Raw genomic sequence first — 144179 nt, forward strand, 5'->3', positions numbered from 1 at the left:
AAATAAGTCAATAACAAGAAAAAAAAAAAAGAAACCCAGAAGAGGTAAGGAGAGACACAGAGTAAAATGGTGGATTTAAAGTAAAGTACAGTATCTAAATGTTTACATTGAATATAAAGTGGACTCAAAGTTCCAATGAAAAGGAAATTGTTAGACTAAATAAAAAAGCAAAGCAAAACAAACTATGTTCTTTTAATGAAATATGCCTAAATCATAAGGAAGCAGAGAGCTTGAAAGTCAAAAAACAATAAAAGATATACATCACTTAAACTCCAATCACAAAAAGTACCTATATTCATTTCAAAACAAAACAAAAATGAAAATGAAAACAAATTGAGCTGAAAACATACCAGAGATTAAGAATGAAAGTGTTTCATTTATCAAAATGGATTCAGCAAAAACATGTTGCAATTTTAAATTAGTATGAGCCTGAAAACATGGCCTCAAACTACATAAAATATAAAGTTGACCAAATACCAGCAGATAAAGACAAATCTACAATAATATTAGTGATGTTATTTTCCTCTTTTAGTACCTGATAAGATACACAATTGAAAATAGTGCTGAAATATAAAAATGTAAGCAATATAATCAACTTCACCTAATAAAAATATATAGATGTTTATGAATAAATGACCCACAAATGAATCTACAAATATAAAATATACATCCCATTCAAGCACATGTAAAATATTTGAATATTTTATTAGAGTATAAAACTAGTTTCAAAGTCTTGAAAAGACTGAAACCATAAACAGTACCTTCCTTAGTCATAATTTAATTAAATTAGAAATGAATAACATAAAGAAATATAGGTGTTTTAAAATTAAAGTGTAGAGCTCTAAATAACCCTTAGGTCAAAAAAAATTAAACCAAATACTAATAGAAATGTCACCATCCAAAAATGTGGCATAAATGCTAAGTAGTATTTAGAGAGAAATTTATAACCTTCTATGCATGTATTAGAACAGAAAACAAGCGGCAAAAATCTCAAGAAATTATAGGGAAATTAACAAAAATCCAATGAAAATAGAATCAGGTACAAATAGCCAACGTCTGGGGCGCCTGGGTGGCTCAGTCGGTTAAGTGTCCGACTTCAGCTCAGGTCACGATCTCGAGGTCCGTGAGTTCGAGCCCCGCGTTGGGCTCTGGGCTGATGGCTCAGAGCCTGGAGCCTGCTTCCGATTCTGTGTCTCCCTCTCTCTCTGCTCCTCCCCCGTTCATGCTCTGTCTCTCTGTCTCAAAAATAAATAAAAATTTTAAAAAATTTTAAAAAATACAAAAAAAAACCCCAAATAACCAATGTCTGAAATGAATAAGAGGACATCACTTCAGATCACACAGCCATAATAAAATAATAAGGTGACAATATAGACAAAGTTATGCCTCTATCCCAATGAATTAAAATATATGGGAAATATGCAAATTTATTTTTAAAATGTAATTTGTCAAGACCAAGACTGACTTGTGAAAACTGAGCAAATTTTCTTATAACTGTTCATTTGAATTAGTCATCAAAGACCTTTGCGTGCACACGCACCTGGATGTACATACACACACACACACACACACACACACACACAAATACATACACACACACTTTCTAGTATCCAGTAACTTCCCTAGGGAGTTCTACCAAACACTCAACAACAAAGTATTTTCAAATTGCACAATCACCTCTAATAATAGGGAATACTCCTCAGTTTATATTATCTTCACTTTGTTTCAGAAACATTTTTAGTGGAAAGTATATATTTAAAAAAAAAAGTGGCAAATTGGTGGTTCAGTTGGTTATGCATCCAAGTTGGTCTCAGGCCATGATCTCATAGTTCATGAGTTCGAGCCCCACATTGGGATCTCTGCTGACAGCTCAGAGCCTGGAGCCTGCTTTGGATTCTGGGTCTCCTTCTCTCTCAGCCCCTTCCCCACTTGTACTCTGTCTCTCAAAAATAAATAAACATTTACAAAATATTTAAAAAAAGAAAAAAGAAAATCCACTCTTACTTATAAGCTTAAGTGCAAAAATTCTACATAAATATTAACAAAAAAAATTTAATTATATATAGAAGGACAATGTAGTGTGAGCAGGTTCGGCTTATACCTGGCATAAGAAGTTTGATTAAAAGTGGTAAATACAAAGGGGAAAAAAAAGAATCCATCAGAAACAAGGAATACTGCCAACAGGCCCACGGGACCCATGTACGGGTTATGTACTTCATGAGGTGGAGGTGAGCTGATAAGCAGTTGCTGCCTTACTTGTGTGCAGACACTATCCATTGTGATTATCTGGGGTCTCTTCTGCTCTGCTGTGCCACTTGTCCACGATTTTTTTTCTTTTTCTTTTTTTTTTATTTATTTTTTTTCAATATGATACTTATTGTCAAAGTGGTTTCCATACAACACCCAGTGCTCATCCCAAAAGGTGCCCTCCTCAATGTCCATCACCCACCTCCCCTCCCTCCCACCCCCATCAACCCTCAGTTTGTTCTCAGTTTTTAAGAGTCTCAATTTTGATTATAACCTCTGGGGGAGGAGAAGTCCAGTAAAGAGGATATCCACCTGAAAAGAGCAGTGATCAAACAGTATAATTCTTCACATAAACACAATAAAGAGAACAATCTGATGCTCACCTAAGAGGTACCTCAAATGTATTTGGTAAAAAATAAACACATGTTTATAATAAAACATCTTATCATTTGGGGAATAGAAAAGAACATTCGTAATGTGATAAACATACATAAAAATACCTAAAACAGTTATCTTCCTTAATGGTGAAATGTTGAAAACTCTTCATTTGAGACACAGAACAAGACAAGGATGTTTTTGGTTTTAATTTTCTTTAACGTTTATTTATTTTTGAGAGAAAGAGAGAGAGAGAGAGAGAGAGAGAGAGAGAGAGAGAGAGCAGGAGTGGGGGAGGGGGGGAGGGGCAGAGAGAGAGGGAGACAGAATCTGAAGCAGGCTCCAGGCGCCGAGCTGTCAGCACAGAGCCCAGTGCAGGGCTCAAACCCACAAACCGCGAGATCATGACCTGAGCCAAAGTCCCATGCTTAACCAACTGAGCCACCCTGGCACCCCAAGACAAGGATGTTTGACTACAATACTTCACCTCCAGGTTGGGTATGAGGATTTTGCCAGAGCAATAAAAAAATAATGAATGAATGGGTAAATGTATGAATATTGAATGGGAAAAAAATTAAGCAATCATCTCTCTGATTGCTTCTACAAAAAAAAAAAGAAGAAGAAAAAAAAAAGAAATTCGTAAGGAGGCACATTTAGTGCACTGACAAAATCATCTACAGGTGAGGGAATGGAATTAGTGAGTTTAGCAAAACTGTTGGATACAGGGACAGTTTACAAATGACATGCTAGCAGCAAAATGTAAAAATGAAAGTCAAGAAACATACCATTTCGATAGCTTCAAAATATCAAAAACATACTAATATTTTTTGTTGGTTATAAAATATAAAAGAAACTACCAAATAACATTTAATTCTTTTCAAATTAAAGAAGACTCCAGAAAAAGGAAAAAGGGACCACATTCATGCATCTGAGTCTGAGTATTATAACGAAGAAAATGTTCTCCATATTGACCTATAGATTCAATGTATCTCCACCCATTGGAGATGTTGTAGTAGAATCTTATGAGCTGATTATAAACTGTGGGGACTATACTGCAGGCCAAGAAGAGCTGAGGTACTTTTGATGGGAAATTAGGTGACTCGGTGTTTCCAATATCAAACCATATTATACAGTTGCAGTGTTTAAAGTGGCCAACTGACAAACCAAGGAGAAACAAATGAACAGGACAGAACTGAGGATCTCCAAACAGATCCACACATACAGAAATATAAATTTGTGAAAGATTGCCAGTGTAGAACATTGGAAACATGATTTTTTTTCTTTTTAAGTTTCATAGAAATATAACTGACATATAATATTGTATATATAGATATAGATACAGTTACCACAGTAATTTTAGCTAACATCCATCCGTCACCTCACATTGTTACAAAGGTTTTTTCTTTTGTGATGAGGACTTTTAAGATGTACTTTCTTAGCAACTTTCAGATGTGCAGTACAGTATTGTTAACTATAGTCACCATGCTGTGTATTAAATTCCCAGAACTTATTTATCTTATGACTGGAAATATGTGTTTTGACCACCTTTACCCATTCCTTCCTTCCCCAATTCCCCCGACTCTGGCAACCACCAATTTGCTGTCTGGATGAGTTCTTTCTGTTTTTGTTTTTGTTTTTTTGGACTTAACACAGAAATGAGATGTACACTATTTGCTCTCTGTCTGTCTGACCCACAATGCCTTCAAGTTCCATCCATGTTGTCACAATTGGCAAGATGTCCCTCTTCCTTATGGCTGAATAATATTCCATTGTACGCATGCATACCACATTTTCCTTATCAGTCCATCCATCAATGGACACTTAGGCTGCTTCCATGTCTTGACTATTCTAAATAATGCTGCCATGAACTTGATCAGACATTATTTCAAAGAAGATATTCAAATGACCAGCAGATACATGGGAATGTGTTCAACATCACTAATCATCAGGGCAATGCAAACCAAAACCACTATGAGATACCACCTCACACCTATTAGAATAGCTATTATCACAAAGACAAAAGAACTAATGTCAAGGATGTGGAGAAAAGGAAACCTTGTGCACTCTTAGTAGGAGTATAAGTTGGTATAGACACTATGGAAAGCATGAACTTTTCTCAAAAAATTAAAAAAAAAAGAATTATCACATGATCCAACAATTCCACTTTTGGGTATATTTCCAAAAGAAGCAAAATCACTGGCTTAAAGAGAACTTGCATGTTCGTTGTAGCATGATCGACAATAATGAAAAGAAAAAGTATTTTTTTCCATAAAAAATGGTGCCGTGACATTGGAGATCTATATGTAAAAATAAATATAAAATGATCTCTATCACATACCATACACAAATAGCAATTCTAAATTTGTTGTAACTATATACGTCAAAGAAAAAAAAATAAAAATAACGTAGAGGGGTCGTTTTTGATCTATCATAGGTAAATAGTTATGTAGAACACAAAAATCAGTAAGTATAAATTAAAAGATTGATAGATTTGGCTCCATTATTAAGAATTCTTTGTCAAAGGAAGCATTAAGAAAGTGAAAATGAAATCATAGACGGGAAGAAGATATTTGCAATACACACAAAAAAAGTAGCTCATATCAGAATGTATGAAACCTCTAAATACAAAAGAAATCAATCTAATTGAGAAAAAAATGTTTTTGCAAGGGACTCCAAAGGCCATTTAACAAAAAGAACATGCAAAAGACCACTAGGTCTTATTTCTAACCAGCAATATGTAAAGACAAGCTGCAATGAGATATCACTGGTGGGGATCCACCAGACTGGCTGAAATTCACCTGGCAATGGCATGATTTAGCAAGCGTGAGGAAGAAGAGAGACTCTTCTTCTTTGGAAAAACATTTGGCGGTATCTAATATGTTAAACAGATATATTGCCCATGACCCAACAAATCTAGAGGCATATTCTGAAAAGAAATGAAGTCAAGTGTGTTCCAAGAGACATATTTGAGGGTGTTCATGGCAGTTAACACAACCGTTCATTAACAGTAAAATGTAAAAACAAAATGTGATGGTTTCTTTCGGTGGAATGCAAACACACACACAGCAACATGAAGGAATTTTACAGACTTTTAGAGCCAACCCCCTGACAGTGTACAATTCAATTTCTGCAAGGTCCTACAAATGGGAAAAACTAAATCGCAGTGTTTAGGGATTCACGGTAAGGTGGTAAGCAGCAGGAATAGAAGTAAAGCAAGGAAATGATTACCATAACGTGTAATAATGGTAACCTTCCGGGAGGTCAGAAGGGATTGTAATCATGAGAGTGCACATGGATATCTTCTTTAGGTCTGACAATGTGCTTTCATTTGACCTAGGTTAAGATTATACCAATGTTCCACTTACAATGATTAATGATGTCACACGTTTATATTTGATGGACTTTTCAGTGTCTAAATTATATTTCACAATTAAAAGCTTAAAACATAAGAACAATAACACAAAAATTCCAGAAGGTACCCAGGGTGCATCCTTAGTAAAGGATCACTGTCACATTGTGAATTTCCTGAGTCATAGGTCTGCTGGCATTTTATGTCTAAACAGCGACCCTATTGCTCTCTGCTGTTAGGTATCAGTCTTTGGTTTTATTTGTTTGGTGGGTGGGGATGGGAATAGCATTGACCCAGTTCCCTGGTTGAACACTGATTGCTTCAATCAAATCACAGTAACACCTTTAGTTAGAATCCGAGCTAATCTAATCAGAGCTAAGCCTTTCAACGCATGGAATTTGTATGGCTATAAGAATCGAAACAGGAATTAGAATCTGCCCCAATTAAACTGAACGATGAAAGAAGACTTATTGAGATTTTAGTGAAATAACATTCCTTGATCATCTGAAAGAGCTACTCAAAATCCTGAATTTGAAGTCTGGAATTGTTACCACATGTTTTCCTACGACGTGTGAGAATCCAGCATTAGGAGAAACACAAACAAAAATAAAAACGAAACTACTATATTGGAGAGAGAAAGAAACTAGGCCTTTGCCAACCTGTAACCCTTTACATCAAGGGAAATCCAGACCTTGTACCTGTGGGCTTTCCAGGTTTCTGAGTAATTCGAGTCAATTTTTTTGTTTATTTAAACCTACTTGCATTGTTTTTATTCCTTTTGATTACTTGTAACATTAAAAAGCCCTAGTTGACAAATAGGAAACACAAAATTGCATGTAATTAAGATACTATCATCGGATGTGATTGAAAGAATAAACAGAAGACTATTCTGAGTTAAATATGTATTTATGGGAAAGAATACTGCTCTGACATTTAAATCTATTTTAGACCCAGCTGGGAACAGAACTGGAGCAGAGTAGAAAATGTGACCTGGGGTAAGGGCATAAGCTCTTTTGATTTTAGGGTTTTTTTTTTTTTCATCTAGAAAATGAAGTTAAGATTAGAAATCCATCTCAATGGGTTTTCAGATGGTAGCATTATAGTTCGGCAGCAAAGAGCGTGAACAAAAAAATCTGAATAGAGTTGGATCTTAGTTCAGCTATAAAATGTAGATAATGATAACACTGAGGTCACAGGGTTTTTATGAAAATTAAAGGAGATATTTTATGCAGAGAATTTTATAAAGTATATCTTTTCCAAGGCTCTTTGTACCTCAAATTTTGTAACCAGTGATTTATAAGCCTAGTCATTTGGAAAGATAAGGAAATTCAAGGAAAACCCAGTATCCTATGTGAATTTGTCCCATGAATATATTTATGTCTATCAAAATGACAAAATTTAAGAAAAAAAAATTCCTCTGTTGTCTGTATTCTCATTACGAGATTGAACCATACAAAATTGCTATCTTTAACAATCAAAAATTGTCAAATAGATTGTTGACGGACCCATTTAGTTTTACAAAGGAGATGGCTAATTTAAGGCTGACTGGGAAGAGATCATTGGTGCTAGCGTTAAGCTGGCCATTGCATAATCTGATTTGATCCAACCAAAACATCATCATCCTTAAATCCTCTGCTAAGATTCTCATGATGCATTGAACTGTGAGTTGAATTCAGTACAACCAAGTGTCTATGTAACACCATGTCTTAAATGAGGCAATAATACAAGCCATTTCCCCACCTATTTTCTGTGAGTTTGGGGGTAGTAATTAGAATGTGATTTTTGTTGCAGTTTTGCTGTTACATTGAGTCATACGAAATTTCTGGTAAGGAGGGAGTTCTTAGCCATAAGGCTTTTATTTAAATAGAAGGAAGACAAAAGATGAGAGGAACCCATTCCCCTAACTACTTAATAAACATCTTTCCTAATATGCTTCATAATTTTGTGTTAGGTCTAATTTATCTATTTGCCTCCTCTGGACTATTTATTCAATTCCCTAGTTTTCAAATTACAGTGACATTATAAAATTGATGAAATGATGATAGGTTTCAAATTCTATAACATGTTTCCTAAACCTAACCTGGTCAACCAAGCAGAGACTCAATTCAAGAGGGCCCAAGTTTTTTTTCAAATAATCACAGGTAAGAAAAAGCTGTCACACAGATCTCCAAAGTCCTAATATCATCTTAAATTTTGGCAATAGCACCAGTCCAAGAAATTTATTTCAATGCTCATGTCTTCTCCCTATGGTATTTGGTACTAGGTAGTTTTGTTTTGATTCAAAAATTTTTGTAAGTAAAATGCTAAAAATGAGTATAATAATAATAAAATTTAAATGCTGATCACTAAAAAATTAATACAGACCCTGTGATTCCTTAAAAAATGTTACTATTGGACAAGGAAAGGTAATTCTCAAAATCTATCTTAACCCTAAATCTGCTTACATTTACAGAAGAATAACATATTTAACCATCCTCATAATATAGTTATTTTATGTTCAAATCAATATGTTTGCTTATAAACCTACAAAATACTGAAGTGTCAATCCATGTTTAAATTGCATGAAAAATGTTTAAGGAAATGACGGAGACTTCACTTTTCAACCAGTCAATATAGAGTCATTTACACACGGGGAGGGGGGGAAAAGAAATTCTTAAGTGATTTTAAGATACAGAACACAGAAAATTTAATCATCCACAGCTCAAAAGATGGGGCCATTTCTTGGTAAGAGAAGAATAGTCTCAGGAAATAAAACATGCAGCCCTCATAGGATGTGTTTCTTGAAGCATTCCATTCATGTAAGGAGTCTTAGTAGAATATTGCTCCCTGAGTGGAGTAAATTTTTCTATTTCTGTCTGCAGTCAGTGCTTTCCCTCAGAAATAATAATGCATTCTAGTGGGAACTGAGAAAGCAGCCTTAAATTCCTCTCCACATTGATGACTCCTACTACTATTAGTCATTATTGATTCTTAAGAATTCATTGATCATTTTTTTTTTTATTAATGAGGTTGAAATGAATGTTGGATAGGCATGAAGCTACACGGGTAAACACTGCCATCTATATTTACCGAGATTTTACCTGAAATACATGTGACAAACAATGGTAATGGAGTGAGTTTCACATGATTGCAGACTAGAAATGATCTGTCTTACAGACTGGTTTTCTAAGTTTTTATTTTAAACATTGGTGATAATCTCTTCCATGAAGAAGTTTTGAATGTGGATATATGTTGACTTTTTTTATTCTTCAATGCAGTCAGATGTCTACACTTTTTTATTTCAACCTTTGGGACTATGCTTAAAAAGTCATCCATAAATGCGTTGCTTCATAGTACTTCCCATGAAATAATTCATCTTCCTGGATTTATCTTGATTAATAATGTGAGTTAATACCTAATTTTTTATAATAATAATTATCCCACTATGCATAATTATTTATTGAATTAATATACCATTGATTCTGTATAATAAATTTTTATCAGAGACTCAATCCATTCATTGGAGTCCTATTTATTTCTAGTGCTATAGTTACCAGGCACAGTGTTAAGTTTGAGAAACACAATGGCAAGCAACAGACAGGTGTCTTGTCATGATCTTTATCATATGGAGAGGGTAGAATTGTTATCCAGGTATTATATAAAAGAATATTGTGTTGTATTGAAGTCTTCTCCAAAGAAGTGTTGTTGAGGTGCAGTCTAGCAGATAAGTAGGATGAAATTAAATAAACAAAGAAAGGTTCCAGGCACAGGGAACCACTTGTAAAAAATGCCCTGGGTTTAGAGGGAGATGGCCTTTGGGAGCTTAGAAAGAAATCTAGTGTGGCTGGAGTAGGAAAGGGAGGGACAGAGCGGTGTGGAGTAAGACTAGTGAACAGGATGGGAATAGGAACATGCAGAGACCTACAGGAAAATGTAATGAGTCTTTATAATCCTAAAACCACCCAGAAGTCACTGAAGAGTAATAATTTTAGGTTAAATGTTTAGCAATTTACTAAGGAAAGATGATTCTAGTAGCAATGTGAGGGGCAGATGGAGAGGTGGGCTAGACAGAGGGTACGGGCAAGATGATGATATATTGGACCAGGATGGCAATATTGAACTAAATGCTGCTAGATGGATTTCAGAATGCTTTAGAATATGAAACATAATGATAGATTGGATATAGGAAGTAAAAGTGTGCAGGCATAAGCACCAGGTTTTATCCACATGTGTGAATAATGATGTCATTCACTGAGGAAACATTGTTTAAGAGTGTGGCATATCCAGAGTATGAATTCTTAGTCTATTGATTTTTAGGGGACTTTGAGTTGATCTAAACTAAGAGTTAACAAATTTTGTCTCTAAATGGTAGAATGGTAAATATTTGGGGCTCTGCAGGCCACATACAGTCTCTATTATATATTCTTCTGTCTATTTACTTACTTGGTTTTTATGTATTTCTAATCCCTTAAAAGGATTTGAAAAAAAAAAGGGGGCCAGGACTTGGGCAATGGTCTTAAGAAACGAATATAGGTATCTGGTGAAAAGAAGGCCATTGGAGCTAGCAACATGAATGTTCAGCCTGAGGTGCCATCACTCAGTGTTTATGCACTAATTGATTAACTTATCAATAATTAATATTGATTAATTTGCCTTGGGAGAAATTACAGGTTGAAAAAGAAGAGAGCCTAATGGTATAGGAAAGGAAGAGAAGCTTGCTTACAAAGAGCACTCAGAGGACCTTAGGGAAGTGGCAAGAAAACAGTAAGAATGTGGTATCATGAAAGTTGAGAATGGAGAATGTTTTTAAGATGTCAAAAACTTGGGGCGCCTGGGTGACTCAGTCAGTTGAGGATCATACTGTTGATTTTGGCTCAGGTCATAATCTCATGGTCAACAAGATCAAGCCCCATGTTAGGCTCTGTGCTGACAGCTCAGAGCCTGCTTGGGATTCTCTCACTCCCTCTCTCTCTGCCCACCCCTCCACACACACACATACACACACACACACACACACACACTCTCTCTCTCTCTCTCTCTCTCTCTCTCTCTAAAAATAAATAAACTTAAAAAAATACATTAATAATATTCAAGAAACTTAAATGCTAATGAGACTGACTCCACTGAAAAATGTTTACTAGACACTGGAGAGATAATCACTAATGAGTGGTTTCTGATGAAGTAGAACGGGTATAAACACTGGCACTTATTTGGAGGAGGCATACTTCTCCTATTACATTAAAAAAGAAGAAGTGGGGAATGCAGATAGAGGTGGGTCATGGGTACAATAGCAGGAAGCACCCATCTGGAGAATGTGCTGTGTGACCAGTGAGGAGACAGGAAGGAGCGGTCAGTGTAGGTCTTGAAGGGAGACAGAGAAGGTAGTAGTGCCGAGTGGTGCTGAGAGCCTAGTGGAGTTCAATGATCATACATGCATGGAAGTACCTGTCTTTATTTCTGTGACATTTTCTAGAACATTCTCTGATAGAGTACAAATACCGAAGAAAACAAATGAGTGAAATGATGCATGCATTTATCCTTTGATCCAACAAACTCCCAAATAAACACTAGCAAAAACATGATGTAACATATGTATAAAACTGTTAGTTTGGGTATTATTTTTTATAGCAAAATGCTGGAAATGGTTCAATTACCTACCATTTGACATGGTGGCATAAATTTTCATACATGAAATATACTTAAATTAACATGAAGATTAGGATGGAATTGGGAAGAACTCCATATATGGATGAATTTGTAAACAAAACAAAACATGCAGATCACTGCTTAATGAAGAGAGATATGCAACCTTGCTGGGTGGTCTCACATAAACTTCCTGACCACAAACCTCATATCATTCACTGTCCCAGACTCTAGGCTCCCCAAACTCAAATACTTCCCACCGCCCCTTACTTTCAACAGGTGACTGCTTTTTATTTCACTTGGATTAAGAAATTATGAAGAAAACATCCTCAGATTCCTACCACCAACTTTAATAACATAACTAATACTCTACCAAATAAGAAGACTCTTTGAACAACCATTTGAGGATAGTCCCCAACACTGAGCTAAGTCACCTGTATCAAGTTTCTCAACAATTTTCATCTTTTAAACAAGTCCCCACCTCTCCATCCATTCTCTAGAATCCTTCATTCATTAAACAAACATTTATATCACACTTACTATGAGCTACACAATTCTTCAAATGATTTACCATTATTAACTCATTTAATTATCAGATTTTTCTCTCTACTAAATTATTTCTATTAGAAAGCATGGCTTCTAGCAAAACTAAAAGGCAGCCGACGGAATGGGAGAAGATATTTGCAAATGACATATCAGATAAAGGGTTAGTATCCAAAATCTATAAAGAACTTATCAAACTCAACACACACAAAAAAAAATTATCCAGTGAAGAAATGGGCAAAAGACATGAACAGAATGTTCTCCAAAGAAGACATCCAGGTGGCTAACAGATACATGAAACAATGCTCCACATCACTCATCATCAGGGAAATACAAATCAAAACCACAATGAGATACCACCTGACACCTGTCAGAATGGCTAACATTAACAACTCAGGCAAAAACAGATGTTGGCGAGGATGCGGAGAAAGTGGATCTGTTTTGCATTGTTGGTGGCAATGCAAGCTGGTGCAGCCACTCTGGAAAACAGTATGGAGATTCCTCAAAAAACTAAAAATAGAACCACCCTATGACCCAGAAATTGCACTACTAGGTATTTATTCAAGGGATACAGATGTGCTGTTTCAATGGGGTACTTGCACCCCAATGTTTAATAGCAGCACTATCGACAATAGCCAATGTATGGAAAGAGCCCAAATGTCCATTGACCAATGAATCAATAAAGAAGATGTGAGTGTACACACACACACACACACACACACACACACACACGCAATGGAGTATTACTCAGAAATCAAAAAGAATGTAATCTTGCCATTTGCAACTACATGAATGGAACTGGAGGGTATTATGCTAAGCGAAGCAAAATTAGTCAGAGAAAGACAAATAGCATATGATTTCACTCATATGAGGAATTTAAGATACGAAACAGATGAATATAAGGGAAAGGAAGCATAAATAATATAAAAACGGAGGGGAGAACGCCTGGGTGGCTCATTCGGTTAAGCGTCCAGCTTCGGCTCAGGTCATGATCTCGCAGTCCGTGAGTTCGAGCCCCGCGTCGGGCTCTGTGCTGACAGCTCAGAGCCTGGAGCCTGCTTCAGATTCTGTGTCTCCCTCTCTCTCTGACCCTCCCCCATTCATGCTCTGTCTCTCCCTGTCTCAAAAATAAATCAACGTTAAAAAAAATAAGAATAAAAACGGAGGGGAACAAAACATAGGAGACTCTTAAATACGAAGAACAGAGGGTTGCTGGAAGGAGGGGGGAGAGGGGATGGGCTAAATGGGTAAGGGACATTAAGAAATCTACTCCAGAAATGATTATTGCACTATATGCTAACTAACTTGGATGTAAATTTTTAAATTAATTAATTAATTAATTAATAAGAAAGAAGCATGGCCTAATCTTCTACAATATTCCTCAAGTATACATTCTGTTTCAGAAATGGTACGTTCTTCTCAGCTCCATAGGAAATGTCTTTCAAAGAGTTGTATATACTTAACATGTCTACTTTCTCTGTCCTCATTTTGTCCCTTGAACCCATGCCAATGAAGATTGCATTCTTACAACTCAAACAACTCTTAGAATCTCTAATGAGACCTACATTGCCAATTCCAATATTTGAATCAGCTTTCATCCTGTGGACCCCACAAAACTAATCCCTCTCCTTTTTCAAGTCACTTTCTTATCTTGAACTTCAGAACATCAGTCTCCCTTGATTTATCTTTTCCTTCACCTTGCTTCACTTTATTGGGTCCCTTTAATATTCACTATCTCTATTCCAGTTGTCCTTTCATTGGCTGCAAATTATAATCATCCGGAGGTTTTGTTTTTTTTTTTCTTTTTTTTATTCTCAATGCCCAAGCTACACCTAAGATCTGTTTCTGAAAGTGAGACCAAGCCATCTATAGCTTTACAAACTCTTCAGGTGATTCCAAGGTGTTGCTGAAGTTAGGAATCACGGCTACGTAAAAGAATGTATGAAAGATACCACCAGTGGTTTCCAGTGGCCACAACCTCTCTGATCCATTTCCCAATCCTCTCCTCACTGGCTACTCCTCTTTACCCACACCAGTCTCTCAACAGTGTCACAAACACAACAAGCATTCTTTCCTCTCAGGCTGTTTGCATTTACTTCGAACTCTGTCAGCATGACCCTCACTTCCTTCAGACCCCTACCCAGACATCAGGTTAGTAGAAGACATCTCTGACCATCCTGTGTAAACTAGCTACTCTCTTCACACTCTGCCTCATAGTTCTCCTTTCCCTTTCCCCTTGCTTTGTTTTCTCCATGGCCCTTATCATCACTAGATATGTCGTGGGATATGTGTCACTTGTGTGCTTTCTTCACCAAATTGTAAATTCTGTGGGGAAGAATTTGCGTCTGTTGTCTGTTTTGCTTACTGTTGAACGCTTGATCAGTAGTAAGATCCACCAGAGTGCTGCAGGTAATCTAGAACAGTCTACATAATAAATGGTTGAAGGTCTTTTTCTTTACATAAGTTTACTTTTTCTTGTATTTATATTATTGTAAGTTCAGCATTAAGTTGTTATATTTTCCTTGCTGTTTAATGATGGCATCACAGAATTAATTTTTCTTTGACATCTCTGTGTTCATCCATAAATTTTGTTCCTTACGGTCTTGTTATTTTATTTTCCATTATGTCTTTACATTTACCACTAAGATTTAAGACTGGTTTTAACAAATATCTGATGAAAAAGTTCTTCCTATTCTCTCTTCTCCCCCAACTCCAATCATCTGACTTTTTTGTTTTAGTTTTAGTTATATATTAGTAATATTATAATTTATATATATATATATACACACACATATATATGTGTGTATACACAAATATATATATATACACACATATATGTGTGTATACACAAATATATATATATACACAAATGTATACATATATTGTATACAAATATATATGTATACATATATATATACATATATATATATATATATTTCTGTTCTAGAACTTACTGAATTCTTCAGTACTTTTTCCAGTAAGTTCAAACCAAATTAGCTGAATTTAAAATCTATTATCATGCAAATATCTTTCATTGTACAAAAGATAGAGGGATTATAGCCATAATTTTAAAAGGTAACCCATGTCTTTTAGACGTAAATAGGTCAAGATGAATCTTCCAGGCATTAGACTAATTCATTATATTTTATTGTTGCTAATATACTCATTTGTTCCAGGTCAGATTTAACTATTACTCTCTTTTGTGTCCCGCATGAATGCATGAGTCTTTTTCCCTTCAGTTTATGTGGGTAGTAAATCTCAGCCTCTGCTCCCCCATCCTTCACACCCTGGTCACTGTGGGGTAAGCAATTAAGCCATTACTCTTTGTGTTCTTTGGGGGATTTCCTTTTCATTTTGTGTGTGTGTGTGTGTGTGTGTGTGTGTGTGTGTGTACGCATGGGCACACGCATGTGCATGCTTATCTGGAGGACAGAGAAAATAAAAAGGAAATATAAACGCATTTTTTAATTTGTTAATTTATTTATGAGAGAGAGAGAGGAACAGGTTGTGAGTGGAGGAGGGTCAGAGAGAGGGAGACACAGAACCCCAAACAGGCTCCAGGCTCCGAGCTGTCAGCACAGAGCCCCACGCGGGGCTCCAACTCTCAAACCGCGAGATCATAACCTGCATCCAAGTAGGACTCTGAACGACTGAACCACCCAGGCGCCCCAGAAAACATTTTCTAGAAACCAAAGCCAAAGTTTAAAACCAAAAAGATATTTAAATGTGGGAATGAAAAAATAAACAGGATGTAGTCACACAAATGAAAACTATTTAGTAATTAAATGATGATGTAAGTCCATATTTTATTTGTATGGATATAGATCTACAGTATAGAGAGACATTCAAAAGCAGTGCAGAAAAAACTTGAACATTAAAATCCCATTTTTAGGAAGTTTTCTGTGTATGCACATTTCACAGAAAATAATTAAAATCTGTATGTTATCATGTCAATTTGTCTTTAAATGGTCTTATAAGTAGCATTGCTTTCTCTTAACTTTTTTTGGTAGTATTTTAGCTATTTCCCAATGAACATGAAGTAATTTTAAAATCAGACATAAATGCATTTTTAAAGGAGCTCCTGGCTGGCTCAGTCGGTAGAGAATGGGACTCTTGATCTTGGGGTTGTGAGTTCAAGCCCCGTGTTGGATATAGAGGTTATTTAAATAAATAAGCTTAAATAAAAGCATTTTGTTAAGAATAGAATACAATCAGGTATTTAAATTATAAAAAAAGGTAAGTAAAATTCCAATCAATCTATGACCAAAGCATGCTTAGTATCCAATAATTGAAATTATGTCTCCTTTAACTGTAAAACAAATTTAAAACTATGATGGGCCTTACATTTAACCTCAAAATTTCCCAAAGATTTTTCCTAAAATAAAGGCAAAGCATGTCTGGATTTGTTTATATTTTTAAGTATTTTTCTGGGTGTGCTAGCAAAGCAATATGACAAAAAAGAAATAGATGTATCTATTGAAAACATAGGAACTTTTTTTCATTGTTGTTACTGATACAACTGCAAAACCAAATACCAAAAAATAAAACAAAAAGTAATAGAACAGATAAGAGCCCATTAAGATGATAAATTATAGAATAAATAGGCAAAAATCAATGACGGACTTTAAATCAGCAATACTTTTTTAAAGTTAATAAAATTTATTCGTACCTTTGATATTGAACTAGAGTATTTTTCCCCACTCGATTAACCAGTTATCTCAGTAAAATTGGTTTTTAATTCCACATTTTCCACTCAAGAAGATTCATCTACTGAATTTAAGAAAATGTCTTTGAAATAACGTGGGTGACATGTTGCTGTCTCAAGCAAGTACCAATTTCATAAGGGATGAATATCAGAACAACACTTTATCACTGCAGCGAAGTTGGTGGTTCCAGAGCCTCCCTCTCAATTATCATCTCACTTGGTCTACATAATAAGCCTGCTTGCTTGCCCACAGGAAATCATACTTTTTATTTATTTTTTTTTAATTTTACAGTTTATTTATTTATTTTGAGAGAAAAAGAGAGCAAGTGTAGGCAGGAGAGGGACAGAGAGAGAGGGAAAGAGAGAATCCCAAACAGGCTCAGTGCTGTCAGCACAGAGCCCAACGTGGAGCTCAATCCCATGAACCGCAAGATCCTGACTTCAGCCTAAATCAAGAGTCAATGGCTTGACTGAATGAGCCACCCAGGGATCCTCTGGAAATCATACTTTTTAAATCAGCAATGGTAACGGTTCTTTTTACCCTGAGCTCCACCAAAGCATTTTAATATATATAGACCAAAGCGAAGAGAGTCAGAATAATATTTGCCAAGTTTAAATGATGAAGATTTTTGTTATGAGGAAGACTTACAGATTTACTAATAGCTTACTTTAAATAAAAGCATGAATAATTGCTAAGAGCCTAAAAAATTTGCACGGAAGAATATTTGTTTCAAAATTCAAAAATATAATTTTTGCTTCTTTCCTTTCGGTGGTAATTATATAAAGTTTGCAAAAATTGTATTACCCACATCAAGTGTCTTTGAAAGAATATGTTATCAACAAATCTTCTAAACAAGGACTTACTAAATAAATAATTCATATCGTCTGAAATAAAACAAAGAAAGCAAGTAAGACTGCAATGTGATATGTCATAACCTGTTTTAAAGTGCTGTATGCTTCTCACAACAACCGGTATATATTAACTTAGAAAAATAATAGTGCAGAAGAAAAAAAAACTATTCTTTAAGAAAATATTACAAAGAAAAAGAGTTTAGTGTATTATTCCAGTTTCACATTATTGTTTCTTTGTTTCAGAATGTCAGAAAAAGGGGTGCCTGGGTGGCTCAGTCGGTTAAGTGTCCAACTTCAGCTCAGGTCATGATCTCGTGGTTCTTGGGTTTGAGCCCCGCATTGGGCTCAGTACTGACAGCTTGGAGCCTGGAGCCTGCTTCGAATTCTGTGTGTGTATCTCTCTCTGCCCCTTCCCCACTCGTGCTCTGTCTCTTTCTCTCAAAAATAAATAAACATTAAAAAAATTAAAAAAAAAGAATTTCAGAAAAAAAATCTCTGTCACCCTTCCAAATGAAGCTTTATGTAATCCCATCCAAAGTTATCAAGACTGGTTAATTCTAGGGTGTCTAATGAATATTATAAGTGTTTTAAAGAGGCCAATTGAATTTTCCCAATGACACAAGAGTGCTGTAATCCACCAAAGACTTTGAAATTACGTTGAGAACTGGTTTAGTCCATTAGCACTCTATGCATCACAGAACTAGAGTAAACTAAGGCAGACAAGTCTGTGTGTTGCCATGGCTAATGAGACATTTTTTTTGTTTGAAATTTATAGGCCTTATTTCCATTAAATAATGAGACAATACTGTCAAATATAATATGTTCTTTGGTTTCTGCTGCTTTATATTTTCAGCAAATCCCTGAAACACTGTAAAGATGTAATAGACAGTCCAATACAAATGTTGGTAATTCTAAATGTCAAGGATCTGAATAATGATCTTCTTGTCATAAAAAAATAAAAATCACATCAGCAAGATTTGTCACCATGTGACTCTGAAAAATCAATATCTGGTAATGCTTCCAAAGCATCACAAAATCCCTTATATACCTAATTTCAAATAAATATGATGACAGTGAAATATTTTATGGACTTCAGATAAAATGCAGACTATTTACACTGAGATGTTAACTCTACTTACCTAATTAAAAAAAAAGGTTTGTTATGAATTGCATTTAATAGCATTTTGTTTTTATATACATATTATTTTTTTAATTTTTTAGGTTTATTTTTGAGAGAGAGAGACACAGAGAGAGAGAGAGAGAGAGAGAGATGTGAGTGGGGGAGGGGCAGAGAGGGAGGGAGATACAGAATCCAAAGCAGGCTCCAGGCTCTGAGCTGTCAGCAAAGAGCCTGACCCGGGGCTTGAACTCAGGAACAGCGAGATTATGACCTGAGCCAAAGTCGGACGCTTAACAGACTGAACCACTCAGGCGCCCCTCATAGTATCTTCTTAATTTTAACTTGATAATTTGGAAATTTAAAGAATATAAAGAAATGAATCTTTTATAATTATGCTATATTTTAACTTTAATGTAAAGTTACATATAAATTTGATTATATTATACAGAAAAAATTACAGTCTGTTTTTCAAACCTAACCTAATAGTGTATGCATTAAATATAACATTAAGAAACTATCTATACATATTTTGAAGGGGGATAAAATTTTCATGCAGGAAAGTTTATTGTATGAATTTCAGAAAGTACTTAAAGTAGGAAGGAATGTTTAAAAACTAGCCCATCTCCTAGGCTTAAAAACATCCTCAGCCAAAATGGTGCTGTATATTTCATATTCTTTCTCTTTATTATATATATCTGAATGTGAGTATGTGTGCATGAATGTGTGAACATACTTTATACTAATGATGTATTGTAAAAAGTTGAAACTTGCATACATAAGGTTGTGTTCACAGTCCAGATTATTGAGATAAATTTTTAATAATGGATAAGGGAAAAGATACCATGAAAATTATTGTTAGTCCCAGAAGTAAACAACTACTCTTATTGTAAAACAAATACCATTGTAACAATATACTTGTTTCCAGTAATTCCAATTATTCAATTATCTGGATGTACCAAGATTTACTAAACCACAGATATCTACAGGAGTACATTAAGATGAATTCCTAGGGACGCCTGGGTGGCTCAGGCTGTTAAGCCTCCAACTTTGACTAAGGTTGTGAACTTGCAGTTCGTGAGTTTGAGTCCCACACTGGGCTCTGTGCTGACAGCTCAGAGACTAAAGGCTGCTTCCATTTCTGTCTCCCTCTCTCTTCCCCTCCCTTGCTCACACACTCTCTCTCTCTCTCAAAAATAAACACTGAACAACATTTTAAGCAAAAATAGATGAGTTCCTAGAAATGACTTATGAGAATTTTTTTGGCACATGTTGGAACATAACCTATGGAAAAATTGACAAATCTTCAAGGCCATTAGCAGTGTATAAAAATCCATTGTCTTCATACTCTGTCAATGATGGATATTTTCTTGTGTGTGTTTGTTAACTAACTTAATAGCCCTTAAACAGAATTCAGTTATTGTTTGAAGTTGCTTTTCTAAATTTAGTTACATGGGAATTTGAATACTTATTTTAATAAATTTTATCAGCCAACTTTTTTTAGTGCATGACTTGTTGATGACTCTTCTGGTGAGGTTGTTGGGGCTGTATGTCTTTCCTTAAGTGATTTGTGAGAACATTTTCATTATGAACACCATCTTGGTTACAGGTATTGCATTTTCCTGAGGTTGTCACATGACTTTATAGTGTGCTAATGGCAATTTATGACACACAATATATATGGTTTCACTTTTGACATTCTTAGGGAAGCCTTTTTTTAAAAAAAAATTTTAACGTTTATTTATTTTTGAGACAGAGAGAGACAGAGCATGAACAGGGGAGGGGCAGAGAGAGAGGGAGACACAGAATCTGAAACAGGCTCCAGGCTCTGAGCTGTCAGCACAGAACCCGACGCGGGGCTCGAACTCACGGACCGCGAGATCATGACCTGAGCCGAAGTCGGACGCTTAACCGACCAAGCCACCCAGGCGCCCCAGCGAAGTCTTTTTTAGGTTCAGCTCCATAAAAGTATTTACTGACATCTTATTTTATTATTAATGCTTTCTTGTTATTTTCTTTTAACTCATTTCCTGTGTTTTGAAACACGGAGTCCCTTAACTATTTTTGCTAAGCAGTCTTTATTTATTTATTTACTTACTTACTTACTTATTTATTTTTAAATTTGTAATCTCTTTTTTACATTTTATTTTATTTTATTTTCAATGTTTGCATATTTTTTATACGTAAGTTATTGTCAAATTGGTTTCCAGACAACACCCGGTGCTCATTCTAACAGGTGCCCTCCTCCATGCCCATCACCCACTTTCCCCTCCCTCCCACCCCCCATCAACCCTCAGTTTGTTCTCTGTATTTAAGAATCTCTTATGGTTTGCCTCCAACCCTCTCTGTAACTTTTTCCCCCCTTCCCCTCCCCCATGGTCTTTTGTTAAGTTTCTCAGGATCCACATAAGAGTGAAAACATATGGTATCCGTCTTTTTCTGCCTGACTTATTTCACTTAGCATAACACTCTCCCGCTCCATCCACATTGCTACAAATGGACAGATTTCATTCTTTCTTAATGCCAAGTAGTATTCCATTGTATATATAAACCACATCTTCTTTATCCATTCGTCAGTTGATGGACATTTAGGCTCTTTCCATAATTTGGCTATTGTTGAAAGTGCTGCTATAAACATTGGAGTACAATGGCCCCTCTGCATCAGCACTCCTGTATCCTTTGGGTAAATTCCTAGCAGTGCTACTGCTGACCATAGGGTAGATCTATTTTTAATTTTTTCAGAAACCTCCATACTGTTTTCCAGAACAGCTGCACCAGTTTGCATTCCCACCAACAGTGCAAGAGGGTTCCCGTTTCTCCACATCCTCGCCAGCATCTATAGTCTCCTGATTTGTTCATTTTAGCCACTGTGACCAGTGTGAGGTGGTATCTCAGTGTGGTTTTGATTTGTATTTCCCTGATGAGGAGTGACGTTGAGCATCTTTTCATGTGTCTGTTGACCTTCTGGATGTCTTCTTTAGAAACTGTCTATTCATGTTTTCTGCCCATTTCTTCACTGGATTATTTTATTTTTGGGCATGGAATTTGGTGAGTTCTTTATAGATTTTGGATACTAGCCCTTTATCTGATATGTCATTTGCAAATACCTTCTCCCATTCTGTCGGTTGCCTTTTAGTTTTGTTGATTGTTTCCTTCACTGTGCAGAAGCTTTTTTATCTTGATGAGGTCCCAATAGTTCATTTTTGCCTTTAATTCCCTTGCCTTTGGAGATGTGTCACGTAAGACACTGCTGCAGTTGAGGTCAGAGATGTTTTTCCTACTTTCTCCTCGAGGGTCTTGATGGTTTCCTGTCTCACATTCAGGTCCTTCATCCATTTTGAGTTAATTTTTGTGAATGGTGTACAAAAGTGGTCTAGTTTCATTCTTGTGCATGGTGCTGTCCAGTTCTCCCAGCATCATTTGTTAGAGACTGTCTTTTTTCATTGGATATTCTTTCCCGCTTTGTCAAAGATTAGTTGGCCATACATTTATGGGTCTAATTCTGGAGTCTTTATTCTATTCCATTGGTCTATGTGTCTGTTTTTGTGCCAATAGCATACTGTCTTCATGACTATAGCTTTGTAGTCAAGGCTAAAGTGTGGGATTGTGATGCCTCCTGCTATGGTTTTCTTCTTCAATATTATTTTGACTATTCGGGGTCTTTTGTGCTTCCGTAAAAATTTTAGGACTGCTTGTTTTAGCTTTGAGAAGAATGCTGGTGCTATTTTGACTGGGATTGCATTGAATGTGTAGATTGCTTTGAGTAGTATTGACATTGTAACAATATTTATTCTTCTAGTCCATGAGTACAGAAAGTTTTTCCATTTCTTTGTATCTTCTTCAATTTCCTTCATAAGCTTTCTACAGTTTTCAGCATACAGATCTTTTACATCTTTGGTTAGATTTATTCCTAGGTATTTGATGATTCTTGGTGCAACTGTGAATGGGATCAGTTTCTTTGTCTTTCTGTTGCTTCATTATTAGTGTATGAGAATACAACTTATTTCTTTACATTAATTTTGTGTCTTGCGACTTTGCTGAATTCATGTATCAGTTCTAGCAGACTTTTGGTGGAGTCTTTCGGGTTTTCCATGTATAATATCATGTCATCTGAAAAAAGTGAAAGCTTGACTTCAGCTTTACCAATTTGGATGCCTTTGATTTCCTTTTGTTGTCTGATTGCTGATGCTAGAACTTCCAACACTATGTTTCTTTTTAAATTTTTTAATGTTTATTTATTTCTGAGACAAACAGAGACAGAGCATGAGTCGGGGGAGGGGCAGAGACAGAGAGGGAGACACAGAATCTGAAGCAGGCTGCAGGCTCCAAGCTGTAAGCACAGAGCCCAATGCAGGGCTTGAACTCACAAACCATGAGATCATGACCTAAGCCGAAGTTGGTCGCTCAACCAACTGAGCACCAGGCACCCCCAACACTATGTTAAACAACAGCAGTGAGAGTGGACCTCCCTGTCCTGTTCCTGATCTCAGGGGGAAAGCTCTCAGTTTTTCCCCACTGCAGATGATATTAGCTGTGGGCTTTTCATAAGTGGCTTTTTTGATGTTTAATTATGTTCCTTCTATCCCGACTTTCTCGAGGGTTTTTATTAAGAAAGGATGCTGAATTTTGTCAAATGCTTTTTCTGCATCGATTGACAGGATCATATGGTTCTTATCTTTCCTTTTATTAATGTGATGTTTCACATTGATTGATTTGCAAACATTGAACCAGTCCTGTAGCCCAGGAATGAATCCCACTTGATCATGGTGAATAATTCTTTTTATATACTTTTGAATTCGATTGGCTAGTATCTTTTTTCAACATTTATTTATTTTTGAGACAGAGAGAGACAGAGTATGAACAAGGGAGGGGCAGAGAGAGAGAGAGGGAGACACAGAATCGGAAGCAGGCTCCAGGCTCTGAGCCATCAGCCCAGAGCCTGACGCGGGGCTCGAACTCACAGACCGCGAGATCGTGACCTGGCTGAAGTCGGACGCTTAACCGACTGAGCCACCCAGGCGCCCCACGATTTGCTAGTATCTTGTTGAGAATTTTTGCATACATATTCATCAGGGATATTTGCCTGTAGTTTCCTTTTTTTTTTTTTTTTTTTTTTTCTGGGTCTATGTCTGGTTTGGGAATCAAAGTAATGCTGGCTTCATAGAATGAGTCTGGAAGTTTCCCTTCCCTTTATATTTTTTTTGGAACAGCTTGAGAAGGATAGGTATTATCTCTGCTTTAAATATCTGGTAGAATTCCCCAGGGGAGCCATCTGGTCCTGGAATCTTATTTGTAGGGAGATTTTTGATAGTTGATTCAATTTCTTCACTGGTTATGGGTATGTTCAAATTTTCTATTTCTTCCTGTTTGAGTTTTGGAAATGTGTGGGTGCTTAGGAATTTGTCCCTTTCTTCCAGGTTGTCCAGTTTGTTGGCATATAATTTTTCATAGTATTCCCTGATAATTGCTTGTGTTTCTGAGAGATTGGTTGTAATAATCCCATTTTCATTCGTGTTTTTATCTATTTGGGTCCTCTCCCTTTTCTTTTTGAGAAGTGTGGCCACAGGTTTATCAATTTTGTTTATTTTTTTCAAAAAACAGACTCTTGGTTTCATTGATCTGCTCTACTGTTTTTTTTTTTTAGATTATATATTATTTATTTCTGTTCTGATCTTTATTATTTCTCTTCTTCTGCTGGGTTTGGGGTGTCTTTGCTGTTCTGCTTCTAGTTCCTTAGGTGTGCTATTAGATTTTGTATTTGGGATTTTTCTTGTTTCTGGAGATAGGCCTGGATTGCAATGTATTTTCCTCTCAGGACTGCCTTCACTACATCCCAAAGCATTTGGATTGTTGTATTTTCATTTTCATTTGTTTCCATATATTTTTTATTTTCTTCTCTAATTTCCTGGCTGACCCATTCATTCTTTAGTAGGATGTTCTTTAACCTCCATGCTTTTGGAGGTTTTCCAAACTTTTTCCTGCGGTTGATTTCAAGTTTCATAGCATTGTGATCTGAAAGTGTGCATGGTATGATCTCAGTTATTTTAGACTTATGAAGGGCTGTTTTGTGACCAAGTATGTGATCTATCTTGGAGAATGTTCCATGTGCACTCAAGAAGAAGATATATTCTGTTGCTGTGGGATGCAGAGTTCTAAATATATCAGTCAAGTCCATCTGATCCAATGTATCGTTCAGGGCCCTTGTTTCTTTGTTGATCCTCTGTCTAGATGATCTATTCATTGTTGTAAGTGGAGTATTAAAATCTCCTGCAATTACTACATTCTTATCAATAAGGTTGGTTATGTTTGTGATTGTTTTATATATTTGGGGGCCTCCAAATTCAGTGCATAGACATTTATAATTTTAGCTCTTTCTGATGGATAGACTCTGTAATTATTATATAATGCCCTTCTTCATCTCTTGTTACAGCCTTTAATTGAAAGTCTAGTTTGTCTGATATAAGTATGGCTACTCCAGCTTTCTTTTGATTTCCAGTAGCATGATAGATAGTTCTCCATCCCCTCACTTTCAATCTGAAGGTGTCCTAGGTCTAAAATGAGTCTCTTGTAGACAGAAAATAGATGGGTCTTGTTTGTTTGTTTGTTTGTTTGTTTTTTTATCCATTCTGATACCCTATGTCTTTTGGTTGGAGTATTTAGTCCATTTACATTCAGTGTTATTATTGAAAGATATGGGTTTAGAGTCACTGTGACATCTGTAGTTTTCATGCTTGTAGTGGTGTCTCTGGTACTTTGTGGTCACAGAATCCCCCTTAGGATCTCTTGTAGGACTGGTTTAGTGGTGATGAATTCCTTCAGGTTTTGTTTCTTTGGGAAGACCTTTATCTCTCCTTCTATTCTGAATGACAGGCTTAATGTATAAAGGATTCTCAGCTGCATATTTTTTCTATTCATCACATTGAAGACTTTCTGCCATTCCTTTCTGGCCTGCCAAGTTTCAGCAGATAGGTCTGCTACTACCCTTATGTATCTACCTTTGTATGTTAGGGCCCGTTTATCCCTAGCTGCTTTCAGAATTCTCTCTTAATCCTTGTATTTTGCCAGTTTCACAATATATCATGCAGAAGATCGATTCAAGTTATGTCTGAAGGGAGTTCTCTGTGCCTCTTGGATTTCAATGCCTGTTTCTTTCCGCAGGTCAGGGAAGTTCTCAGCTATCATTAGTCCAAGTGCACTTCAGCCCCTTTCTCTCTCTTCTTTTTCTGGAATTCCTGTGATATGGATGTTGTTCCATTTCATTGAATCACTTAGTTCTCTAATTCTCCCCCCAGACTCCTAGATTTTTTTTATCTCTCTTTTTCTCAGCTTCCTCTTTTTCCATAATTTTATCTTCTAATTCACCTATTCTCCCCTCTGCCTCTTCAATCCACACTGTGGCTGCCTCCATTTTATTTTGCACCTCATTTATAGCATTTTTTAATTCATCATGTCTATTTTTTAGTCCCTTGATCTCTGTACCAATAGATTCTCTGCTGTCCTCTATGCTTTTTTCAAGCCCAGCAATTAATTTTATGACTATTATTCTAAATTCTTGTTCCATTATATTGCTTAAATCGGTTTTGACCAATTCATTAGCTGTCGCCACTTCCTGGAATTTCTTTTGAGGAGAATTCTTCCATTTTGTCATTTTTGCTAGTTTTCTGTCCCTTATGCATTTTAAAAGCTTGTTATGTGTTTTGCACCTGCAAGCATTGCTACATTAAAGGAGGGTCATACACTGTCCAGGGCTTGGCTCTTCAGGAGGTGTTTTTTTGGGGATTGTCACTTGCTCTCTTTTGTTGTGACTTTGGTTTTTTTATTACCCTACTCATAGTAATATTTTGGACCCTCCACCATGTGTGCTTTGGTTTATTCCTTGGTGTAGCCCTGTAAAGGAAAACAGATAGACAATCAGGAGACAGAAACACACACACAAACAAACAAACAAACAAAAACAAAACCTTAAAGACTAAAAACAAAAAACCCCAAAACACCAACTACAAGTAAAGAAGAGGGTGGTGGTGGTGTTAATGGAAGAGCACATACAAAGAGAGAAATGCGTGGAGGGGGGAGAAAAAAATAAACATTGATTAGGCAGAGAGACTAAAAGGCTTAATCCAGAGAGAGAGAAAGGAAACTAAGGAAGGAGGTGGGGAAAACGAAACGAGGATACAGTTACCCAGACAGAGAAACTATATGGCTTGGTTAGTCCAGAGAGAGAGAAAGGAGTGTAAAGAAGGAGGTGTAGAACATGTATGAAGATAATGGGTTAAATGTCTGTTTAGACAGACCGACAACCAGAGTGACCAGCCAAGGGAAGGAAGAGATAAGGAGGAGAAATGGGGTGGTGGGGTGGGGGGATATATCTGTATATCCAGAATTGACCTAGAATTAACCCAGGCAATGCTGCATAGCTTGTCGGGACGAGCTGTCGGCAGGGTCTGTGCCGCTCCAGTCGATAGCAGTTACCCAGTGCAAAGGGGCGTGGTTTGGTGTGGTCTGAACCCACCTCCACTACCGCCCGGTAGTGATCCCTGAGGCCCTGCCTTGGTGGTGGTGGGGGGGGGGGGGGGGGGCGGGGGAGGGGGGGGGGCGGGGGAGGGAGGGGGGCGGGGGAGGGCGGGGGAGGGCGGGGGGCGGGGGAGGGCGGGGGTGGTGATCCCCCAGTCTCTTCTTCACAGAGCCAGACCCAGTGGACAGTTGAGCTGTCCTCACTGTGCCGCGGGTGCAGACGGGGCGGTCTTCTCTCTCCACCGACTCCCTGATCCTGCGCTTGGCTAGGATTCAAAGTCCTGCTCTGCGCGCTCTGGCCCTGGGGAAGCGCCTCTCAGTGTGGCCGATATGTGGTCCCGCTGGCTTTGTCTGTGTCACCGCACTTCAGGGAGGACCGACTTCTCCTCCTGCGGACTGAGCCGCCACCCTCGCCACCGCAAGCCCCTGGGGTGGCGGACACAGGCCGACTTTGTCTTTTCCCACAGCACTCCAGGGAGACAGTGGCCTTGTCCCCCTGCAGACTGCACCCTCGGCCCAGCCACTGTGCCCAGGGTGGCTGATGCAGGCAGGTTTTGTACTATTGTGCAGCCCTCCGGGGAGGGAACCACTTTCTCCAGCTGCAGACTGTGCCCCTGACCTACCACTGCACCCAGGGCTGGCTCCCTTCCTCCCCAGGTGGACTTCGGAACAGGGAGCCGGCCCCAGTCCAAAGAAAGCCCCGCAGTTACAGATCGGATCCCTCTCAGTCTCAGTCCGAGGTCTTTCTCTTGTCCAGATATGGTCCTGCACTTCCCCAGCCACTCTTTCTCCTCCCTTTGCCTCTCCGCAGAAGGGGGTGCCACCCCTCCGTGCCCACTTGGCCTTTTTTAATCTCCCCCAGTTCTCAGTTACCCACCTATCTTTTTTCCAGCTTTCCCATTTTCTTCCTAATAGATTCAGTTTCTTTTCCTCCCAGGCTCTGGTGTTCAAAGTCCCTTGGCTTCTACACTGCCTTGTTTGAGAGACGCGGGACGTGTGGATCCCCCTACTTCTCTGCCATGTTGGGCACCCCCCTCAACCTCTGGTTCTGAGCAGTCTTTTAAAATTGAACTACTGTTTCAATCATCCACTTTTCTCTCTTCATAAGTGTTATCTTTATGATAGAATAGAAGTAATATTCATTTTAATAAATTCTGTGTTTTTAAGGGTACTTTCAGACGTAAGAAAACATTATATAGTCGTCTCCTCTTATCTGTGGGGGACCCATTTTAAGACCCCTCATGGATGCCTGAAACTAGGGATAGTGCTGAACCCTATATACTGTTTTTTTGTATACATACATATCTATGATCAAGTTTAATTTATACATTAAGCACAGTAAGAGGCTAACAACAATGGCTAATAATAAAGTAGAACAGTTATAACAACATACTGTAATAAAAGTTATGTGACTGTGATCTCTGTCAAAATATATGATTATCCTGTAGTCATGCTTCTTCTTGCGAAAAAATGTCGACATGATGAGACGCAGCGAGGTGACTGAGGTGGGCGTTGTGACCTAGCGTTAGACTCCTATCGGCCTGACAAACCGTCAGAAGGATCATCTACTTCCAGACCACTGTTGACCAGGGGTAACTGAAACTGAGGAAAATAGATCCCTGGAGGGGGGTTCTGATTACTGTATTCCCTTCAGCTCATTGGTGGTTTGGTCAAAACAAGTAAGTGGATAAATAAACAGATTTGGCATCTTGGCATACATTAGGAGGTAAGTGTCCTCTGGTCTCAGGACCGCCATAAACGATTAATAATGAAAAGGTATTTCCTAAATGATTCTGCATGGTGTGAGAAATAGAATCTTGATTCTTCTTTATCAATTAGGATGTGTCTTCTCCAATATCTATCCACATATACTGACATAATGTATGAGGGTTCTTTAACTCAGAATTTTATAAAAACACGTTGAGACTGACTGAACACATCCTGTGATGAATAGTCCAGACAATGTGTTATAAAGACTCATAGGATGAACTGTAAAGGATCCAAAGTGGACTGAAATGTGTGCCTTTAGTTCCTTCTCATTAAAGAACTAATGATTTTTCCTCAGTACCGTGGCTAGAATCTTGCTCAGTCTGAATTTCCTTCTTTTCCAGCTCCTCATATGAAACTGGGATAGAAGTTACTTCTGTCAGGACTCTCATTTATAGCGTGAGGCAATTCTTAGGAATTGCCGCTTTTTACAGGGGGGTTAGCCCCCTTTTACAGGAGCAGCCACCTTTGTTTCTTGTCTTAGGCAAAACCGGGAGCTTTGCACTGACATGCTTTGTATGTATGCGTCATCATAAAATATCCATCAGTCAACAACTTGCCTAACATTTCATACGTATCAATGCTAGTTTTTTTTTTTTCTAGCAAATACACCAGTTCTATTATTTAAATCTGAGTAGCTGGCTTATAAAAGTATAGCTTCTGCCAGAACCCAGAACTGCCCTAAACCACCTCGAATGCACAATGAATCCTCAGGGGTCAGTATGGCTCTGTGTTCACTGACAGCTCACATTATTAAAGAAAATGTTTTTTGTTCCTTTCTGTCAAATCAAAATGTTGCCCTAATATGTCAAGCAATTGCTTGTTTCGAATATCTGTCGGATTTGCCATTGCTGCTAGATTAAGGTCAAAGTTGACAACTGAGCAGACATTGATAACACTTCCCAATAAACAGAGGGTATGATCCTGACAACGTATTTTACATTGGAATCTTAGTTCCTATTTGATTCTATTTAACCACCTGAATATTGTACTAAGTGGGAATATATCTGCTAAACGTATAAAAAAGCAAGTTTGACATTCAACAGAGATTAAGTTCTTTAAAAACATTCTATCTACCATGTCTGTAATCTTGAGTGTCATTGTGGATTCAAGCCAAGTGTCTAGATTGATTTAATCCATGCACATCTAACAGAGAGACAACAGTTCCCAAAGTATGTTTGTTGTAAGCACACATCTGTTGGTTACACATGACTGGCTAATCCTATTTTAGGACTGATTATGTAAAAATACTTGCACCATATGTCATTATCCTGGAATATTTGTATGAGCAAGTTCATTAAATTTTTCAGATGCCCTTTCTCAAAAATAAGATAAATTTGTAGAATTAAGAGCGATGTTGTTTTCAACACACGTAAATTTTGATGAGGATAACATTTGTGGATTATATGCTGATACACATAGCTATTCAAATGAACTTGTTCAAAGTCACCTCTAAGACACTACAATTGATTTTCTTGCAAATGTCATACGATAAGATTTAATAGCAAAAGGGAAATGTTTCACAAATTAAAGGACGAAATTCATTTCCAAGTGCTTCAATATGTCTGTTGATTAAATTACTTTCAATAGGGTGACTTTATTTTCAAGGTCAAAGGACTTCCAACACTGTAAAGAAAAGACTTTCCCAACCTCTCAAAAATGGTAATTATATAATGTATAGTTTTACTAGAAAAACTTTAAATCATCTGGGGCCATAATATACTTTATTTTTATTTTCATAGTATTATCTCATATGCACTTGTAAACAAGTTTCCAAAAATAACCTTGAAAAGAACTATTTTTCTTGACCTTATTTTTTAAGACGTAAAGATAAAACGTATCACTAAAACTCCACCTCTGTATTTGTTGAGTACATTTGTTTTATTTGTATCTGAGATAAAGATGTAGCCTAAGTATAATCACAGTTCAAAATACATCCACACAGGAGCTCATCTACAATAGCTTGCCTTCTAAAACTTCCCAAAGGCTACTACGTTCACAATGATCCATAGCAGATAGCAGTCCTACATTATGTTCTTTCTCTTTGATCAAATACCAGGAGAATCCCTGAATTGCACAGAACTCAGTAAGTAGAACTCTGTCAAAAAGAATATTCTGTCAGGCAGTATACATTTGAAGTAACTCTAGTCAGCTGAGACAGTTGAGTTTTCTTGTATTCTAAAAAATGCCAACAGATTTTTAAAAATTATTTTTGTTTTCCACTGTTCCAGGTTTTGCATGCCTTCTCACATTGTATGGGGATTCAAGAGAATAATGCAATTAAAATAGTTTCATACTGTTTGACCTATCAGTTGTGGTTATTAGTGGACAAGAATATCTTTAGATTTAATTAATGGGCATTTCCATACCAGGTTTCTCTTTAATTTAAGATCACTTTATGGGGCGCTGGGTGGCTCAGTCGGTTAGGTGTCCGACTTCGGCTCAGGTCACGATCTCGTGGTCCGTGGGTTCGAGCCCCGCGGCGGGCTCTGCGCTGACAGCTCAGAGCCTGGAGCCTGTTTCGGATTCTGTGTCTCCCTCTCTCTCTGCCCCTCCCGCATTCATGCTGTCTCTCCCTGTCTCAGAAATAAATGAACATTAAAAAAAATTAAAATCACTTTAAAAGCTGGGCTTCTCTCACTTCACTCTATGTCGTAAACATTTAGGAGAAAAATTTACTATTACTTTTGCATTATTGTGGCATCTCACATATTGAAACTATAGAGATTCATAGGTCATAACAACCAGAACTATTTGTATAGAGTAAAGCTCTTATTTGAGAGAAATATTATGCTAACCAAATTAATTGCCTTGAAAATAAAAAATTAAAATCATTGAAAAGTATATTGCTATTAATAGCAAAGTCTTTTATTGGAATGATAGTCATTCCCCTGAAAGAAATCAATTTCTCTTTGAAAACTAATGGTGCTCAATATGTCAATATATGTAAGTACTAAAGGAGATGAAAAGAAAACAGATTTTGAACTTTTCTTTGGTCTCTTAACACTCCTTTTCATTTGCCACAAAATTCACATAACAAAATTAATCATTTTTAAATGTATGATTCAATGGCACTTAGTGCACTTACAATGCTGTACAGTCATGACTTCTCTCGAGTTTCAAATGCTTATAACACTCAGGAAGAATGTTCTGTACCCTTTAAATGATCATAACCCAACTCACTCTCTCCCCATTGCCTGGCAACTTATAATATTATTCTTGTCTCTGTGGATTTGCCTACCCTGGATATTTCATATAAACAGAATCATATAATATGGGCTCTTTTGTATAGTTTCTTTCACTTAACATAATGTTTTTGAGATTTATCCAAGTTGTAGCATGTATCAGTGCTTCATTCCTTTTTGTGGCTGTTTAGTTTTTCATTGTACTTGTACACCACAATTTGTTTATCCATCCATCTGTTGATGGGCATCTAGAACATCTGAAACATCCACGTTTTGGTTGTTATGGATAATGCTGTTCTAAACATTGATATATATGTATATTTTTGTCTATATAGTCATATGCTTTCATTTCTCTTGGGGATATAACTAGGAGTGAAATTGCTGAGTTATATGGTGATTCTACATCTAACTTTTTGAGGAATTGACCATATGTCTTCCACAGTGGCTGAGCCCATTCTCAGCAGCAATGTATTAGGGTTCCTATTTCTCCACGTTCTTGTCAACCTCGTTATTTTACATTGTTTTGATTATAGCCATCCTAGTGGGTGTGAAATGGCATATTGTTGTGGTTTTGACTTGCAGTTCCTTAATTACCAACGATGTCAAACATCTTTTCATGTGCTTGTTGGCCATTTGGATATCTTCTTTAGATATGTCTGTTCATCTGTCCTTTTTCAAATTGGATTGTTTGTTGGTCTTTTTGTTGTTGAGTTGTAAAAGTTCTTAATTATCTTGGACACTAAACCCTTATCAGTTACATGATTTCCAAATATTATCTGCCATTCTGCAAGTTTTCTTTTCACATCCTTGATAACATCCAACAGTTCTTTAATTTTTATGACATCCAATTTATCAATATTTTTTTTATTTTATTGTTGATGTATTTGGTGTCAAATTTAAGAATCCACTGACAAAATTGAGATTAAGAAGATTTACTTCTATATTTTCTTTTAAGAGTTTGATAGTCCTAGCTCTTAAATTTAGATCATGGATCCATTTTGAGTTAATTTTTGTATAAGACATGGGGTTAACAGTGCAGTTTCATCCTTTTATGTTCTATCTCCCATTGCATAGTCCTGGCACCCTTATGGAAAATCAATTGGCCATATGTATTTGGGCTCATTTCTGAACTCTCAGTTTTATTCTATTGGTCAATATGTCTATGCCTATGCCGTTACACATTGTTTGGATTACTGTAGCTTTGTACTAAGTTTTAAAATCAGAAAATGTGTCTTCCAACTTTATATTTTTCATTTTTGCTTTGGCTATTTCATATGAATGAACTACTTATTTTTACAAAAGAGACTATTGGGAGACATCGCCTGACATTCAAATAGAATATTTGAGGACAGGACCCCATGCTGCTTCCCATCTGGATGACATTTGCATATTTTGAATTTCAAGGTTGTAATTCAGGCTGTAGCTATGCAAAAAGATGTTTTTAATCAAATTCAATTTAAGGACTCATTCTGAAAATCTTATTTCATATTTAACTTATGGCTTTTTTATTATATTATTAGTACTAAGGGAAGATTCATTATATTTATTTTAAATTTAAAGGCTTTCAAGTAAACAGTGGATTAAAATTATATCTGATGAAGAAAAGGTGCCATGACAATATTTTAGCCAGAGATGGGCAGTACCCTGGCAAATTATTTTTTTTTTAATTAAAAAATACTTTTGGCAAAGTAGTGCTAACCATCACCCGAGCTTTCAGCGAATCATAATCTTTTTGCTGGTAGAGGGCCTTTGCTCCATGTTGAGGGTTGCCGACCGATCAGGGTGGTGGTTGTTGAAGGTTGGAGTGACTATGGCAATTTTGTAAAAAATAACTCAATGATGAAGTTGTCACATCAATTCTGAGTGCCACGTCAACTGTACCAGAATAATCCTTGGCATATACTCTTCCGGGGAACTCCTTGATTGTGTATGGAATTTCTTCCACAAGCACATAGATTGTTGGATCTATGAGGCAGTAATGAAGAAGAGTAAGTAGAAAATAGTCTTCATATCTTCGTATCCCATTACTGTAGATTCACACCATTGATATGGTGTGGAAGACGATCTAAATATCAAATATGGGATGAAGATAAGTGATTTTGTGTGAAGGTAAGATGGAAGAGAAAATGGTCATACATAAAGAAGGAGATTACAGTTTAGAAACCTGTATCAATTTACAAAATCAGACCAGGTTCTTACATACAACAATTTATTCAAGAAAAATAAGAAATTTTCAAAACATGATGCCACAATGGAGAAAAATAAACTATCATGAAAAATAAACAATCTAAAAATAGGGAAATTACATGATGGTCATGTATAAAACACTGTAGGGTGATTAGACACGAGGCTGAATACTAAGGAAACATGTATCAGGGGGGCGCCTTCGTGGCTCAGTTGGTTAATACTCTGACTTTGGCTCAGGTCATGATCTCTCAGTTCGTGAGTTCGAGCCCCACTTCAGGCTCTGTGCTGACCACCCAGAGCCTGGAGTCTGCTTCAGATTCTGTGTCTCCCTCTCTCTCTGCCCCTTCCCTGCTCACCTTCTGTCATTCCCTCTCTTTCTCAAAAATAAATAAATATTAAAAAAATTAAAACAAGGAAACATGTATCAGAGAAAAAAATTAAAAATCAAAGATGGCAGAAGAAAAAAAAACAATGAGAACATAGACATTAATAAAGAAAGCTTAATCTGTAAAATATAAGTATAAATTTGAAGGATTGAGATAGTAATGAAAATAGTAAAACCTTTACAGAGTAGGAGGAAACTATAAATTCACAGACTGAAAAGGAACAGGAAATATTAATAAAAGTATAGTAATCATATACAAAAAATCAGTGGAAATTTTCAAGTTCAAGAGTAAAGAGAAAAATCTTAAAAAGCGCATAATCAGAAAATATAGTGTCTGTTTTGTTCACCACCATATTGCCAGAACAACATAGTGCTTGGCAATAGTAGATGCCAATAAATATAAATATTTGTCAAATGAATATATGAATGAATAAAACTAAATTCAGGAAGATAATATGCTTAACACAAATCACACTAAAATCCATGCACAGAGATTTAAGAATTGTTGTGATTCTATAATGATAAAACCAAATAAATATCACTTGAGGAAAAGAGGCATGGGAACTCAAAGATATGGTAAACTCAGAACATACATGGGGCTCCTGGGTGACCCAGTTGGTTAAGCCTCTGACTTTGGTTCAAGTCATGATCTAATGGTTCATTAGTTCAAGCCTGGCATCAGCCTTTGCAGTGACCGCTCAGAGCCTGGAGCCTGATTTAGATTCTGTGTTTCCCTCTCTCTCTCTCTCTGCCCCTGCCCCACTCTCTCTCTCTCTCTGTCTCTGTCTCTCTCTCTGTCTCTCAGATAAATAAACATTAAAAAGCGTTAAAAAAAAACATACGAGATAAAGAACCTTCTTAAGGGGGGAAAAACAGTAAAGCAAACAAGTAAAAACCCCAACAGCAACAACTTCTTGAAAAGTTACAAAAAGAGACACCACACCTCACCACACCACACCACTTGAGGAGAAAGATCACAGTTGAAAAGGTGAAAGTGATAAGCCTCAGATGTTATAATTAATAAAGCTGAGAATGGTATTAAGCACATTAATAGAAGCAAAGTGGTTGTACAATGGAAAACAGAAAGGACAAAAAATAGGTAATTGGGGACTTACTGTCCATATTAATATTAAAGTAAAATTAGGAAAACATGGCTACGTTGCAATGAGGTTCTTCTTTTTTTAAATTTTATGTATTTTTAAAGAGACTGAGAGAGAGAGAGAGAGAGAGAGAGAGAGGAAGGGGAAGGGAAAGGGAGAGAAAGAATCCGAAGCAGGCTCTGCAGTATTAGCACAGAGCCCGATTCGGGGCTCAAACTCACGAACTGTGGGATCACGACCTGAGCCAAAATCAAGAGTCAGACACTTAACCGACTGAGCTACCCAGATGCCCTGCAGTGCAGTTCTGATTATCTGGCCCCATTCATGGCTCTCTTGTGTTCTTTAATCTGCAATTCTTCCTGTGTCCTTCTTTGTCTTTATTAACCTGGATATGTTTGAACAATATAGGCCAGTTCTATGTAGAATATGCTTCAATTCAGGTTTATCTAATGGTGCCTCATTACTAGGTCCAGCCTGTGCAGTTCTAGAAGGAAGACCGCAGAAGTGATGTGTGTTATGCTCAGGGCATCCTATCAGGAGGTACATTTTCTCCCATTTGTGGTCACATTAGTCTTGACCACTTTGGTTAAGGTGATGTCTGCTAGATTTTCCACTGTAAAATTATTAATAAGTATGTTTTTATTAACACATATTTGGGGTGAATACTTTGAAGCTAAGTGACTATATTGTTCCTTATCCAACTTTTACCACCAGTTTTAACATGTGTTAAGGTCCTACCCTGAGTCAATCATTCCCCATGATGGATGAAGGAGAATGAAAAGCCATTTACAAAGGTCGGCTCTGAATACCCCGGGCCCTGCTCCAGGGAGACCAGTTTAAGGAAAGGTGATGGAGGAAAGACAAAGGAAAAGGGATGAAGCTTACTAGTACATGTTGTTCTTATAATAAAAATATAAATATTTCTCTTTTTTTATTTTTTTAGAATTTTTTTTCAACGTTTATTTATTTTTGGGACAGAGAGAGACAGAGCATGAACGGGGGAGGGGCAGAGAGAGAGGGAGACACAGAATCGGAAACAGGCTCCAGGCTCTGAGCCATCAGCCCAGAGCCTGACGCGGGGCTCGAACTCACGGACCGCGGGATCGTGACCTGGCTGAAGTCGGACGCTTAACCAACTGCGCCACCCAGGCGCCCCTAAAAATATAAATATTTCTTAAATCATTTGTGATTATCGTGGGTGCGTTCCTCCCAGAATCTATCATGCTGTACAGTAGAGACAGAAATCATGCATTGGCAAGGAGGACAAATTCTCCTCTCATAGTGGAAGTAAGGTAACTAATTTAAGTAAACATAACAGTGGTTAAATATGCCCAAGGAGAGGGAAGTTGCGAGAACTCTTATCTAACGATCCCTGCTTTCTCTGTAGTAGAAGTGACATTTATTTGCAGAACATGAGTTGGAGGAAGTTGGAATTTATGCTTGAAAGAATAGCCTCCGTGGGCTGGACCAGTGCTGTGGGCCCAGTGGCTTGGTAAGCTGGCTCTGTGAGGGACATTTGCCTGCATCAGTGCAGGAAGAAAGAAGATCCACAAAGGGGAACGTTGAGCTCTGACATCACAACAATGGACTCAGCCATCCCACAGGGAGCTCTGGAGCCTTACAGCGTCTTGGCTGGATGAGGGGCCCAGACCTTTATCCATGTACCACTGGTGCATTTTTGGAGACCAGCTGCCCCTGGGAAGGGAGTATGCCCCTGGAAAGGGTGCGCTATGGCAGTTATCTTCATCTTGGAAGCCCCAAGCTCCCAGATGGCCATATGCCAGGTCACTAGAGCAAAAGGTGTTTAGTCCTGGAGGGGAAGGCGGAGTGGGGGGGGGGGGGGGAGCAGCACAGCAATCATTACACGGGAACCCAATGCTCCTTAAATCCAGAGGGATACGTCGACACAAGGAGTTCTGGGTACACAGATTGCTGGACACACGGCCTATGTGTCATACATCTGCAACTTTAGCTGAGCACTGCACTGCTTTTCATGGTAATCTACCACAAAATTAATCTTTTTTTTTTCTTTAAACACCTGTTTACAAATGCCGGCACGTGCATTTCTTGGTTGTTGTAAATTATCTGTGTCAACAGGACTGGGGGGGTGAATGTCTGAATAGAAAAATCTCAGAGGAGCATATTTTTTAAGACTCCGAGGAAGGTACAAGGAGAAAAACTTGTGCCAGGAGAGTAGAATAATTACAACCTCCCTGTCAATTGGCTTCCAGAGCAAAATGCCATCTTCCTGCATAATAAATAAATAAAATTTCAATATTTAAGGCCCCATCAGAGAGATCTGTCACTGAGAAATGGTGTTTTCTATGCTCCCGACAGGGCACTCTGCAACAATTGAGGGCCACCGACTCTTAAATGCTTGGATGAAGTAAAGAAGTGCTCACAGAGTGTTCAATACCTAATCAGGAAATGACACAAAGCTTAAAATGACATTCTGAAAAAAGGCACTTTATGGTTTCTACTTAGAAACCTTTAGGTACCTGTGTTGAAATGAAATACTGCATCAATGGCTAAAACTTCTGATCATTCTTTCTCATTGCATTACATTTTGTTTTTGTTTTTTGTTTTTTGTTTTTTTTTCAATATATGAAGTTTATTGTCAAATTGGTTTCCATACAACACCCAGTGCTCATCCCAAAAGGTGCCTTCCTCAATACCCAACCCCCACCCTCCCCTCCCTCCCACCCCACATAAACCCTCAGTTTGTTCTCAGTTTTTAACAGTCTCTTATGCTTTGGCTCTCTCCCACTCTAACCTCTTTTTTTTTTTCCTTCCCCTCCCCCATGGGTTTCTGTTAAGTTTCTCAGGATCCACATAAGAGTGAAACCATAGGGTATCTGTCTTTCTCTGTATGGCTTATTTCACTTAGCATCACACTCTCCAGTTCCATCCATGTTGCTACAAAGGGCCATATTTCATTCTTTCTCATTGCCACGTAGTACTCCATTGTGTATATAAACCACAATTTCTTTATCCATTCATCAGTTGATGGACATTTAGGCTCTTTCCATAATCTGGCTATTGTTGAGAGTGCTGCTATAAACATTGGGGTACAAGTGCCCCTATGCATCAGTACTCCTGTATTCCTTTGGTAAATTCCTAGCAGTGCTATTGCTGGGTCATAGGGTAGGTCTATTTTTAATTTTTTGAGGAACCTCCACAGTGTTTTCCAGAGTGGCTGCACCAATTTGCATTCCCACCAACAGTGCAAGAGGGTTCCCGTTTCTCCACATCCTCTCCAGCATCTATAGTCTCCTGATTTGTTCATTTTGGCCACTCTGACTGGCGGGAGGTGATATCTGAGTGTGGTTTTGATTTGTATTTCCCTGATGAGGAGCGATGTTGAGCATCTTTTCATGTGCTTGTTGGCCATCTGGATGTCTTCTTTAGAGAAGTGTGTATTCATGTTTTCTGCCCATTTCTTCATTGGATTACTTGTTTTTCAGGTGTGGAGTTTGGTGAGCTCTTTATAGATTTTGGATACTAGCCCTTTTTCCGATATGTCATTTCATTGCATTTCATTTTGGAGAGAACATATTTTCATATATGTTAATATGGCTGTATAGACAAAATAAACTGTAGATTCAGTGTGTTGGGTGAACATTGCCCAATGTCTCTCTTAGAGGTGCTCAAATGTATGGCTTTCTGGGGCGCCTGGGTGGCGCAGTCGGTTAAGCGTCCGACTTCAGCCAGGTCACGATCTCGCGGTCCGGGAGTTCGAGCCCCGCGTCAGGCTCTGGGCTGATGGCTCAGAGCCTGGAGCCTGTTTCCGATTCTGTGTCTCCCTCTCTCTGCCCCTCCCCCGTTCATGCTCTGTCTCTCTCTGTCCCAAAAATAAATAAACGTTGAAAAAAAAAATTAAAAAAAAAAAAAAGAAAAAAAAGGAAAAAAAAAAAGAAAAAAAAATGTATGGCTTTCTGACCTCTTCTACCCATTAAAAAGCATTAAAGACTCTAAAGAGTGTATGTTCATGTGGGTTTCACCTATCATTATTCACTACCTTTTTTAAAAAGTTTATTTATTTATTTTTTGGGGGGGAAGGGGCAGAGAGAGGGAGAGAGAGAACCCCAAGCAGGCTCTGCACTGCCAGCTGGGAGCCCGATGCATGGCTCGAACCCACCAACCGTGAGATCATGATCTGAGCCTAAACCAGGAGTTGGACGCTTAACCGACTGAGCCACCCAGGCGCCCCTCATTATTTAGTACCTATCTATCACTATTAGAAATGGACAGAGATTTTCAAAATATTTATAACGTTGAAAAATATAACTATTGGGGCACCTGGGTGGCACAGTCGGTTAAGCGTCCGACTTCAGCCAGGTCACGATCTCGCGGTCCGTGAGTTCGAGCCCCGCTTCAGGCTCTGGGCTGATGGCTCAGAGCCTGGAGCCTGTTTCCGATTCTGTGTCTCCCTCTCTCTCTGCCCCTCCCTTGTTCATGCTCTGTCTCTCTCTGTCCCAAAAATAAATAAACGTTGAAAAAAAAATTAAAAAAAAAAAGAAAAGAAAAACATAACTATTATCCAGTTATGCGTCACCATAAAAAAGCATGTTTTTGAAGAAAAACAAGCATTTTTCAAAAACAAACAAAGTGTATATACTGAGTCCAGGGGCATTGCTTTACATTTTTGCAATTTCTTGAACTACCTGGCTGAAGAGAAGTCAGCTGTATTTTCATATGAGTTTCTGCATTCAATCATCTGCCATATGGTGTTTTGGTTGAAACATACGAGGAAAATTTAGCCTCGTACAGAAATGTATGGGAAAGGGAGAAGTTTTTTAAATTACTTTTGGGGGGACAATTATAGACTGACATGCACATATTGGGAACGATACGAGAGATCTTATGTGCCCTGTTTCCTAGTTTCCCTGAGTGGCAACATCTTCCAAAACTGGAGTACAATATCCCAGTTAGGATACTGACTTGAATACAGTAAGCATCCAGACATCCAGATATCGCCACAGATATCTCTTTCATGTTGCCCTTATAGCAACATCCTTCCTTCATACCTGGCAACCATTAGTTTCTTCTGTCTTTCAATAGCATGACATTTTAAGAATATTATATAATTGGAATGTAGCCTTTTGGACTATTTTTTAAACTGTCTTTAATGTTTATTTTTCAGACAGAGACAGAGAGACAGAGCGTGAGCAGGGGAGGGGCAGAGAGAGAAGGAGACACAGAATCCGAAGCAGGTTCCAAGCTCCGAGCTGTCAGCACAGAGCCTGACGCAGGGCTTAAACTCATGAACCACAAGATTATGACCTGAGCTGAAGTCAGAAATTTACCCAACTGAGTCATCCAGGCACCCCTGGGATTGACTGTTTTCATTCAGAATAATTTTCTGCAGATTCATTCAGGTTGTTGTGTGTACCAGCAGTTTGTTCCTTTTTGCTGGTGAGTATTATTTATAACATGGATCACCATGAGTTGCTTTGAAGGACATTTAGATCACTTCCAGTTTTGTTTTGTTTTGTTTTGTTTTTACTATGATAAACTAAACTGGTAGAAACGTTAGTGTACAAGTTTTTGTGTCAATAAATTTTTCATTTCTCTGAGGTTGGGTTATATGGTATATGCATGTTTAGTTTTTTAGAAACTGCCAAGCTGTTTTCCAGAATAGCTGTACCATTTCACATTCCCAATGGAATGCATGAAAAACCAGTTTCTGTTAATGCTCGTCTGCATTCACTGTTGTCACTATTTTTCATTTTAGCCATGCTGAGAAGTATATAGAAATATCTCACTGTGGTTTTAATTTATATTTCCCGAATGGCTAATGATGTTGAACATCCTTTCCTTTGCTTATTTGCCATCTGTACATCCTTACCATCGACATGCTTGTTCATGTATTTTGCCCATTTTCAAATTGGATGTTTGTTTGTTTGTTTTTACTGTTGAGTTTAGAGAGTTCTTTTTATGTTCTAAATACTAGCCCTCTCTTAGACATATAATTTGAAAACATCTTACCCATTTTGTTAATTTGTCTTTTCATACTCTAAACAAAGTCTCTGACAGAGCAAAAGTTTTTAATTTTAATGAAATCCAACTCTTCAATTTTTCTTTTATGGATCATGCTTGGTGTTAAATGTAAGAATTGTTGTCTAGTATAGACCTTGTTTTGTTTTTAATTTTTTTTTCATGTTTATTTATCTTTGAGACACACACACACACACACACACACACACACACACACAGAGCATGAGCAGAGGAGGAGCAGAGAGAGAGGGAGACACAGAATCTGAAGCAGGCTCCAGGCACTGAGCTGTCAGCACAGAGTCCAACATGAGGCTCGAACTCATGAATCATGAGATCATGACCTGAGCCAAAGTCAGATGCTTAACCAACTGAGCCACCAAAGTGCCCCTAGACCTTTTTGTTCTTAACACTTTGTTCTATAATTTTTCCCCTAAAAGTGTCGTAGTTTTCCATTTTGTACTTAAATCTGTGATCCATCTTGAGTTAATTTTTTATAAGTTTGTACAGTAATAGTTTTTGTATAATTTTGTATTGATTTAGATTGAGGTTCTTCTTCTTTTTTTTTTTTTTTTTGCCTATGAATGTCCAGATACCCCAGCACCACACTTGTTAATAAAACTATTTGTGTGTCCATGAATTGCTTTCGAACCTTTGTCAAACTAGATTCAGCTTATTTTCTTGAGTCTATTCCTGGGTCTCGACTCTATGTCATTGATCTAAGTATCTTTCCCTCCACCAGTACCACACCACCTTGATTACTGTAGCTATATAACACATATTCAACTTGAGTAGACTGATTCCGCCCACTTTACTTTTCTCAAAATTGTTCTAGCTACTTCAGTTCCTTTGTTTTTCCATATAAATTTCATAATACCTTTGCCTCCCATGAACAAAAATTGCCTCTGTTATTTAGATAGAAAGTGTGTTAAATCTATACACCAATTTTTGGTGAATTGACATCTTTACTATATAAGTCTTTCAATATATGATTATGGAATGTCTGTTCATTTACTTAGATTTGTAAAAGAAATTATTTTGCAGTATTGTGTAGTTTCCCACATACAACGCAGGTACAAGGATTTTTTAGATTTACACCTATTACATTTTTGACAGCATTGTAAACATTTTTATGTTTTTAATCTCAGAACTCATGTGTTCTCTGCTACTGTGTAGAAATGCTTTTGATCTTGTATCCTGTGACCTTACTGAACTCAATTATTAGTTCTGGGAGTAATTTTATAGATCCCTTGGTATTTTCTATGTAGACAATCGTGTCATTGGCAAAGAGGGTCGGTTTTATTTCTTCCTTTCCAAACCATATGGCCTTTTTCTTGCCTTACTAGAATTCCACTCTTGACTTCACTAGGTCTCCTCTGGCACCAGCATGGAGGGGTTACCACCTAGCACTCTATTCTCCCCACAGAACCATTGGTGTCTGGGTAAGGTGTTGGCGGGGGGGGGCTCAGTTTTGTCTGAGTGTTTGGTTAGAGTAGAGCTGTTATTGGCTGAAGGTTTTGCCTTTCCCTGTTCTTTGGCTAGAAAGAGCAGGTTTGGGGGACATTTTTTAGTCTGTACAATTTGCTACCTTATCCACCACCTATAGGCGAACAGAACAAGTAAGGACTTCCCTCATTTCATTTCTTGGATTCTGAGGTTTTCTGGTCATTCTCTACCTTTCAGAATATAGTATAACCTTGGTTTGTGAGCATAATACATTTTGTAAACATGATTGTAATCCAAAGCCCTCGTATATCGAAGCGAATTTCAAGAACCATTGGTTCAGTTGTGATCATGTGACATTCAGCATCATGTACTAGTCGTATTGCAAGATTACGCCCGTTTATTGAGTTAAAATTTATGAGAAGAGTTTGCTCGTCTTGTGGAACACTTACGGAACAAGTTACTCACAATCCAAGGTTTTACTGTATTCTTAAGTTTTATTTTATGTAGAGTCTGCAGTGTTTATGGATACCTAGCAGAAAGGAATAAGAAAAAATATGTCTACTCCATCTTCCTAGAAGTAGTAGTGTCAAAGTCAAGGACATTTTGAAGATGTTTTTTTCCTAAGAACATATGTCTGTAATTTTTCTCATTACATTTTCTTAAAGATGAGACCAAATTAAAATTATCTGTTTAGAGAATTCTTTAGTGATATTATTTTGTGTGAGGCAGTGGCAATGTTGAATGCTCTTTAGCATCAATATCTATTATATTTTTAGACCAAAGCATTTCAGTGAGTGCTTATCTAAAGACTAGACATTTATAACATGCAGTTCTCAGCTAAATATTCTTCTTTGAGCCATAAGAAAACGTTTGATAATTTGAATTTTTCCAACAGATCCACGTATGACATTTACAGGTAAAAGGCAGTTGGATTTTAAAACATGTAATAATAAAAACAGGATTTGGTCATTTGAGGGTTTGCATGGATCAATAATGGGCTTGGTGTTACTCTTTTAGTCAATATAACAAGGTATATCTTGATTTTAACTCAGCAATGCCATTGATGCCTTATGTTAAAAGCCTAGTGTTATCAGAAATCCATACCACTGTATTTTTTTTAAGTTTTTATTTAAATTCCAGTTAGTTAACAGACAGTGTAATATCAGCTTCAAGTGTATAATGCAGTGATTTAACAGTTCCATACAACACCTGGTGCTCATCACAAGTGCACTCCTTAATCCCCATCACCACTTTCACCCATCCCCCCTCCAAACCCATACCACTTTAAAAAAAAACATTACTAAAATTACAACTTGGTAAACACATATACTTGTTTTTCTTTAAATTTTTTTTAACGTTTATTTATTTTTGAGACAGAGAGAGACAGAGCATGAACGGGGGAGGATCAGAGAGAGAGGGAGACACAGAATCTGAAACAGGCTCCAGGCTCTAAGCTGTCAGCACAAAGCCCGACACAGGGCTCGAACTCACCGACTGTGAGATCATGACCTGAGCCGAAGTTGGACGCTCAACCGACTGAGCCACCCAGGCACCCCAACTTGTTTTTTAATAAAATTGTGACTTGAGGGGCGCCTGGGTGGCTCAGTCAGTTGAGTGTCCGACTTTGGCTCAGGTCATGATCTCACAGTCTGTGAGTTCGAGCCCCGAGTCAGGCTCTGTGCTTACAGCTCGGAGCCTGCAAAGCAGGCTTGCTTTGGGTTCTGTGTCTCTCCATCTCTCAGCCCCTCTCCTGCTCATGCTCTGTGTCTCTCTGTCTCTCAATAACGAATAAACGTTAAAAAATTTTTTTAAATAAAATTATGATTTGAAAGTGCATGAAAAGATGGGAGAATGCCTCTTACTGCAAAATGGCACGTTGATGTTTGTGAAAAGACAGCAACAGTGAACCAAATTCTCTGAAGAATACAGAGATGCAGTCGTTTATATTGTCTCCGATTGCAATTTGAAGTGGTTCTGACATATATCTTTCAAAAGCACGTCTAATTTTATCCTGAAGTAGCCAGGATATGTATACTTCAGGTTATGTATACTATTATTCCAAATCTTTGGACACCACATCTTGTTTTTCGGTTCTTTCCACATTACAAATGGCAAAATAAATTTCCTTCCAGGATTCTCGCCTTGGCCAGATTTACCCAAGAGGAAAGAGAAAGGCTGTAATGATCAATAGAAGACATTCCTACACTGAAATTATAAAAGTCTCTGTATCATGCTTACATAAAGAGGGGAACTTTTCAAACGTGTCTCAAGGGAACGTTAAAAATAAAGTGTCGGACAAGGCAAGAGCCACAAAGTAAAATAGAGAAAGGGAGAGAGAGAGAAAGCAACGAGGAGCAGAGAGCAGAGAAGAAGCAGAGGAGGGGGTTTCACACTCACACAACCTAGGGCCCATGATCATTTACACCCCAGAGCAACAAGTGTGTGGCAAACTTTTCTGTTTTTTTAACTCTCTCTCTGGAATCTCATCAGAGCCTACTGTTACCCAGGTTATAGTCCTCCCTCACACTTTTCCAGGAGAACCAACTTCACCCGGCCAGTCACCTCAGAGGACGCCCCCACGATCCTGCTCAGATTCCCAGCTCTGTTGGAGAAATGGGGTCTCTTACCCTGAGAGGCCAGGGGCAAAATTCAGCAGAATTCACGTGGTTCATGAACCTCATTGGGGAAAACATTATACCATTATTTTCACTAATATCAGAAAAGGCTCAGGAGCACCTGGGTAGCTCAGTTGGTTAAGCATCCCACTTCGGCTCTGGTCATGATCTCCTGGTTTGTGGGTTGAGGCCCCTCTGTGCTGACAGCTCAGAGCCTGGAGCCTGCTTTGGATTCTGTGTCTCCCTAGCTGTCTGTCCCTCCCCTGCTCACACTCTGTCTCAAAAAAAAAACAAAAAACAAAAAACAAAAAAAAAAAACCAAAAAACTTTAAAAGCTTAGAAAAGGAAAAAAGCTCAGTAAGAAAACTACATTTTCTCTAAGGAATCCCATGCCATCGCCTGCCCCCAGTGCCCCAATTCCACTGCCCGTGGAGACCACCCCACCCTGTAGGATGAGTGCACAATCAAAACTACTGTGGAAAATGAGGATATATTCTAGAATCTTCCAGTTTGAAAGAAGTTTTTTTTTTAATGTTTTTAATGTTTATTTATTTTTGAAAGAGAGAGACAGAATGTGACCGGGGGAGGGGCAGAGAGAAAGGGAGACACAGAATCCGAAGCAGGCTCCTGGCTCTGAGCTGTCAGCACAGAGCCTGAGGCAGGGCTTGAGCCCACCAACTGGGAGATCATGACCTGAGCTGAAGTTGGACCCTTCTTGTAAAAAAGTTGGACCCTTCTTGTAAAAATGTTTATTTATTTATTTTGAGAGAGAAAGAGCCAGAGAGCATGAGCAAGGGAGGGGCAGAGAGAGAGGGAGACAGAAGGGGAGAGAGAATCCCAAGCAGTCTCTGCAATGTCAGCCCAGAGCCCCATGAGGGGCTTGATCCTGTGAGATCATGACCTGAGCTGAAATCGAGTCAGTTGCTTAACTGACTGAGCCACCCAGGTGTCCAGAACGAAAGTAGATTTTAAAAGCAATAATAATCACTGGCCTATGCTTACATACAACAGCAGCCCTGTAGGAATGAAGCAGAAGAGAGGAGGAAAATAAAGTGCTACCTTGCCTTCTAGTCATAGCTTAACAGCCTAATTTCTAAGCTAAAGAACTGGTAGCCATGCAGCAATATAAGAGTAATTCCCCTTCCAACAATGGGTTCACCAGAAGGAGAAACTGGTGGTCATTTACTCCATCTTGACATGTGTAGTCTACACATTGAGGGGTGTAGAGTGTGTACGTGTTAGATGTAGATTTCCATGTCCCATATTAAAAAAAAAATAGAGTCCCTCCTATTTTTGGTATATGGGCTTTAATTCTTATCAGTGAACTAGGTGGTGAACAGATTTTATCTTGAAGTGGAGCAGTGCTACATTCTATGACAGTGACAGAATTGGGACGAACATGTGTGATAGCCTGAAACAAAAGACAGAGGGTTGAACATCTCTACGTACACGGCCCCTGTTCTTTCTGGGTTCCATGGAAAGATGCTGGCTCACAGCACATCTGGATATACTGTGGGTCTGTACTGCATCGGAGGGACATGTGGCCCCAGTTTCTTCTTCCTTTTGGAGGAGCAAGCCTGATAGTGGCCTGCAGAGAGATATGAGACCCTTTGGACTCAGAGAGAAAACTGTGGACTTTGGGTGGCTCCTAGAGGCATAAGAAGTTCTAGAAAGGGGTATATCCCACTCATTTCTGTCTTCTGGTAACTCACCAAATAGCACTTCTCAAAGTCACTCTCTTGACGCCAAAAGGTCTTCAAACATAATCCTATCATCATAGCCACACATGTATTGATGTTCTCTTATCCAAAGTAGGAACAGACTAGGTGATTGGACTCATCCCACATCTGTTTCCTGGATTAACCAAGCAGGCTGTAACTGGGTTTGCATCTGGGAATGCAATCACCCACGTGGGGTGGCCAGCAGGCTAGACCCAGGCAACTCCTGCTGGCAACAGTCACATGCCTGGCTCCATCTGGTGGGAAGGTGGCCCCAGTGATGGCTAAAGGCAGGGCTACAGTGAGTTCAGTCCAGCTGGAAAGGCACATTAGTCCTTCTTTTTTTCTCTTGCCCTCAAGATTCTGTGGTCCATGCTGAGGTGTCTGAGCCACGGTCCCTACATCTCTCTCCACAGTAACCCCAGTCAGTGCTCTATCATGTGGGGTTGGATAGGAGCAGAGGTAAAGGCATGTGTCTGGTGCACTTGCACCCATGCCAAAACTCCGGAGAATACATATAAGGCTGAAAAGAAGGCACTCGGTGCAAGATTAGAGGACATTATCAGCCCTGTCCCAGGGACACTTTCCCCCATGCTTAACCTCAATCCCAAGGGACATAAGAGCTCTACGAAGGCAAAGCATCCAGTCAGAGGGTCTGCTGAACACCAACTGAAATCAGACCGTTCGAAATCTCTAGGAATGAGGGGTAGGTCTGACCTGAGAGTTTCTTTTCAGTCACAGCACAGCAAAGGTGCACACACATTTGGGGTATGGGGAGGATTCCAGTTTGCTAGAAGAAAGGAGGAGCTGACTAATCTCTGATGGGTCTCTTCAGTGATCTTTTGGCTGGTCTTCCCTTCCCCTTTCTTATACCTCCCATGCTTATTATCCAGTTTCTGAGAACTTGACCCGTAGGGAGCGCAGCTGGTGATTCTTATCTGCAAAAGCTTGCCAGGCCCCAGTGTTCCCTCAGAGTATCTGGGTTATTGGCCTCCCCTTTCCATCCCAGACTGACCTCTGGGTTAGCAGCAGTCAGAGCTTGAGTATGCATTTCCCAACCCTGGTCACTGGGCTCTGGGCTCCCCTCTTTTCCCACCAGGCTTTGTGTCCAGTCTACAGCCCTGGGCAGGCAGGCAGGTGAGCTCTGGTCACCCTGGGCAAACTCTGAGGAGGAAAACAGAGGTCTACTACTCTATGAGAGATTTTATTTTAAGTTTATCTCTTTATTTTGAAAGAGAGAGAAAGAGGAGGGAGAGAGAGAGAGAGAGAGAGAGAGAGAGAGAGAGAATGCACGGGATAGTAGAGAGAGGGAGACAGAGAATCCCAAGAATTCCCAGAGAATCCCACTATCATTGCAAAGCCTAGTGAGAGGCTCTACCTCACAAACCATAAGATCATGACCTGAGCCAAAATCAAGAGTCGGGCACTTAACTGACTGAGCTACCCAGACGCTCCTCTATTGGAGAATTTGAGCTCTTGCTTTTTCTCTGCTTTTTCTGGCTCCTTTTTCCAGATGATTGGAATGCTTGAACCTCCATGCTCACATAGGTAATCTGCAATGTTATCACTCTGGATTGCCCTTTCACAACAAAACAGGATTTCTGAGGGCTATTTACTCAAGGATGTGGGGTCTCCACAGAGGGTCCTGAGTGTCAGGTGGTCGGTCATCATTCTTAGATATAGTGACCATTGACTATGACCTTCCATAGTCCCCAGGGGTGCTTCCCCATACTCCTGGGTAATCTCACCAGGGCAGTGTTATCAACAGTACATTCGGCACCATTCTGTCCAACAACTGGCTCAGGAAAACACTGATGGCATCATTTGGTACTGCCTAGAATCCCCAGATAGAAGAACCGATGCAGGGATCCAGCTTCCTGTAGAGAGGTACCCATGGAAGGACATATGCAGTCCAGGACAGGGCTAGAGGCATTTTGATGGTGTGCTGCAGCAGATAGACCTCAGGTATGTAGGTCAAGGACTGCACTCTACATAGGGCAAGCATGGGAGGAAACATACACGGATGAAATAAGCATTTAGGTTTCAGGTGTTGACCATTCCAAGCTTTGGTTCCACCAGAATCGGAGCATTACCTTAATAAGTTGGATGCTCCCAGAAATAGACCTTCTAGACAAGGATTTAGACCCAAGTAGTTTCCTTGGAAAGTATGGGACAATGATCAAGTAAAAGCAACATGGCTGTCCTCAATCCCTGGCACACCCCCGCAAACATGCCACACCTATCACCAAACGATGGAGCCTGTTTTTGTTCTCTTTGATTTGGGGTTGGCTCTGTTGTCTGCTTTGACCAATGGAAAGTGGTAGCAGTGGCATCCTGAAACTTCTAAGCCCACCCTCTGAGAGGCAGCTTCTGTTTTCATCCTGTGGGTGTCCAGCTGCCAAGTAATGAAGCTGAGGTTAGACTACTCTGTTATGACAGATCATGAGCCCCGGCAGTTCTGATCACCTCAGCTGAGGCAGACTTGGGACTGAAGACAGTTGGGTATTCCAGCTGAAGACAGTTGTATTAGTGAGCCCAACTGGTGCCACTATCCAGCTGAGCCCAGCAAATACAGAGCTATAATAAATTGTTTAAATCCATTACTTTGGAGGATTTTTTTGTTACATAACAGGAGTTAACTAATACGAGAAGTGATGTCAGAAAGTAAAAATGAGAGACTGGTGAATTGGAAGAGGGGAAGTGAAAGAAACCAAAGACAGTGGGCATAGATGAGCACATTCTTGTGTGTGCATCCAAGGCCCTGCCTTGCTGGGGACCTCAGGCCACAGCATCAAGCATGCCTTGGTGGTATCCCACTTGCGGCAATAGAGAGCTGGAGTTATTTTTCTATCGACTCCCAGTGGTCATTGGTTCGGTACGTTAACCTGGGGATGAACTCCCCAGTATGTTGGCTGGCACAGCAAGAAAGAATACTCAAGTCAAGAGTCCTGAGGGGGGTAGTGGACTGGACTGAACGGGAGCCACGACCGCTGTGGAAATACAGCTGGGAAGTGTCAACTGCCCATCACCTGGAGATCTGGAGGCCTGGCCCCATGGGAATACCTGAAGGAATGTTCTCAGCTTGTCCAGTTTGTTGCTGAGGAAGCCACGAAGTGTCTCAAGATCATGCTGCTTGCTCCAAGGTGTTACGGAAGCCTGAGACTGGGCTGAGAATAAGAGCTTCCCTAAAACGGAGACATTTTTCATGTGAAGGTAGCATTCTTTCTACATCTAGATGGGCAGGGAAAAACATCAGATGACTCCTCACAACTTGTCTTTGTACCCTGGGTCACTTCGTTCTCATTTCAACAGATGATCGATGAACTGTGAGATCCAAGCACAATACAACGAGCAGCACAGGAGACACTGAGACCTGCCTGGAAGAAGCAGAGACAGGCACCCAGCTGAAGGGGACATACCAGATGCCCAGATGGCGGGGGCTGCTTGGCGGCATTAGAAACAGAAGCTGGATATCATATGTGTGCCAAGCCAAGTGAGGGGCGTGCCAGAAAGCAAAGTAAGGTGTGGACTAAGGGAACACAATGGTAAACTAAACACAATTGAGAAAACAAAGCTAGCATTCAAATTGCAAGCAGTGGGTAACATAGAGGATCAAATCAGCCTGGTGACGAAAACAAAACAAAACAAAACAAAACAAAACAAAACAGGTGAATCAAGGTTCATTAATAAAAAAAAAAAAAAAGGCCCAGAGAAGATGACAGAGGGAACAGACAGAAACATCTGAAACCTGTGGAATAGAGAGAAACATCAATAAATAGATGAAAAACAATAGTTAAGTTTCAAAGAAAATCTTTCGTAGCGGAAACAGGCCGCCCCACCCCATCTTCTGGTCGCGTTGGATGCAAGGTAGCTCATTTTCTGAGAGAATGTGGAGAAAACGGAGCAGTGGGCAGAAAGGCAGTACAGCAGAGTGACTGAAAATACAGACAGTGGCTTCTAGGGTTTGAATTTAAGCTCTTTGAATTATCAGGTGCAAAGCCTTGGGTTCCTTTTCTTCTTTGTCCCTGTTACCTCATTTGTGAAAGGGACACAGTGTTACCGATCTCGTAGAATCAAATGTATTACCTCTGCTTAATACATATAACAGTGCCTGACACACAGTAAGTATTAAATGCATGTTAGCTCTTATGATTTGGGGAATCAGTGTTCTGTTTCAGAGGGAAAAAGATATCACTGGCAGCCTACTAATTTAGTATTCCATTGCCATCAGCGCTAAAATGTGTGAGTACTCCAGCTTCAAACATTTACACGTCAGATTCTGGTATTATTATTAAAGACTGTCTTTACTGTAAAGAAAATAATTATTCCTACCATTTTTATAAATATTTTGATGAACACTCATATAAAGTAAGTTAAAAAGTTATTGTCTTCTACTTGGCTAAGCCAGACTTTCCAAGTCAAGTTTTAAGTAAAACATCAAGGGGCACCTGAGTGGCTCAGTCAGTTGAGCATCTGACTGCTGATTTTGATTCAGGTCATGAGTTGGAGGCCCGCATCCAGCTCCTCCCTGACCGTGGAGCCTGCTTGGGATTCTCTCTCTCCCTTGCTCTATGCCCCTCCCCAGCTCAGTCTCTCTCTCTCAAAGTAAATAAATAAACAACAACGACAACAACAAAAACATTACGTAGAGGATACTGGTCTTTACCGCGTTGTTGTACTTGAGGGGTGTTACCACTCCCTCCTTTAAATATCTTCCTCAGAATAGCATTTATTCACACTTTTCTTTTCCTATCAATAAAGAGCCCTTTGTTCTGCCGTGCAACATTCATAGGTTAAGTCTTTTTCCATGTGGTTTTCTGGCGATGTACCAAAGAATGGCACAAAGGAAATCCACATTTTTAAGCTGTAACATTTGGGAGTGGGATGCAGATAAACGAACAATGAATAATCTTGTTGGTCAAGATAGCTGAATGGTCACCTTACTCTCAAATTCCACATTCAGAAATCTTTCAAGACCAGATCTCTTCTCCTGAATACCTTGGTTTCTGTCCAGATCTTAGCACAGCTTACTTATTACAATCTTCTCACCAACAATTTTATCAATGTACTAGTTAACATAACCCTTTATTATGACTCATAAAATTACCGAGATTTGATATTTATTTAGCCATCTTACCATGACCATGAATTCCACAAGGGGACTACCTGTTGCATAAAGAAATATTTGTTTTGCTATGCTCTCCATTTACTGACCTCCTAATTTCCCTTACTATCTCTACGACAAACTTTATACACAGGCATTTGGAGGCACACTCATTCATCGGGTTGCTCATAATTCATTTATAAACCAGAACAACATTCACGCTCTTGCTGGTCGCTGGAGTGCTGCCCTAGACCTTCACAGGTTTAAGTGCCAAATTTGAAAACCGCAATTAAAACATTTCATCACCTCATGAGGCTGAACTCTTCCTTTTTTATAAGTGCTTTAGATAATGTGGCTCTTTTTGCCATCTTCCACACATTTTGTTTAAAGCACACGAACACATAGGATGACTCAAATAATCGTTCATTTAGATGTGAAATTATGCTTAAAATAATCAAAGCAAACAGACTTACACTATATTTCAAAAAATTGTCTGTATGCAATTTACATAAGCCGCTCTTATCTCAGTTTTATTGTAAAAAATTATCCTGGCTTACTGAAGAAAAAACAGTTATACTCTAAAATTTGCAAGATTATGACTTCTTCGTAATTTTTCTCAATTGTTTTCAAATATTCCCCCATCTTCTTACATTTGTTCCTGTCATTTTTAATATGAACTTAAAATACTTATAAATCAATCATAACATTGTAAATATAATTCCCAGTTTTGTGAAAACACTATAGTGTAGAAATTGACATCCATTTATATGTTGTTACATGAACATCTTTTTCATATTGTTGTTCTTATTTTTTCTATATCTTTATCAACAGCTGTATACAGATGCAATTCACATGCCATACTATTCACCCATGTCAACTCTAAAGTCTGACTGATTTTAGTGCATTTACAGAATTGCATAACCATTACCATAATCACGTTGAGAACATTTTCATCACTCCAGAAAGAAAACCCAGTCATAAGTAATCACTCCCAGTCTCTGTTAAGCTCTCAGAGGAAGAACGAGACGTGTGGTGATGGAAGCAGAGGGTGGAATGATGCAAGGAAGGGGTCATGAGTCAAAGAACATACGCAGAATAAAGTTTGAAAAAGAAAAGGAAATGAATTCTCCTCTGGAGCCTCCAGAAGGGAACGCAGCTCTGCTGACACAAGGAATTTAGCCCTTTGAGATACAAGGCAGACTTCTGACCCATAGACCTGAAAGATAAGACCTTTACTTTTCTAAGCCACAAAATTTGTAGAAACGTATTATAACAGCAATAGAATACTAGACTAGTCTGTAAAAGAAAATTGATTTTTGTATATTGATCTTGTATCTTGCAACCTTTCTTTACTTGTTTATTTGTTCTAATAGTTTTTGAAGTGAATTCTGTAGAATTTTCTATAAATTCTACAATTCTAAGAATTCTAAAATTAACAATACAAGAAACAACAGGTGTTGGTAAGGGTGTGGAGAAAGGGGAACCCTCTTGCACTGCTGGTAGGAATGCAAACTGGTGCAGCCACTCTGGAGAACAGTATGGAGTTTCCTCAAGAAACTAAAAATAGAACTCCCCTACAATCCAACAACTACACTATTAGGTATTTACCTGAAGAATACAGAAATACAGATTCAAAGGGGTACATGCACCCCAATGCTTACGGCAGAATTAACAACAACAGCCAATGTATGGAGCGAGCCCAAATGTCCACCGATTGGTGAATGGATAAAGTAGATGTTGTGTATATATACAATAATATTACTCAGCTATCAAAAAGAAATAAATCTTGTCATTTGCAATGACATGGATGAAGCTAGAATTTATGGATGGAGCTAAGAGAAATAAGTCTATCAGAGAAAGACAAATACCATATGATTTCATTCATATGTGGCATTTAGGAAACAAAACAGATGAACATATGAGCAGGGAGTGGAGATCAGAGATGGAAACAAACTACCAGAGATTCTTAATGATAGAGAGCAAACTATAGGTTGATGGAGGGAGGTCGGTGGGAGATGGGCTAGATGTGTGATGGGTACTCAGGAGGGCACTTATTGTGATGAGCGCTGGGTGTGGTATGTACGTGATGAATCACTACATTCTACTCCTGAAACCAAAATTGCACTGTATGTTAACTACAGAATGAAGTCCAAATGTACTTTCAGTTCCCTCTCCAACACTTGTCCCATGCCTGGGCCTTCAAACCTACTTCCTACTGCACCGTTTTTCCTCTGAACTCAAGTGACTTCCAGTAACTGAGTCCTTTATGATTCTATTGCTTGTTCCATTTGGCTAATTGGAACGTCCTTCATGCTCACGTTTTAATTCTCGGCTCAGATATCTACGACCGCATGCATGTACACTCTTCTCTCATCCCTCCTGCCCCTACCTATTAAAATTTACCAATTACCTGCATATCTCCATTCAACTCTGTACACATGTTCTCATAAAAATTACAAAGTATTGTTTATGAAGACACGAGCACGTGCGCGCGCGCGCGCGCACACACACACACACACACACACACACACACATAATCTGTATTCCTGTATCAGATTCTAAGCTCCTTCAAGGAAGTATCATGCTTTATTGGTATAATTTTACCTACTGTTTATAATTTGATAAAAGTTAAAAAAGTTAGCGAAGACAGATTTATATACATGATGATTAGGTGCTTCCATTGTTTAACAAACAAAAAGCTTCTGCCACAAATGTGTCTTAACTTGAACACGGGTTTCTCATCACACAGTGGAATAAACACATAGAAGGGTTAGTAAGAAACCCTGTAGGGAAGGATGGGGTGGTGAGTGTGAAGGGCACAGATATATTATAAAAGAGAATCAATGCATAAGGTTATGAATCAAAGTGATAATTTTCACAAAGAAGAATAAAGTAGGCCAGAATCTGAAAGGGATATATGTTTATTTTGTACCCAATATGTATCTGTACATTATGGTTTTGCTTGTTTACATTTAATCTTAAAAAAAAATCCTGTAGTGTGAGTAGATTTTTCTCAGGCTAGCTGTAAATTGTGATAATTAATGATAATGCAGGGATTGCTTTTAAAGAAAAAAACAACACTCTCTCTTAGTTTTCATTAGTATTTTAAGTCATATATCTTAAGGCATAATTTTTTAAAGCTTTAAATATCACTTTTCTATAATTCTGTAATTCTACAAATGCTCAGAATATCTTGGAAAATTATATACATTGAGACAAGTGACTTTCCCCAAATTAGTTATTACATAGGAAGAGAAATCAAGTGTGTCTCATTCCAAATTCTGTATCACCTCCCCTGCGTTCTTCTGCCCTCTAAGGTTAGGTAGACTAGGTTTACTCATTTGTTACAGAGGAAAGAGGATCAAGGATAGGGGAACTTCTGTGGAAGTAATCATCGAGTTTGTAACATTTTATATGTATCTAGTGCACTTCAGAGTATTTCCCAGATGGTAGAGGGGTTTGCATTGCTTATCCTGTTGGATGGGTTAAAGGGCATAGAGCAATGCTTCAAAACATGATTGAAGCAGAGAATCCACCTTGGAGGCCTCCTCAGGGCCTCCTTCTATGTTCCAGGATGGCTTTGTATTTGTAAGCTATGGTTCTTTCCATTTGTTAAGTAGGAAGCCAGAAGTTAAAAACCCTCCTTAGACGGTGAGGCTCTCTTCTCTGCATTTCCTTGGAGTACCATTATCCCCTGAGAAATTTAGGCAGGTTACTGTGGAGCCATGCAAATTTCACAAATAGCTTATGGGGTGCTGAGAAGAACATTGTCCTTGACATCAAGATTGGAATAGTTGGGTCCCACCAAGTGGTAGTTATATATCCTTGGACCTTTCAACTCATCTCTCTTGATTTGGCTCCTTCATCACTAAAGCAGTGACAGTAATTCCTGCGTTACGTATTTCTCATGATTAAATGAGAAATTATGCATGAGTGTCTCCTAAACTATAGCTCTTTCCAATATTAAGTGCTAGTATGTAGGATTGTTGAATGAAAGGAAGAATACATTTCAGTAAAGACAAAGTTGGTTGCACAGCATGAAGAACCTGCAGCTGTAAAAGATTATTCTAGAGAAAACAGACACCAAATGTTTTCTCTAGATTAAATGTAGATTGTATTTTTAAGCCTCTTAAACATCATTTAATCCTCCCATATTTTAAGTAAATGATTTCATTTTCAAAATAATTGTTCTTTGAAGAGAATGTGAGAAATAAAAAAAAAGTTTACATAAGACAATCAAAAGTAACTAGATCTAAATGCTGATTTTTAAAATGCTGCGATTGGGACACCAGGGTGACTCAGTCAATGGAGCATCTGACTCTTGATTTTGGCTCAGTTCATGATCTCAGGGTCGTGGGATGGAGCCCCACATGGGGCTCTGCGCTGAGCATAGAGCCTGCTTGAGATTTTCTCTCTCTCTTTCTCTCTCTCACTCTCTCTCTCTCCTTCTGCCTCTACCCCCACTCACAGGCTCTCTCTCTCTAACTCTCAAATTAAAAAAATTAAAACAAATAAGTAAAATGCTGAGACTATTCACAAATTATATGGGTAATTTTTTTTTACATGCACATTGCTAATTTTGTTTATGGAGTTTTAAACATGTGTCCACATGCATTCAAGATTCCATGTAGGGGCACCTGGGTGGCTCAGTCTGTTGAGCATATGACTCTGGACTTCAGCTCAGGTCATGATCTCACTATTTGTGAGATCGATTCCTGCATTAGGTTCTCTGCACTGCCAGCACAGAGCCTGCTTGGGATTCTCTCTCTCTCTCTCTCTCTCTCTGCCCCTCCTCTGCTTGCTCTCTTTCTCTCTCAAAATAAATAAATAAACTTTAAAAAAAAGATTCCATGTAAACACTCATTTAATGGCTACAGAAATTTCCTATAATGCATATTTGACTTCTTTTATTGTATTTTTTATTTAATGTCAGTCCTCCCTTACTTTAGTCAGCTCCAATATCAGATTTTACTTTAGCCCATTGTTTTTCATCCCTATGTTCTCTCCTGTGGTTCCTTGTTATTGACCGATGAAGAAATACATTCCTGTACGTACCTGGTGGAGCTCAGGACACATCACCCAAAAGATAGCATCTTGGCATATTAAATATGGAGTTTCTCAAGGTGTTTGAGAAAACAGCAGAAACAGGAAGGTCATTTTGATCTCCTTCACCCGTTTTGTTTTTCTTCCCTGAAACCGGGAGTTAAATCTCCCTTGTGAAGTTACCATCCCTGTACCAGGAGGTTAAAAGACATCCTCAACACCAGAGACAGAGAATTTAGGGCAAGAAAACTGTATAAGCAAAACTTGTTACTTCTCCATTTTGCTACCCTCAGCTCAAACCACTACAGCTTGTCAATCCTTCACAATTTATTGTTTCACTGTCTAGAAGATATAAAAGCTGCCTCCTTCTTTGAGTCTCATCTCTCCCACATGTATGTGTGTGATTACATTTGTCTCCACTTAATTTGTTTTTTCATTATAGGAGGGTCTCAGCCAAGAATCTGAGAGATAGAGGGGAATCTTTTTTTTCTTACATACCCAACTCCTGCCTAGATTCCCTGTTGATATAGATAAAAGATTGAGGCCAGAGAGAAAATCCACCCACACCCCTGACCCCACACACACCCCTTGTTCATTCTGGAAGGACAGCACCGTGTGTCTCCATCCTGGTCTCCTTCCTTCCCACCTCACACTGAGCCCTGCAACCCCCATTATCCCCATTAAAATAAACAATGAAGCCTCCACAGCTGATTCACTTTCTAGGGTCTAGGCTAAGATCAACCACTTAGCTGTTCTCCCCCAGGTACCCAGGTGCTCTAAAATCCCAGGATGCTTCAATGAGTGGAACCATTTCTTTCCGCCCCCCTCTATCCCTAGATTTGGACTTCCCTTGGATGTGACAAGCTGACCGTGATAAGGAAGACTGGGCTTGGGGCTTTGGGTTTCCCAAAATAAGAATCTAAGAGAAATCTTATTTTATGACTCTTCAAGCCAAAGGGCTGAAGGGCTGGAGGACAGGGAGGCCCAAATCTGCCTATTTCCAGGACCGGAAGTTTAATTTATGGGATTTCAGCACCTCAGCTGATTGCATTTCTGCTTCTTCTTTCACTAGCCCTCTGATTGGTAGAAATTCTTTCCAGATCCTGGAAATAAGTATACCGCTAATCTTTATTCTTTCTTGTTGTGACTTTGCAGTTTGTTTGTTTGTTTCCCATCCCTTCACAAATGGAAAAACATTTTTAAGAAGTCATGGCTAACCACAGATATCTAATCTTGGAAGTCTGAATCATCTTATTCATATATAGGGCAAGAAAAGATTCATTTTGGCTAAGAGAGAAGTAAACTATGATATCAAATGCTTAATACAGCATAATTGCAAAAGATATGACAGCAAAATAAATAACGGCCTATAATTACTTGTGCCACATCACAAACAATTTGGCACAATGACATTGTGTTAGTTTGCTAGGGCCGCCATAACAAAGTGTCACAGACCAAGTGGCTTAAATAACAAAAATTTATTTTCTCATAGTTCTGGAGGTTACAAGTCCAAGATCAAGGGTTGGTTTTCCCTAACCCTCTTCTTAGCTTGTAGGTTGCTGTCTTCTCCCTGTGTCCACACAGGGTCTTCTTTCTGTGGATGTCTGTGTCCTTATCTCCCCTTCTTATAGGGACATCAGTCACTCTGGATTAGAGCCCATCCTAATAACCTCAGTTTAACTTGATTACCTTTTTAGAGACTTTGTCTCCAGATATGGCTGCATCCTGAGGTATTGGTGATGAAGACTTCAACATACAAATTTGGAGGGGACATACTCCAACCCATAGCCGATGTGAAGAGCAATCCGGAATGATTTTTACAGAATTGATTAATATAAGAGTATTACATTTCATTGAAAAATAATTGTCTTGTTTAAATAGCCACCGATACATTTTAAATGTAAATTCATATATTAGACTGTAATTTTTATTAATTCACATAACACTTTCACTATGCATTCACGTATTATTCTTCAGGTTCATATCGAGAGCATGATCATTCCTTACCAAGTCAAAATAAACATGAATTGGTACCAGAAAAAAACTCTTTCAGTGGGTTTCATAAAAGTCGCTGTCAAATCGGGCACTCGGAATAGACAAAAGAACCAGGGTTTTCCTTACAGTTTGCAATCCCCTTGTCTGTTTGAGACGTAGACAGGCAAGATGCCTTCAAGGAAATGTTTGTAATTATTGTGCTGATATACTTCAGTATTCTGCATGTTCAGGACATACAACCGGATCCTAAGTAATAGAACTTTAAAACCAAGCTTACTTTCCATCATCACCAGCATTCTCATGGTCCCTTGCCAACAATACACTGGGACATTTTTTTTTTAATTTTTTTTTTCAACGTTTATTTATTTTTGGGACAGAGAGAGACAGAGCATGAACGGGGGAGGGGCAGAGAGAGAGGGAGACACAGAATCGGAAACAGGCTCCAGGCTCTGAGCCATCAGCCCAGAGCCCGACGCGGGGCTCGAACTCACGGACTGCGAGATAGTGACCTGGCTGAAGTCGGACGCTTAACCGACTGCGCCACCCAGGCCCCCCACTGGGACATTTTAAAAAAAGATTTGCAAACAGTAATAAGAAATGAATGCCTTTCACCACCTCTAAAAGAAAACTCACAGAAATGAGTTTAACTATCCAAAGTAAAATATGTGTGACAATCCTGACTTCTACAACAACTTTCCTTATTATGAGAATTTATAAAAACAAATGTATTTGGTATTTTAGAAGGAGCAAGGAAAATTCAAACAATTTTTATATTCCTTTTATAGTCATATAACAACTTTTTGTTCTATTCTTCAGCATTTATAAGATGAATTCCGTATGTTCAATATTCCATGTTTATTAGAATTGGTCATTTTAATAGTACACTATAGAAAACATGTTTTTTTTAATAGTTTTAACTCTTTTCCCCCATCCAACACCCCCCTCTGGCAATCACTAATCTGTTCTGTTTCTATGAGGTTTGTTTTTTGTTTTGTTTTGATTTTTTTTTTTAGATTCCTTATATAAGATCACATAGTATTTGTTTTTCCTGTCTGACTCTTTTCATTTAACATAATGCCCTCAAAATCCATCCATGTTGTTACAAATGGAAGCTTTTTTCTTCCTCTATTATGTGTTTTTTTTTTATGGCTGAATAATATCCTACTGTATATACAGACTACATTTTCTTTATCCATCCATCAACGGACACAGGTTGTTTTCATGTCTTGGCTATTGTATATAACACTGCAATGAACATGAAGATATAGATATCTCTTTGAAATAGCATTTATTTTCCTTCAGATATATACCCAGAAGTGGAATTGATGGATTATATGGTGGTACTATTTTTAATTTTTTGAGGAACCTCAGTACTGTTTTCAATAGTGGCTTCACCCTCTTCTCCACATACTCATCAACACTTATTCTTACCTCTTACCTCATAAATTATTCTAACTACCTATATGCAATTATAGTGAGTAGCTCAGAAATATTTCGTAATACATAAACATTTATGGTTAAAACGTAAAACATTTTTTCAACTACACTGCACTACTATGACACAGAATGAGGTGACAAGTTGAAATTTGTTTAACTCCATATTGATGTGGTCTATTATACAGTCCCAGCATTAATTTTGGGCTCTAACAATCTGAACTATTTTGCTTTACATACGTCTTAATATGAACACAATAGATACATGTGCTACTTTTCATGATGATTTCCTTTTCTCATCCATTCGCGTCATCGTTTGTTGTGTGGTGGGCAGATTGAAAAGAAGTATTTTAATAGCAAAGTAGAACGCTTCCAAATTGGATTACAGTTGACTCTCAAACCACATGGGTTAGAACTGTGTGTGTCCCCTTATACATGGATTTTTTCCACAAATGCAGTACAGTACTATAAATGTACTTTCTCTTCCTTCCTTATGGTTTTCTTAATAGAAGTTTTCTCTGGCTTACTTTATTGTAAGAATGAGTATATACAAACAGCATACAATATATGTACTATTCAATGGTTTATATTATTGGTAAGGCTTGTGGTCAACAGTAGACTATTAGTACTGGAGTTTGGGGAAGTCGAAAATTATACACAAGTTTTGACTGCACGGGGACTCAGCACCCCTAACCCCCATGTTATTTAAGGGTCAACTGTAGGGGCGCCTGGGTGGCTCAGTCGGTTAAGCGTCTGACTTCAGCTCAGGTCACAATCTCGCGGTCCGTGAGTTCGAGCCCCGTGTGGGGCTCTGGGCTGATGGCTCAGAGCCTGGAGCCTGCTTCTGATTCTGTGTCTCCCTCTCTCTCTGCCCCTCCCCCGTTCATGCTCTGTCTCTCTCTGTCTCAAAAATAAATAAACGTTAAAAAAAATTAAAAAAAAATAATAAGGGTCAACTGTAATTGATAATCGAATTATAAAATTTGACTCGATGCTTTCAAAGGAGAAACAGAGCCGTCTTGCTTTACATTCTATAACACTGACACATTTAATCGGATCAGACACGTAACTACAAGCCTCAATCTTAACTGCACTTCCCGTTTATTTTCACAAATCAGTTTTTGGTCTTTATCCCCTCATATCTGAATCACCATAGCTCCCTTGTAACTGGCCTACTGCCCAGTTTCTTCCACACTCAAGCACACTGCATAACACTTCCTGAAATATGTTTTTTTAATTTCACCCTTTCCTGCTAAGAATTTATCTGAGCCCCTCCTCCACCAAATTATTCTTATTCATAAGAACAAACCAACAGATTTGTCAAAGCCAAAATAAGTTTTTGACTAACAGTCACCACACTTTATTGAATCTTACCATAATAATGATAAAATGGAAGTATTATACACCCTAAAATCTTTGCCCATTTCCTGTTATGGGAATTGGCAGAATTTAGTGATGACTGTTATTGCCTCAAATTAAGAACGATATACTCAAAGACATTTCACAGTTTGCCACTTACTGGAAAATTAGAGTGAATACAATCCAAAATCAATTTTTGCTTCTGCATGTAAAAAAAAATAATAATGTAATATTACGATTCAAATTTTAGAATCAGACCTATTATAGAACAGCCTTAATTTTATGGATAATCTATGTATTGAAGAAAGTACCACTTTCTTCAAAAAGTATTCACTAAAGTGAATAATTGAGCCTCCCCAGTGGATAGCAGGACATACCCTCTTTTACCCTGAAGTTGAAATTTCTAGCATTAATCTTGGCTGGGAAACTTTGGCTGTGTCATTGGAACAAACACAGGTCCAGAGAACTTGAATTTAAGGCTGATCTGCACCTTAAGGCAAGGTATTCAACATTTGCTTGATCCTACTCTCAAGCAAAATCTTTTCCTCGTACAAACAACTCTGAACCTTGGGTTTTTCCATGATCCCAGTGGGGTCTTAGCTGCGAGTGTCGTGGTGTCTTGGAGCCAGACCACAATATCCAGGATAATTTTGTTAGATGGTTGTTATTCTACTCTAAATAAGATTAGATTGGTTTCCAGGAATATGATTTATTGAAATGTTTGTGATTCTTTTGTTTCTATTCTGTTCTCCTTAACTTTTTTTCCCTTTCTTTCTTTCTTGACTTTGAGCTTATTAATGGTATGTGGTCTCATCGGCAGCTTGGGAAATAAATGCATTACTGACCTGTGCTTTATAATAAAGAGAGAAAATCCCAGAAATCTGATTTCTCCTGATGATTTTTTGCCTTAAATATTAAAAGCATATGCAGGCCTGAATGTAAAAGAGCTAATTTAGTTAATCCAATTAACTTCATAATGCAAGTGCAACATATCATTAATGCTATTTCCTACCATTTGTTTAATGGATTATCTAATTTGTTTAATATAAAAAGTAAAACCGAATTAGATTCAGATGTTGACAGATTTTACTGAGAATGTGGAATGGAAAAGAAACAACACAGAATTCTGTAATGCCAAAGCAAAGGCATGAAACAAATTTAATGCATTTCATAAACCTTAACTACATTTAATTTTAACAGAACTAAGTGGTGCCATTTATATAAATTATTTGCATTGCCGTGTCTGGTTTCCCATGTGCTCCCCATACATCGGCTCATCTTAAACTCATCTTTACCTGAAGCACAGGAATTTCAGCACACCCAGCCCCAAATTACATGATTGGACATTGTGTCAAACTGAATGCCTTTGCTTCATTTCCCTTGTTCCCTTGACCCATCACCAAATTAATGCTCTATTTTGAAAACTAGACTTTCAGAAGGACTTCTCCCACACATGTTAGTACTATTGGGATGCCCCTGTCTACCCCTCTCTCCGTGTCTCCTTTAGCTCCTTCAGTTTGAAAATGTAAATAGCTACCTATGCAGCTAAATGTTATGCTTTCAGAGTATAAAGTATCACAAGTAGGAAAAAAAAACACATATTAATATATTTTGAGAACTCTCAAAACTTTGGAGCTACAGTACAGTCTTTTGTTTTATTTTGTTGTGCTTTGTTTCATTTTGTTCTGTTTTTCTTTCACTCTGCTTTATGGGGGGAACAAGAATACAGGGGTTATGTTTCCTGGCTCCTTATATGTCCTGTTAGCCTTTCATGTGACACTTTCTATGCCTTAAATAGAACCATCGCATAAAACATGTGACTCCGGCCTTATTTAAATTATTTTTTCAAACAGAAAATCTCTCTAAACAAAAATAATTATAAGCACCTTCAGTTTGTTCTTGTTTTAAATGTTACAAGTATTTTGTATTTTTTCTTTCTCCATATCTGTTATTGCCAGGATACAATTTATTTTGTAGTTACTTTTGGCATTTTGTATGCTTTTTCATTTTCCTAATGGACACCCTTCATCTTTTACCAATAATTTTCAACCAATGTTGTTCTCACAATCTGAAGAATTATTCAGTGGCTGCAAAATAGAAAAATGTAGAATTGTCTCCTTCCCCCATTTCATGGTATACGGTTTGTTGAGATTAACTGGAATTTTGGTTCCAGATTATTGCTTGTGTTTATGTCAATAATTTGCATACCACATCTCTTTCACTTTACTGCCATTGAGGAAAAAAAAAAAAACCTGAAAGGCAAACAAATTGGAAAACCTTTGCAAAACTTACGAGGAAGCAACATATTATATTCCCCCTATAATCCATTTTAAATTTTTTTTTCAATTTAAAAGCCTTTTGTTCCTGTCACGTTCCACCATTTCACTCAACGCTAAGAAATGGGATTTTTGCACAGAGCCCTGAGACCACAGGCTCTCCTAATTGGCAGCTGCTTGTGAGAGAAACTCAGGACAGATACAAAAGAGAAAAGGGTGGTTGACTCTGCTGGATGAAATAGAATTTTAAATAATGAAAGCATGTTGAAGGAAATAATTTATTAGACTTAGAGAATGAACCGTTATACACAAGACCATCATTTTTTTTTTCCTGCGTGAAGTAATCATAAAATACTTGCCCTTGAATTTCCTCTGGAAGGTAACCTTTAATCTCTAAGGAAAAATTTCCTCCTTATTAATCATCATGAGGGATATTTGAATTTGTAAATTTATGTTTATAATTTTAAAAGATATATAAACATCCTTTCCCCTTATTTTAGTTAAAAGAATCTTATGTGTCCCTATCTTCTTTTATGCCCCCCAAAATTTGATGCTGTCTTTTTTTAAGATAATGAGTATGCATGATTGTCACATCATCTGTGACACTTGGGGAGATGAACAGTTTCAGGCACATCTATTATTTTGGAATATTCCATATGTCAAGAATAACACCAGAGTAACTGGCTTTTTATTGACTTCCAATTCCATAGGAAGTAATCTTAACTGTGTCTCTGTCCATATGGAATCTGTACCATCGGAATAGTCTATGGACAAGTCAGTTAGCACTTCTGTTTGCGTAAAATATTGCTGATATTCTGACATTATTTTCTTTTCTTTGTTATCAGTTTCTAAATTACCTGATAAGCTTTTGCAGGAACCGAAGGTCCACCACAATGCTGAAAGGTAAAAACTATGCGCAAACTGTATATGCAAATGACAGAGAAGGCCAAGGGCAGTTAAGTCTAAGAATTGTAACATTTACTCAAAGATTCACATCAACTGAGAGTAAGAAAAGAAAAATGACCAGCTAGTTCTCTGGTTTCTAGACTCCTACAACACCTCCATCTTAGGAAAAGATCTGTCCAGCTGCGTCCCCTAAGTCACTGGTTCCATATTGAGTCCTAGACTTTAAAAAATGTTCATTTTCTGGTCTTTGTCTTGTGTACATGTAATTACTTTCTGGGTATTAGAAGGATAAAATTAAAATGTTCTTGAGTTACACATGCTTTCTTAATATCACCCCACTCCCTAAACTTCACACGCAAACACACACACGCGCGCGCGCGCACACACACACACACACACACACACACACACAGCCTGCCAAGTTTGCTCTGTGATTCCACTGGATACGTAGTGTATGATCCCCAACACACAGTCACTTATTATTTAACAAAAGCTCAGTTGAGATACACCTTTCAAAGCAAAGTTTTGGGGGTTTTTATTTGTTTTTCTTTTTAAGTTTATTTATTTTTGAGAGAGAGAGCGAGAGCGAGAGAGAGAAGAGGAAGAGACTCACAAGCAAACTCTGCACTGTCAGTGCAGAGCCCTACATTGGACTCGAACTATGAGATCGTGACCTGAGCCAAAATCAAGAGTCATATACTTAACCGACTGAGCCACCCCGGTGCCCTTCAGAGCAAAGTTTTCAAAAGAAATACAACCCATCTGCATTTGCACTATATTCTAAAATTTACTTTTTCACATATTTTCCTTCCAGGACCAGGAGCAAGTGAATAGTTTGAACAAATCACATTGAGACTCTGCGTAATTAATTCTATGGAAATGAATTTTGATTTGTTGCCAGCACCCTACATTCACATTAAAAAAAACCACCCAATAAAGATATGCTTATATAAATAGTAAATATGTATAATAATTATCAATTATTATACATATGATAAATAATGAGAAATGATTCATCCTCCTTCCATGGGAGGATTGCCTTCTAAAGAAGTACTGTTGAGGGACGCCTGAGTAGCTTAGTCAGTTAAGCGTCCAACTTCAGCTCAGGTCATGACCTCACGGTTCGTGAGTTTGAGCCCTGTGTCGGGCTCTGGGCTGACAGCTCGGAGCCTGGAGCCTGCTTCAGATTGTTTCTCCCTCTGTCTGCCCCTCCGCTGCTTGCACTCTGTCTCTCCCATTGTCTCAAAAATAAATAAACATTAAAAAGATTTTTTTAATAAAAAAAAAGAACTGTTGAATATCCATCACTGATAATACAAATAACATCACCTACAAAGTCGCCCTTTTGTCATTGCTTGCTGAGAAGTTTAGAACCAAATTAACTCCCCATATTGGGCTAGTTTGCAGATCAATCTGTTACACATTTTGAGCTCATTTAGGTCTCATTTCTAAACCCACTATTCCTGGTCATTTTTAGTGTTCAGTAGAGGGTGATGAAATGAGTCATTTCTTCATACAATTACATCATTACAAGTGTATGTGTGTTGGGGGGACATGCTATATCAATATTCTTAAAAATGTTCATGGACTTTGAATCAATAATTTAACATCTAAGAAGATACCTAAGATTATAATAAAATATGCACATGATGATTTATAAGCCATAATTTGTTACAAAGAAGTTGAAATTATAAAATAACATCAGAATCCAATAATAAAATAATTGTTAATTAAACTCTGTGCTAATAGTATAAAATATGTTATCATAACACATTTAAGGAGAATGATAAGTTCTCCTGTTATGATGTTGAATTAACCAAGCAGAATGTAGATATAAAATAATGCACTATGGTTTCAATTTTATAAGAACCATGTGTATTTTAATGGAAAGATAAACTGAACATCCCTGTATCAGAACGTTCTCAGAGGTCCTCTGAGTGACAGCACTTTGGATAATATTAGTGTATTATTACTTTTTCTTCATCTTCTAGATTTTCTGAAATACATGTGTATTATCTTTTATAAGTGGGAAAAAAGTGTATATGAAAATGATCATTCTGCAGGACCAAAGAAAAAGAAAATTACATGAAATATCTAGAAGAAAGGTTTTGTTTTGTTTTGTTTTGTTTTGTTTTGTTTGCAATTACCCTTCCAATCAGCAAAGAATAAAAGACTAAAAGCAAACATGTGACAATTGTGTCATGCATTGAATGATTACCTTGTTACAGAAGCGGCAGATAGTTTATTTATAGATTTTAAGTATATTTTACCAAACACTCAATTGCTAAAACATTTTCTGGGAGCTGGACAAAAATTCAAAATATAAAATCAATTATAATTAAGAAAATTACCAAGAAGAAAAGACATAAGATTCCAACATTGCCATTTGGACAACTGATCACGCAAGGCAAATCAAACTAAAATATTATGTTTCTGGATAGGGGTGAAGAACTGACCTTTGTGACATCAGTAAAAAAATATGAAGAATAAGAATCTCTTACCTTTGTGTCCCTCAGCCATAGAAAGGTGACTTCCTGCATGTAAATTGATTCTTTTTGAAGGTCAGAAGATATAATGCAGTTTTGATGGACACAGCCTTTATCTTCTATACTTGAAGCCAAGCCCACTCCAGGTTACTGAGTGAGGGATATTCACATATGTCAGTCTGGAAAACCTTCTCTCCACATATAGGATGCTACACAAAAGACTGTGTGGAGGGCAAACAATGTAGTACACTACGCCCCACACAACCTAAACATCATTGATACGTTTCCTCATAAAAGCAAATGAATATGATCCACCCATGTAAATTCCAAAAACATTCTGAAAATAAAGTCTTGCCTTCCGTTTCTATTTCCAGACATTTTCTACAAAGAAACAATCAAAGATGGAAATACGATAAAAATGCAAAGCTTCCTCGAAGTGATATAGTAGTGTTGTCAGCAAGACGGTGGAACAGAAAGCCTAATCTTTATAGTTGATATATGTTTTAAAGGTGCAGTTTAGAAAGAATGAAGTTGCATTTAATTCAGGGGTTTAGAAAAATATTACATGAAAGTTTTCAATGAAATCTTTGGATGAAAGGTATATATCTTTAGCCCAAAGCAAAATACATTTGAGATATTTTTTATTATTTTTATTTTTTTCAATGTTTATTTATTTTTGAGAGACAGAGGGACACAGAGTGTGAGTGAGGGAGGGGGCAGAGAGACAGGAAGACACAGAATCCAAAACAGGCTCCAAGCTCCTAGCTGATAGCACAGAGCCCAACGTGGGGTTCGAACCCATGAACTGTGAGATCATGACCTGAGCCGAGGTCGGAAGCTTAACTGACTGAGTCACCCGGGAACCCCATTTAAGGTATTTTATATGTAAAAAATACTTTTATATTATATATATTTACATTTATGTGTATAGTTGTATTTCACATATAAAAGTAATTTTTTATATGTAGATGCATATGTCCACATATATTTATATTCAGAAATACACACTCACACAAATCTACCTACATTTCAAAAAAAAATCTTTTTTTTAGAGTTTATTTATTCATTTTGAGAGAGCAATGGAGGGACAGAGAGAGAAAGGGAAAGAGAGAATCCCATACTGCCAATGCAGAGCCCAACATGGGGCTCAATCCCACAAACCGTGAAATCATGATCTGAGCTGAAACCAAGAGTCAGATACTCAACCGACTGAGCCTCCCAGGTATCCCCCAAAATATCTTAATTAAAATATTATAAAGAGTAGAGTTTCATAGTAAGGAACAAATAAAAAAATTTCTCCCGCAAAAGGTTGCCATTTCTCTGCTAAAAACTCTTCTTGAATTTTCTCTTACTCTTCCTAAGAAAAACGAGTGTTGATAGCTAAGTATTTTGAAAGTTTGTTTGTAATGTTAAACAGACTTAGATGCTACTTTCAAAAATCAGCTAAGGCTATAATGAACCTGATGATGCCTGTCGTTTTTGACTGATAATAGTTATTTGGACAAAGAAACAAAGCCTCAAGGCAGCTATTGAAGTAAACACAGTAACCTTTAAATTATTTCAAGATAAAGCCATAGCAAGTGTCTCAGGTCATAGATTACAGACGTGAGATTTCCCTTATTTATTTTCATCAGGAGAAAGTTACATATTTCTTTTTTTTTTTTGAGAATTACATACTTCACCCCTTTATGTTAAGAATACAGTTTTCACTAAGTCTTGTTTTTATTTTGAACCATTTAATAAGTTGGAAAGCAAGACACAAAGTTAAGCACCGGCCAGTGACAAATCAAAATATACTAAAATGCATAAGTAATGAAACTACTCTGTAAATGGGTAATATATATATATTTTTTATTTTGTAAGTATTTCACATAGAAAGAGGTAAAACGTTAGATCAAAATCTACATTATATTGGCAATAGATGTTGTCTGGTCACAAGGAGTATACTATATTTTTCTTAGTAATTTAAGTGCCATATGATTCTCTTCCATGAAACTCTGACATCCTATAATTTTAATTACAGGTGAGAGAGCAAGCTCTCATTCCCTTGTTCCATTTTAACCTACCTTGGAGCACACATAAAAAACCAAATGATTACTTGGGACATTTCTAACTAAACTGCTTTCACTCTGTGCTCTCTCATTTACTACTCGATATCTCTAAAATCATTTTAGAAATTGTCTTCAGGGCAATAAGAATAAAAAAAGAAAGAAGATCCATGAGCTACAGATATTTAACATATAAATATGCTATTTATAAGCAACAGATTATTGCACTCTGGAATTTCAAGGTAGGTAATGGTTTATGATGAGATATACATTTAAGCTAAAGGACCTAAATGCTTTCAGGGACATAATATTCCAGAATGTTCTGCTTCAGAGAACACTGTTTTGGAAAATGACTTTCAAGGAAAGGGTCTATTTTGGCTCAGTTAAAAGAATTCATTTCCAGGGCTGATATCCACTGGGATTCTCTGTAGTGTCAGAGAGAGACAGAGAGAGACTATAGCAAGATTCTGTTATTATCTTAGAAGATATATAAGAATGTGTATGCCAATTGGGCCTACTTAAATCTATGAATATGACCAAAGTATTTGGAAATTGTCTATCATACCAAGAAAGGTAATAGCTTTGTGAAAGCAAAGAGATTAAATACTTGGAAAACCATGTGGAGAAAACAGAAAGGAAATATGTATCTTTGGGGATAGAACAAATTTAATCTACTGAATTTGAATTTAAACTACTCCACAAACCAAATTCTATAGGCAAAACTTTCTTTATTTGTCTTTATATTAAAAAATAATAAAAACTTTATTTTGATTTTCAGTATACGAATGTTGTTCTGATAATACACTAATGACCTTGTTGAATTAACATCTAAATACCTCTTTAAATGATTTCTAGTTGTGTGTGTGTGTGTGTGTGTGTCTGACACCAAAAGCATAGACACCAAAAGCAAAAATAAACAGGTGGGACTGCATCAAACAAAGAAGCTTCTGAACAACAAAAGAAGCAATCAAACAAAATGAAGAGGCAACATACAGTGTAGGAGAAAATATTTGCAAACCACTCAGCTAATAAAGAGTCAGTATCCAATATATATAAAGAGCTCATACAACTCAACACCAATAAACCAAATAACCCAATTCAAAAATGGGCAAAGAACCTGAATAGACACTTTTCCAAAGAAGACACAAATAGCTGACAGGTACGTGAAAAAGTGCTCAAAATCACTCAGCATCAGGAAAATCAAAACCAAAAGCACAATGGGACATCACTTTGTACCTCTTTAGGATGTTCATTTCTAAAAAGGCAAGAGATAACAAGTGTGGACAGCAATGTGTAGTAGCAGGGGCCCTGGTGCACTGTTAGTGAAAATGTAAAATTGTATAGTGGCTGTGGAAAGCAGTAGGGCGGTTTCTCAAGAAATTAAAAATTGGAATTCTATACAATCCAGAATCCCACTTCTGAATATATATCCAAAGGAAATTAAATAGCTACCTATAAGAGATATATGCACTATGATGTTCACTGCAGTGTCATCGACAATAGCCAAGGCATGGAAACAACCGAAGGGTCCATGGAGGGATGAACGGATAAAGAAAATGTGTCACTACTGATAATGAACCTCTTTTCCTGGAACCCAGTTTAGGACATGGTACCATTCAACATGTGGCTGTGAGTAGCCATAACAGTAGTTTAACTGAGCATGCATTATTTTTTATCTGAATTTTTGCAAGTATACTTCACATATTTTAATAATGTGAATTTCTTATCAAACACCTTTTTCTAAAAATCTCAATTTGATTTGTGTCTGAATAATTTAGAGTTATTATTCCTAATTTAATGGCATTCTACTCTGTTAGTAATTTACTTATACAGAAAGGCCAATTGAACCATTCTTGGGGAACTCTGTGGCTTTTAAATGAGATTGTTTTTTTGAGGAAATCACCTTTCTATCAGTTATTGATTCATTTTCTTATCTTGTTTTATCAAATATATTTTCTATTTTTCATGTTTTGTTCTAAATACTGAATATACCTTTGCTAAGTTAATCATCATAGCATTCTTTTGAGATACCCACTAACACTTTTTACAGGTAATAAAACTAAGACTCAGTGGTTCAAGGAATTGATTTAAATTACCTAGTTCACAAGTAGGTAGGTCAGAATTCAAGAGCAAGTCTGCAGAATCTAAATGCTTATTCTCCCATTAGCCATAACATAACTTTTAAATGGGATATGTAAACATTCACCTACATGTTGTTCTTTTTTTTGTCATTCATTAAACTTACAAAATTTTAAATTTGTTTTCACCCCAGGGGTCCTGGCTTCATCAGATCAGCCCCCAAATTTCCAGTAGAACCAAAATTATCTCCTCAGCATGTATGAATCAATACTCTATCTGATGAATTACTGTTTTATGTTTCCCCTTGAAGGCAACACTTTCTTGCTCTCCCCTGTTCAGCTCCAAAGTGGTTGGTTCAGCCCCTACTCCTGATGCATAGCTGGGAACAGTCATACTTCAGCACCTGAGTTCCCACTGTCTCTCGTATTTTTAATCACTCAGATCCATGGCTCTCAATTCGAATTTTAAAGAATTATTGAGAATGAGGCCACAGGAGAGAAACGCTTTGAGATCTTCTGCATTGATAAAAATGTCTTGATGCTTTCTCACATTTGATCGATGGTCTGGCCATGAGTGCCAGGTTGAAAGTATGCTTCCTCATAAGTTGAAGACATGTCTCCATCGTCTCCTATAGCTTTTCTGCCCCCTGGTGTATTTTGTCAGCTTGAGTCCGTATCGTTCATGCCTGGTCCTCCTGATTTATCCAATGTATATAAGAGTAAGTTTCTAAAAAGGCCAATTGGAAATTTTCTCGTGGGCAGTCTGGGCACAGGATTTTTCATACCAAGGCCAACCCAAAGGATATCCACCTTCCAGCCTCTCTATAAGCCTTCCTTTGGGGCTGAGGGGTTCATAAGCTTGAATGCCACTTTTTAAAACATTTTGTAAATGTGTATTTATTTTTGAGAGAGGGAGAGAGAGAGACTGAGCAAAAGAGGCAGAGAGAGGTGGAGACACAGAATTGGAAGCAGGCTCCAGGCTCTGAGCTGTCAGCACAGAGCCCGACGTGGGGCTCAAACTCAGGAACCCGTGAGATCATGACCTGAGCCAAAGCCAGAGGCTTAACTGACTGAGCCACCCAGGTGCCCCCCTGACTGCCACTTTATGGAAACAGGTGAAGGAAGAGGGATGGGATGGTTTGAATATACATATTTATTCCCATTTCTTCATAGAGAACAATTGGCGGCATAGTAAAAGCAGTTTCAAATAAAAAGACAGTTGAGATCTCTAGTCTATTCCATTTACCTATTTGTCTACTTTTGTGTTAGTACTATATTTTTTGATTACTACAGCTTTGTAGTATATTTTGAAATCTGTGACTGTTTCCCTCCAATTTTGTTTTTCTTTCCCAAGATTGCTTTGGTTATTCAGGGTTTCTAAAATTTCATACAAATTTTAGTATTATTTATTCTAGTTCTGAGAAAAATGTTATTGGTATTTATATAAGAATTGCATTGAATCTATAGATGGCTTTGAGTAATATGAACATTTTAACAACATTAATTCTTCCAATCCTTGAGCATGGAATATCTTTCAATTTATCTGTGTCATTTTCAATTTCTTCACCAATGTTTTACGGTTTTCGGAATACAGGTCTGCAAAATCTGCCACTCCCAAATTTGGGGCCATTGTATTTTCATTTTCATTTCTCTCCAAGTATTTTTTTTTAATTTTATTTTGACTTTCATTGCTTCATTGACCCACTGGTTGTTTATTTTGTTGTTTATCATCCATTTGTTTGTGTATTTTTCAGTTTCTTTCTTGTGATTGATTTATAGTTTCATACTGTTGTGGTCAGAAAAAAATGTATGCTGTGAGGTCAGTTTTCTTAAATTTAATTTGTTTTAGGTTTTAAGCTTGTTTTATAGCCTAACATGTGATATATTTTGGAGAATAATCCACGTGCACTTGAAAAGGATGTGTATTCTGTTGCTTTTGGGTAGAATGTTCTGTATGTATCTGTTATGTACATTGGTCTAATGTATTTTTGTTTTTTAAAAAATTTTTTTTCAACGTTTATTTATTTTTGGGACAGAGAGAGACAGAGCATGAACGGGGGAGGGGCGGAGAGAGAGGGAGACACAGAATTGGAAACAGGCTTCAGGATCTGAGCCATCAGCCCAGAGCCTGACGCGGGGCTCGAAATCACGGAAGGCGAGATCGTGACCTGGCTGAAGTCGGATGCTCAACCGACTGCACCACCCAGGCGCCCGGTCTAATGTATCTTTAAAAACGCTATTCACTGACTGATTTTCTGCCTGTGTGACCTATTCATTGATGTAAGTGAATTGTCCTAATGTTGGGTACATATATACTTATAATTATTATATCTTCTTGTTGAATTAATTCCTTTATCGTTATGTAATGTCCTTTTTGTTGTCTCTTGTTAAAGTGTTTGTTTTAAACCCTATTTTGTCTGATATAAGTATTGCTACTTGGGCTCTTTTCTTTCTTTCTTTCTTTCTTTCTTTCTTTCTTTATTTCTCTTTCTTTCTTTCTTTGCTTCTTTCTTTCTTTCTTTCTTCTTTCTTCTTTTGCTTCCATTTGCATGGTAAATGTTTTCCTATCACTTCACTTTCAGTCTGTATGTGACGGAGGTGAGTCTGGTAGATGGCATATAGATGAGTTGTTTGTGTTTGTTTGTTTGTTTGTTTGTTTTCATCCATTTCACTACTCTATGTCTTTTAAGTGGAGCACTTAGGTCATTGAAATTTACAGTAATTATTGATAGATATGTACTTGTTAGCATTTTGCTGATTGTTTCTGGTTGTTTTGTATTCTTCTCTGTTCCTTTCTTCTTCTTTTGCTCTCTTTGTTTGTGATTAATTAGTTTCTGTAGTGTTATGTTTGGCTTTATTTCTCTTTTTTTTTTTAATTTTTTTTTCAATGTTTATTTATTTTTGGGACAGAGAGAGACAGAGCATGAACGGGGGAGGGGCAGAGAGAGAGGGACACACAGAATCGAAACAGGCTCCAGGCTCTGAGCCATCAGCCCAGAGCCTGACGCGGGGCTCGAACTCCCAGACCGCGAGATCGTGACCTGGCTGAAGTCGGACGCTTAACCTACTGCGCCACCCAGGCGCCCCTGGCTTTATTTCTCTTTATTTATTTGTGTGTGTGTTTGTGTCTGTGCATCTATTATAGGTTTTGGGTTTGTGGTTACAATGAGGTTTATTATATATGACATCCTGAGTATGTAGCAGTTTCGTATTAAGTTGATGGTCATTTATTTCCAAACACATTATAAGACAAAACAAAGCAAACAAAAAATTATTTTTTTACTCCCTCTTCCATGTTTTACATATATGGTGTCATACTTTTGATTTCCTTACATCTGATTATAACTATTTCTTTTCCACTTACAAATTTCCCTTTAACATTTCTTTTAAGCCTGGTTTAGTGGTGATAAACTCTTTCAAGTTTTTGTTTAAATTCCATTTAGTTAACATACAGTGTAATATTAGTTTAGGGTGTATAATATACTGGTTTCAAGACTTCCATTCAACAGCCGGTGCTTACCACAGCAAGTGCACTTTTAAAAATTTTTTTTTTAATGTTTATTTATTTTTGAGAGAGACAGAAACAGAATGCGAGTGGGTTAGGGACAGAGAGAGAGGGATACACAGAATCCGAAACAGGCTCCAGGCTCCAAGCTGTGAGCACAGAGCCCGACGCGGAGCTCAAACCCACGAGCTACGAGATCATGACCTGAGCCAAAGTCGGACACTCAACCGACTGAGCCACCCAGGTGCCCCTTTTGTAAATTTTTTTTTAATGTTTATTTATTGTTGAGAGACAGCAAGTGTACTTCTTAATCCCCATCACTTATTCAATCTATCCCCCAACTCTGGTAACAGTTTGTTTTCTATAGTTAAGAGTCAGTTTCTTGGTTTTCCTCTTTCTCTCCCCCCCGCCGCACCTTGGCTCATTTGTTTTGTTTCTTAAATTCCACATATGAGTGAAATCATACAGTATTTGTCTTTTCCTGACTGACTTATTTTGGTTAGCATAATACTCACTAGCTCCATCTTTGCAAATGACAAACTCTTTTGGCTTTTGTTTGTCTAGGAAATTCTTTATCTCTCCTTCTAATCTGAACTATAACCTTTTTAGGTTAAGTATTCTAAGTCCTAGTTTTTTTTTTTCCTTTAGCACGTTGAATATCATGTCATTCCCTTCTGACCTACAGAGTTTCTGCTGAAAAACCAGCTGATAGCCTTATAAAGTTTCCCATGTAGTTAACTTTTTGCCTCTCTCTTGCAGCTTTAATTCTGCCTTTATGTTTGACTTTGACATTTTAGTGATCATGTGCAATGGTGTGGACTTCTTTGCGTTCATCTTGTTTGGAACTCTCTATGCTTCTTGCACCTGAATATCTACTTTCTTTCCCAAGTTAGGGAAGTTTTCAGCTGTTATGTAATCATATAAGTTTTCTACTCCTTTCTCTCTTTCTTTTGGGACCCCTATAATGCAAATGTTTGTTCACTTGAGTTTTCCAAAAGATTCCCTTAACCTACCCTCATTTTTAGTTTATTCTTTTCTCCTTTTGCTGTTCAGTTTGGATGTTTTCCACTACCATTTCTTGTAGATTATTGATAAGTTCTTCTGCATCCTTTAATTTACAGTTGATTCCCTCTAGTGTCCTTTTTTGTTTCAGTTATTGTATTCACCAACTCTGCTGGGTTCATTACTTTAAACTCTTTATCAGGCATATTGCATATCTCCATTTCATACAGTTTTATTTTTGAGGTTCTGTCTTGCTCTTTCTTCTGGAATACATTCCCCTGTCTTCCCATTTTGCTTGACTTCCTGTGTTTGTTTTTAGGGATCAGACAGAACAGGTACTTCTCCTAAACATGAAGAAATGGACTTGTGTATGATTGCCCCTGTAAAGACTTTGGGTGCTTGATGACTTTTGCTAGCTGGCTGCAGCTGTGGCTGGTATGGGCTGGGAGTCCTGGACTCTCCATGGAGTGATACCTTGGCAAGACAGCTAAAGCTCAAGTGGGTGCAAGCCAGAGCGTTTCCAAGCTCTACACACAAAAGGCACTTTGGCAGAATAGTTGATGGTAAAAGTAGGTGTTATCCAGGATCTCTTGGGGCCTTCCATGCAGAGAGTGCCCTGTCTGGGGGGCTGAGATTGAGGAAGCATGAGGGCCAGCAGATCCCAAGGCCTTCAGTGCAGGGGACACACTGACAGGACAGCTAAAGCTGAAGTGGGTGCAGACCAGGGGTTCCCAGGGTTCTAACACTGAGGGCGCCATGGCAGAATAGTTGAAGAGAAAGTAGGTGCAAGCTGGGGGATTCTATGCAACAGAAACAAGCCATGTTGTCCCAAGGTACTCGGTGCAGGAAGTGCCCTTGGGGGGTAACTGCAACTGATACAGGCACCCTCCAAGGTGTTCCTGGGGCACTCCACACAGGAGGAACTCTGACAGGGATCTGAAACATTCAGACGGGAAGTTTTAGACCACTCTCCATCAGGGGTGTCCTAGCAAGCTATAGGAAGCAAAAGAAGTGTGACCCTGGAGTATGCAGGGTACTTTGTACCTGCATCACCTTGATGTGAAAGCGAGAGCTGTGGGGAGCACTAACCAGAGGTGTCCTGGTGTGCATTGCCTTGTGGCCACCTTGGTGGGATGGTGGGGGCTGGTGGGGGCTAGGGCCCCAGGGTTCACTGAGGCAGCAAACCAGTTAGGGCACCCAGACTATACACTGGTCTGTGCTTTCAGAGTAGAGAGGAAACAAAGACCATATCCATCAACCCCTCCCGCCCACAGAGAGTTCCAGCAGCTCTCTTGCCACAAGGCAGAGTTCTAGGTCTGGTTGTTGTCTATGCTAGCTGTTCTTATAAACCTCAGCTTTGTGTGTGTGTCCCAGGGCACCCAGAGCTGGTATAGGCTAGGGTATCCAGTGCTCAATGTAAGTGGTGGCCCAGCTAGGGCGCCTGGGCTCTGCTCCCATTCACACTGTTAAGGTGGAAGGGGAGTGTAAGTCCCGTCACTCTCCAGTCCCTCTGATCCAGAGAGAGTTCCAGCACCTCCTCTGCCTTTTGGCAGAGTTCTAAGACTGGTTCTTTTATAATGTAGTTGCTCTTTAAACCATTTTTTTTTTTCTGTCCAAGGACAGAGGAATCTATTCCCAGTCCCTTGTACTATCCTTCCCCACTGCAGTTCACAGCACGGAGGTGGGTATTCCCTTCATTACTACATCTCTGTCTATCTTGCTATTCTTAGATATCTTTTGTTGGGCAGAGGCTAGAGATCTTTTGCTGTGCAGAAGCTATTTAGTCACTGCTCAGCTCTTCTTCTTCAGGAGGAATTGCTCCATAAATAGGTGTATTTTTGTATGTTTTGTGGAGGACATGAGTTCAGAGGCTTCCTGCCTCACCGTCTTGTACTGGAACCACCTATGCTGAGTTTTAACAACAGTTTTTCATTCTCAGATTGTATCTGAGTAAACATAAACTAAGCATGATGTATGAAATACAAAGGACAAAATGTGAAATTCTATCTGTGGTGTGTGTTTTTCTTCTGTCTTGTGTATGTTTATTCTCCCAGTATTCTTTATTTTTGCATCTTGGGACCACCTGTTACAACTCTGGAAATGTCTGTATATGATTTCTTCGGTCAGAATCGGCATTTGAACCGTGTTTCTCCATAGTTGTTATCACCGAAAGTCCACTGAAAATCTACAGCTAGAAATTGATTCCTTTCTTTTTTTTAATTTAAATTTTATTTAGTTCACATACAGTGCAATCTTGGTTTCAGGAGTAGAATTCAGTGTTCATTATTTACACTTAACACCCAGTGGTCATCACAACAAAAGTATCCTCCTTAATATCCAACACCCATCTAGCCCATTCCCCACCCGCCTCCCTCTGTCAACCCACAGTGTGTTCTCTATCAATAGAGAGCAAATGTGGTTAGTTTCCCTGTCTTCTCTTCTTTCCCTTCCCATGTGTTCCCCTGTTTTGTTTCTTAAGTTCAACCTATGAGTGAAATCAAATGAAATCATTTGTCTTTCTCTGATTGACTCATTTTGCTTAGCATAATACACTCTAGCTCCATCCATATCTTTGCAAATGGCAAGATTTCATTCCTTCTGATGGCTGAGTAATAGCCATATCTCACCACAAATTGATTCCTTTCAAATAAAAATTAAGCCTTTCAAATAAAATTAATTAACCATCTCCTATTATTTTATGTAGCTGCTTTGGACATAGATATCATGACCTCATGTGCTATTTTCCTCCTCCTTGGTTTCCTTTATTAACACCATCCTACATTAGCACTACAATTAACTCTAAAACTCTTTTTTAAAAGGTTAGTGCATTTTTCAGAGAATAAGAAGGGTTAATAAATTTGGCAGTGAATCAAACTCTTAGTCCTTAGACATGAATAGAGTTTATAATACAAACACCAGAAATGTAATAGACAATATATAAGAGCAAACACTTTCAATTAGGAATCCTTAAAAGTCCCAGATAAAATATTTTGTAAAACATTAATTTAAGTACTTGTGAATTAAGGAAAATCTGCTGAAGCCATAATTGACACAACCTCAAAATTTAAAAAATTGAAAACATTGAAGCAAATGCATGCTGAGGAAGAGAAGCATAGGACATCTGCAGGTAAATAAGTTTCTGAAGCCTCCCTGAGTAGACTACGCAAGAAAACAAATAAAGCAAAGCAAAAATCAACCATTCATAGGAATTCCAAACTGTAAACTGCCTTTTTTTTTTTTTTTTTTTTTTTGGAAATGGAATGAGCACTGTGTGGACCTAAAAATATCAAATCTAAAATTTAATTTAAAATGACCCTAAGTTGGTGATGAACACAATCTTATTTTCAAGAAAACATTTTAAACCTCTGCCTTAAAACAAAACGTGTACACGAAAAATTAGAGCAGTATGATTGCAGAATTAGAAATCAAAGAACACAGAAGAAAATAAGCCAGCATGAGGGGAGACAAAAGAATCAATACACTTCAGAACTGAATTTGCAAAGGTCTTTGATCAATTAGAAACCATGCAATAAGATATGCCTTAATACAGTTTTGAAAATAAGAGAAATATTGACCTAAAATGAAAAGGCAGATTGGGATGGAAGCCTGTCTAGAAATATAATAAGTGGTTAAACAGCACATGGGCCAAAATTGGAGAGTGCTACTGAATTGGAAGGTGGATTTGAGGAAAGAACTCAGAAGACAGCCCGAAGACAAAGACCTAGAAATATAAAGTGGAGGTAAAATATATGGGGGAGAAAATGAAGAGGTCAAACATACTACTGGTCAGATTTGAAAGGAATAGAGACAGAGGCAGGGCTGGGGTAATATTCTACAAGATAATGGATGACAGTTTTCTAGAATTAATGAACTAAACACCAATTCTTAAATTCAAGGAGACTGGTGAGCTTTAAGCTGGATACAAAGAAAGAACAGAGTAAATCATAGACCATGAAGGACAAAGAAAATATGTAAAACAGCCAAGAGAACAGAGAAATTTTTGACAAGAGAATGGCAATTAGACCAATCACCGGCTTACCAACAAATCAATGGAAGCCAAAGCAAGGCAGTGATATTTTTCAAATTCTGGAAGCACACAGCTGCCAACTGGTAGTTGTTCGGTAAGATATCCTAGAGATTTTTTGCACAAATGCATCAAGAAACATGTACTAGGGTGTTTATTCCAGTGTGGATAATAGCATGACACTATTTCATTCCAAATATACTGGAGAAATGTAAGAATATCTAAATGTGAAGATAAAGATAATTAAATTTGGAAGATAATAAAGGTGATTCAAAAATAATCCCAGGAATTTAAGACTTGTAGAATGGTTAGATCCTTGGCAGAGAATAAGGGTATGTCACTATTGGAGAAATTCTAACAGACACTAACAGACAAATTCTTAGGGAGCCTGCCTGGCTCACTCAGTTAAGTGTTCGGGTCTCCAGGTCACGATCTCATGGTTCGTGAGATTGAGCCCCGCATCAGGCTCCATGCTGACCGCACAGAGCCTGCTTAGGATTCTCTCTCCCCCTCTCTCTCTGCCCCTCCCCTGCTTGCTTTCTCTCTTTCTCCCTCAAAATACATAAAATACACTTTAAAAAATCTTTGATAAGAGCAGAGATGGTTCCAGAAGATACTCCAGAAAGAAATACTTAAACTAGAATATTTACTACTGAAATTACTGCCAACCAAAGTTTTAGTCATTCTGCTACAGAAAGAAGCATTTTTTTTATCTTTACTGTGTGATAAGACTTGGGCATGCTTTGGTATCCTCAATTCTGGTCTTTGTTAATGATTCTTTTATGTTCATTTAACAGTCAGATTTATATAGCTGGAAAGGTAAAATTCCATAAGTAGAAATTCTGTTGATTTTATGTCAAGTATATATGTGTATAATATTTATTCATACTTACCACATCACTTTTAACTTCATAATTTTTTCTTTGTGTTTCAAATTCTGCTTTGTGACAAGTGATCAATCCAAATATGAGGCCTTCCCTGACAACACAATTTAAATTACCTCATTCTGTTTCACTCCTTTATAACACCCTCCACACTTCCTTATAACAAAATATTCCTGATTCTTTCCTCCTGTCCCATGTATCATTACTGTTATTTATTTCACTTACATATAAACCGTAATCATCAAAAACACTGATGCGGCTATTATTTTAAATAAATCATTATCTCTTAGATGAATTAAGAATAAGAAAAGTTTTGGGGCACCTGGGTGACGCGGTCTTTGAGCGTCTGACTTCGGCTCAGGTCATGATCTCAAGGTCTTGGGTTCGAGCCCCGTGTCGGGCTCTGTGCTGACAGCTCAGACAGAGCCTGGAGGCTGCTTCGGATTCTGTGTCTCCCTCTCTCTCTGCCCCTCCCCTGCTCATGCTCTCTCTCTCTCTCTCTCTCTCTGTCAAAAATAAATAAACACTAAAAAAAATTAAAAAAAAAAAAGAATAAGAAAGTTTCCCACTAACAGTGCACAAAGTTTCCTTTATCTCCACATCCTCGCCAACACCTGTTATTTCTTATCTTTTTTATTTTAGCCATTCTGAGGGCTGTATGGTGGCATCTCATTGTGGTTTTGATTTGTGATGTTGTCCATCTGTACAACTTTTTTGGAAAAATGTCTTCCAGTCCTCTGCCCATTTTAAACATCAGTGGTTTTTGTTTTGTTTTTGTTTTTGTTTTGGTATTGAGTTGTATAAGTTCTTTACATATTTTGGATATAACCCCCTTGTCAGATATGTCATTTGCAAATATCTTCTTCCATTCACTATGTTGCCTTCAGTTTCGTTATAGGTTTCCTTTGCTCCGTAAAAGCTTATAATTTCACCATCTCTTCTCTGATGTTCTTCCTTCATGTATATCAAGTTTTTAAACTATGTCATTTTCATTCTCTTTGAAAGACTTGTTGTAAACACTTTCTTGTAAGTCAAGTCTACGGGTAACAGATTCCCTTAACTTTTGTTTTTCAGAGAGAAGTCATTTCTTCTTCACTTTCAAAGGATAATTCTTCAGTGTACAGAATTCTAGCCTGGTGTGTTTTTTCTTTCAATGTTCCACTCTACTCCTTTCTTGCTTCCATAATTTATGAGGAGAAGTCAGATGTAGTTCTTGTCTGTGCTCCTCTCTTGGGAAGATGTTTTTACCCTCTGGCTTCCTTCAAGATTTTTTCTTTACCTTGGATTTTCTGCCATTTGAATATGATTTGCATAGGTGTGGTTTTTCTTTTTCTTTTCTTTTTTTGCATTACTGTGTTTGGTGTTCTCTGAGCTTTGTGGATCTCTGGTTTGGTGTCTCACATTACTTTGGGGGAGTCAGTCACTGTTGTTTCAAACATTTCTTCTGTTTTCCTCTCTCACTGTTTTCTCCAGCTGGTATTCCCATTGTGCTGTATTTTACCTCTTGTTGTTGTCTCTCAGTTCTTGGATATTCTAGTTTGGAAGTTTCCATTGGTCTATCCTCTAGACCGAAGATTCTTTCCTCAGATATGTCCAACCTAGTAATGAATCCATTAAAGGCATTCTTCATTTCCATTACAGTATTTTTACTCGTAACATTTCCTTCCGTTCTTTCTTAGCATTTTCATCTCTGCTTACACTGCTGACCTGTTCTTGCACACTGCACCTTACCCATATGAGCCCTTATATTAATCACAGTTGTCTTATATTATCAGTCTTATATTTCAAACATTCCTGCCACATCTGAGTCTGATTCTTCTGATGCTTCCTCTGGCTCTCCAAACTGTCTTTTTGGCCTTTTCGTGTGTCTTGTGGTTTTTTTTTTTTTTTCAGTGAAAGACAGATATGATATACCCGGTACTCTTTCAGGAGGAAGTTTGTTGTCATGAGTTTCTGCTCCTGTAAGTTGTGATTTTCTGTAGTTTGTAATTTGGGTGGCTGTCTTTTACCCTGTGACCTCATGTCTCTGGCGTATCTAAAAAGAGTTGTTTATTTTTAGCTCAATTAGCTTTTTACTTGTTGTTAGGATGGGGTGAAAACTTCTAAGCTCGTTACATGCTAGACCAAAACCCAGAGGCACATTTCCTTTGAAGTGCACAGCTTATAAATACTTCCTGTGACCTTATTTTTTATGTGTCTCCTATGAAACTCCAGCAGACAGAAACCGCGATTCTTATCCTGAGTAACTTATCCCTAGTATCAATCTCAGTTCCTAGTACAAAGAAAAATCTCAATATTTCAGATGTAATGAGAAAGAAATTGGATCTTAGATCTCGTTACTCGCTATAGCACATAATGTGCTACTACTTTTCTGGTCATTATTTCTGCTTGAAATTTCTCTACTGAGCAGCAGCTTTTCAAATAGTACTAACCAAACCAAGTAAGTTTCATTTGTGCCTAGATACACTTTCATTACCAGTTTATACTCATGTGAATAATATAGTGCAGTAGTTTTTGAGATGCATATACAGAAGCTACTCTCTCAGAAGACGGTGTTTATGTGTAACAGCATTAGGCAATGTGTTCTGATCACCGCCTTAAGGTTTACAGCGTTTGACTCCTATTAACATTAATGAGAACCGCTCGGCTGCCTCTGTAAGTAAAGTACTAGAATCCTGTCCCTAGGCTGTGTCCCCTTTGGGTTTGTATGGCTAATATACATCATTAAACCGTAATGGTAAACATAACTACTTCAAAATTACATTTCACCTTTTCCGCCTGCAGATCTCAAATCAAATTGTAAACAATTAATTGTGCTTATAACACTTCTACAAGGTACTTTTGAAAAGTAATATATGAAGATAGTTTACTTTGGCTGAGGAAAAGGGTCAGTCCTTACCATGGGAATCCTTACAAATCCATAAGATACAATGGTAGGAAATATAAAGTTTCAATATTATCGAACAAAAAAAAGTGGCAGATGTATTTAACCTAAGAATTCTGGCAAGACACAAAGTTTAATAACTGAAGAGTAATTTAAACTATTCAAAGATACTTTGGATTCTATTTTTCTGACCTGTCATGAGCAAACACATTTTTTTCTACAGAAGTTAAGGGACGGTATTTGTTGATCATGAAGGTATAAGCTCCTCGTCTCCGTGGCTCTGGTGAGGAATGGTAGAACCCCCCCCCCCCCATCACAGAAAAAAATAGAGCTAATTTCTGGGAGGCTCAGACTTGGCACAGGAAAATGACAAAGCTAACAAGTGAACAGAAGCCATTGGTCCTGTGGGCCAGTATTTAACAGGATGTGGAGAATTAAAACTTGATTGGCAAGCATGGTGTGCCGAGAAAATAATTGGCAGTTCTATTTGCCAAGCCCTGGTTCAGGCAATGGGTTACAAGAGATGGTGAAGTCAGAAAAAGTTTATGTTCTCATGAATCTCACATGCTAGCAGGAATAGACAAAAACAAAGGGGTATGTGAGGAGTGCCCAGACATTTGGTCTGAGGACCCTTTTATACTCTTAAAAGTTGAGAACTAGCAAAACTTTTATTTATGTGAGCTATATCCACTGATGTTTACTGCATTCAAAGTTAACAATGAGAATTTTTTTAATATATATTTATAAGTAACAACAGAAAAAGCATTATGTGTTAGCTTAGAACATATATATTTTAGGGTAAAATAACTCTTTTTCAAAACAAAGACAATGAGAAGAATGGCACTGTTTTACGTTTTTATAAATGTCTGTGATATCCGCTTTGATAGAACATGGCTGGGTTTTCATGTCTGTGTCTGTATTAAATGTTGAGATATATTGTTCTGAATGAAGCACACAAAGAAAGGAAATCTACCTTGGAAAAGACAGAATGTGTAATCCAAACTCATGTCAATAAACTTTCCACATATTAAAATTATTTATCTGTCTTGCTGTTCGAATAGAGTTTTTACCTATTCATGATTCTGTAAAGTCATAGATTGCTCATTCAGAAAGTTATTCGTGGATTTACTCAGATCTTCCAAATGTTGACACATTCATTACACGATATCTATATATTTGAAAATCACATTTGTTAATATCACCCTCAATACCACCGAAATGACTTTAAGTGTTGGAAAGCTGCCAATGGCAACAAATACAATTCTCCAAAATTATAATTTTTGCTTCACAGTTTCAATTTTATTATTGGCCACTGTGAGTTGTGTGGCAGGCTGACTTCATTCATTTTCAGGAAAGCACTATGGCCTCGGTCATGTTTCTCAACTAAAGATGGCTCTGAATGAAAGAATGTCTAGTCCAGTCAAAACCCAATCAAGTTTGTAAGTACTTTTCCTCAAGAACTCCATCATAATCTGGTATGCCATTGTCTTATTCCATTCAAACAACTATGACAATACTATAAATTGGGTGCCTTATAAACACTAGGCAAAATCCAAGCACCAGTACATTCATGGCTGAGTGCCCACTGTCTTATTCATAAATGCTGTGCCCTCACATGGTGGAAAGGATGAGCTAGGCCTCTGAGGACTCTTTCATAAAGGCAGTAATCCAATCATGAGGGCTCCACCCTCATGACTTAAGAACCTCCCAAGGCCCCGCCTACCAACGTCATCACCTTGGGAGTTAGGATTTCAACATATGAATTTGGGGTTGGGGTAACACAGAAACATTTAGACCATGGTAGCCCCAGACCTGCTTAATGTAGATTTCCCATTTTATAATACAATACTTTTAAAAATCATGTCCTTTTAAAGGCTCAAAGTACAGTAAAATTATTTTTTTTCCTGTTTTATCAACATTCACATGTGAAATTGGCTTTATTTATTTTTTTTTTTACTACAAGTTTGTGACAATGAAAAACTCAATGTTATGGTCTGTTTCCACTGCCCTAATTTATGCTGAGACATCAACAGTTTTACCTACATTTGCTTTTGCACCAGCAGTGCAAATACAACACATTTCCAATTGCAAATAACATCTTACTATTATTAGAAACTTTTTTGACATCTCATAAACCCAATTATAAGGTCATGGTAAGCCTACGGACTACCTTTTGGGAACAAGTGGAGTAAACTAATAAATTATCAAGATAATTACAGATTCTGGTAAGGACAATAATGAGAATAAAATATATGATTCGGATGATTGATTACTGGTCTGTATTAGCTTCATACGGTACATTTTACCTGTCTCTAAAGGTGATGTTTGAGATATAACCCAACAATACAAAATCTGTCAGAGTGGTGCTGAGGACATAAGCCTGAAGTTGCAATTATATTACTAGTTCCAAGTAAAGAAAGAAGTCAATGTGACTGGAACTTAGTAAGAGAATAGGACACTGGTAAACCTGGAGAGGTAGGCATGTATGAGGTAATGTAGAGGTCTGTGAGCCATGAGAGCTCATTTGAATTATGTTTTACTGTGATCTCTGCTGTTGAGGATTTTAAAGGAGGAGAAAATATTGTCTGATTTTAAAAGAACACTCTACATTCTACGTAGTATGGATTAGAGAGGACAAACGTGGAAACGGTGAGACCAGCTACAAGATAAAAGAGGAGAACTTAGACCAGCATGGCAGCAGTTAACATGAATTGAAGTAAATGTGAGATAAATTTTGTGCATCATGCGTCTGGGAAATGCACATGAATTTGACCTCAGAAGTGAGAGCAAAAGGAAGGCTGAGTGCTGGGAAATTCATGGAGGGGGATGCTGTTTATTAAAATGTGGGAAAAGGGAAGAGAAAGAGGTCTGGTGGGTGTTGGAGAAAAGTTGCATCCCTTGAGGGAAAACAAGGGGCTTGTTTTGGACATAGTAGGTTTGAAACACATACTAGACTTTGAAGTAAAGCTATCAGATGCAGTTGGATATTTGACTTTGAACATCAGGAGAGAAGTTGGCAACTAGAGAGATGTCTACATCTTATAGCTGGCATTTAGATGGTATTCAAAGTCATGGGCTGGAAGAAATCAGGTGGGGAGAGAGTGCGTAGGCATCAGGAGAAAAGGACCCAGAACCGAGCCCTAACACTGCCAACATTTAGATTGATTTTTGTGTATTGCGAGTCATTTTCTTCATTATGGATATCCTGTTGACCCAGCACTATTTACTGATAAATTGCCTATTCCCCCCTCATCTGAACTGACATTTGTAACAGAAATTAAATCTTCATATATATGGGACACTGTGTCTGGACTTGCTATTTTGTTACTATTGTCTATTTTCTATTGTTGTGTCCTGTGTTAATTACTGAGATTAATAAATTATAAGATCCAATAAGCCAAGATCTCTTATATTTTTCTTTTTCTAAATTGTCTTGGTTATTCCTAGCCCTGATTTTAGAATTAGCTCAACAAGTTCCATAAAACAAAATAAAACAAACAAAAGAAAATGTTCTTAAATTTACTTGAGATTACATTGCATCAATATACTAACTTGTGGGGGAAAATGACATATTTCTGGGGCACCTGGGTGGTTCCATCAGTTATACGTCTAATACTTGATTTGGGCTCAGGTCATGATCTCACAGTCATGAGATCCAGCCCTGAGTTGGGCTCCACGCTGTGCATAGAGCCTGCTTAAGAATTTCTTTCTCTCTGGGGCGCCTGGGTGGCGCAGTCGGTTAAGTGTCCGACTGCAGCCAGGTCACGATCTCGCGGTCCGGGAGTTCGAGCCCCACGTGGGGCTCTGGGCTGATGGCTCAGAGCCGAGAGCCTGTTTCCGATTCTGTGTCTCCCTCTCTCTCTGCCCCTCCCCCGTTCATGCTCTGTCTCTCTCTGTCCCAAAAATAAATAAACGTTGGAAAAAAAAAAAAAAAGAATTTCTTTCTCTCTCCCTCTGCCCATCTATCTCTCTTTCTCTCTCTAAATAAATAATTTTTTTAAATGACATATTTACAATACTGAGTATCCCAACACTAACATGATATAGCCTTCCATTAATTTAGGACTTTTAGAAAAAAAAGACTTTTAAAAATTCTGTCAACATTATTTTATACTTTTACGTTTAGACATCTTGTAAATCTTTTGTTAGATTATTCCTAGTATTTGAGCTCGTGATGCTATAGTAAATGGTATCATTTTAAATTTTATTTCCTATTTGTTGCAGGGTATACAACTAAGTTATATTTTTTATATGTTGAGCTTGAACGCCACAAATTTGTTAAAATTGCTTATTAAGTATCATAATCCATCCAATTTTATTTCTTTTTATACAGTCATGGCATCCATGAAAAATAACTTTTGTATTTCTTCCTTTCTAATCCTCAAATGTTTTTCTTTTTGCAACTATAATATTGATTTTCTGCTTGCTGCAATCCCTTAAATTTTTTTGCAAAATTATATGTGCAATTTTGTACTTCACATTAAATTGAAATCAATAATTTATCATCATACATTTAAATAGTAACAAAAGATGTAAGTCCAAGCATATGTAAATATTCTCTTTTAAAAATAAAACTGTTTCGGGGGGCCTGAGTGACTCAGTTGGTTGAGTTTCTGTCTCTTGATTTTGCCTCAGGTCATAATCTCAGGGTCATGGGATCGAGCCCTGCGTGGGGCTCTGCATAGAGCGTAGAGCTGCTTAAGACTCTCTCTCTATCCCCTTGCTCCTCACCCTCCTCCCACTCTCTCTCCCTCTAAAAAAAAAAAAAAAATACAACATAAATACAAAAACTAAAACTGTTTCACCTCTTTTTAAAATATATCATGTGTTATCTAAATACTATAGCACTTTGATGTCTTGCATATTTTCTTAAAATATACTCTTCAAAAGTCAATTTTGCAACATTTCTTCTTCCCCTTAGTCCATATTTTTATTTGTTTTCTTAAATTTGATTTTCATGAAATATATTTTTGTTTTTGAAAGTTGGATCCTGAGAAACTTAACAGAAGACCGGGTGTGAGGGGAAGGAAAAAAAAAAAAAGTTAGAGAGTGAGGGAGCCAAACCATAAGAGACTCTTAAAAACTGAGAACAAACCGAGGGTTGATTGGTGGGGGGAGAGGAAAGTGGGTGATTGGCATTGAGGAGGGCACCTGTTGGGATGAGCCCTAGGTGTTGTATGGAAACCAACTTGACAATAAATTTCATATTAAAAAAAAAGAGAGAAAGTCTTACATTAATGTTCTTATAGTACCTGGAGACAAAATTACACATAAGACTTATTACAGTCTTTGAAATTTTTCTCATGCTTACAAGGCAATGGGTATTAAAATGCTATTCTCAATTTTTATTGCAATTATTATTGGTACATAGCAAATCAAACAAACTAAATACAGTACAAATTTTTATGAGAGAGAAATAATTTTAGGCCGTTAGTAAGTGCTCAATCAGCAAAGATATTAGGACAGAATAAAAAGTTGGAAAAAATGTGAGAAGATGTAAAATATAGGGAAGACAAAAGTATCACTGTCAACAGCCAGTTAATAACAACACAGAAAAGAGAGAAAAGAGTAAATGACAGCCAAACATAAAAACTTAAGAATAATGGCTAAAAATTTTCCAAAATTAACAGATAGTAACAGAGGTTACTATCATTTTGTGTTAAAGAGGTCACAGGCATGCATCATTAAAGCCACTCAGAATATATGTAAAATCAGGGGCGCCTGGGTGGCTCAGTGGGTTGAGCATCTGACTTCAGCTCCGGTCATGATCTCACCAGTCATGAGCTGGATCCCCACCTGGGGCTTTAACACTCAGAGCCTGGAGGCTGCTTCAGATTCTGTCTCCCTCTCTGTGCCTCCCCTGCTCATGCTCTGTCTCTCTCTTTCTCCAAAATAAATAAACATTAAAAAAAATTTTGAACAATATACATAAACTCAGGTTTCCTCGAAAATGTATAGGCACAGAAGACAATAGAGAACTTAGCTGCCTTCCCTCACCATGCTAGGAAGAGGTATGCTTAACAGTGAGCAGGTAGTGGGGGACCATGGAAGAGAGTCCAGGAGGGGAACCTGACCATGTAATCCCACACATATGTATAGACTTGAAGAACTGGCTGGGTTATCCATGGAACTAAAGCAATGGGAACTTTCCATTCAACGTGAACCTGAGCTCTCATTGGAAAGTGACGTCAATGGCTCTCAAGGCTGGAGACAGCCTGTTCTTGCATGGAGTTAACCCAGAAATGCAAATCAGCTTTTGTTGAACTACCAGAGGAAGAAGAAACAGCCTTCCAGGTTTCCAGATTCACCTCTCATCATTATAAATACGATTTTCATTGTCACGGTTGCTCTCCAAGTCAAATGCCCTTGGGTCAGAGTAGGTGGTCTCTAATATCCTGATTCTGTGGCATGGTCTTAATGGATTGGACAATGGTACATTTTTGCAAATGTTTTATGAGTGCAAATTTCTCACAACTTTTGTTCACATCTTCAGCCCCTCCCTTCTCCTACAATGTTCTTTAATTCACTCTCCTCCACCCAAATCTATTCATCCCCTAGGTCTCAGACTGAATGTGGCTGACTAGAGACTTGTTCCCTCACCATCCAAAGAAAACTAGTTCTCAATAACATGCCTGCTTAGTAACCTGCTAGGCTACTATTTTTGGCGTGGTAAGGCTTGCTTAAAACTCTCTATAATTTGAATCACTTATAAGAACAGTGATTGGTAATTTAGCTGTGTGCTTGCAAATGTAAATAATAAATTTAAAAGCATTTGTGAATGCAGTCCGTCTCATTAAACTTTTATTTTTGACATCTTACCCTGGACCGGACTTAAGTTAGAATTCATATGTAAATATAAAGAATGAATGAATCATTGAGATCACAGATGACATAAATTTGAGAGAAAAGAGAAAATGAAGATGATGAAGTCTGTTTTCGACATGATGAACATGAAACGGTTCCAGGACACCCACTTGTGAGATGGCTAGTCAAGGTGTGATATGGGTGTTTGGGAGAAGAGAAGTCTGGGCTGATGTACACATTTGGATATTCTTGTTTAATGGCAACAGTTAAGACCAGGGGACAGAATAATCTCACACAGGGCTTTATCACGGTCTGAAAAGGGACAAGGCGGGGTGAAAATCCCGAGGCACTCTGACATTTGGAGAGTGAGTAAGAAGCCCGAAGAGGACATTGAGAAATCTGTGCCCACACTCTTAACCTAAACCACAACAGTCACATTCTCCACACTGTCATTATTTTGTTTACATACTTGTCTCTTCAAAGAATCACTTTGATCATCTCTGTATCCTTAGCAACGTGTGCCTAATACTCATCAAATGTAATCCATTGTATAAATCAATGTTTCAATGAATGAAAATTTATCATTTAAATTTTGCTTTTATTTTAATTTACATATTCTCCTTTATTCCTTTTAGGAACCAGAAAGAGAAGAATTTATCTCCTGTCTTTTGATTGTTTGAATGTTGTTGAAACTTTAATTGGCTATGTTTCTTGAAAAATATTGTTTCTTAAGACTGACTTCTTGATTAAGTACTGATCTTAGGTGATGGGCAACAGGACTAGAAGAAATTAAATATATCTTTAACATGGATCAATAGGATTTTTCTGCCCTCTTTTTTTTTTTTTCAACGTTTATTTATTTTTGGGACAGAGAGAGACAGAGCATGAACGGGGGAGGGGCAGAGAGAGAGAGAGGGAGACACAGAATCGGAAACAGGCTCTAGGCTCTGAGCCATCATCAGCCCAGAGCCTGACTCGGGGCCCGAACTCCTGGACCGCGAGATCGTGACCTGGCTGAAGTCGGATGCTTAACCGACTGCGCCACCCAGGCGCCCCTTTCTGCCCTCTTTTAATGCCCTTAAAACTTCAGTCCTCAAAATTGATGGGACCCTGCCATTTAGTGAGAGAGTCACTAACAAAATCACTTAGGACTGCATATAGCTGATTTTATAAAATCAATTCAACATTAGAAACTTATTCTTGGTAAAAATCCACCTATGTTTTTCAGAAATTACTTTTTGAAAAGGAAAAAAAAATTACTTTTTTTTCCAAAACCCAGCTCTCTAAAGGTGTGTAGTCAATATTAGGATTTTAATTTGATATTGAAAACATACTTTATTTCAAAGTATGTAGATAAAGGAGTTATCATTTAAATTAGAAAAATCAACTTTAGTCTGCAGGGACTTAAAGAGAAAACATCGTATTTTAGAAGGTAATCTGTTGAATTAAATTTGCATGAAATATATACTATCAAATATTGATATGTTAAGACCTCAGCTCTCATAAAATGATAAAAAAAACTCAAGAATTCGTAAACATCAGTGGATAATATGTAGACTGAACCCACATTTAACAATGTTTCTGAGAAAAATATACATTTAATAAACAGCAGTTTATAAAGTTTCATTTCCTTGTTTTCAGTGATAAATGGAACTGGAAGAATGATGGTTGGGAGATTCTTGAAGATGCCTTAGCGTTGTTTTTGTGTAAATCTTCTGCACAAACACATGAATACAGACACATTCCATCGAATTTCACTCGCAATCTTCTAATCCCATAATGAGAAAGGAGATATGAGTTCATAGGCTGGTAGCAGATGTAAAAAGAGTAATTAATCAATTTAAGGCTTTGGATTTAATAATGGACAATGAGGTTTCCATTTAAATTGACCATTATTTCATAGCTTTGACTAGTGCTTTACTCTGGTCCCAAACCCCCAATCCAAGTTTAATAATGATCTGAGATATTACATTATGCAATACATTATATGTTGAGTCAAGGTCAGCAGAATGTCTCAATAGAAGCCAGTTGTTAAGAAGGCACATGCTGGGATTTCTTGGCCCTTCCAGTGTATAGTCTTATGTGAGTAGTTTTGCACTCACCCTTAAAAATACCACCTCCTTTCCAGACACATACGCCCAGGGATAAATCCATGAGTTTTCTTTTTAACTTTTTTAAACATTTTTATTTATTATTTTTGAGAGACAGAGAGACAGATCATGAGAGGGGGAGGGGCAGAGAGAGCTGCAGACACAGAATTCGAAGCAGGCTCCAGGTTCTGAGCTGTCAGCACAGAGCCTCACGTAGGGCTCGAACTCACAAACAGTGAAGTCATAACCTGAGCCAAAGTCAGATGCTCAACCGTGAGCCACCCCAGGCGCCCCGGGATAAATCCATGTTTAAGGAAGATCAAAGCTTATACAACTGAGGAAACGTATGTTAAAATTGGTAGACAGAATTATAAACCACATCTTAAACTTGTGGATATTCAAAACACTAGACTTTGACTGCATGTGTTCCCGGCCCCATTGTTCCCCCACTCCCCCATACTTGTAGCCACAGACCCTGGAGGGCACATCCTCATGCCCGCCCCCTTTGGTTCTCGGGCTGGCTTGCACTCACTTGGGTTTCTCCTTCAACATTGCCTCGAATTTCCACTGGCAGTTTTATACTTCTAGATATTTGAGATTTATGTTGTTGCATATTATGGTGTATTTATGTCACCATGCAACCTTTCATTCACTGTCACTGATTTCATGCCACTTCTTGGGGACCATGCCTGCCAGCTTCCCTTTTCATGGAAGGAATTTGGCCTCGATCAAGGTAAAATGTCTGCAGAGTGGCTTTGCAGAGGGCTTAGCCCAAACCTGAGCACAAACAATAATGCTTGTGGCCTGATTTGTTTCCTTACTGTCCCATACAAGTACATGCATCCTTCTTTCTCTAAACGAAATGGCTTTACTTCATGGGAGTATCTTCACCTGGTTGGCCATCTCCTGAATCACCACACAGACACGGGTCACAACAACACGCTTAGCCTGGGAAAAATGGCAGGCAAGAGCTGTTGCCCTGTGTGCTAAATCCTGGTCAAGTGTTTCTGATGAGACATGCCACAGAGAATTGCAACGTTAAACCTTCTCTTATTAGGTTTGGAACCATTCTGTTGATTTCCATTGCTACAAGTATTTAATAACCAAGAGTCATTCAATTTTTGTTTTGGTTTGTGTGTGTGTGTGTGTGTGTGTGTGTGTGTGCATGTGTTTTTAAGAGCATTTTTTTTTATTATGGTATGATACATATAGCATAAAGTCACCATTTTAACTATTTTAAAGTACAGAATTTAGTGGCATTTAGTGTATTCACAATGTTGCATAGATGTCTATCTGTCTAGTTCCAAAATGTTTTCATCACCCCAAAGAGAAACCCTATGCCCTTTAGCAGTTACCTTTTGCTGTTCTCTACCCTCAGCCATGGCAGCTACCAGCTTGCTTTTTGTCCAGTTGGGTCTGCCTATTCTGGAAATTTCATATAAAGGGAATTATATAACATGCAGCCTTTCGTGTCTTTCTGCTTTCACTTAGCATGATGTTTCCAGGGTTCCTCCATGTCTTCATACGCACCAGTGCTTCCTTCCTTTTTATGGCTCAATAATATTGTATGGTTATATCACAATTTATTTATCCACCTTTTGGCTATGGTGAATCATGATGCTTATGAACACTTCTTTTTAAATTTTTTAAAAATGTTTAATCTACTTTTGAGAGAAAGAGAGAGAGAGAGAGACAGAACATGAGTGGGGGAGAGGAAGAGAGAGAGAGGGAGACCCAGAATCCCAAGCAGGCTCCAGGCTCTGAGCTGTCAGCACAGAGCCAGACATGGGGCTCGAACCCCCGAGCCATGAGATCATGACCTGAGCTGAAGTCAGACGCTTAACCGACTGCGCCACCCAGGCACCCCATGATACTATGATACACTGTTATATAAAAGTTTTTGTGGGAACATCTGTTTATAGATATTTTGAGCACAAATGCTGGGTCGGATTAAAAAAGAAATAAGCACATGTTGTAAAACAGTATAAAAGGCATTGAACTAGTAAACCTGGGTCCTGGCCCCGGTGCAGTACTTACTGGTTACAACGTAACGCTGAGGTATCTAAGCTCGGGGGACCTCGAGTCATTGTAAAATGAATACTTTATTCGCCTTCCTTCCCATTTACCATTGTTGTGAAGTTCAAACAAATAATGACTGTCCATATAAAAATGGACTTTACCACCTATAGATCTGATTCTAAACTGCTGGCAGTAACTAAAGCAATAGCAATATGGCCACTCTTACAGTGGGTTCAGGGATGTCCAATTCTTCATTTCTGTTGAAGGAGGAACTCACTCACATGCACTAATTGTTCTCTGATGAAACACTTAATGGTAACGGTGGCCTCCCAAATAGGTCAGAGTTTCCTCAAGAAGCACAGAATTGTGAAAAGCAAATCATTCATAACCATTTGTCAGTAATGAAGACTCGTATATCTTTACAATGTCCAAATATAGAATTTTCCCGTGTTAGGCAATATCCAAAAGTATGTATCTCAATATAATCATGTATGTCTTTAAAAACAGTTTAGACCAGTTAGTGGAACACACCAAGAAATGGTGTTTTCAGTAACATCCTCACGGAGGACTGCATTGCTAGAGTTCCTTTTTTTCTAAGAATGATTCCATCGATAGCCTCCTTGTATGTCATTTCACTTAATCTTCGTCTCACCAGCAAAAGATGGTAAAACCCCCAATAACATCATTTTCTTGATGTTTCAGGAATAATATTGGAAGGTATTATCAGTGCGGTTCAACAGCTTTAACAAAAGATTTACCTCTTTCAGCAGAGCAGAAATTCAGCTCTCCTATCGCTATAGGATCAGAATTGGTGTAGAAAACATTTTCCCTTTTCATTCTTCAGTTTAAAGAAAGGGTCACAGAATGTGGGTCTGAATGAGAGTCACATAGCTTTGGATTTCATGTGGTCCCCAAACACTACAAGCCGCAGCCCTTCAATCAAAATGAAAATTATAGCCCAGAGCTGCATTTCTGTCAGAGAAAAGCAAATGTTGTGATTTCTGAACTGAAATCAAATTTAACTGGAATGATTCAATAAAATGATGGTATCATTATGAATGTTGCACTTTTTCTTAAGGTTTGATTAGTCTAGACACCTGAGTTGAGAAATGACTGTTGCTTGATACTTCAAAGCACCCTTGGCAACTTTGATTAAATATTTATGTTAAATGTAGATGACTTAAAATAAAATGTGCCCCAATCAAGACACCAGTAAGCAGAATGCACAACCTTGTCAGTTTCAGAGTCTTGGCTTAAGGAGGTATAATTTGAGATTCAACCAACCTGAGTGGCGAGGCCCCCACATCTCCCCTGCTGAGAGGGGGTTGTGACAGGTCTTTGTCTCAGGTGGCAGTTGTCTAAGCAGCTCACCCTCAAGCCGCTCCCAGAGACCACCTGAAAGAATGAACAGGGGGTGGAGTGGTTGGTTCTGTCTTTGCCTCTCTACTTTGACAACAACACTATCGTTACAGCCCCAGATAGACTCCGTCTTGTATAAGAAATTATAAAACGCTTCTGAGGGTAACTGCAACTCACAATCTTTCCTTTTGAAAACGCTCTTTGTTCTTATTCCAGCCATTTGAGCAGGAACATGTATTTCCTCAATTCACAAAATTCCTCTCTCATTTTCCTTTAGACTATTCCAAATCCATCATGTATTTTTGCATTCACATTCTCACAGAGAGCGTGGATACCTACCAATTTCCCAGGCAGGAGCTTGGAAGTCACATTCAGTTTTCCATCTTCATTCTTGCCACATTCCATCGGGTGCTAAGTGTCGTCAGACGTTCTCAGTATGTTTGGAATCCATTGTCATCTAGCGCGTTTCACAACACCCTCTACTGCCACTGACTCTAGCTAGTACCCTGGCCCTGGGTGAATTTCCAGACTGCCACAACACAGCCACATGATTCCAGAGACATCAGATGTAAATCAAACCCGAAGCCTTTAGTTGTTGGGATTCCGCATGTAGACCCGAACGATTCTAAAGGCACGTCTTACATACTTACCAGTTGACTACGGTTTGGCTTTTAAATTTTCTATCGTGTGCTCTGGCGATATTCAAAGAAGTTCTATTGCTATTTAATTTACTGGAAAAAATGCATGCCTGCTTTAAGAAGTTCAAACCACCCATATTTTTAAATGTAAAACTGAAAGACCCCTATGCTGTGCTCACTCATTCAAGAGTAATCACTGTTGTGTGTTGTGTACTTCCCAAGAAATTAAATGTTTTCAATAGCTTCCCAGGCTGCCAGAATAAATCACACTCTCCTTGGAATTCCTTTTGTGGGCCTTCCCTCTCTTGTTTTTCACTGATTGGAGCACAGGCTATGATGGGGGCAAAGTGCAGAATGTGGGATCCGTGGCCCTGCTTTGCTGCCCTCATTCATTTCTCAAAGTTCAGACTAAGCAACACTTCCTCCAGCAAGATTTTCTTACTGGCTTCTCTTGTAGTTAGGTATTTTTGTTAAAAACAAAAGCAAACAAGCTAACAAAACACATGTTCAGACCAGCTCAAGTTGGGAACTAGCAGTGGCTTTTCAGGATATATCTGTTATTTAAAAATAAGAACTTCAATTATTATAGAATTCCTGGAAACTGGCATTAGAGTGGAGCCACCATTATTATTCCCTTTCCTGTTGTCTCCATTTTTATCTTGTGCCATTTCTGATGCTTCTGAAACTATGACCTTCTCAAATATTGAATTGAACACTTTTTACTCACTGTTTCCTCATGATGTTAATTTCATTTATAGGTAATTTGGATTGTCTTGTCCCTGCTTAAACTTCCACAAGCTTCACCTTTTGCCTCTCTGGTTGCTTCCCAGCTTTTCTATTTTCCAATAGTAAATTCCTAGAATGAAACTATTTTTGGTGCAATATACTCTTTCCATCTAAGTCACAAGACCTAAATTCTGGATTCTCCTAGAGTCAAGTGCCCACTCCTGATGGTAATTGAGCCTTGGCGTGACTATAGGGAGTAAGATGGTTATGTATCAGTTTGGCTAAACTATGGTTTCCAGGCATTTGGTCAAACATTAGTCTATATGTTGCCGTGAAGATATTTTGTAGATGTGATTAAAGTTCACAAACCAGGGAGGGGTTCCTGGGTGGCTCAGTCAGTTAAGTTTTCAACTCTTGGTTTCAGCTCAGGCCATGATTTCATGGTTTTGTAAGTTGAAGCCCCACATCGGGCTCTGTGTTGACAACGCAGAGCCTTCTTCGGATTCGTTCTCTCTTCCTCTCTCTCTGCCCCTCTCCTGCTCATGCTGTCTCTGTCTTTCTCAAAAAATAAATACATAAACTTTAAAATAATAAAAAAAATTACAAAAACTTATAAGAAGTGAGGTTCTGAGTGGCCATTTACTTGACACCTTTGAATGTTTTTGTCAGATAAAGGAGTACAATGAGATTGGCAGTTTGCTCCTCATTGTGTTGGACAAAACGAGGAAAGAAAAGGAGAAGCTCAGAGCTTCAAATTCTCAGCTCAACTGCTACATAAATGATGAAATTTTCTCTATCTGCCCTGGAGAAAATCCTTATGTTCTTCAGAGACCAAACTGAGATTAATGAAAACAAAACAGAGTTTCATCCTGTGAGTTGCTGAACTGCAACACAAAATGCAAACTGTCTATTGTTCAAGAGAGACTATCACTTGGGAAGGAATGGGATCCTGGAAATGGGAATGGGAACTCTGAACTAAATTCTATTAAATACCGTGGAAACTTCTTTGATGGTAGAGACAGCCCGCCCACCCCTGCCTGGAATGAAGTCATTCCTGCTCTTCCTGAGGTCGCTGGTCTCACCAGAGGTACTTACCTTGGAAGGCAGTACTGATTCTCCTCATGGTGCCTCTTTCACTCCCACCACCCATCTTTGCTTCTAAACTTATAACTAGACTCAAGTTCTGGCAAATCCCAAAAGGTGAGATTCGAAGTGTGACCCATGAGGAGATGTGTTCCAGAAGAACTGCATCATTTGTCTAGTGTATACACAGAGAAATCCAGGGGCTAGGTATGGGAATGAACACAAAGGATGTGGGATGAGTGTAGGAGGAACATAAATTTAGATCTGGTCTGATTTGCTAACATAAACACACCACAAACAGAGATTGGCATTTAATAGATAGCTAGAGGGGTAAGAAAAGGCCCTAACAGTTTGTTTGGTCAATTGACTAAAACACGGACCAAAAGGTGTTCTACACTAAATAAAGTGGAAATGACAGAACCATCTTGGTCCAGTGTAGAGGAAAGGATCCAAAGCCTCAGAATGCTAGAGTGGATTTATCATGTAAGACCCGTCCTCTACCCCAGGAAGGCCCAGAAGACATACCCTTCCCTAAAACTCTGAAGAACAAATTTGTGAGGTAAACTCCAGCACTTGAAGAACTCTGTGGTTGCTCTCATCTGTAAATGAAAAATTACAGTGATAACTGTTGCTGATGAATTGGTATCCTTTCTTTTTTAATGTTAATTTGTTTTACTTATATTTTGAGAGAGAGAGAGAGAGAGAGAGAGAGAGAGAGAGAGGAAGGGCCAGAGAAAGAGGGAGACACAGAATCCAAAGCAGGCTCCAGGCTCTGAGCTGTCAGCACAGAGCCCGATGCGGGGCTCGAACTCACGAACCGCGAGATCATGACCTGAGCCGAAGTCAGTTGCTTAACTGACTGAGCCACCCAGGCGCCCCTGAATTGGTATCTTTAAATGCAATAGGAATAATTAGACAGAAGAGACCAAGCAGGGCCAATATATCATCAAAGACGAGGTGGATATAGTTAATATAACTATATATTCTAATGGAGCCAAAGCAGTAATCGGGAGAGAATAATTTATTGGTTAGTCGATCCAGATATTCTTAGAAGAGAACTAGGTTGACCGTTTATTAAATTCTTACTTGATCTGTACAGGAGGAAGAGTTCTAGGTCAATTCTAGAGAGTCACAGTCTAGTCCCTGATTCCCTGAATAGTGGAATAAAAGAGATTATGTGGAAGATATTAAGTGGAAGTCATTAGAATTACCATTCCCTAAGAACAAAGCAAGCCACAAGCTTGGAGGAAGTGTAGTCCTCACCATCAAGGACTTGAAGGATTCAGGGCCAGCGATTCCCACCACACCCCCACTCAGTTCACCTACTTGGCGTGTGCAGAAAACAGATGGACCTTGGAGAATAACGATGTATTATTGTAAATTTAACTAGCTGGTCACCTGGACTGTAGCTGCTGTTCTAGATGTGGTTTCACTGCTTAAGCAAATTAATATGTGAGGACACATGGTTTGCAGTTACTGATCTGTCAAATGCTTTCTTCTTGATACTTTTTCATACAGACGACCAGAAGCAGCTTGCTTGAAGCTGTTACCAGCAATATGCCTTCCCTGTCCTGTCTCAAGGCGATATCAGCCCTCCATCCCTATATCATAATTTAGCCCATGAGGATCTTGATCATCTTTTTCCCCCATGATACATCATACTGGTCAATTATATTGATGGCATTATGCGGATTGGACTCAGCAAGCAAGATGTAGCGATCACTTTAGACGTATAGGTAAAACATTTGTACGCCAGTGGGTGGATAGAAATCCAACAAAAATTCAGGGGGCTGTCACCTCAGTGAAATTTCTAAGGGTCCACCAGTGTGCAGCGTGTTGAGATATTCTTCCTACTGTGAAGTAAACTGCTGCATCTGATCCCTCTTATAACCAAAACAAAGGTTTAAAAAGTAGTGGGGCTTTTACGATTTTGGACGATATATTTCTCACCTGGATGTGCTGGTAGAGTCCATTTACTACGTGACTTTAAAAGATGCTATTTGAGGGGCACCTGGGTGGCTCAGTCAGTTAAGCATTTGACCCTTGGTTTTGGCTCAAATCATGATCTCACAGTGTGTGAGTTCAAGTCCCGCATCGGGCTCTGCACTGACAGTGCTTAGCCTCCTTGGGATTTTCTCTCTGCCCCTCCTGCTCTCTCTCTCTCTGCCTTTCACAATAAATAAATCAACTTTAAAAAATAATGAAACATGTAAAAAAGAAAAGATGGTAGTTTGGTGTGAGACATAGAATAACAGAAGTTTCTACAGCAGGTCTTAGCTGATGTATAAGTTGTTCTATCAGTTGGGCCACATGATCCAGAAGACCCAATGATGCTTTGAAGTAACCGTGCAGATAAGGATGCTGTTTGGAGGCTTGGGCAGGCCCCATTGGGGAATCATCGTGCAGAGTCTTAGGATTTGGGAGCAAAGTCCTATCATTCTCTGCAGATAATTACTTTCGAAAAATAGATCTTGGCCACCTACTGTGCTTTAGTAGAGACTGAACACTTAACCATGGCCCACCAGGTCACCATGCAAACTGAGCTGCCCTCTCTGAACTTAGGGTTGTCTGACCCAACAAGCTATAATGTTAGGCATGCACCGCAACGTTCTATTATAAAATGGAAGTGATGTAAGTGTACCTGGCCTCAAGCAAGCCCCAAGGCACAAGTAAGTTAAATGAGGAGGTGTTCCAAGTACCCATGGCCCACATTCCTGTTACCTTACTTTCTCTCTCCCAGCTCCTACATGTGCCCTCATGGACCAGAGAGAACTCAGGCCTGGTTTGTAGTTGGTTCTGCATGATATTGAGGGATCATCTGAGAGTAAGCAGTGTGGCACTAAAGCCTCCCTCTGGAATGTCCCTGAAGGACAGTGGTGAAGGGAAATCCTCCCAATGGGCAAACTGCAGGCATGCACCTGGTTGTTAGTTATAACTGGTAGGAGCAATGGCCAGAGGGGTGATTGTATACTCATGAGCTGTCGCCAGTGATTTGGCTGGATGGTCATGGACTTGGAAAGAATAGAAGAAAATTAGTGACAAGGGGGTCCGAGAAAGCAGTATGTAGGTAGAACCCTTTGCCGGGGCAAAAAGCACACAGATATTTGTATTTCATTTCAGTGTTCACCAAAAGGTGATTTCAGCAGAGAATTTAATAATCAAATGGTTAGAATTATCCATTCTGTGGATGCCAGTGAGCATCTTTCCCCAGGCATCACCCCATGGGCTCATGAACAAAGAGGCCATGATCCCAAAGATAGAAGCATGGGCTCAGCAACACAGACTTCCGCTTAACCTAAGCCAGCCTGGCTACAACCACCACTGAGTGTCCAACCAGCCAGCGGCAAACAATGAGTTTCCCATACAGCACCATTCCTCAGATGACTGGCCAGCTACCTGGCGGCAGTTCGATTACCTTGGGCCTCTTTTCAACGTGAATGGGGCAGTATTTTGTTCTTACTGGAATACACCCAGTTTGAATACAAATCCAATTTCCCTGTGCACAATACTTGTGCCAAAATTATCATCTGTGGGCTCACAGACTGCCTGATCCACTCTCGTGATATTCCACCCAGCATCGTTTGCGTTCAAGGAGCCCACTTGACAGCAAAGTAAGGGAAGCAATGGTCCTGTGCTTACAGAATTCGCTGATTTTGCTGTGTGCCCTGCCATCTGAAGCAGCTGGCCTGATACAATGGTGGAGTCACCTTTGGAAGATTCAGTTACAGCACCAGATCTGTGAGGTCCTACCTTGTAGGACTAGAGCAAGCTTCTCTAGAAGGCTGTACGTGCTCTGAACCAGCATCCGATATACAGCCTCTCCCCTAGCCAGGATTCACGCATCCAGATTTAAGGGGTGGAAATGGGAGAACGCTACTCAGTATTGTGCCTAGTCATCCACTAGCAAAATGTTTTGCTTTCTGTCCCCATAACCTTATTCTCTGCTGGTCCCGAAGAAGGAATGTTTCCCTCAGGAGACACCATAATGATTCTGTTGAATTATAAGTGATGATTGCCACATGGCCACTATGGGCTCCTCTATTTCTGAACCAACAGGAAAATTATTGCTGAAATGATGAATAATCTTGATTAACTAGGGGAAATTGGATTGCCTCTCCACCATGGAGGTAAGGAAGAGTATGTCTAAAAGACAGGAGATCTTTAGGGTGCCTCTTAGCACTACTATGCCCTGTGATTCAAACCAATGGAACACTACAACTCAATCGGGCAGGACCACTAGTGGCCCAGATACTTCAGGAAAGAAAGTTTAGGTCATCCCATCATGTAAAGAACCATGATTAGCTGAAGTGCTTGCTGAAGGTAACATAAATATGGAATGGATAACATGAGAAGGTAGGTATAAAAATCAGCTACAACCACGTGGCCAGTGGCAGAAATGAAAACTGCAGTTATTATGAATAATTCTTTATTTTGTTGTGAATACGTTGGTGCTCGTGTGTGTATATATGTGGATGCAATATCCTTCTTTTCTTCCCCCTCTTATTCCTTCATTATGTAACATATCAGGAATAGTATTTAAGTTACAGAATATGGAGGAGAAGAAGGAACATCGTACAAGGAATTTTCGTCCTATTGTGGGGAAACGTGTAGTGTCTTTTTACTTGTATCATGTCCAATGGATGCATTACTTTATTATTGTCTTTATTTCAAGATTTTAAGTATGGTTTGAGGGAGTGTGTGTGGATGCCAAGTTGGCAAGGGGTGGGCTGTGATGATTAATACCGTGCTGTCAACTTGGCTGGGCAATTGTTTAGTCCAACATCTAGTCTACATGTGAAAGTATTTTGTAGATGCGATTAACATGTATAGCCAATTGTCTTTAATCATAGGAGATTACCTTGGATAATGTGGTGAGGCCTCATTCAGTCATGAAGACTGAGTCTTAACCTCAGTTGAGAGCAAACACCTAGGTTTTCCAGGGAAGAAGGAATTGTACCTCAGGACTGTACCACAGAGCAGCCTGCGTTTCCAGACGGCCGGGCTGCCTTACAGATTTCAGACTTATCAGCCCCACAATCACCTGAGCTAACCCAGGTTCTTCAAACAAATCTGTTTTTCTGTCTTTCACCTAGATGAAACTCGTATCTGTCCTATTTTCTCTGTCTCTCTGGAGAACCCTGAGTGATACGGAGAGCAATCCCGATTTTAGGAGGACGATAGATTGACACCATACAGCATTTCTTTGACGAGACTCTGCTGTATGAATAGGGTAATGTTAACTGTGGTTACAAATAAATACCAAGATTCCAGCACTGAGAATGGAAATCTATGTGTCGGTCACATGTGCTCCTTGTGAATGGTCGGTTCCGCATAACGGAAGACTCTCTCCTATAGCATGTTTTTGCCTTCTGCCAAAGTCTCAGCGTCCTTCCAACTAGATGTGGGATAAGGAAATAAAGTGAAGCAATTACTCTTTTTTATTAGGTTCCTTGGTCCAGAAGGACTACACATCAATTCCAATCGGATTGCCTTGATGGGAACAAATCACGAGTCCCCACACATTTTTAAGAGAGCTTAGAAAATCCTCAAAAGCAGGTCTATAATGTGTATGAGAAAGGAAAACATTCATGGGCATTCACACTCTCTATCACACCCACCACATCCAGTACTTTCACAGTAGCAACAATAGCACCCTGTGTGTGTGTGTGTGTGTGTGAGAGAGAGAAAGAGAGAGAGAGAGAGAGAGATTCCTTTACTAAGCTGTATGGTTTAAATTTTTGAAATATTTTATTTATTTTTGACAGAAAGAGAGAGAGAGAGATAGTAGGAGAGGGGCAGAGAGGCAGAGAGAGAGACACAGAATCTGAAGCAAGCTCCAGGCTCTGAGCTGTCAGCACAGAGCCCCACTCGGGGATCAAACTCACGAACCATGAGATCATGACCTGAGCCAAAGTTGGATGCTTAACCAACTGAGTCACACAGGCGCCCCTTAGCTGTATGATTTTAAATGTCTGGAGCAATAAATAACGACCTGAGAGCCCATAAATTTTAATAGATTAAAGTATATTTCCAATTTAAAAAAACTATTATTTTTGGAGACAAAATTATATACACAGTAGTTTGTCTTATGATTTAAGCCAAGGAAAACTAAGACAATTTTGAGACGCATTATGGATATTATGTCATAGAACGGGAACATTATTCTCCATTTTAGGACACTGCACTGTTCTATTGACCTGCACCAGGAATACCTTGTTCTGTGCTGATGACTCAGATGTAAGAATGATGAATTGAATAGGTTGGAACTTAGGAAACGATAAAAAAGAACAGAGTGGAAGAGAATGATTAAGGGAAGAGCAGGAGGAACTATATAATACTTGCCAAGTACTATAAATAGGAATCTAGAACCATGTAATCCGATTCTGACCGCAACTGATGATTGAACTTGACTTTATTTTTCGATACTTTCATTTAATTCTATATCCCTCATTATACGTGAACAACACGCCAGTATAGTAAATCATGAAATGGGAGTGAAGCCTGTAATTTTAATTAACATATTTTATGATGCTTCTGATTTGTATGCATTTGATCAAATTTTCATTTACAGTGAGCCACTTTTCTTTCTCATGTAATGTTTGACATTGCCATTTCTTTCTTTAATGAAATAATTATATTTAATAAAACGCATTAAGTTCTTAATATGATTTGTCAGGAATTTTTCTCCCTCAGATATTGGTATCATGGAAACTAAAACTCACAGTCAGGCTCAATCTCCATTGACAGGAAACATCAACCATTTTGTCGTTACTTTTTCTTTTTTAATGTTTATTTTTGAAAGAGAGACAGAGTGTGAGTGGGCAAGGGGTAGAGACAGAGGGAGACACAGAATCTGAAGGCTCCAGGCTCCAAGCTCTCAGCGCAGAGCCCAACGGGGTCTCGAACTCGTGAACTGAGAGACCATGACCTGACCTGAAGTCGGATGCTTAACCGACTGACCTACCCAGGCACCCCCGTTGTTGTTACTCTTGTTTCTTCTTTCAGTCCTTTCCTCTTACCTCGAAGTGGCCAAAATAAATGATCCATGACGCTCATTCTTACTCCTGATTCCCTTTCAGTGCCTTATCTGTGTTCTGGAAGAGATGGAAATTCACAGACACTCATTTGGGGGACAGGCGAAGGACATCTGCAGTACTAAACTAGAGTCAAAATATACATTTATAACCTGAAAAGACGCTATTTTAAAATAGTTTTTCTTTCTCTTTTGTCCGAGAGATAACAATTTTATCTCTTATGTCGTCGCAAATAGAGGTTCTAATTGATCTCGACCCTGGTGCTGGATACACAGAGCAGTTCCTGCACTCTTCTGTTAGCCAAATTTATTAACTCTCCATTCATGCGTTCACTCTCCCATTCATTAGTCAACTGGTCACGTAAACAGATAGTTAAAACAAAGTACAATAAATCACCCCCACCAGGAGATCTCTGAGAGCAAGGATTATATTTAATTTTCTTGGCACTCCCTGGACTTTGTGGGCATTCAATAAATGCTTTTTACCTTATATGGCAGTTAATAATTGTGTTTTAAATTGAAGTATGAGGGACACCTGGCTGGCTCAGTCGGTTAAGCGTCTGACTCTTGATTTCGGCTCAGATCATGGTCTCATGGTTCATGGGTTCGAGCCCCGCATCAGGCTCTGTGCTGACAGCATGAAGCCTGCTTGGGATCTCGCTCTCTCTTGGCCCCTCCCCTGCTTTCTCTCTATCTCTCTCTCTCAAAATACATAAATAAACATTAAACACTTTTTAAAATAAATTTAAATATGAAACCAAACAGGCACAAACACATAAACTTCTTCAATACCCGCCTCCTCGTCTCTGATTGTTCCTCCCCACCACTGCCTCTCTCTGAACAGGAAAGGAAAAAATAGTCAACTAACTGCCACACCCAAAGTCTCTCCTCCGCTTCAACTCACTTAACATTTCTGCAGAATTTGTCAAATTTGCATATTCACTTTTTCCAGAAACAAGACACTGAAGGGGAAAGAGAGAGAGAGACGAGACAAAGATGCTTGCAGTTGTCAGGTGACAGGTGAAATGGGAAACCCACAGGAAATCAGTTACCACCTTCTGGCAGGTGGTAATTTCTCTGAAAAACGTTACTATTATTATTAGTTTGAGATCATTAAAGACACCAAAAACATTCATGCCTCCTTGGTTTTTTTGCCATACAGCTATTAGTGCTTAAGATGTGCCTTTGTTTACATTTTCACTTGTCAGAGAGATGCTTATCTTTGAAGAACAATTGAAATGTCACTTTCTCTGATTACTTCCCTGATCCCCTTTGTGGGGAAAATTACTGCTTCCTCCCCCGACTCTGTGGTTTCCAACAGAAATAATGCTAAATCTTATAGCAGTGAGAAGTCAGGTTATAAAGTAATAGTTTGACGTACGCTGTTTCCCCTCTCTTTACATAAGCATTAATTCCGGGAAAGAGTAAGGATGGAAAGAAGGGTAAGGGGACAGTCTTGGTCTCCTAGTTGCCAAAACACAAAATGTCCAGCTAAAATTACAATTAAAAAAAATTGGGGGGCACCTGGGTGGCTCAGTCGGTTAAGCCTCTGACTTCGGTTCAGGTCACGACCTCACAATTCATGACCTGGAGCCCCACGCTGGGTCTGTGCTGACAGCTGAGAGCCTGGATCCTGCTTCGGATTCTGTGTCTCCCTCTCTGCCCCTCCCCACCTCATGCTCTGTCTCTCTTTCTCTCAAAAATAAATAAACATTGTTTTTAATCAAGCCAAAATAGATCAGAATTTGGCTCAGTTTTCATATTACACAACACTGTATGTTCAATGCACAAAAAATCTAAACTACAAAAATTTAATATAAAATTTAATACAAAAGTACAAAAATTTAATCTCTAAATTTTAGTCTTTTAAATTTTTTGGCTCATCTGATCCCCTATGTACCTGCAGATGCTTTTAAAAATATTATGATATAAAAAATCTGTTTTGCATATATATTCTTTATTTTTTTAATGTTTATTTATTTATTTTGGGGGAGAGAGAGAGAGAGAGAGAGAGCAAGAATCCCAAGCAGCTCTGCACTGTCAGTGTGGAGTCCATGCAGGGCTCAAACTCATAAACCATGAGATCATAACCTGGGCTGAAATCAAGAGCTGGAGGCTTAACCAACTGAGCCATCCAGGCATGCCTTGCATATACATTCTTTAAATTAGCAATATACTATAAACATTGTCTCTAGTCAGTAGATATTATTCTATGTTCTGTATTTTTATGACTTCGTTATGTGATGTTCTGGGTTACAGATGGGCCAAGAGTATAGGATTGAACATGACTAAGGCCTGGAATTGTGTTTCTTTGGATGTTATCTCTATTCTGTTTTGTTTTGTTTTTTAAGTTTATTTGTTTTGAGAGAGACAGAAAGCGTGTGTGCGCACGCACACACACACACACACACACACACACACACACACACACATATGCATGCACAAGTGGGGGAGGGGCAGGGAAAGAGGGAGAGAGAATCCCAGGCAGGCTCCACATTGTTAGTGCAGAGCCCGACATGGGGCTCAGACTCACCAGCCGTGAGATCATGACCTGAACTGAAATCAAGAGTTTGGACACTTAACCAACCGAGCCACCCAGGTGCCCCTATTACCTCCATTCTTAAATGGGTAGGAACACCCAGTACTAACAGTGTAAACTCATGGAAATACAGAAAAAGGAGGTGATAAATGCTTAACAAGGCATATTCTCCTCTCTCTCATATATATATATATATATATATATATAATATTACAATCTTATTTATGTACTATATATTATAATCTATTTATAATCTATGTATACTCTATATAAAATAGTTACCTTATATAACTATCTATATTATAATCTTATTTGTATACTACATAATATAAAGCTGTTAGCATCTTTTTGTTATTATAAAGAATGCTGAAACATATTCTATAAACAAAATTATGAAAAATTACTGGGAGAGGAATTGTTTCACCAAAGCCTACACAAAATTTTAAGGGTTTTTTTGTTGTGTTTTACGTTTTTCTTAATGTTTATTTATTTTTGAGAGGAGGGGTTGGGGAGGGGCAGAGGGAGAGGGAGACATAGAATCCGAAGCAGGCTCCAGGCTCTGAGCTGTCAGCACAGAGTTCGACATGGGACTCCCACCCACAAACAGTGAGATCATGACATGAGTCAAAGTCGGACGCTTAACTGACGGAGCCACCCAGGTGCCCCTTCTTCTCTCTACATTCTCAAACGTCTCTATACAATGTTCCTACGACATTCGACCCCTTTCCTCCTGCCCACTAACTGCCTCACAGTCTAGTGAGGACTATGTCCCCATGCAGTGTGTGGTCAGAGGAGGAGAGCTTATCTTTCATTTTTCAATTAAAATTTCCTTAATTGCCACTGAGTGCAAATATTTTACATGCCATTTCATTCGAGAGAGGTGGTTAATTTGTTATATATTGACATTGTGAAGACTCATCATTTGTCTCTAGTCTTTGTGGCACATAATTTATTTAGCACTTATCAGAATCGTAAAGGTATGTTTATGTACCATTATTTTATTTTATTTCATTTTACTTTATCTTAAAAAATTTTTATGTGGGTCCTGAGAAACTTAACAGAAGACCGTGGGGGAGGTGAAGGAAAAAAAAAGTTAGGGAGAAAGCCAAACCATAAAAGGCTCCTAAAAACTGAGAATAAACAGTTGATGGGGGGTGGGAGGGACGAGACGGGGGTGATGGGCATTGAGGAGGGCACCTGTTGGGATGAGCACGGGGTGTTGTATGGAAACCAATTTGACAATAAATTTCATTTTAAAAATACAAAAAAAATACAAAAAAAAATAATGTTTATTTATCTTTGAGAGAGAGAGAGACAGAGTGCAAGAGGAGGAGCGGGGAGAGAGAGAGGGAGACACAGAATCCGAAGCAGGCTCCAGGCTCTGAGCTGTTAGCACAGTGCCCAATGTGAGGCTCGAATTCAGGAGCCAAGAAATCATAATCTGAGCTAAAGTCCATGCTTAACCGAAGCACACAGGTGCACCTTCTTCTCTTCTCTTCTTTCTCTTCTTTTCTCTTCTTTTTTCTCTCTTTCTTCTCTTTTTCCTTTCCTTTCCTTTCCTTTTTTATTTTTGTATACCATAATTTTAAAAGTACATATTTTTCTCATTTTTAACTTATAAGAGCAAAATCTTCGATTGTGAGTAAGTTGTTCTGCGAGTGTTCGGCAAGACGAGTGAACATTGCTAATAAATTTTAACTTGGTACACAAGGCACGTCTTGCAATACGAGTAGCACATGATGCCGATTGTCAGGTGATCGCAACTGAGCCAATGGTTCTTGAAAGTTGCTTTGATATACGAGTGCTTTGGATTATAAGCATGTTTCCAGAATGAATTATGCTCACAAACCTCATTTAAACACCTGTTCAAATTACTCACAGATTACACTCATATGTGACTCCATGTGCCAGATCAGGTAGACACAAAGGAGAGAGTTAAAAACCGAAGGAAATCGCCAGAGTGAGCACAGTATTGAGCAACAAATTGCATTTCCTGGGCTTGCTGTGGTGGTTGGCTTTACAGGAAAAGTGCTATCATTGCCTTCAATAATAATCCACCCTGAAAAAAGAAAATTAAAACAAATTGAAAATAAAGAATAAAAGTGGTGTTGCTTAAGCATACAGAAAAGCTAACTACTTATTTTCCACAGCAGGAAGTCAATAAATACAGTCAAAATTTAGCACAAAGTCTTAGTTAAAAAAAAAAAATAGCACGAGTTTGCCATTTAGAAATATGGAGACAAGGATGCCTGGGTGGCTCAGTGGGTTAAGCGGCCAACTTCAGCGCAGGTCATGATCTTGCGGTTTGTGAGTTCAAGCCCCGCAATGAGGCTCTGTGCCGACAGTGGGGAGACTGCCTGGGATTCTCTCTCTGCCTCTCTCTCTGCCCCTCCCCAACATGTGTGCATGTGCTCTCTCTCGAAATAAACTTAAAGAAAACATAAAGAAAGATGGAGATAAGATACCACTCACTTTTTATTGAGTGGTATGAATTCTTTATATATTTTGCATATTAACCCTTATCAGCTTTAGGGTTTGCAAATATTTTCTACATTTCATAGGTCACCTTTTCCCTTGGCTGATTGCTTCCTTTGCTGTGCAAAAGTTTGTCAGTTTCATCTAGTCCTACTTGTTTGTTTTCGCTCTTGCTGCTTGTGTTCAAAACGATGTCAAGGAAGTTTACTTGTTTTCTTCTAGGAGTTTTATGCTTTCAGGTCTTAACATTTAAGTGTTTAATCCATTTTTGAGTTAATTTTGTGTATGATCTAAGGCAGAGGTCCTAATAATTAGGAAAATGCAAATTAAAACTACAATGAGATAATTTATACCTGTTAGAATGACTATTATCAAAAAGACAAGAGAGGGGCTCCTGGGTGGCTCAGTCGGTTAAGCGCCCAACTTCGGCTCAGGTCATGATCTTGTGCTCCCTGAGTTCGGGCCCTGCATCAGGCTCTGTTCTGACAGATCAGAGCCTGGAACCTACTTTGGATTCTGTGCCCGCCCCCCCACCTCTGTCCCTCCCTCACTCGTGCTCAGGCTCACTCTGTCTCTCAAAAATAAATAAATGTTAAAAAAAAATTTTTAAAAAGACAAGAAATAACTGTTGGTCAGGCTATGGAGAAAAGGGAAATTTTTTTCACTGTGGGTGGGAATGCAAAATTAGTACAGCCCTCTTATGGAAAACACTAGAGAGTTTCCTCAAAAATATAAAAATAGGAGCTCCTGGATGGCTCAGTCAGTGAAGCATCTGACACTTGATTTCGGCTCAGGTCATGATTTCACAGTTTGTGAGATCAAGCCCCAGGCCGGGCTCTGCACTGACAGCATGGAACCTGCTTGGGATTCTCTCTCTTCCCCTTCCCCTCTCTCTCATTTGCAAAATAAACATTAAAAAAAATAAAAATAAAACTGCCATATGATCCAGCCATCTTACTTCTGGGTATATATTTCCAAAAGAAATGAAATCACTATCTCCAAGAAATATTTGCATCCCTGTGTTCGCTGCAGTATTTTATAGCTGATAGATAGATACAGTAGTGTTATTCATTTTCTTTACCCATTCATCTTTTGATCGATACTAAAGTTGCTTCCATGTCTTGTGAGTAATTTATTAGTGTGAAAAGTTTTTCATTAATTATTATTATAATACAGCCATAAAAAAAGAAGGAAATCTTACCATTTGTGGCAAGATAGATGAACCTTCAGGGTATCACGCTAAGCAAAATAAGTCAGGCACAGAAATATAGATATTGTATGAACTCCCTTATATGTAGAATCTAAAGAAGTCAAATTCATAGAAAAAGAGAGTAGGTCAGTGGTTGTCATGGGTTAAGAATTGGAGAAGATGGCCAAAGAGTACACACTTTCAGTTGTAAAATGAATACATTCTGGGGATCTAATTTACAACGTGATGACCACAGTTAACAATACGGTATACTTAACTATACCTAACAATATCGTACACTTACAATTCACCAAGGGATTAGATCTTAAATGTTCTCACCACACACACAAAAAATGGTAACTATGTGAGGTGACAGCTGCGTTAGCCAACTGCAGTGTGGTGATCATTTCACAATATATACACATGTCAGATCATCATGTTGTACACTAAACTTACACAATGTTATTTGGGAAGTATATCTCAATAAAACTGGAGGGGATGATAAATGTTGTAAAGACACCAAATTTTGAAGGCTATATATGAAATGCAAATTATATTAATTACATATTTAAGTGCCTTTTTAAATTTTTTTTTCAAGTTTTATTTATTTTTGAGAGAGAGAGCATGAGTTGGGGAGGGGAAGAGAGAGAGACACAGAATCTGAAGCAGGCTCCCGGCTCTGGGCTGTCAGCACAGAGCCCGACGCAGGGCTCGAACTCAACAGACCGTGAGATCATGACCTGAGCTGAAGTCAGATGCTTAACAGACTGAGCCACCCAGGCGCCCCACATATTTAAGTGTCTTGATTATGTATCTAAAAATCTGTATGTGCCTAACTTTAATAAAATAGCATTTTAATTAAATACAAATAGGAAGTCATGTTGAACTTTGTAAGGTGGGTCCCGTTTTCTCCCTTTGAGTGTATATCCAACTCTACCTTATGACCCGTGTCCTAGTGGAAGCTGAGTCTGGTTAGGAGGAACCTGAAAAAAAGAGAAACAGGAATAAATGAGATAGACACATAGAAAGAGGGATGTAGCTTGCATCAATGTGATATCAGTCTCTTCCTGCCTTTCTAGTTAAATGCTAAACAAATAGGTTGGATAGAGTGCCAAATTATTTGCCTCCTGGGACATTCAGATAACAGAGTCAACAGAGTTTCAATGAAAAAGAACCAAACTCTTTTCCTTACCACATTAAACCAGATGTCCAAACACTTATTAATGCAAAAGGGAATGGACCAAGCTTATCTTTCATAAACCTACACAATGATTATTGATGTTGTATGGTTAAATCTAATTTTGTATGAATGGCTTCTTTAGGATGGACTCTACATAGTTGAAGTAATAACTACATAAAAGAGATTCATTTTTGTCCTTTCCTGGGTGGCTTTATTTACTTTTCCTCTTCTGCTTGTGCTTGTTTGACGCTTGTGTGTGCGGATCAATTTCACGATTCAGAAAATGACCTCATACCCCTAGTCATTCTTCCCTCTTCCTCTCCTGTTCCCCTTTTTGTCTTTCTGCCTCTTTTACACGTAAACAGCCTCTTATACAAATTATCGGTATGAAATTTGTAAGTATGTCTTTGATTTGGTTCAAGTTCAAGGGAAATGAAAGTTGTTCCTGATTATCCAATGGTTTTATCTCAGCTTAATCACATTAACCAGTGAAGAGTGATTTTCTTCAGAGCCACTGCATTTTGAAGAAAGGTAATGACATGTTCTCATCTATTCTGCATCCGGGGTCTCATTTATGTTACTTACCCACTTGTAATTGCTATATTTGAAAAAGATTGATAATTTCACATTATTCCTTGCAACTGGAGAAAGAGGAGTAATATACAATTGTTCTACTCAGTAAGAGGCATTCCGGTTTTCAAATAACCAGAAAAGCAAGAGAGAGTTATATGAAAAGAAACAACTGAAAGGGATGTGCTATTTATATCAGTGATTCTAGGGAGACTATTTTATTCATTCAATGACAACAACACCTTACCATGTACAAAACACTAGTAATCCTCGTTATAAATTATGAAGAGTGTGTCCAGTTGTATAGTTAAACTCTATTCTTTGACAAATCTGGGGGAAAATACCATCATTTTGTGGTGTGTTACATTTGATGTAAGAGATCAAACAAAACTTAAAATTTAAAGATATGTTGATGTTTATGTTAGCATAAAAAAGGGGCCAAATAAAATATTTTCTCAATTAAATTAATCTAAATTAAGTAGCCTGAAGACAATCCAATAACTACTGGAATCTTCCTTCCTTCCTTTCCTTTTCTTTCTTCCTTCCTTCCTACCTTCCTTCCTTCTTTCTCTTTCTTTCTTTCTTTCTTTCTTTCTTTCTCTTTCTCTTTTTCTTTCTCCCTTTCTCTCTCTCTCTTTCTCTCTTTCTTTTTTTCTAAATTTACATCCACGTTAGTTAGCATGGAGTGCAATAATGATTTCAAGAGTAGATTCCACTGATTCATCCCCTATGTATAGCACCCAGTGCTCATCCCAACAAGTGTCTTCCTTAATGCCCCTTACCCATTAGGCTTATCCCCCCACCCACAGCCCCTCCAGCAACACTCAGTTTATTCTCTGTATTTAAGAGTCTCTTCTGTTTTATCCCCCTCCTTGTTTTTATATTATTTTTGCTTCCTCTCACTTATGTTCATCTCTTTTGTTTCTTAAATTCCTCATGTGAGTGAAGTCATTTGATATTTATTTTTCTTCGACTAATTTCACTTAGCATAATACCCTCCAGTTCTATCCATGTAGTTGCAAATGGCAAGATTTCATTCTTTTTGATTGCCGAGTAATGCTCCATTGTGTGTGTGTGTGTGTGTGTGTGTGTGTGTGTGTGTATCACATCTTCTTTACCCATTCATCCATCGGTGGACATCCGGGCTCTTTCCATACTTTGGCTATTGTCGATAGTGCTGCTATAAACATTGGGGTGCATGTGCCCCTTAGAAACAGCACACTTGTATCCCTCGGATAAATACCTAGTAATGCAATTGCTGGGTCATAGGGAAGTTCTATTTTTAATTTTTTGAGGAACCTCCACACTGTTTTCCAGAGTGGCTTCACCAGCTTGCATTCTCACCAACAATGCAAAAGAGATCCTCTTTCTCTGCATCCTCACCAACATCTGTTGTTGCCTGAATTGTTAATTTTAGCCGTTCTGACTGGTGTGAGGTAGTATCTCATTATGGTTTCAATTTGTATTTCCCTGATGATGAGTGATGTGGAGCATTTTTTCATGTGTCGGTTGGCCATCTGGATGTCTTCTTTGGAGAAGTGTCTACTAATGTCTTCTGCATTTCTTCACTGGATTGTTTGTTTTTTGGGTGTTGAGTTTGATAAGTTCTTTACTGATTTTGGATACTAACCTTTTATCTGATATGTCATTTGCAAATATCTTCTCCCATTCTGTCAGTTGGCTTTTAGTTTTGCTGATTGTTTCCTTCGCTGTGCAGAAGCTTTTTACCTTGATGAGGTCCCAATACTTCATTTTTGCTTTTATTTCCCTTGCTTCCAGAGAGACGTGCTGAGTAAGAAGTTGTTGCAACTAAGATCAAAAAGGTTTTTGCTTGCTTTCTCCTATTGGATTTTGATGGCTTCCTGTCTTACAGTTAAGTTTTTCATCATAATTATTAATATTTGGGGATATCTGCATTTGGGTGATTAAGAAATCAAATGAATGTAATAATATTAATCAAATAAACTATTTCTGTATTAGTGGGGAGTATTTCAGGACTTCAGCTATTGATTCAAAAGTACACATAATTATTACAATCTCTAAAATTCATAATAAGGCTTTTAAATACTAAATAATTCATTTATTCACTCATTTAAGCCAATGTTTATTAGGTACTAAAGAAGCTGTGGTAAACAAAACATAGGCCTTTCATATTTATAATGGAGACAGTAGTCAAAAAAATATGAACATCAAATGCTACAAAGAAGTATATGGTGCTACCAGAATGGATATGTAACCTCCTACTCATGGGAGTAGGCCATCAGACATCTTAAGCTCAGTTCAAGGAGGCCATCTTTAAGTTTCATATTGGAAGAGCATATAACCGTTGCAGTATTTGTCACAAGTACTTCCTAGTTGAGCCAGCATTATAACAACCCATATCCCATTAAAGGGAGCAGGGGTATTGTTAGAAGAACGGCAACAAGTTTGGAATCACGACTGTCAACTGAGAAGTAATTTTAAGTGGAATTTCCAACCACAGATCTTGTCGTGATCTCATGGACTCTTGGTGTCTTATGAACAGCAGCCTTTGCCCATTAACATTGGGGAAATTCTCCAGATGGATTTAATTATGACAGAGATCTAAACATATGTCACTCCAAATGCTGCAAGGGCACACAAATATGAAGAATCCCAACTCAGACTGTAAAACTCTGTGAAATGCATGCTACAAAATGACTTACGACAAGAGAAGGCTCATAGTGTCTCTGGGAGATAGATACACAACCCATTATGAAGGTTCTCCCCAAGAAAAAGAGGGGAGGAAAAGAATGGTCGTCAAGGTAACTTTAAAGACAGACTTTGGACCAGTAGTCCTTAATGGTACACAGTAAAACTCGCTGAAATTCAACTTCAGTATCCTCCTTAGCAAGATTCTCCAACAGAAAATGGTGTTCTGAGATACGATGCCACAATCATCTTCTTCTTCTTCTTCTTCTTCTTCTTCTTCTTTTACTAGAAGACATCTGCTGAAAGTGGATCTTGTCAGATGTCACATTCTGAAAAATAATTTAGATAAAGCAAGTTTCCTCGAGTAATATATATAGATAGCAAGTAAAAACATCCTACCAAAATTTTATCAGTTGTTCTCCCCTCCTACCAAGTTAGACCTTTAGTTTATTTACCACAGGTATCTTTTTCCATCTATCAGAAGTGTGTGCGTGTGTGTGTGTGTGTGTGTGTGTGAACATACCTTGGCAGTTAAGCAGTTTTACTCTCAACTCAGGCAAGTTCAAAACGTTGTACAGATTCACAGAGGAGCAAATTGTTCATTGCCCCCAGAAGTCTCTCTTTGTTGTATTATACGAACAGGGGCAAGACAAGTTTATAGAAATCTATTAGTTGGAGATTAAAGGGGCACTTCTGTGGTATAAACTGAGGCAAGGACCTTTTTGGAAGGGCAGGGAGCTTGTGCTAAATTTATTTTCAGAAGTTCCCCTGGATTAAATGCCATCAGAGACCAAAATCCCCTGAACCAATTCAAATAGGCAAATTTAATGTAAATCATTACAATGACCCAGTAAAACCAAATATGCACAAAAAAAACTAATCATAGACACATATTGCCAGGCAATTTACTAATATAAAATACAAAAATGTTGTTTCTTACCTCAAAGTATCATCAATTTTTAAAGAGAGCATTAAAAATGTTATACATGGTACCTATTTTCTCAAAGTTAAAAGTGTTTGTAGGAAATACACCGCTTATTAGACATGACCTAAGGAATATAGGGAAATGACAAACAACATATTATTGCCTTGGAAAATAAAGGGCATTAGTAAAAGAAAGTAACTAGGTATTTGATTCAGTCATACTCAGATTAGTGAGTAGAGATTTTGGTTTTCAATAATTCAACAATATCATAAAGTAACAACTTTAATCGTGTGGGTTTTATATGGCATTTCAAACATAAACATGGATATAGAGTAATAGGGGAGAAAATCATTTATTACAATACTCATGAGTTTAAACACTTCATGCCCTAAGCCTGTTGCAAAAATCCCTATGTTTCATTCCTGCATGTAATTAAATCAATTAAACTAGTGGATAAATAATGAATGCTTCCCATAAAGAATACAAGAGTTTATTTGGCTAATATCACATTTCCTCTATGTGAGTGATTCTTTATCTTGGATGGACACATAACCAATAGTCTTATATCTTAAAACAAGCAAATGAACAAAAAAACATGGTTGAGATGTATTCATTAAAAATAATTCAAGGGTCACTTTGTCAAATAAATATAAACTTATATATTTCCCTCATTAAAGCGTTAATAAAATTAATATCAAATAATATAGATCTATATACAGAGAGAGAATATATATCCCTAAAGATAAATGCCTAATTTTAGGGATGCAGTCATAATTAATTTATTTCAAAGAAAGCCATCAATAATTCTTTAAGAGGTTGTTATATCTATGTTTCTACTTAGTTTGTAACTAAAATAATCCAACAACAGGGGCGCCTGGGTGGCGCAGTCGGTTGAGCGTCCGACTTCAGCCAGGTCACGATCTCACGGTCCGTGAGTTCAAGCCCCGCGTCAGGCTCTGGGCTGATGGCTCAGAGCCTGGAGCCTGTTCCCGATTCTGTGTCTCCCTCTCTCTCTGCCCCTCCCCCGTTCATGCTCAGTCTCTCTCTGTCCCAAAAATAAATAAACGTTGAAAAAAAAAAAAATAATAAAATAAAATAAAATAAAATAATCCAACAACATTCTACATATTATTTTTATGATATTAAAACTTGAAAACAGAACCTATTACTTGACAAACTAGATAAATTAAATACACACTTGGATTTAGGGAGGAGGAAATGGAAACAATTGCAATTCAAGAAGAGGGAATTGTATAAGCAATGACACAGGAGAGTGACACAGGTGGTTATATCAAGGAATTATTAAGTGGCATGGAGTCTTGGGCTGTCCATTAACTCTAAAGCCTCCAATAGTTGAGGAATGGCCCTGGTCTCTCCTCTGATTGCATGAGTGCTCGTTGCTCACCAAGAAGCATCCAGATGAAGATCATTTGAGCCCTAATCAGTCATACATAAGCTCATAAATAAGCTTTTATCTTGGAAAAGTGGTATGAGAAGGTAGAGTCTATCGAGGAGGCTTTGGTATTGGTCAAAGGGAGGCCAAGAAGTCCCAAGTGGAGATAAGCAGACTCAGATATCTCAGGGCCTAGTAAATGAACCTGATTTAAGAAAGAAATACAGCACATATTATAAAAGTTTATCCAGGGGTGACAGTTACTACATGCCATGCAATGGAAGCGTACTGACAAAAAATGCTTGATTCTTAGTCATAACGTTAAATAATCATCTTAGTTTGATGTGGAAGTCCCATCTTACATTAGCCAATTTTCCCTTTCTCCAGCAAATGAACCCAGCTTTCTTCATCCTCTTCTGAGCAGTCCTGCCCTCCATGGGATTCTGCAATCCTCCCCTGAGCCAGGAGCTGCATATTCATCAGCTTAGACCAGTTATGGTCTCATTCTGAACCTTTCCAGGTACGTGGCTTTAACATGTGTGTGGAAAAAAACCTTTGTCCCACAGATACTTAGGAGAATGTGCTGGAAGATCCTGGGAAGGTTTTTCTCATTCGTGATAACCGACATAAGGTAGAGAATTTTCTCTATTCTGCCTCTTTGTGTACATGAAAACTTGAACGGAAGCAGCCATCCCAGCACCATTGGGGACTAGCGAGAGAATTTCAGAGAAGGTGAACCGGAACCATGGTAATACTGAGACTTAATCAAACAACTACTGCCCTTTACTTTATATTTGCTTTTTTATGATATAATAACGTCTTCGTTCTGTTGTTTGTAGGCAAAGGAGTCTCATACGTATGCTAGCAGGTTGGGAGTAAGGCTGCAAAAGTAGGTCAGGATAAGATTATCAAGGAGGCAGAAGCCAGACTAAGGAGTGTGGGCTTTACTTGGTAAACAGAGGGGGTCACCGATGGCTTTTGAGCTGAGCAGTGACATGATGAAAGCCATACTTCAAAGGATTAATTTAGAAGTTGTGTGTGGGAAGGGTTTAAGAGAGGCTCAGAACATTTCACCACTTGGAAGGCATTGTTGAATATTCATAAAAACTAGTTTATCACTGAGCATAAATAATTTTCAAACACAAAGTAAAATACAGTATGTGTTGCCATGGAAATGACAAAGCCTAGGAAAGATAATGACAAGCACAAAAGATGGTGCCATTGTAATTTAAATTAGTTTAAGTCTTTCTAGAATTTAAGTACATTTTCAGGCAGAGTATTTTGAACACACGAGGAGAAGATTATGGTTATTTTGTATTTCTTACTAAAAAAGAAAATACCAAAAGAGGTTTTTGCACATGAGACCTATAAATCTAAAGGAGGTCAAGTTCACACCGTCAAAAAGCTGACTAGGGTTGGAAAAAGGGAATGAACGAATCAAGAATGAACTTCCAACGCTGAGCACAGCTCTTGTGTCCCTGTTAGCCCTTGTGATCGTTGCAGTCATTGTGATAATGTAATTTGATAATGCTCAAATATCTTGGCCCCAATTAAGTGCTAAGCCCTGTACATAATACACGGGGGCACGTGGCACCCCTTTCTCCCTCACTACCATTCACATTTGCTACCGATGACGAAGTGTAAGGGAGGCAAAAACATATCACGGCGAAACTCAGAGAGATGAGAAACACGCATAAGTGAGAAACGAAGCTATAAGCTATCTGGATGGTTAAATCATAATTATGCCTAAAGATATGAATTAATAAAGAGTTTTGAAAGGATGACAGGTATACAGATGTGAATCTAATGGAGATAAATATCTCGGAGTCTAAAATTTCAAAGACGTTTTGAACAATAGTTAGGAAAATTACCGCATATAAAAAGAGAGAGGTTATGAAAGCTAAAAAAATCTCCTCAATTAAACTGAGTGCACATAATAAATGTTATGTTAACTCAATGTGGGGTGGGGGGCGGGGGAGTCGGTGGAGAAGAACAAACACACCAAAAATATTAAATGTCTTTAAACATATAACTTAAGACAGCAACCTCACAAAACTTGACCATAATATTCTGGCAAGGCATGTCATATTTCTTAGACTCACTCTTCACTACTCTTGGTAAAGAAGACAGTGTGTGTTTGCATATGTGTATCTCCCTTCACTGGACAGCAATGAATGAACTAAAAGAATTAAGAATTGAGGGGCGCCTGGGTGGCTCGGTTGGGCGACCTACTTCATCTCAGGTCGTGATCTCACGGTTCATGGGTTCGAGCCCCACATCGGGTTCTGTGCTGACAGCTCAGAGCCTGAAGCCTGTTTGGGATTCTGTGACTCTCTCTCTCTGCCCCTCCCTGGCTCACACTCTGTCTCTCTCTGTCTCAAAGGTACATAAACATTAAAAAAAATTTTTTTAAAAAGAATTAAAACTTGAGACATAAAGTGTTATCAATTATAAGGGCTTTCTATGCCTATAGGTCACCTCCATACACTTTTTTTAAAGTATATTTATTTATTTTGAGAGAGAGAGACAGAGATAGAGTGCGAGCAGGGGTGGGGCAGAGAGAGAGAGGGAGAGAGGGAATCTCAAGCAGGCTCTACGTTGTCAGCACCGAACCCGACATGGGGCTCGGGCCCACAAACCATGAGATAATGACCTGAGAGGAAATCAAGAGTCAGATGCTTAACCGAATGAGCCACCCAGGCGCCCCTCCATATCCTTTAAATAATATTCCAAAAGCAGTGGTTCACTGGGCCCTGTCCCGGAGGTTTCTGATTCCGTAGGTGGAAGGGTGGGGCTGGGAATTCACATTTTCCGAGTTCCCGGTGGTGGTGCTGTTGCTGCTTCCTCGCACTGAGAACCACTCTACACGGTTAAAGGAATCTACAAAGGCATCTGTCCAAATGGCCAGTGGTTCCCATTCAAAGTCCCTCCACTTTTCTGCAGCCCAACTTCTCCAAGAAGCTGCCTAAAGATACTGTCTCCATTTCCCCAATTCCCATTCCCTCCTCGGGCCACTTCAGTTTGGTGTCGGCTTGGGGCTTGCTTCAGAAGCTGCTGCTCAGGGCTGACGACCCCCACCGACCTCGAGGACACCACTCAGCCTTGCTGCACCTTGCTGACCACCCTACGCTCCAGGGTTTGGTAAAAGGCCCACCTTTCCTGTTTGGCCCTCAGACTCCAGGGTATTTACTTGGGCTCAGCCTCCTCTGTCCCACCCCAGATTCTCACTCATTTCCATATCATAGCCAGCTTGATCTCCTGAAAATTCCAAAAGGATCACATGAATTTCCTGTTTACATTTCTCAAATTTCTCCCCGCCTCTCTTAGTGTTTCTTTCATCTCCATTGCATTCACAGGACCACTTACATTTCCCTTGTTATGGAGGCTTAACAGCCTCTCCCTGTGGAAAGCAGTGCTTTCCGACAACACTTGGTAAGAGCACCTTGAACTTATTAGGTTACTAGGAATGCAGTCACAAAATGCCGCAGACTGGATGGCTTAAATAGACATTTATTTTCTCACAGTTCCGGACACCAGAAGCCTAAACTCAAGGTTATGGGCCACCTTCCTGCTATGTCCTCATGTGGTCTTTTATGTGTGCAATCACACCCCTGGCGTCCCTCTGTGTGTCCCAGTCTCCTCTTTATTTTATTTTTTTACAGTTTCTTTATTTTTTGACAGAAGAGTGTGAGCAGGGGAGGAACAGAGGGAGAGGGAGACACAGGATCCGAAGGCGGCTCCAGGCTCCGAGCTGTCAGCACAGAGCCCGATGTGGGGCTCAAACTCACAAACCGTGAGATCATGGCCTGAGCTGAAGTTGGATACTCAGCCAACTGAGCCCCCCAGGCACCCCCCAGTCGCCTGTTTTTATAAAAACACCAGTCAGTGGGCGTAGGGCCCACCCTAAACATCTCATTTTAACTTAAGTACTTCTTTAAAGACCCTATATCCAAATACAGTCATATTCTGAACTTCTGGGTGTTAGGGCTTTAACATAGGAACTGGGCGGGGGGGGGGGGGCAGGGAAGGGAGACACAGGCAGCCCCTAACAGGCATGGTGGCTCATACTAGAACTGTAATTGCTTAACCTCCCTGCCCTCCACCACTTGGGGACTCGAGGCTGAATCTGAAGCACCTACCATACTGTGTTCCCAAACAGACTCATCCAACAAAATCCACGTGGCCTCGTGGTGACCCGGCCTCTGCAGTTCCGAGACAGAAGACTGAAAAGAATCAGAGGAAAAGTGCTCAGAATCTAAAACAAAACAAAACAAAACAAAACAAAACAAAAAACACTGAATGGCTCTGTGCAGTGGTTAACACAGCCTCAGTTCGGTCCCCAGTTTACATTCTCAAACAGCTAAAAACAGAGAACACAAATAATCAATATCCAATCTCCTACTACAGATTCTCATTATTAAAGGTAACAATGCCAGAGCCAGCAGGGGTACAAGAGTCAAGGTCGATCCGTTCTTTCTGTCCGGCTGCTGCTCAGGCTGACCAACACACTTCCTAATGTACAAGCTGTTGTCCATCACCGGATTCCTTGACATTACACAGCAGTTACATAAAGTACATTTGATACGATGTTCCACTTTGTTATAAAAAAAAATTGCTGTCGGGGCACCTGGGTGGCTGAGTCAGTTAAGCATCCGACTTCGGCTCAGGTCGTGATCTTGCGGTCCCTGAGTTCGAGCCCTGTGTCGGGCTCTGTGCTGACAGCTCAGAGCCTGGAGCCTGCTTTGGATTCTGTGTCTCCCTCTCTCTGACCCCCCCCCATTCATGCTCTGTCTCAAAAATAAATAAATGTTAAAAAATAAATAAATAAAATAAATAAATAAATAAAATAATAAAACAAAATCGCTCTTCCTTGGTGGGGCAGGGGACAGAGAAAGTTTACAGAAATACATCAAAGTAGAAAATGTTGTCATTCAAACAATAGCCATCAGTAACACGTTTTTCTGTGTGTCTCATTACCTATGTATATATTAAAATATGGGTGATGCCTTATGCAAATGCACATGTTAAACAAAAATGCTCATACTCTGCTTACTGACTTTTTCCCAGTGCTTTAGTCTTATAGTAATCCTTCTAATTTTGACAAACACTTTATTTAGATCTTTCTGGCCTTACCTTTTTATCTCTTTTTTATCCATGTAGAATTGGTTTTAGTATATGTTGTGCGAATATAATTATTATGATTCTTCTTTTATCCTTCCTTTTAACATAAAAAAAATATTTTCTTCTTTTAGAAATAAAAAAAAAAAAAAAGCATTACTCCTTAAAAATTTCAAGTGACTGGGACGCTTGGGTGCTTCAGTTGGTTAAGCTTCCAGTTAACCAAGTTAATCAAGGTAAGCGTGATTTCAGCTCAGGTCATGATCTTACAGTTGGTGAGATCAAGCCCCGCATCAGGCTCTGAGCTGACAGTGTGGAGCCTGCTTGGAATTCTCTCTCTCTCCCTCTGTCTGCCTCTCCCCCACTCTCTCTCTGAAAAATAAAGAAACCTTTTTTTTTTTTTTAAGTTCAAGTGATTCAATGATCCTTTGAGTAAAATGAATTAATGATGCAGTATTCCTTCTCTCCCACATCCTAAACCTGCACCAGAGGTTACTATGGTTTACATTTTTCACGTGGATTTGCAGACACTTTTGTGTATCATTAGTGGGCTAGCTATATCTTTTTTTTTAATCAAATTTGGTTGATAAATTGTACTATAGCTTGCTTTTTCATACTTAACCCTTGCTTGGAGGTCATTTCATGTCACCGAAATAATTTACATCATTTTTCTTTAAAGTTGCACAACATTGCAAAGTCCAAATGTTCTATGATGCATTTAACTGTGCAGTCAAGGATTGGTATCTAATTTGTTTTTAGGGTTTTTTTTTTCTATTGCAAATAATATTGCAACGAATATTCCTGTACACACTTCATTTTACGCGAGAGTTATGAGGCCTTTAGAACTAAATTCTGAAATTTAAGTCGTCAATTAAATTTTAACAGATTGCTGAACTGATTCCAAAAGGTTTGGTTCATTCTCCATTCCTACCATGAGTGTATGGGAGTAATCTTTTTTCACACATCATCGCCAACTTAGCATATTTAAAATTATCTTCATTTGTTTCAACAAATGGTCAAGAAAAGTATCCAATTTTGTTAATTTGCCTGTGTTTTTTTGTACGTGAGATTTTTATTTTTTTGTATTTTTATTATTTGTATTTCATCATCTTTAAATTGTGTTTTAAAGTTATTTGAAGGTTTATGTTCCTTTGCCTGCCTTTTTTCGAAAACTGAAATCTTTTGCCTGCTTCACTGATGGCAAATACTTTCACCAGTGTATTGTTACTTTGGAAGCTTAGCTTACAACTCTTTTCACTTTTTCTGTGGTGCAGATTCTCAGTGTCATGCCTTGCTTAAGTAGGTCCCACTGTAAAATACAAATACATCCGTACATATTTTTTGATGCAGTATTTTAAAATTCTGAAATTTAAGTTTAGATCTCTTATTCATTTGGACGTGGTGCCACACACCATGGAGGGGCCAATGGTCATGGACGGACATGAAATCAGGGAAGGTTTGTATCTCCTGTCCTTACAGCTTTCTTTCCCATTCCTTCGGGAATCTGCTCCAGTCAGATTTTTGTCTCCAGTAATCTCCACATTACCAAATCCAATGGTTATACTTTAATCCCTCGCATTCAACCTGATAGCTGTATTTAATATTGACATCACCCATTTTTCATGGAACATTTTCTTAGTGTCTGCAACTCCACTCTTGATTCTGGTCTCATTTTCCTGGATCTCCTTGGCCCAACCTCTAAATATTAGAATGCCCGGGGCTCAGTCCTAAGTGATGTCCTAAGTGATGTCATTAAGCAAAATGTCTCAGTCTTGGTGTGCATAAAAATACACTTATTTTTCTCTCAGATTTGGATAATAGTTTACTCTACATGCATTTCCCTCAAGCCAGATGAAAGCATGAACTCTGGAGCCAGGCTGTCTGTGTTTAAATCTCTATACACTGCTTACCAGCTGTGTGACCTTAAGCAACTTATTCAACATTTTTGTGTCTTAACTTCCTTCTCAAAAAATGAGGGTTATAATAAGTACCCACCTCATCAGATTGATAAGAAGATTAAAAGAGGAAACAGTTTCAAAAAACTAGAGCAAGCCTGTCCTAAATATGCTAACTACCATTATTATTTGATGACATTATGCATTAAAATAGTGGATGCTAATTCTGTGTCCTTTTACTTGGCAAGTAACCTCTTCAAGACTTTCCACTCTGAAAGGTTTTAGGATTTTTTCCAGGAGCAGAGAAATTTTATGAGGATAGCTCTAGATGTGAATCTTTTATTCTCCCCAAATATATTGCTTTGGCACCCGGTAATCCCTTCGATCTGAAAGCCTATGTCTCCTCAGGTCTCGAAATACGTCAACAATCAATTCTTTGATTTTTGCCTTTTTTCCACTCTTAGGGCTTTGCCCACATAACTCCTATTACATAGACAGTGAAACTTTGTGATAAATACTCCATGTCACTCATCACACTTTTCACACAGTTTTAATCTTTTTTTCTTTTTATACCAGCCATGTTCTTGAAAGTCTTTAAGCTCAATCACCCAAATCACTAATACTTCACCCATGTAAATGCTGCTTTAAATTGTATTCTTTTGGTGTTTACTTGCAACTGCTAAAATAATTTTAGTTGCTTCTTTGCATATCACTGTGCATATTTATCATATAGAATAACACCCTCCAAGGATACAAATTATATTTTCACTAAAGTCTTCTCATTTCTGTTGTCAAAAATGAAATGCACCAGACAATTAAAGAGATGACTTTATTCAGGTTATTGTAATAGGGCTACGTTCTTTAGGGAAGAATGTTTCAGAGGAAAGGAAGAGGACGTTGGGTTTTATAAGGACAGGTAAACAAGCAAGTCTTGAGGAAGGATGGAAGCTAGACTTATCGGAAAATATATGGTGGTCTTTTGAGGTTAGCCATTTGTCAAAAACTCAAAAAGGTCAGGGGTTTCCCTCCTGTTGCTGCTTTCCAGGAGCAAAAGATTTAGATAATATTCAATATTGTCAACTGTACTGACTCTGGGTTTTTGTTTGTTTGTTTGTTTGTTTATGTGTTTCATCTAATGGTTGAATTTGGTAACTCACTTTCATGCAATTGAGTTACCATAAGCTGATGATAATCCTCTGTTTTATGGGCATGTGTGTATACATGTGAAATGAGAAATGCTCATAACATTATATCCTTCAATTATTTCCATTAGTCACCTAAGTCATCATAGGTGTAACCATACTTTTTAACCCAAATAATATGGCAAGTTAGGATGTAGGAACAAATGTATGTGTCAGCATAATCATCTACTTCCTCCTTAACTTTGCTGTGGTTCCTTCTGTTGAACCCGTTGTGTCGTTTCTGTGATATTGTCAAGTGGTGAAAGCAGAGCCATGAACTAGCAGCCCAGTGGGTCACATAGTGAATGTCCTTCCCATGTTGTTTCCTTAATTTCAATAACCACACATTGCTAGTTAAAAGGCACCAATGCCAGGAATAGAAGTAGAACGTTTGAGGTAGATTTTTTTCAATTCAGTAGAAAGTATACCGAGGGCCTCATTAGTAGTTCTTCATCAAGCTAGTTGTAGGAACTCAGTTTTGTAAATCATGGTCCAATTTGATTTCCGGGTCATTTTAATAGTCAAATGAAGAGGATCAAAGATCTCAGGGACCCATCCTGCCTGGTCCCCTACTCCTTTTGTGATCTACAGGATAGGGATTGCAAATCCTCCAAATCTGGCTGCAAATCCCCAGCAGTTTTAAGGGATAGATTTATTTATGACCAGAAACATACTTCATGTTCATTTTTATAGATGGGTGTCTCAATGACCAGTTTCTGGAAGTGAATGAGGGAAATTGCGCTACTTTTTGCTGGCCTACAGTCCATCTGGGAACCTCCAGGATCACAACACTCACATTCATTTTTAGTTGAGGCAGTCCACTAATCCTGTTGAAAGCAACTTAAAAATCCAGAGAGAAAATACAGAGTGAAAAACTGTTTGAAGGCATCAGAGAGATATTGAAGCAACCAAAACTGAAAAAATTAAATAAATAAATAAATAAATAAATAATCCTGACAATGGGGAGCCTCCCAGAGAAGTGAGCCAACATCCCTCAGGTCATTTGCAATTCTAAGTCTTTAGCACAACAAAACAAAACACCCAAACACCAAAACCAAAAAAACCCAAACAGAAGTAAAATGAACCTGAGATATGAAAAAAACTGAGATCCACACAGAAACAAGTACAAAAAACCAGAAACCTGATTTTTTTTTTTTAAACAAGAACAAGGTAGGAGAGCATGGGGAAGGAATCCAAAGGGGCAAGATTCTAGTAAGAAGCAAAGTTCAGAGAACTCTAAACTCAACACTATACACTCACAATCCATTGCCCTGAGTCATTTACCAAATTCCAAAGCAACTCAGAACGGCAGAGTGAACAAAAAGCCAAACAAAAAGCCTGATATCCTTAAGATAAAAAAAAAAAACAAAACAAGAATTAGTATTCAGGAGCCTACTCATTTCTCTTTAAAAATACAATCCAGAGATCACTTAATCCTTCAGAATACTGGAGGTGGAAAAAACCTTATAAATGGGAGGAAATTTGAGGGTGATAAAACCCTACACAATTTGGAGTTAGCTCAGTCTCTGGCTTGTGGTCATTAGGCCAACCTATCTGTTGTAAGAAAATTTATAAATCTCTACAATTTTCCTACCACAGTATATGACATTCAATAAAAAAAAAAAATTACAAATCATTCTAAGATTAAGTAAACAAAAAAAGTTTCAAAGACAATCTAGTTATTGGAGTTTTCAAACAAGGATTTTTAAAAAGCTATCTACAATATGTTTAAAAAAGGAAGAACAAATTTTAAAAATACACTAAAAATTGGGGCGCCTAGGTGGTTCAGTTGGTTAAGCGGCTGACTTCGGCTCAGGTCATGATCTCATGGTTCATGGGTTTGGGCCCCACATCAGGCTCTGTGCTGACAGCTCAGAGCCCAAAGCCTGCTTCAGATTCTGTGTCTCCCTCTCTCTCTGCCCCTTTCCGAATTGTGCTCTGTTTGTCTGTCTCTCTCTCTCTCTCTCTCTCAAAAATAAATAAACATTAAAAAAATATTTTAAATATATATAGTCAGCAAGGTACTGTAAGGAAAATGTTGCCTAAAAAATCTTTTGTTAATTCAACGGAAGGAAAGAAAGAAGAAGAAAAAAGAAACATAAAACAAGCAGTTTGAATAAGAAATAAATAAAAGATAGAAGAAAAAAACAAATATATCGCTAATTAAATTAAACAAAATTCCCTAAACATTTTAATTAAAAGAGACTGCCATCTGGATTAAGAGGGACTATATACTGCTTATAAGAGACAGCTTTAAATATAGATGAAAGTTTAAGTAAAAGTAAATTTAAAATAAAGAAAAAGCCACCATGCAAAAACTAACCAAAAGAAAGATTATTGCTCAACTAGTGTGTGTGTGCGTGTGCATGTGTGTGTGTGTGTTTAATTACATGATGACATAAAATGCGAACAGTGCAGTTAAACATTTGCTTAGAGCAAGGTTTATAGTCATTAATACAATATTAGTAACTGTTGCAGGATTTTTTGCCTCAAAACCCAGGGTTTGTTGTCTCACTGCTTCGAAGACTGAAGGTGTGGAAACAAAATGAGCAGCAGGCCAAGTTTATTAGCGTGTAAGATCAGAAAGAAAAAACAGCACGAAAGCTCTTTACAGAGAGTGGACACTCAAAAGTGAATGCCCGCGACATAGGCAAGGGTCCTCTGGGTGCTGGGTTGTCCATTCCTGACTGGCTTGACTCCTGTGGGAAGAGTTAGACTATGGTCATACTGTCCCTCCTATAACACAAGTTTTATGGTTTACTTCTTTTAGTTATTTTGATTGTCAAATTCCAGAGGGGACCCTGAGGGGGAGTAGGTGGAGTCTGTCACATCTTTAAGAGAAACCTTCTGCCCAAGGGGTTTGCTGTGGTCAGATGCTCCCAGCTTTGTTCCAGAATATACGTTTTTCCCCACCTGGTGAGCTCACGTCCTAACTCTTTCCCTCTCTGCCTAATGAATCCTATCTTTTCCTATCATAAAACTAAGGAAGTTTTGCCCTAAACTCAGGATGTAAGGCTTTCACGCTATTAAAAACAAAAACAAAAACTTCTCTTGTCTAGCCCATCAGTTACCTCTAGTGACTCAATCCATAATCAACTCACAGACATCGTTGAACTTGATCTATCAATGGCATTTGACAATATATTATTCTCACCTCCTTCAAACATTTCCTCACTCGGTCTCCAAATACCACACTCACTAGGTATTTTTCCACCTTACCACCTCCTTTTATTCAACCTTCTGCTGAACCACCCTCTTTACCCTATGCTCTCCACATTGCAAAACTCCTGGGCTGGGTGTCTATTCTTCTCTTGTCAACCACGTTCACTTTCTTGTCAGTCTCTTCAGGTCCCAAGGATTTCTACATCTTTTACATGCCCCAAACTCCAGTGTTTAGGTCTACTGTCCAGCACTGTATTCAAAATTCCACATTTATATACCCAACTGTCTACTTGATTTATCCATTTGGAGATTTAAAAAAACAATCCCAAACTGAATTCCTGTCACAAAATCATAACTGCTATCAAAAAAAAAAAAAAAAAAAAAAAAGGACCAGAATGAAGAGAACCTGGAGAGAGGCTTGGGGTAGAGAGTGGGGATGGATTGCTGAGTTAGCTGGGATAGTGTGGGTAAGCTTCAATGAGTAATAACTTGGAGCTGGTAATGGAGTCAATCAAGTCGATCCTATTCTATTCACCAGGGACACCTGGTGGAAAAAAAAAGAGAAAAGAGTGAAAGAGAAAAATCCCTACCATCATGGAGATTACATTCTAGGCCAAAATTTATTTTTAAGTTATTTGAAGAATTGTTAATAAAATTAACAATAAAAATATAAATTACGAACACAAGATAACAGATAACTATGTAAGTTAAGTACAAATGAGGTTGTTTTTTTTTTTCAAAATAATGGTTTAAAAAGGCAAAAAAAAAAAGGCCTTTCAGCAAAAACAGCTAGCTTTTGAAACGTTTATATTTTCTGCATTAGAAAAAAGATGCATGTGATTTGCTAAGGACTAAATCCCCAAATCTGCAGTATCGACATTAGGAATAAATAAACCCATGAGAAAACAAGTTTCTATTTCTGAATTATTGCCCTTCGTGACCCAGAGAAGAGTAAAACTCTACTTGGGCTCACAAGAGCAGAGACAGAAGACCTGTCTAGGACCCCAAGGCCTGGTCACAGGGCAAAGTGCTGTGTGCACACACTCTCCCCAGTTTGTGTGCTTCCGTTTCACCTGCAGAAGTAATCGTATGAGTAGTGATCTCAGGCAGGTGGTCCAAGTGGACACGCTGCCATCCACATCCATACTCAGAGGACACGAGACCCCTGAAGGAGGCTTGCCAAGAGATGAGGGAGGGAGTGAAGAGATGAACAGAGTGTTGGTTCATCTATATCCTGTCACCGTACCAATAATAAATATTCTTGTCTTTCCAGAGCAAAGATGCTGAGAACTCGTCTATACAAACCCAGGTGGGCGGGTTAGGGAATCCCGAGATATCCTGGCTCTTTCTTTAGGGCCATGTGAAATGTAAATATCTCACCTCTCTCTATATATCTAAGTAATGACTCCTTAAAAATGGAAGAAATAAACTAAAATACAGCTCCGAGTGATGGATTATTTTGGATGACTCATTTTCTTAGTGGCTTCTGAATATATCAATATTCTACTACATATAAATTAAATATGTATTATGTTAAAATCAGGGAAATTAATAAATCGTATATTTAATATTTTGTAAATTTTTGTATATCTTTTAGTTTTGTATATTTGTATATCTTTTTTAAAAAATTTAGATAACTTTTAATTTTCTTCCCTTAGAATCAAAATCAAGTGAATGAATATTCTTTCCTAAATCAATCTTTTTAAATTTCCCACTTGAATTTCAGCTACTCTAAATACTAAACAGTTAATAACATTATTGGTATTGTTTTGCAATTTGCAGAAATTGAAAAATATAAGTAAGTATCATTTAGAAAACCAGCTCATTTTTTAATATCTCCCTACCTACCTTAAAGTTCAATTTTATTTTATTAATGATCCTTTAACCTTTTATTTGAAAACTAATGACACATTTTTTTAGTTATAATGGACTATTTTTAGAGCAGTTTTAGGTTAACAGCCAAAATGAGCTGAAAGTACATAAATTTCCCATGTATTGCCTTATCTGTCACCAACACCTCTCACATGTGTTACAACTGACGAGCCAAACTGACACATCATTATCTTCCAAAGTCAGTGGTTTATATTAGGGTTCACTCTTGGCCTTGTATGTTCTAGGGTTTGGACCATGTATAATGACATGTATCCACCATTGTAGTATCATTCACAGTAAATTCCATGCCCTAAAAATCCTCTGTGTTCTGCCTATTAATCCTTTTCCCTTCCCCCAACCCCTGGCAATCACTGATCTTTTTACTGTGTGTATACTTTTGCCCTTTAAGGCAAGTTATATAGCTGGAATCATACAGTATGTAGCCTTTTCAGATTGGCTTCTTTCACTCGCTAATATGCGTTTAAGCTTCTTCTATGTCTTTTAATGGTTTGATATCTAATTTTTTAAGTGATGAGTAACAATTCCTTGTCCAGATATCTCACAGTTTATTCATCCATTCGTCTACTTAAGAACATCTTGGTTGCTCCTTAGTTTTGGCAATTGTGAATAGAGCTGCTATAAACATCCTTGTGTAGGATTTTGTGTACATACATTTTCAAATCCTTTGGGTAAATACTAAGTAATGCAATTACTGGATTATATGGTAAGAGTATGTTTAGCATTGGAAGAAAATGCCAGACTATCCTCCAATATTTTGGCTTTACCATTTTGCATTCTCACCAGCAACAAACAAGAGTTCCTTTTACTTTATATCTTCATCCGTATTTGGTGTTGTCAGTGTTTTGACCGTTTTAATAGATATATGGTGGTATGTTATTGCAATTTTAAATTGCATTTCCCTGACAACATATAATGTGAAGCATCTCATATATACTTACTTACTATCTGTATACCTTTATAAAAGTGTCTGTTGGGGCACCTGGGTGGCTCAGTCGGTTGAGCGTGAGGTCATGATCTCACGGTTTGTGAGTTCGAGCCCCGCATCAGGCTCTGTCCTGACAGCTCAGAGTCTGGAGCCTGTTTCGGATTCTGTGTCTCCCTCTCTCTCTGCTCCTCCCCCGCTCATTCTCTCTCTCTCTCTCTCTCTCTCTCTCTCTCTCTCTCTCTCTCAAAAATAAATAAACATTAAAAAAATATTTTTAGAAGTGTCTGTTAAAGCCTTTGGCCCCTTTTTTAGTCAGATTGTTTTCTTTTTCTTATTGTTGAGTTTAAGAATTTTTTGTACATGTTGGATAAGTTTCTTATCAGATATATCTCTTGCAGATGTTTTCTGTGGTTTGTCTTTTCATTCTTTTGACAGTGTTTCTCTCACAGAGCATAACTTTTAATTCTAATAAAGTTCAGCTTATCAATTCTTTCTTTCGTGGATTATGCCATATCTAAAAGGTAATTGCCAAACTCAAAAGCATCTAGATTTTGCCCTTTTATCTTCTAGGACCTTTATAATTTTGTATTTTTTCACTTAGGTCTGTGACCTATCTTGAGTTAGCTTTCTTAAAGAGTTTTATAAAGAGTTCTGAGTCTAGATTTGTTTTGTTTAGTTTTGCATGCGAACGGTCAGTTGTTTTAACATCATTTGTCGAAATGACCATCTTGGCCTCATTGTCTTTACCTTGCTCCTTTGTCAAAGATCCATTGACTGTACTAATGTGGGTCTGTTTCTGGCGTCTCTATTCCAGTGATCTGTTTGCCTATTCTTATGCCAATACCACACAGTCTTGGTTACTGTAACTTACAGTAAGTCTTGAAGTTGAGTAAGGTTAGTCCTCCAACTTTTGTCTTCTCCTTCAAGATTGTGCTGACTATTCTGTGTCTTTTGCCTGTCCATGTAAACTTCAGAATCAGTTTTTCAGGGGTGCCTGGCTGGCTCAGTCAGTGGAGCATGAGACTCTTGATCTCAGGGTTGGGAGTTCAAGCCATACATTGGGTGTAGAGCTTTCTTAAAAAAAAATCAGGTTTTCAATATCCACACAATAACTTGTTGGGATTCTGGGGGCGCCTGGGTGGCTCAGTCAGTTGAGCGTCCGACTTCGACTCACGTCATGATCTCATGGTCTGTGGGTTTGAGCCCCGCGTGGGGCTATGTGCTGACATCTCAGGGCCTGGAGCCTGCTTCGGATTTTGTATCTCCCTCTCTCTCTCTGCCCCTCCTTCGCTCATGCTCTGTCTCTCTCTCTCTCTCTGTTAAAAATTAACAAACATTAAAAAAATTTAAAAAAAATTAATAACTTGTTGGGATTCTGATTGAAAGTGTATTGAATCTATACCTCGAGATTTGGAAGGAACTGACATCTTGACAGTATTTTTAGTCTTCTTGCCCAAGAATATGGAATATTTCTCCATTTATTTAGCTCTTTGATTTTGTTCATTTTGTAGTTTACCTCATATAGATCTTGTACATATTTTTCTAGATGTATACCTGAGTATCAGTGTGTGTGTGGTAGGGGAGGGGGGAGTTGTTCATGTGAGTGATTTTATTATTGTTTTTTCAAATTCCATTCATGTGTTGCTGATATATAGGTTAGTGAGGGGGGGGGGAGAGAGAGGGAGAACAGGAGCAGGATAGGGACAGAAAGAGAGGGAGACATGAATCTGAAGCAGGCTCCAGGCGCTGAGCTGTCAGCACAGAGCCTGATGCTGGGCCCGAACCCACAGACCGCAAGTTCATGACTTTTGTACATTAGGTTTGTATCCTGCGGGGGTATAGCTCAGTGGTAGAGCATTTGACTACCTTAGGTTTGTATCCTGCAACCTTGTTATAATTGCTTATTGTTTCCAGTATTTTTTTTTGTTGATTCAGATTTGGTGCGGACAATTTTATATTTTCCACTCTATAACTTTTATTTCTTTTCATTGTCTGATTGCATTAGTCAATACATCCAGTGTGATATTGACATGGAGTGCTGAGAGAAAACTTCTTTATCTTTTTTTTTCTCATTTTTAGTGAGAAATCTTAGTTTCTCACCATTAACTATGATGTTACCTGTAGGTGTTTTGGTAGATATTCTTTATCAAGTTGAGGAAGTTATAATTTATTCCTAATTTAGTCAAGTTTTTTTTTTATTTTTTTAAATCATGAATGGGTGTTGGATTTTATCAGAAGCTTTTCTCTGTATCTATTGATATGATCTGTGATTTTTCTTTTTTAGCCTATAGATGTGATGAAGTACCCTAATTGACTTTCAAATGTTAAACCAACCTTGCACAACTGTGATAAATCCCACTGGCCATGGTGTATAATTCTTTTTATACATTGTTGGACTCAATTTTCTACCATTCTTAAGGGTTTTTGCATCTATGATCATGAGAGATAATGGCCTATAGTTCTCTTGTCTTGTAATACTTTTGTCTGATTTTGGTATTTGGCTAATGTTGCCCTCATCAAATAAGTTAAAAAGTATTTCCTTTTCTTCTAATATCTAGAAGAGACTGTAGAGAACTGTATAGGTTTTTAAATGTTTGGTATAATTCATCAGCCCCTACTTGGGCCTGGTACTTTCTGTTTTGAAAGTGAATCACTTATCAGGGTGCGTGGGTGGCTCAGTCAGTTAAGCATCTAAATTCAGCTCAGGTCATGATCTTGTGGTCTGTGGGTTCGAGCCCCACATCAGGCTCTGTGCTGACAGCTTAGAGACTGGAGCCTGCTTTGGATTCTGTGTCTCCCTCTCTCTCTGTCCCTCCCTGCTCATGTTGTCTCTCTCTGTCTCTCAAAACTAAATAAATATCTTTTTAAAAATTTAAAAAAAAAGACAATGAATTAATTATTCATTCAATTTCTGTAATAGATACAGGTCTATTCAAATAGTTACTTCTTGTGAGAGATTTACAAAATTGTGTCTTTCAAAAAATAAGTCCATTGCATCTAGGTTGTCAAATTTCTCAATCGAGTTGTTCATAATACTCCTTTTACCATTTTATAATGTCCTTGGGATCTGGATTTATGTCCTTCTTTCTTTCTCTTTCTTTCTTTCTTTCTTTCTTCTTTGTTTTTTTTTTTTTTTTTTTTTTGGTAGCCTGGCTACAGACATCAATTTTATTGATCTTTTCAAAGAAACAGCTTTGGGGTTCATTGATTTTGTCTATCAATTTCCTATTTTCAGTTTCATTATTGCTGTAATTATTATTTCTTTACTTTGCTTAATTTGAATTTACTTGTTTTTTTTTCTAGTTTCCAAGGTGGAAATTTAGGTTATTTTGTAATGCATGCATTCAATCAATAAAGTTTCTTCTAAGCACTACTCTTGTGCATTGCACAAATTATAAGTTGTATTTTTATTTAGTTCAAAATATAATTTTAATTTTTCTTGAGATTTCTTCTTCTTCTTTGGCCCATGTGTTGTTTGTTTGTTTGTTTGTTTGTTTGTTTTTAAAGCTGATTCTTAATGTTTATTTTTTGTGTGTGAGAGAGAGACAGAGTGCAATCAGGGGAGGGGCAGAGACAGAGGGAGACACAGAATCCAAAGCAGGCTCCAGCCTCTGAACTGTCAATAGAGGCCGATGTGGGGCTCAAACTCATGAACCCCGAGATAATGACCTGAGCCGAAGTCAAACACTTAACCGACTGAACCACCCAAGTGCCCCTGACCCATGTGTTATTTAGAAACATATTCTTTAATATCCATGTAATTTGAGATTTTCTGGTCATCTTTCTGTTATTCATTTCTAGCTGAGTTCTTCTGAGGTCTGAGAGCAGACATCGTGTAATACTATGGTTATAAACGAGTTAAGATGTATTTTATGGCCCAGAACACGTTCTACCTTGGTGAATGTTCCATGTGTGCTTGAGAAGAATGTGTTTTCTGCTATTGTTGGATGAAGTAGACTATAGATAACAATTATATCCAGTTGATTGATGGAATCTTTGAGTTCAACTATGTTTTTAATATTTTTCTGCCTGCTGGATCTGTCCATTTCTGATAGAGCAGTGCTGTAGTCTCCAACTATAATAGACCATCCCCTACAGTCCTATCAGGTTTTGACTCACATATGCTAATGATGTCCGGCCCTTCTTTATCCCTGATACCTTTTTGGGCTTTGAAGTCTGTTCTGTCTGATATTAAAATATAGCATCTTCCACTCTCCTCTGATTAGTGTTAGCATGATATATCTTTCTCATTAGGTTACATTTAATCTATATGTATTTTATACTTAAAGTGTGTTTCTTGGAGCTCCTGGGTGGCTCAGCCAGTTAAGCATCTGACTCTTAATTTCGGTTCAGGTCATGATCTCACAGTCCTGAGATCGAGCCCCATGTTAGGCTCTGCACTGATAGTGTGGAGCCTACTTGGGATTCTCTCTCTCCCTTTCTCTCTGTCTTTCCTGCCCCTCTCTCTCCCAAAATAAATAAATAAACTTTAAAAAATAAAGTGTGCTTTTTGTAAACAACATATAGATGGGTCTTAGTTTTTGATCCACTCAGACAGATCCACTATCTTTTAATTGATGCATTTAGACCATTAATGTTAATTGAAAAGTGAGTGCTGATATAGTTAGATTAATATCTACCATATTTATTACTGTTTATTATTTTGCCCTTGGTCTTTGTTCATATTGTTGTCTATAGTTTTTCTGCCTGTTGTGCTTTTTTTATGTTTATATATTTTTGAGAATGGGGGAGGGGCAGAGCGAGAGTGGGGACAGAAGATCTGAAGCAGGCTGTGTGCTGACAGCAATGAGCCCAACGTGGGGCTCAAACTCACAAACTGAGATCATGACCTGAGCCAAAGTCGAATGCTCAACCAACTGAGACACCCAAGTGCCACCGCCTGTTGTGGTTTTAATTCTATATCTTACATTATTACACTTTCTCTTCTTTTTTAGTGTATCAGTTATTTTTTTTCAGTTTTACTGAAATGTTATTCACAAATAGAAATTTGACATATTTAAGGTTTACAACGTGATGTTTTTGTGTAGACACCCATTCTGAAATGATCACCAAAATCAAGCAAATTCATATATCTATCACCTCACATAGTTACCATTGTGTGTGTGTGTCTGTGTGTGTCTGAGTGTGTGTGTGTGTGTCTGTGAATGCTTAAGATCTACACTCTTGGAAAACTTGAAGTATACGATACAGAATTTTTAATTATAATAAATGTATGAATACATAAATATATGATAAATAAAAATAAATACATTTGATCTTCAGAACTTGCCTGTCTTGTATAACTGAAACTTTATATTATTTTGCCAACCTCTTCCCATTTCCTACTTCCCTTGCCCCTAGAAACCACGACTACACAGTCTGCTTCTAGGAGTTTCTATTAGGTTCTACATATAAGTGAAATTGTGCAAATTTGTCTTTCTGTATCTAGCTTCTTTGACAGCATACATCCTCTCCAAAATATATAAGGAATTCCTATACCCCCTCACCCAAAAACCTCTGCAGATAATCCTTTTTGTGTGTGTGTGCAAATGACAGGATTTCCTTCTTTTTAAAACCTGAATAATATTCCTCTGTGTGTGTGTGTGTGTGTGTGTGTGTGTGTGTGTTCGCATACACGTGTATAGCATTTTCTTTAGCAATTTTTCTGCCAACAAACATTTAGATTGCTTCCATATCTTGGCTATTGTGAATTATGCTGCAATGAACATGGGACAGAAGATACATCTTTGAACCAGAACTGGGGTTTCTGGGTCATATATTTCTATTTTAAATTTTTTGAAGCTGTTTTCCACAGTGACTATATCAATTTACATTCCCAAAACAGAGAACAAGGTTCCTCTCCACACATACTTGCCAAACCTTATCATCTTCTGCCTTTTTGGAAACAGCCATTCTAACAGGTATGAGGTTATAGCTCATTGTGATTTTTATTTGCATTCCCCTGATGATCAGTGACACTGAGCAATTTTCATATGCCTATTAGCATTTGTGTGTCTTATAAATCAGAGGTTTTGGGGGGAGGCGGTATAAAAATTCCTTATATATTTTGGAGATTAACTAATCAGATATACGGTTTGCAAATATTTTCTTCCATTCCGTGGAGTTTTTTTCACCTTATTGATTGTTTACTGTGCAGAAGCTCTTTAGCTTGTCTATTACCACTTGTCTATTGCTTTATTTTGTGCTTTTGTTGTCATGATGAAAAAATTGTTGGCAAGGACAATCTCATAAATTATTTCTCCCTTTTTTTTAAAAAGTAGTTGTGCAGATACAGGCCTTATATTTAATACTTGATCCATTTAGAAAGTATTTGTGTTTATAGTATAAGATAAGGGTCCAAATTAATGCTCATGCATGTGTATATCAGTTTTCCCAATACCATTTATTAAAAGAATATTCGTTCCCCATTGTGTGTTCTTGGCATCTTTGTCAAATATCAGTTTGGCATAAATATTTAAATTTATTTAGGGGCTCTTTATTCTGTCTCATTGTTCTGTATGTCTGCTTTTTTGCCAGTATCATATTGTTTTGATTACCATTGCTTTGTAAAATTTTCCAGTTTTATTGAGATGTAATTGACATACACATGCTGATTTGATTTACATATATCGCAAAATGGTATTCATAATAGGTTCACCTAACATTCATTTTCTCATATAAATACAACATTGCAAAAAGAAAAAAAGAAAAAAGAAGAAAAAGTGTTCTTGTGTAGACAACTCTTAAGATTCACTCTCTAGTGATTTTCCTATATATCATACTGCAATGTTAGCTGTAGTCATATGTATATTGCACACTACAGCCATAGGACTTATTCGGTTCATAACTGGACTGGCACTCTGTACCTTTTGACCTGCTCCCTCCACTTTTCCCTTTTCCCACCCTCTGCCTCGGGTAACCATAGGTCTAGTCTCATTCTATGAGTTTTGTTTTGTTGTTAGATTCCACATGTAAGTGAGAGCATACAGTATTTGTCTCTACATCTGACTTATTTCACTTAGCATAATGCCCTCAAGGTCCATTCATATTGTCCAAAATGGTAGGATTTTTCCAATTTTTATGGCTGAATAATATTCAGTAGTCTATATATACCACAATTCCTTTCTCCATTCATCAGCCAGCAGACACTTAGGTTGCTTCCATGTCCTGACTATTATAAATAATGTTGCTATAAACATATGGGTGCAGATGTCTTTTTGAGTTATTTTAGATTCCTTTGAATATATTCCCCAAAATGGAAATGCTGGGTCACATAGTAGCTCTATTTTTAATTTCTTGAGGGTCCCCTATAATTTCCACTGGGAATGTACTAATTTATAATCCCACCAACAGTGTGCAAGGTTTCCTTTTTCTCTACATCCACACCGTCGTTTGTTATGTACTGCCTTTTTGATAATGGCCATCCTAACAGGTGTGAGGCAGTGTTTCACTGTGGTTTTAATTTGCATTTCCATAATGACTAGTGACGTTGAATATCTTTTTATGTTCCTATTGGCCCTTTGTATATTATTTTTGAAGACATGTCATCTAAGTTGTACCCATTTTCAATTGGGTTATTTGTTTCTGGTTTTTTTAATTTTTTTATTGTTGAGTTCTTTATATATTTTGGATATTAGCTCCTTGCCAGATACATGGTTCGCAAATATTTTTTTTTCCATTCTGTCAGTTTTGTTTTTACTTTATTGTTTCGTTTGCTATACAGAAGTTTTCAGTTCCATCTAGTCTCACTTGTTTATTGTTTTTGTCATTGTTGTTGTTGTTGCTTCTGCCTTAGGTGTCATATCCAAAAATTCATTAATAAATGGTATCTGGGTAGCTCAGTCAGTTAAGCATCAGACTTTTGATTTCGGCTCAGGTCATGATCTCACTGTCTTGAGATCGAGCCCCAAGTCGGGTTCTGCTCTGGGCATGGAGTCTGCTTGGGATTCTCTCTCCCTCTTCCACTACCCCTCCCCTGTATATGCTCTTTCTGTCCCTCTCTGTCCCTCTCTGTCTTTCTGTCTCTCTCTCCCTTTTTAAAGATCATTAATAAGACCATGTCAAAGAGTTTTAGTCCTATGTTTTCTTCTAGGAGTTTCATGGTTTCGGGTCTTATATTTAAGTCTTTCTTCCACTTTGACTTCAAGTTAGTGATTTTTGTATGATAGAGGTCCTAGTTTCATGTGAATATCCAATTATCACAGCACCATTTATTAATACTGTCTTTTTCTCATTGAGTATTCTTGGTTCTCTTGTCAAATATTAGTTGGTTGCATATGGTTGGGTTTATTTGTGGATGCTTGATTCTTTTCCATCATTCTATTCATCTGTTGTTGTTTTTTTTTTGGTTGTTTTTGAGGTTTTTTTTCTAATGCCAGTACCACACTGCTTTATGACCATAGCCTGATAATATACTTTGAAATTAGGAAGTGTGATGCTTCCTGCTTTGTTCCTCTTTCTCAATATTTATATGGCTATTTGTGGCCTTTTGTGGTCCCATACAAATTTTAGGATGGTTTTACTACTTCTAAAATATGCCACTGGAATCTCAGTAGGAATTGCATTGCATGTATACATGGCTTTTGGTAGTATTGACATTTTAACAATATTGTTTCTTTTAATCCATGAAAACAAAATACCTTTCCACCTACTTGTTTCATTAATTCCTTTCATTAATGTCTTGTAGCTTTCAGAGTAGAGATGCCTCACCTCTTTAGTTAAATTTATTTCTTAGTGTTTTATTCTTTGATTCTATTGTAAATAGAATCAATGTCTTTCTTTTCCAGAAAAGTCATTGAAAATGTATAGAAATGCTGCTAATTTTTGTAAGTTGATTTTTATCCTACAACTTTACTGAATTTGCTGATTAGATAAGAGCTTTTTTTTTGAGTCATTAGGGATTTCTATATATAAAGTCACAGCATCTGTAAATAAGGACAATTTTCATTCTTCCTTTCTAATAACTTTTATTTCTTTTTCTTCCATGGTTGTTTTAGCTAGGAATTCTAGTACTATGTTGAAGAGAGTGATGACAGTAACACTTTTGTCTTATTCCAAATCCTAGAGGAAAAGACTTCAACCTTTTATCATTAAGTATATTATTGGCTGTGGGCTTGTCATCCATGCTTTTTATTATGTTGAGATATGTTTCTTCTACACCTAATTTACTAAGGATTTTTATCATAAATGGAAGTTAAACTTTCTAGTGTGATAATCACATGGTTTTATTGTTCATTTCTGTTTGAGGAAGTTTTTATGCCTTCTTGACTTTTGAAGCTTAGTTTCACAGTGTACAGAATTCTAAGTTTGTAGGATTTTTCTCTCAGCATGAACTATTTTACTCCATTCTCTTCTTGCTTGCATGGCTTTTTATGGGAAAACAGATATAATTTTTATTTTGCTTCTCTATGGATAAGGGTTTTTTTCAAGTTGCTTCTTTCAAGACTCTTTATTTTTGATTTTTTGTAGTTTGAATATATATGCCTAGTTTTAGTAATATTGTCATTTCTCCAACTTGGTGTTTTATAAACTCTGTGGATCTGTATTTTGCTGTCTGATTTTAGTTTGTAGGACTCAGTCACTGTAGTTTCAAATATTTCTTCTCTTTCTTTCTCTCCTTTTTTCTATAGAAAAATACTAGCTGTAGCTAGTATTCCAATTATGGGTATGCTACATCTTTTGTAGTTGTCATACAGTTCTTGAATGTTCTTTCATTTTTTTCATCTCTGTGTCTCTTTTTAGTATTGGAGCTTCTATTGAGGTATCCTCAAACTCAGAGATTCCTTCATCAGCTGTGGCCAATCTCTAATGAGCCCATCAAAGTCACTTATTTTTTTTTTTCAGTTTCCATTACATCATTTTTGATCTCCAGCATATCTTTTTGGTTCTTTCTTAACAATTTTCATCTCTGTGCTTACATTGCCATCTGTTCTTGCATGGTGGATACTTTACTCATTAGAGCTCTTATCGAAGGAATCACAGTTGTTTTCAATTCCCAGTTTGATGATTCCAACATGGCTGCCATATTGTGTCCGGTTCTGATGCTTACTTTATCTCATCAAACCAATTTTTATTTACTTATTTTTGCTTTTAGTGTGCCTTGTAATTTTTTTTTAATGGGAAGACATAATGTAATAGGTTAAAGGACCAGTATAAATAAGCCCTTAGTAATGTGGTGGTAAGGTGGGGGTGGAGAGAGGAAGATTTCTATAGCCTATGATTAGGTCTCAACTTTCAGTGATACTGTGCCTGTGAACAGCAAACTTCACAAGTGCTTTTCAGCTCCCTCACCCACCCACCTTAGGTGAGGCAGAATGGCTAGAGGGATCTGGAGTTGGGAATTTTTCTTCCCCCAGGTCAGTTAAGTCCCAGCAGGTTATTCATTGCTTAGTTTCTCCTGAGGGTAGACCTCATTAGGAAGAGGACACTCTGGAATATTTCAAAATAGTTTCTTTTCCTGCTCCTTGCCAGAAGGACTATGGGATTTTTTTTTCTGACCTTCCCTTTGAGAACCCAATCCAGTTCTTGGAGACAAAGCTCACTAAAGTGTGGGCCTCTGGAATTTTT

Source organism: Prionailurus viverrinus, chromosome A2 (assembly GCF_022837055.1).
Source record: "Prionailurus viverrinus isolate Anna chromosome A2, UM_Priviv_1.0, whole genome shotgun sequence".
Lineage (NCBI taxonomy): Eukaryota > Metazoa > Chordata > Mammalia > Carnivora > Felidae > Prionailurus > Prionailurus viverrinus.